This window comes from Trachurus japonicus, chromosome 8, assembly GCF_045865225.1.
Source record: "Trachurus japonicus isolate A0001 chromosome 8, Traja_1.0".
NCBI lineage: Eukaryota > Metazoa > Chordata > Actinopteri > Carangiformes > Carangidae > Trachurus > Trachurus japonicus.
The window spans coordinates 1,081,483-1,225,661 of NC_140914.1; the positions used below are offsets into that span (position 1 = coordinate 1,081,483).

At 42.0% G+C, this 144,179-nt stretch overlaps 4 protein-coding genes and 1 long non-coding RNA gene across 6 annotated transcripts in view; 4 read left to right on the plus strand and 1 right to left on the minus strand.

Moving 5' to 3' along the window:
* The first annotated feature begins 19,601 nt into the window (after positions 1–19,601).
* On the plus strand, positions 19,602–29,078 carry LOC146982254 (synaptogyrin-1-like). 2 transcript variants are annotated; one of them, XM_085783316.1, is made up of 4 exons: positions 19,602–19,832; positions 23,028–23,265; positions 23,715–23,860; positions 28,944–29,078. In XM_085783316.1, the coding sequence occupies exons 1-4, from the start codon at positions 19,731–19,733 to the stop codon at positions 29,064–29,066; spliced, it is 609 nt and encodes a 202-aa protein (XP_085639442.1). In that variant the 5' UTR covers positions 19,602–19,730; the 3' UTR covers positions 29,067–29,078. The 2 variants fall into 2 exon arrangements, with proteins under 2 accessions (XP_085639442.1, XP_085639444.1); XM_085783318.1 differs by lacking the exon at positions 28,944–29,078 and adding an exon at positions 25,053–25,208.
* An 8,481-nt stretch (positions 29,079–37,559) lies between these two features.
* Positions 37,560–42,149, minus strand: ifnphi3 (interferon phi 3). Its single transcript, XM_085785351.1, has 5 exons — positions 42,018–42,149; positions 40,574–40,663; positions 39,710–39,865; positions 38,106–38,180; positions 37,560–37,667 (listed from the first exon to the last, which is right to left on the minus strand). Exons 1-5 carry the CDS (start codon positions 42,147–42,149, stop codon positions 37,560–37,562), a joined length of 561 nt encoding a protein of 186 aa, XP_085641477.1.
* An 18,864-nt stretch (positions 42,150–61,013) lies between these two features.
* Positions 61,014–92,217, plus strand: LOC146982256 (globoside alpha-1,3-N-acetylgalactosaminyltransferase 1-like). Its single transcript, XM_085785353.1, has 10 exons — positions 61,014–61,143; positions 72,426–72,458; positions 72,927–72,971; positions 74,725–74,781; positions 74,888–74,920; positions 75,961–76,095; positions 79,099–79,231; positions 82,197–82,389; positions 83,842–84,061; positions 91,998–92,217. Exons 1-10 carry the CDS (start codon positions 61,085–61,087, stop codon positions 92,137–92,139), a joined length of 1,050 nt encoding a protein of 349 aa, XP_085641479.1. The 5' UTR covers positions 61,014–61,084; the 3' UTR covers positions 92,140–92,217.
* Positions 92,218–106,000: 13,783 nt separating this feature from the next.
* Positions 106,001–144,179, plus strand: part of LOC146982257 (integrin alpha-3-like) — a 64,168-nt gene continuing 25,989 nt past the window's right edge. The window contains exons 1-15 of the mRNA XM_085783321.1: positions 106,001–106,185; positions 120,863–120,990; positions 123,224–123,309; positions 127,743–127,879; positions 128,852–128,958; positions 129,770–129,862; positions 129,967–130,026; positions 131,501–131,654; positions 132,645–132,838; positions 133,112–133,200; positions 135,454–135,587; positions 136,403–136,480; positions 136,564–136,631; positions 139,434–139,570; positions 141,528–141,710. Coding sequence (XP_085639447.1) covers positions 106,028–106,185; positions 120,863–120,990; positions 123,224–123,309; positions 127,743–127,879; positions 128,852–128,958; positions 129,770–129,862; positions 129,967–130,026; positions 131,501–131,654; positions 132,645–132,838; positions 133,112–133,200; positions 135,454–135,587; positions 136,403–136,480; positions 136,564–136,631; positions 139,434–139,570; positions 141,528–141,710 — 1,806 coding nt within the window. The 5' untranslated portion in view covers positions 106,001–106,027. The remainder of the gene's footprint in view (positions 106,186–120,862; positions 120,991–123,223; positions 123,310–127,742; positions 127,880–128,851; positions 128,959–129,769; positions 129,863–129,966; positions 130,027–131,500; positions 131,655–132,644; positions 132,839–133,111; positions 133,201–135,453; positions 135,588–136,402; positions 136,481–136,563; positions 136,632–139,433; positions 139,571–141,527; positions 141,711–144,179) is intronic.
* On the plus strand, positions 117,901–119,175 carry LOC146982258 (uncharacterized). The gene is made up of 3 exons (XR_015036339.1): positions 117,901–117,984; positions 118,122–118,329; positions 118,439–119,175. It is a non-coding gene; the product is annotated as an uncharacterized LOC146982258 (long non-coding RNA).

Below are 144,179 nucleotides of genomic sequence, written 5' to 3' on the forward strand. Positions count from 1 at the left end.
AATGACTATGGAGAGCTGCACATAGAAAAAAACAAAGAAAAACACGCACTCTCCAACAAAACTCTCAGGAACAAACTAAAGAGGTGCACGGCCGAAAGATAAACTTAAAGAAACAGAAGAAAGAAAAAAGATTTGAATGGGTCTATTTACCTGTGGATTTGCCTGTGATATTTGATATGTCTGGGTTGTTGAATATTTGTTATTTTTCTATATATTGTTACATTTTTCTATATATTTCTATTTTTCTAATGTCTGTAATTTGTTATTTGTCTCGAATGTTAATACTGATCAATCAAGTGATTAACCACACCTGTGATATTTAAATGCATCACTTCCTGCTGTATGTTGCACACTGAGGAAGACGTTGTCCAAACCGGTTTGTGCATGTTAAGCGCCGATGCAGTTTGTAATAAAGGACAATGAGAAGGAGACAAGTGCTGCTGGCCTTTCTTCTGTTTCTTTAAGCTGCACATAGAGCCATTAGAAACAAATGCAACTGATTTTTAAAATGTATTTAATTTTGATGTTGTTAACTTACAGACTTTGTTAGTTTTAGATTCAATATGTGCAAAAAGGTCAATGTTCTCAATAAACAACCAGTCCGGCCCGGGACTTGTAGCTACCAATTTGTAAACTTTGGCCCACAGCGAATTTGAGTTTGAAGCCCCTGGTCTAGAGATTACGTAAAACTTTGTCTTGGACTTTGGAGTGAGTGATTGTGACAGAGGCATCAGGCTGGAGAACAATTACACATCACAGTCTAGTTCAGTCTAAACTCTCTGTGGCAGTGGATGTTTCAATGACGGCACAGATTTGGTATTTCAATGGCGTCCACCCAGTAAAACAATCCCCACTACACCACCGTGTGTGTGTGTGTGTGTGTGTGTGTGTGTGTGTGTGTGTGTGTGTGTGTGTGTGTGTGTGTGTGTGTGTGTGTGTGTGTCTGTGTGTGTGTGTGTGTGTGTGTGTGTGTGTGTGTGTGTGTGTGTGTGTGTGTGTGTGTAGGTGTGTGTGTGTGTGTTTGTGTGTGTGTGTGTGTGTGTGTGTTACCTGTAGAGCTGCAGGATGTAGCAGTACACGACTCTGGGGGTTTAAACACAAACACAGTGATTGATCAATAATCAATAATCCTCTGTGACATCGCAATAGATTATTATTATTACTAAAACAACCTGCTGCATAACACACGTATCTACACACACACACACACACACACACACACACACAGAGCTAAACCTCTCCTCACGTCTACACAACTTTAAACACATTTTCTGCTTCACACACTTTGTCATTGAAAATGTCACTTTATAAATTCACTGAACTGTATTTCTGTTTCTGTTTTTATTATTTCATTTCATGAGTATCAATCACCATGGAAACTCTACTCAATTTGACTTTTACATAATTATCAATATTTGTATTATCTATTGGATCATTTATTTGAACTTTCAGACCTGTGACATGGAACCACCTGTTCATGCTGTTCCTATTTTTTTACTCAGATATGGAACAAAAGAATTTAAAGCTTTGAACAAGAATAATTCTGTAAGTGTGTTGAAGTATGTAAAGCTTGAAATATCAATAAACACATTTGTTCAAAAATAAATAAATGAATAAATTCACTGAACGCGTTTCTCTGCATGAGACACGACACTCTGACATGTTGGTGCCGTTCAGAATGACACTGTGAGCTGATTGGTTCAGAATGACACTGTGAGCTGATTGGTTCAGAATGACACTGTGAGCTGATTGGTTCATATATAAAACAACTAGTAGAGCAGTCGACTAGACTGACAAATAATAATAATAATAATAATAATAAATTTTATTTATAAGCGCTTTTCCAAAAGCTCAAAGACACTTTACATAGCTACAATAAATGCAGTTAAGAACACAAGACATTCAATTAAGAGCAGCAAAGACAGTATAAAACAAAGAAAACAATATAAAACACACACAGAAATTATGTATTAAAAGCTGATTTAAAAAGGTGTGTTTTTAGCATGGTCTTGAATGTTGGGAGGTGAGTGCAGGTGCGGATGGGTTTGGGGAGTGAGTTCCAGAGGGAGGGGGCAGTGATGGAGAAGGCTCTGTCCCCCCAAATAGAATCGATCTTTTCTTTACAAACAAACCTGATAGAATATTCAACACATATCATTTCATTTCCTGCCTCTTGTCTCTGACCGACAGCATCTTTCTATAGTTGTAGGTTTACCAGACCATCTAGAGCAGGGGGGTCAAACTCATTTTACTTCAGGGGCCACAAACAAACAGCACAACTGGATCTCAAGTGGGCCGGACCAGTAGAATAATAACCTAGATAAGCTAGAAATAAAAATAATAACTTTTCCCTTTGTATTATACAATGTTTACAGTTACTGAACTATTCTTTTACAAAACATATTATGAACAATCTGAAATTTCTTGATAAAAATACACCTGCAATTTCAACAATATTATGCCTCTTCTGCCTTCTATGTCATTTTCACACTTGGAAAATTCACACCTTACCCTTTAACCAGACTGTCCTTGTTGAACAAACCAGTATGAACCTCTCTGAACCTAATGTTTAACGTTCTGTAAGTTCAGACATACTGTGTACCTGTACCTGTTGAACTGTCTGGACAAACATGTGTACGTGACCATCAGTGTGTAAAAGTCTGACGCTATCGTTGCTCTGGGTCCAGTGTCTCCAGACCCCCGTGGTTGACAGACACTGCAGCCTATTGGGCCCAATCTCCTTGATGATCATTGATGACTATTGCTGGTTGTTCATATTAATCTGATCTGATATTCTGTAATACATTCATTCATTCATTCATTTTCTATACCGCTTATCCTGCACTAGGGTGACGGGCAGAGGTGGGTAGTAACGCGCTACATTTACTCCGTTACATTTACTTGAGTAACTTTTTGGGTAAATTGTACTTCTAAGAGTAGTTTCAATGCAGCATACTTGTTACTTTTACTTGAGTACATTTCTTCAGAAGAAGCGGTACTTTTACTCCGTTACATTGAGCTTCATTCCGGTCGCTACTCGCTACTTTTTCTTATTGATCCAATGTGCGATCTGTCTGTGTATGTTTTAATGGAGATACGTCCAAGGCTCTGTCACGTGACGGCGTTTCACCAATCAGATGTAGCCACTCGCGACGTCTGCCTCCGTGTAACCAATCAGACAGAGCCAGGCAGTCACATGACCGCACACAAACTCTCCGCGGTAAACAGGACGGCCACTCCGCCTCAAATTTGAGAAACTGCGGCTAGTAAATGAGGATGACGTCAGCCCTGGTATGTCGTCGTGGTTAATAGTGGATAATGTCCGTGAAGGTTCTCAGTCATCTTCTTCCTCCCCAGGAAGTTTAAACCCCATACACACCTGGAGACATGTGACTCCTAGTCACATGACCACCCCTCCAGTTTCGGGGGTGTGGTCATGTGACCCCCCCCCCCCCCCCCCCCCCACACACACACACACAGTCACAGATAGACACACAGACACCACACCCACACAAAGAGCTTATGGACAGTTCATAGATAGGCCTATATAAATTATTGTGGCTGAATTTGTCTTCATTTATGTTACTTTGTAAAAAAAAAAAAAATGTCATTTAGGCTTTTGTCTTATGTTGTTCTTTGGCAATATCTGGATTTTTTCATTGCTATTATATTTCTGTGTATTTGATGAGGCCTAACGTTACATTTACACGCTGATCATTAAACGAACAAATCAGAGGTTACTCAGCAGTTACTCAGTAGCTACTTGAGTAGCTTTTTCACCAAGTACTTTCTACTCTTACTCAAGTAAATGTTTGAATGGCTACTTTTTACTTTTACTTGAGTAACATTATTCTAAAGTAACTATACTCTTACTTGAGTACAATTTTTGGCTACTCTACCCACCTCTGGTGACGGGTGAGCTGGAGCCTGTCTCAGCTGACTTTGGGCGAGAGGCGGGGTAGCTACACCCTGGACAGGTCGCCAGTCTATCACAGGGCCGACACACATATAGACAGACAACCATTCACACTCCCATTCACACCTATGGGCAATTTAGAGTCACCAGTTAACCTGCATGTCTTTGGCCTGTGGGAGAGAGAACCCACGCATGCACGGGGAGAACATGCAAACTCCACACAGAAGAATTGTGTAATAAATTCTATAAATCTCAGTCAGACTTATTGCTGTCTTTACTTCCTCACCATGGAAACCTTTGCTTCTGTTACTATTACAGTACCCCGTTGTAATACCAGCAGAGGGCAGTAGAGGACTCCATCACATACAGAGGAGTTGTGTTATGGAGTGAACAAAGTCAACTAGCCGACAGCTCTTCTTCCTCCTCCTCCTCCTCCTCCTCCTCTTCCTCCTCCTCCTCCTCTTCCTTGGTAATATTTAAAAACAAACTACTTACCCAGGGGGCAAAGCAAAAAAACGGACACGGAGCGTTGTAAAAGGTTTGACACCAGAAATTATATCTAGGAACTTCAAGGATTAAAACCTGGGTGGACAACCCGGTCAACTAGCTGCTGGAAAGCTACAGGGGGCTAAAACCCCTTTCTGGGGTCATTTTGCTGGCGAAATGATGTAAATGCAAATATTTAGGTACTACAATGGCATAAATAGTCATACAACTATAAAATTTGGCAGAGAGTATCTTGACACATAGGGGGAGGCATGAAAAAAAGATTCTGGGGTTTGTTGCAACTCAATTTTAAGATATCACCCCCAACATCCCAAAAAAGACCAAAAAAAGTACTGTTCGCCTGACAAATTCTCATGAAAATTATTATTTTTCAGCACTTTATGCAGAATATCTATGCTTAACATGTATATAGAAAATTTCCTTAATTCATAAGCTTCCATTTGAGTCCAAGATAGCCTTTCTATCTCAAAAGCCCCACTTGCTGTGGCCAACGGTCTTCTCTATCTATCTGTTCACTTTGGGGAGACCAGAAATAGAATGGTTTCTGATCATGCCAGTTAACATGTAGTTTTTCACAATAGGTGTTGCATTGTTTGGAGACAGCCTGTAGCTTTCCAGTAGCTAGTAGAAAGGCTATCTGGGACTCAAATGGAAGATTATGAATTAAGGAAATTTTCTATATATATGTTAAGCATAGATATTCTCCATAAAGTGCTGAAAAATAATAATTTTCATGAGAATTTGTCAGGCGAACAGTACTTTTTTTGGTCTTTTTTGGGATGTTGGGGGTGATATCTTAAAATTGAGTTGCAACAAACCCCAGAATCTTTTTTTCATGCCTCCCCCTATGTGTCAAGATACTCTCTGCCAAATTTCATAGTTGTATGACTATTTATGCCATTGTAGTACCTAAATATTTGCATTTACATCATTTCTCCATCAAAATGACCCCAGAAAGGGGTTTTGGCCCCCTGTAGCTTTCCAGCAGCTAGTTGACCGGGTTGTCCACCCAGGTTTTAATCCTTGAAGTTCCTAGATATCATTTCTGGTGTCAAACCTTTTACAACGCTCCGTGTCCGTTTTTCAAAAAACTGGGATTTTGCCCCCTGGGTAACTGTTAAAATGAACACAACATCACAACATGGTTTGACTCTTTAACTCTGTTTCCCAGCGCTCCATGTGTTTTTGTAGTTTTTCTTTTCTTTTCCCTTTTTAGTGTTAACTTGAACTTAATTCATCTGCACCAGTTCTCTTCTTTTGTCTTTGTCGCTTTCTTTTCTCACCTCTTTTTGTTTATTTATGTAGTGTTGTTATCATTACTACTACTTTTATTTCTACCACCAACATCTTCCCTGTATTTTTTTCCTATCTTTTTTATTTATTTAGTTATTTCTCTTCCTTGCACAAGGTATGATCAGATGTGATTATTATTTCTTGACTGTGCTTCAGTTCTGTGTTAGATCAAGGTGAGGTGGTGTTAGAAGCCTTTCAGCTTTCAGACCTCAGCTGCACATTTCTTTTATCGTATCTTTCTCACTAGTAAGAGAGATAAGAAGTCAATGTTTTGTTTTATTTTTCATGTGCAGATAAAAGCCCAGTAGAATCCTAGGGAGGGAACAGAAACAGCTGGGATGTATTTACCACGACAGAGTCCAACAGAAGGCACATCCCAGTCTCCCCCTGGCCAATGAATTTCAAAAACTCCCCTCAGGAAGGCGCTATAGAGCTGCCAAAACTACCAAAAATATTTTTAAGAAATCATTCATACCGCATGCAATCACAATATTATATTCATAAATGCATTTCAGGACTTTGGAGCTCTGTACATCACCTCTTTACTCTTTTATTCTTTTACTCTCTTGCTATGCTATTTACTGTGTGTTATTGTATTGTATTTTATGTGGTCTTATGCTACTGTAAGTGGTGAAGCCAAAGACACATTTCCACATTGTGGACAATAAAGATATTGAATAGAATAGAATTGAATTGAATAGAATTGAATTGAATAGAATAGTCTAAGTCTAAAAGTCTAAAAGTCTAAAAGTCAGTGTAGTAGTACTAGTAGGGGAGACCGGGGTTGGTTGGCACACCCCTGTTTTCTGGCCTCCTGTTGGTCACAGACTCACACATGTGACATCAAAATGATCATCTTTTTGAGCTGCACTTATCTAGTTTGTTAAAACATCTGAAACTCACTCACTTTTTTGCTGAGGGCAAAATATCAGTTTTTTAGTACCAAAAGTAAAAAATTGCCCCCCGCACTTAAAGTGTTATAAAATTGCTTTGGATAAAGATATTGGGAATGTGTCGCTTCCAGTTTGTAGAGATAGGAGTCAGCTTCAATTTGATATGAAACTTGAAAGTCTGGGCAACATCATATATTCACAAAAGTGGGTTTGTTTTGGTCGGGGTTGATTGGCACACACAAACCAACCCCCACATGCTGTATACACATATTAAATGTGATTAAACATCATTTCATACATTTCAGTGCACTGAGTGCAAGAAATGGACACATGACCTATGCAGTGAAATGGGCTACAAAGCCTACATATGCCAATACTGTAACACCAATGATTCTATATAGGCCTTAATGTAAATAATCTGCATCCACCCCACACAGCAAATCTAAAACACAGTGAGATGGAAATAAATGATAATACAAAGAGGTGATATGCTATATTTAAGAATAAATTCTATATTCATTGAATATTTTCTCTTTAAAAAAAAAAAAAGCTCAAATCATTAACTGTTTAATGTTCTGGTACATGTCTGTACGCACACTCACAACATACAGAGTAGAAGAAGGGCAAAGGGGAGACATAGCAGGTTCATACTTTGGTTATAACTTTTGCCACCTGAGGCGTACGTTGGGGACTCAAGCTTCTGCCATTTTCCTCTTAAAATCTCCTTTCTGCCCCCACTTTTATCTGATATGCGTACAGATGTCTGTAGATGTCAGGCCTAGTTTTGCTGTCTGAGTAGATTTTGGCCTATGGAACCACAGACACACAGGTAGCACATGCTCATTGGCGCTCTTGCTTTGAAAATGACAACATCAAAATATGAAAAAAAGAAAGTTTTTTGGTCTGTTTACTTGTTTCTGTTGACTGCTGATTTTATTTTTTGTCATATGACATAGAACAGAACTGTTTTTAAAATTTAGGTACAGATGTTACTGGTTCAAATTTGCGGGGTTTGTCCTGCACTGCAGGATCGCGTGATCGCGTGACTTTTCACCACAACTGTTTTCCTCTAGGTGGCAGCACCGTACTAAATACTGCTCAGACGTTTTGGGGACAATGCTGACAGCCTGATAGCCGCGATTAGGAGTGGCGCTGTTCATGATACAGAATACAAGAGGATGAAAGGAGAACTAGCTGCAGACAGTAAATAATATAGTAGCCTAGTTTTTCAATGACAAAATGTAACGACGGCAGCTACAGGAGTAGACTATAGCCCACGTCTCACTCTCTTTTTTCGGTCATCTGTCTCGTCATCTCCAAAATGTGTTTTTAAAATGAGCCAACTACAGTACTGTGCAGTAGTGCCGCAGATTTCTCACTCCGCACCTTGTTTGAGAGTGCAGCTGGATGATTTCTTGTGAATGAACGGGTCTGTGTCACTTTGGGGCTGGGCAATAAAACATAGGACAAATAACTTTCCCTCGATAGAAGACGCGGCCGATACAAAGTGACACCGTCAGCCATGCAGCCGGCCTGGACTTTTTATTTTTAATTATGAAGGATCATCTGCGCAAGGCAAAGATGATAGCATCAACAAAACACGGCGTAACACACGCGGCTGTATGGGACAGGCTTTTATTTAATTCAGAACAAACCGCTTAGCAAAAATGGAAAATATAGTCTATAATAATTAATTGATCTGTTGTTTGGCCACTGTTTGAAAATAACCCGAATTATGAGCAAATAATCTGATCCAGAGCAGCAGTCATAATCAGACTTCTTCTAAATAAACCTTAACATTCAATAACTGGGTCAGGTCGGACCATGGGGTTATTTTTTCTCTTCTTCTTCACAGGAGAAAATGAGGTGCCGCTCACGGACGCGTTGATGTTTTGTGATTTATCTGCTGCCTTGACTCTGCCCTTTATACATGTGCGTTCAGATTAACAATAAGACAAGCCATGGTTGAGTTTATTGAGTTTTAGCTGCTCAATCTCATTGTTTCAAAGAAAAGGGATTGATTTTTATAACGAAATGAAACGAAAACAATATTATATTGATACATTGTTGTAAAAAAAATCCAAAAGAAACGAAAATGAACTAAAGAAAATAACTTTCACACACACACATTAAAACAGTGCGATTGGTTGAAAGCTGATAATTAGCCATGTGCTTATAAGCTGATTGGCCGAAACCAAGAACAAAGCCGCGTGAATGGCCAATCGCCATGTGTTAACGGCCGACATGTAAATCAGCTGTTTCGATGGGCGTTATATGAATAGAGATGTTAATGTGGTACTTTGCACATAGGCTGTATACTTTCTGTAACTGGAAGAAAAACAGCCAGCTGGAAGAATGTGTTGCCTAAATCTTTTACTGTGTGGGAGATCTCCACCAACGTAGCCGGGGAGAAAGCAACCGTTCTGCTGCGGGGGGAGGGAGGGGGGCTGTCGGGGTGGAGGTGCTGAAATGGAGAGCTGTCCCCCACAAGGTGCTAAAGTGAGGGAGAGGAGTGGAGACGCCGGTTGATTTGAGCGATTTAAGCAAAGCAAAGCCTGGGCTTTTATTTGGTTTTATTATATGCTTGTGGTTTTTCTCTATTTTTGCCTGTTTTCACTCTGCACCTGCCCTAATGTGTGTCTCCCTTGTCTCTAGTAAATGAATATTTCCCACAATAAAATGAGTCTTTAGAACAAAGAACTGATTTTTTTCTCTAGCTTTATAGAGCTTTATAGGCTATAATAACCTTGCTTACTGCTTTTTGAATCACTTGACAAAATAAGATGCCTCGAGCAAACTTGGATATGAAAACATTTTATTGAAGAAAAAACACACACACATTGTAGCATCAAGTACTGTAGGCTACTGTAGGCTACAGTAGGGTGAGGATAGGACCCTCAGATGATCTTCTCGGAGTTCGCAAGAACTCGTTGATCTTATCTATGCAGTATTTCAAGTCCTTTCTGTCCATGCCTGGAAACTCCGTTCTCAGTGACTGCACTACAAAGTTCTTCACATTTTGTGGCAGTTCATGTTTCCCCCGGGATCCGTCCCAGTTTGTCGTTTTGGCCCAGGCTCGGTAATTGTCCTCTGAAATGACTCTCCGGAACAGTAGGCACCCAAAACGTCCCACCTGGCCGTGGCTCTGGTGACGGACTCGAGCATGGTGTGGTATATTTTGATGTCGATGCTGATGAAAAGATGCCCACTCTGACACGTCTTCTTTGTAGATGGTAAAAAAGGAGTTTATTACAAAAAAGATGTAGTGTCAAAAAGCCGAATCTTCGAGAAGCCTCTATAGCCAATTACGAGACCTCTCTCTCTTAGCCAAAAGTCCTGACCTTATATACTGTAGTATGTTCTAAAACTCCACCTCTCTAAACATAAGGAATGAGTATTTAATCAATAAGAGTCAGCTGCCACACTGAGTGGTACAATAGCTGACGTCACCAGTTACTTTGGACCTCCTTTTCAGACAAGGGTATTTTATGTACCTTGAACTGTCTGTTTATCTATAACTATCATGCACTCAAGACTCAATCATTCTGACAGTAGATGTCCAGCCTGTGTTATAACGTCCAGTCTCACAATTACTTAACAACTTAGGAGGTAGAAAATACACCACATATTCCCCCCTTCGAGGCCAAAAAGTCTCGACATAACAAAAAGCAACACCAAATTACTTAAAATATAAAGATAACAAAAAGACTATTGATGGAGTGTAGGAGCGAAAACCTGTCCAGGCAGTTATCTTAAACCAAGACAGGAAATTCTCCCACGGCCCCAACTGCTCATGGCGACCACTTTACAGCACTCCAAATACATTAACACGATAATACACAAAACTTTTACATACAATACTTCAAGCAGATACAGATGGATACCTCAGAAAAATAAAACCAAAACAGTATCCAATTTCAGGCTGGTCAACCCATTGGACCCTCCATTGGATCTTTCCCTGCCTAACTTTAATCTCCCTCGACGTCAAAAAGAAAAGAAAACATCTGAGGTTCCAACATATCCACAAATCATCAAAAACATATCATGGACAGTGACAAATTTGACAACTTGAATACATGAATACATGAAATCACACTGTCCCACTGTCAGGACACTGCAGCTCCTTCGCAGCGTCAACTCCTACTGTAAACATCTTATCAGTGTCCATGTTCAGGGTCCTTCAGTCCTTTCTCATTATCCTTAATCAGGTATCTGAATCCCTTCAGCACCTCAGGATCCCTGTAGAACCGCTCTTACGTCTTCTTCCAATATCATTCTAAGAGAACAGATGGAAAACACACACCAGTATCTTTTGTGCCAAACAAATACAAATTAAAAACATCAAAAACACATAGACACATTACATTTAAATAAGTTTTGCAATTTTATCCTTGCAATTTTGTCCTTGCAATTTTGTCCACAAACTCTCATCCATTGTCTAACAATATTCATTCTGGAAGTCCTCACCTGCATATGACTTATCTAGACAAAAACTTGCAAAAAGTTTAACAAAAATTTGGCTAACTTGGCAAATGACTGAGTATTCAAATTCAAATCTATATCCATACACCTTCATAACCTCCCCCCTTGCAACATGGGCTAACCCATTTGCCAATCTACGTATAGTCTACTGTATCTATCTACTGTAGCTTGATCAGAAAATACTAAATGTAACTTATACATTCCTAAGGAGATGTTAATTCTTACTCTACTATAGAATTACGATAACTAAAAACCTCTTGATTTTCCTCTGAAATTCCCTCTGAAATTTCCTCCTCTTCTGTTACATGCATAAGCCAAATGACCAACCAATCCACAGTCATAACATACCTCAGGGACTTTTTGAAAATTTGGATTAAAATTTCCTCTTGCTCTGCATAAATTTCCTCGACCTCTTCCTCTCCATGCCTGCTGCTGACCAAAGGTCGGCTGTGAATTATATGTAACAGGAACCATTGCTAAAGGCTGTGGTGCCTGACACTGAAACTGATTTGGTTGTAGCTGTGACTGTTGCATAGGCTGATTTATCTTAGGCTGATTCTGCATAACTACCGCCTGCTTCTCCTCCTTCTTATAAGGTTGGGGCTTCTGAATTGGAATCACGTGTGAAAAGGGTGCCTCTATTTCTGTCATTAGCTTTTCTGTCTTACTCATTCTCACTTCTTCTTCAACTTTTTCTTGCTGCTCCTTATTAGCCATTGCTCATTTATGACTCTCTTTTTCAAACAGCTGGAGCAGCTGAAGCTCCGTCTGTCTCTTCCGTTTACGCTTCTCTCCCTTTTTCCCTTTCTTCTCACCTGCCTTATATATGGATATAAGCACCTGCATTGTTTTGATTACATCTGGGTTAAAAGTCCCTACCACTGGCCATGGTTGGTCAATATTAGACCAACGCTTATGCCATTTCTTTGATATTTCAGCTATACCTTGAATTAAGGGGTTATTCTTTTGTACTACCTCAACAGGAGTAATTACTTTTAGATTGTCCATTTTTGACATTTTAATATTCTTCTCTAATTTAATTTGACTTTAATAACCTTATTCTGTTTTGTTGTGATTTTTATTATATCTAATTAATTACTACTAATTGTATTTTAATTGTCACAGTTAATGAAAGACAGATGGATAAATTTGCCAACTTCAAAAATCAAAAGAGAGTTCTATAGATAAAAATTCAGAAAGCCAAGTCCACACACCAAATTCGTCAACTACAGAATCAATGTCCTAACTCAACACTAACCAATAGACCAAACACTAATATCCCATTAATTAAATGATCAGTCCGTTGCCAAGTCTTCTTTCTAAATAACTACAACATAAAATTTTGGGTTTTATGTATGCAAGCAAGTAAATGCACTATGCAAATCCAAACTACCAATCAAAGTAGATGTGCAACCAAATGTATACACATTCATTTAAATGCAGGTATTCTACTACAAGGAGTTTGTGGATAAAATCACACTGGCCTTAATCACTGGATCCAGATGCATGCGCTGTCGTCTGCAAGCCTCAATCCATGTGATGTTAACCAGCTGTCCTCTGTCCACCTCTAGACACACTTCTTGAGTTCTGGTCTCCTCCTTGAACTCTCACACCATGTAGGGAAGACAAACAAATAGTTAAGTGTTTTATAAAATCACTAAATTGCACAAAACACATTCCTACTGCAAGTCTTTCTTTCAAAAATTCTGTATTATAACTTTAGAACGCTATAATTTTATAAAAACATTCTCACTTAAAGTGTTTTCCCAAAATTAATCAGGCTTTATCAAAAATTCTCCACCACATAAAAAAGTCCTTCTTCCGGTGCTCATAAATTTCTTTACAGATTTATTTTCCAAAAGTCCTCTGAAAAGAGGCTCATAACATATTTACCAAAAGTCCCCTTAGAAGATTCATTTAACCAAACGTCCTTTGAAGGTTTATAAGCACATCCTCCTCAGGCTCATTTAGATAAAATATCTTATCTTATAAATTCCTATTCATGTATATATTATCATTATTTACATTTTTTCATACACACACACAAGGATCCCAACACAAAACATTCAAACTTTGTGATCACACTTTCTTTTTAACAGCGCAAAGATAGTTTCACTATCTCCTCGAGGTCATTCCTTACTTTAACTTTATTCTCTTCTACTTTACAAGTAGTCATTACCGGTATCTCTTAAATTCTCTTTCTTTCTTTCTTTCTTTCTTTCTTATTTAGGCCTAAAAAAAAACTTTGACTAGGTCAATCAAATGTCTACTTTACAAAGGACTTTTAGAGACTTTCACTCTTCACCTACTCACATTATAGTTAGACTATATATGGTTAAACCATTTAGACATTCCTCATGTAGTTATACTACGTCCCCTTATCAGTATTTCTTTGTTACCCTTAATACCCCAAATTCCCATTTATTTCACTTTCCTCTATTTTATCATTTCTTTAATATCCCTTTGACTCTTTAGATACCCCAAGAAATGTATTGTATCATTTCTTTAATACCCCTTTGACGCTTTAGATACCCCACAAAATGTCCCTTTATTCAAATTTACCCTTTTTAGCAGACATCCCAATCAACCCTCTTTAACCAAATATATTTACCCTCTTTTCAATTGTACCCTCTTTAATCCCTTTATTTTATTTCTATTTAACTTCTCTTCTAATGCATATTCCTATTTTCCTTTAAAACCAATTTTCACATAGCGACCAAAAACACATGACTTACTATTTAGGTGTACAGGCTCCTCTACATAACTCTTTATGTTTAGTAGTTAAAGGAAACTATATCTAACTCCTGCATATCATTTCTCTTAAAAATGCACATGACTTACTGAGTAGATCACAGATGCCGTCACCAATTTATGCTGCGTTTTAGTTCAACTCATGTGTTACTAATTCAAATTAATTTTACTCTTATTTCTTCTCTTCCTATTTCTTCGTTATCTTATTTACTTTTGTCTTTTATCTGTAGGCCTATTTTACTTCAAATTTCCTATTTCTTTACTCTTCATCTACTCACACATTCCTCTTTTATTCCTTACTGTATGTAATTTCACTACATCCCCCCTTTTTGAATAGGACCATTCAAAACACGTCTGTTTTCAACAGGAAGGAGTACTAACTTAAAAAATACCTCAAATAAATTTAGAAATTTAGGAGAAGGCCAAATCACCAGCAAAACAGATCAAACCCACAAAGGTCCTTTAACGGTGCAACCCAACAGCCAAAAGACAGCAGCTCCAAAAAGCAAACCAGCGCAAGGATTAGTAAAAAACTCACCCTTAACTTGTGTGTAATCGAAGCAAGAAGCTGAAGCTGGAAAAAGGTCACAACACGTCCGAAGTTCGTGACGCCAATTTGTGGTATATTTTGATGTCGATGCTGATGAAAAGATGCCCACTCTGACACGTCTTCTTTGTAGATGGTAAAAAAGGAGTTTATTACAAAAAAGATGTAGTGTCAAAAAGCCGAATCTTCGAGAAGCCTCTATAGCCAATTACGAGACCTCTCTCTCTTAGCCAAAAGTCCTGACCTTATATACTGTAGTATGTTCTAAAACTCCACCTCTCTAAACATAAGGAATGAGTATTTAATCAATAAGAGTCAGCTGCCACACTGAGTGGTACAATAGCTGACGTCACCAGTTACTTTGGACCTCCTTTTCAGACAAGGGTATTTTATGTACCTTGAACTGTCTGTTTATCTATAACTATCATGCACTCAAGACTCAATCATTCTGACAGTAGATGTCCAGCCTGTGTTATAACGTCCAGTCTCACAATTACTTAACAACTTAGGAGGTAGAAAATACACCACAATGGTCTTCAGGTCCGACATGCCTCAAGCCTCACGCGGCTTTGTTCTTGGTTTCGGCCAATCAGCTTATAAGCACATGGCTAATTATCAGCTTTCAACCAATCGCACTGTTTTAATGTGTGTGTGTGAAAGTTATTTTCTTTAGTTCATTTTCGTTTCTTTTGGATTTTTTTTACAACAATGTATCAATATAATATTGTTTTCGTTTCATTTCGTTATAAAAATCAATCCCTTTTCTTTGAAACAATGAGATTGAGCAGCTAAAACTCAATAAACTCAACCATGGCTTGTCTTATTGTTAATCTGAACGCACATGTATAAAGGGCAGAGTCAAGGCAGCAGATAAATCACAAAACATCAACGCGTCCGTGAGCGGCACCTCATTTTCTCCTGTGAAGAAGAAGAGAAAAAATAACCCCATGGTCCGACCTGACCCAGTTATTTAAGGTTTATTTAGAAGAAGTCTGATTATGACTGCTGCTCTGGATCAGATTATTTGCTCATAATTCGGGTTATTTTCAAACAGTGGCCAAACAACAGATCAATTAATTATTATAGACTATATTTTCCATTTTTGCTAAGCGGTTTGTTCTGAATTAAATAAAAGCCTGTCCCATACAGCCGCGTGTGTTACGCCGTGTTTTGTTGATGCTATCATCTTTGCCTTGCGCAGATGATCCTTCATAATTTGTGATACATAATCATCAAGTCATAAAGCAAGACAGGCTTTATCATATTACAATAGTTTCTGTGATTTAGGCAGGGTATACAGTAGTTAGTTCTAGTTTAATAGCCTAGAGTTTAAGCTGTGGATTACTGCACAGATCACTGAGTCATCCGCCTGTCGTCCTCCGTTCTCACAGATGCCACCTGGCGGTTGTTTTGGCACATTGAGGCTTTTCATTAAAACCTCTTGTCTCGCCAAAGAAAAAAAATGCATGAGTCTTGTGGCGTCTCGCGTGGACCACGCGTGAAGTCCGCAAATTTGAACCAGTAACATCTGTAATTGTTCTTTGACACTCAAAAACAAGAACACTTTGTGTTTCAATTTATTTTTTTGTATTTCAAAACAAAAATAGAATAAACCAATAATTTTTGAAAAAATCAAAAGAAAATCCACTGACCAAAAGATACACTGACCCTCTTTGACCTAAATTGTCTGTTTTTCAATTTTCGATTGAAGATCGTGATAAAATCGAGATCGTTATTTTTTTTTTCTTTGGTCTGTCCATTCATTTTTACATTGTGCCAACCAACCCCATGAAGTGTGCCAACCAATGTCACCAGACAGGATATTAGTAGGCCCGCATACAGTTCAGTAGGTGGCAGCATGGGACTAGCCCTACAATGAGAAAGAAAAAATGATGTAATGTGATAATGTTAATCGACAGTAAAAAATGATTTTACCTCTTTCAAAGGAGGGGGACCAAGGTTGCAGAATATCCCGTTATGATTGTGCATGACAATCAAAACATGCTGTAACGACAGGCAAAAACAAAAACGAATAATGAAACATTAAAATCCTCATGAATTAAAGTCGTTTTGATCATAGCTGGTGACGTGAGGCTATAACTTCTGAGAAAAAAAAAAGTTAAAGATCTGAGGGTTTTTTTTTAACAATAGCAGAGGGTTACTGATACCATGAACACATTAAAGCAGAAGTAAGTGATCCGGTGGTTTTGGCTAATGCTGCGTTCCAGGCAGGCTTTTGAAACCGTAAATTACAGCTTCAAGTCACAACTTACGACTTTGTAGCGTTCCAGGCAACCCACTCGTGTTTCTCCGACCTGTTTTACCTGTGAAAGTCACTATAACGGCCACTCGTAACTTCTGACCGGTGAACTCGTACCAGATCGAACTGGTACCACTTCACAGGTCGGAAAAATACGAGTTTCCTTGAACGCACCATAACAGTCCTCGTCCCTACGTCACCACATTCACGGCGTTCCTTGGCTGCACACACAGAGAGGACTGCCCCTTTATGCCGTTCTCTCTCCTCATTGGATAAAGGTTGTAGGATACAAGGAAAGTTTTCTCCTGGGCTCAGAGCAGAGCAGAGTGACTGACAGACCCGTGTTTCAGACCAAACACTCTATAGAAGTGATTGCTGTCGGAAGATACAACTATTTAAGACTTAGATTAACACAAATATATCACTTACTTCTGCTTTAAGTATACAAAAGAGTGTGACTTTAACATTAAATAAAAGGTAATGTGCATAACTATAAGCTAAATATAGCTACTTACCGTGATGATCCGTAGTTGTCTGATGGCTTCTCACAAAACTATAACTGCGGGGCGGAGTTTAGCTCAGTTGGTAGAGCACCCGCCCCATGTGTTGAGGCTATAGTCCTCGCTGCAGGCGGCCCCGGTTCGAGTCCCGCGTCGGACGGCCCTATCCTGCATGTCATTCCCCCCATCTCTGCCTCCCATTTCCTGTCACACTCTCAACTGTCCTATCAAATAAAGGCATGAAAAGCCAAAAAATATACTTAAAAAAAAAAAAAAAAAACTATAACTGCTCGTAAATTCAAATTGCGCGGGTTCGCGCATGCGCGGTACACCAAGTTTCAACCGTAGCTAGGCAATCAGTGCCCATCGGGCAGCGCGTGACACACACGCACACGCGCACGCACACACACACACACACACAGATTACGTAGCCATACCAGAGACGCCAGGCTTAATTTCGTCAATAAATATATTTTTATTATTTTTATTTTTTTATAAATTACATTCAAATTTGGACATAGATGTCAAGAGAGAGTCACACCACACAGCTGAAGATTTCCAAAAAAGATGTGATAAAAAATGATTGTGCAACCGTCTTTTTTACGTCAGATATTGAACGTCACATCAACGTACAGAAGAGGTCCTTATACGACGTCCAGATATGACCTATTTTAGACGTCAGTTAGATGTACAGATGTGGTCCTGGACCGGATCTTTTGTGTTTTTCGTTTTTCTTGTTTGTTTTATTTACTTACGGAGTTGGGCTTAAACATTTATGATTTGATAGAGACACTTTAGGAGTAGATGAGACTGTGATCCAGCAGCACTGGTTATTAAAACTGTTTCTGTGCTGTGTGTGTGTGTGTGTGTGTCGTAGTTGTGTTAGTGTGCTAATGGCACAGGCTGCACTTGTCAAGTGTGTCCCGATTGCTTTTAAATCTCCCCCCACACGCTTGGCCACTTGATCCATGCTGCACACTATATGTAAATATACGTTCCGCCGGCAAAACGTCACCAAAGTGTGGTAACCAAGCGCACTGAGCCAAGTGTGGAGACATGGGACAGGCCCACACACACACACACACACACACACACACACACACTGTGTCCCATGATGTGGACTTGATCACATGACGACTGTGTGAAGACAGAAGTGTGTTTGTTCCTGGTGGAGCTGAGGCCGATCACTTCCTCCTCTTCAGTTATTGATTAGATGACCCTAACCCCCCCCCCCAACCAACACACACACACACACACACACACACACACACACACACACACACACACACACACACACACACACACACACACACATTTTGGTGTTTCTGTGTATTACATCACTTCCTGTCTGAGAGCAGCAGCACTGTGTGTGTTTTTATTACTTGTGTTGACTCAAGATTCAGACAAAGAGTCAGAGTTGAGGGTTGTTTTCCCCGAGTTCTGCCTCTCAGGCAGCGCCTCCTCTCGGGCGGTGGCTCCGCCCACTGCCGTGTGGTTGGACAACAGCATTCCAACATGAAGAGGGTTAAAACCGATGGAGGCACGGGATTGGCTGAGCGGGTTGGAGGAAGGTCTCAGCCTGTGAGACGAAGCTCAGGGAGTTAAACCCCCAGAGCCTCAGGAGGATGAGGAGGATTAGAGCAGATTACAGAGCAGTTTATAACTGCACAGAAGAAGACACACACTCAACCACACACACTCAACCACACGGGCTGAACCTACTGGACCAACTGGACCAACTGGACCAACTGGACCACCAGGACCAACTGAACCAACTGGACTAACTAGATCAACTGGACCAACTGAACCAACTGGATCAACTGAACCAACTGAACCAACTGGACCAACTGGACCAACTGGACCAACTGGACCAACTGGACCACCTGGACCAACTGGACCAACTGGATCAACTGGACCAACTGGATCAACTGAACCAACTGGACCAACTGGACCACCAGGACCAACTGAACCAACTGGACTAACTAGATCAACTGGACCAACTGAACCAACTGGATCAACTGAACCAACTGAACCAACTGGACCAACTGGACCAACTGGACCAACTGGACCAACTGGACCAACTGGACCACCTGGACCAACTGGACCAACTGGATCAACTGGACCAACTGGATCAACTGAACCAACTGGATCAACTGGACCAACTGGACCAACTGAACCAACTGGACCAACTGGACCAACTGAACCAACTGGACCAACTGGACCAACTGGATCAACTGGACCAACTGAATCAACTGAACCAACTGGACTAACTGGACCAACTGAACTAACTGGGCCAACTGAACCAACTGGACCAACTGGACCAACTGAACCAACTGGACCAACTGGACCACATGAGCTGGGACCAACTTGTCTGACTTTAATCTCAGTGGACTGAGAAGGGGGAGGGGGTTAAAGTGGACCTAACTGGGCTGAACTGGTCCTGACTGGTGAGAACTGGACCTAACTGGGCTGAACTGGTCCTGACTGGTGAGAACTGGTCCTGACTGGGCTGAACTGGTCCTGACTGATGAGAACTGGTCCTGACTGGTGAGAACTGGTCTGGGGGACAGGAAGTGGGTCGATGGATGGTTTCCAGGCATACGGGGCGGGGAAGGCGGGCGGAGCTTTTGACCCACTGACCTTCATCAGACAACCTCAGACTGTGGTGAGGATCCTCTGCTGGGTGAGTGTGATGATGTAATGATGATGTCACAGGTGTGTGCAGGTGTAGACTCACATTATTTCTGTGTTTGCTGGATGAGGACTACATTACCCATGAGCCTAAGCTGTTGTGTTGAACACTCTAGAGGCAAAACTCAACGGCTTCATTCTGCTTTGTGATTGGCTGTTTGTAGGAGTAATGCACCTTGGGAGTCGTAGTTGACCCCTGAGTCAAGTTAACACCAAGGGGGGGGGAGTTGTGGGTTCTACAAGTAAAAACCACTTCCGCGTTCAAAAAACTGCAGTTCTCCGGCGGCCACTGGGGGCTGGGACCAGAAGAGACCAGTTCTCCATTGACCCCCGTGTTAAAATAGACTTTACAGCTTAAAATACTTTTTTTTTGGTCTCTACTGATAGTTTTGTACCACAGCCGTTTAGGCCTAAATTTCGTACGTAAATGGGGGCGTGGTTACGTTGAGTGACAGGTCCACGGACAGTTACCGACAGCTAGCTGGTTAGCTTACCGCCTCTCCTCCAAATATGGTAAGTAGACTCCCACTAAAATCCAAGATGGCGCAGTTCAAATGTCCGTAGTAGGATCACAAAACAGACCCCTCCCCAAAACAGTGGGTGACGTCACTGTGCTACGTCCGTGCTTTATACCGTCTATGGTGAACACCGGTCCCCGATGTGTGTCTTTTTGTTACGAAGACAGTTGGTATCCATTTGCAACCGTCATATGGACATGCACTGCTACGCCGAGACCCCCTGTAACTCAGAGAAGCCACGGAGGACTCTGAAACTTCTCCCAGCCCTTAGTCCACATGAGGGGGAGGAGATCATGAGGGACATTTCAACTTTGGGTGAACTATTCTTTGAACATTTATGAAGAAGTTGCAACACCAAAGTCAATATCCCATCATGCTTTGGGACAGGTATGAAAACATCCACTGTGGTTTTAAAGAGGCGTCACGGGAGCTTCAGATAGGCTCACATGTTGTTTCTATAGCAACAGAGACTGAAGGAACATCAGCTGATCATCGGGTCAGTCGCACACAGGAACAACACATTCACACACTCTGGTCTGTTGCATAGCTAACAGGCTAGCAGGGCTAACAGCTTCACACTCACTGCAGCCAATCAGCATGCACGAGCCCCCGACTCTCCCTCATGTGGACTAAGGGCTGGGAGAAGTTTCAGAGAGGAGGAATTGAAATTTCAATTTTGAGTGATCTATCCCTTTAAGTTCACAGTAAACAGCAGGTGTGTGTGTGTGCGTGTGTGCGTGTGTGCATGTGTGTGTGTGTGTGTGTGTGTGAGTCATGAGACTGGTGTTAACATTCCTGAGGTTCAACACAAGACTCCTCAAACAAAACCTCACTGTTAAACGTTGCTGCTGCTCTGATTGGACAGTTTGGAGAGGAGAAGACTGCCCTGATTGGACGATTTAATGAATATGATTTACCCAGTGACATCACTCACAGTCAGTGACCTCATACAGACGCCCCCCCCCCCTCCCTCCCTCTCTGTCGTTGTCTTGGTTCTCGGCTCAGCTGTTTCAGAGCTAAAAGCCATGCTGTGATTGGCTGACAGAAGCCCACACAGTCTGACCTATAACAGCCTTCATCTCCACCTCAGCACTTGGATCCACTGCAGGAACAAGTGTAGGTTCAGTTTAGGAAAACAACATTTGTACAGAAGTTTTATGGCATTTTCATGGTTCTCAACATGGAACACGCGGCCGCTGGTCAGAAGAGAAAGAACAACATACGTCACATTTAAGAAACAGCTAAAAACATGGTTCAGTCAAAACCACCTCTGTCAACATTATGGGTAATTTCATTTTATGTAATTTTTCCCCCTCTTTCATTTTATCTTATTTACAACAGTAGGCACTTTACTCCATGCACTTTATTCATAAAAATTAATAAAGTGTAAAAATTGCCAATAAGCATTTTTTTCTCCTTATTACTGTAAGAGATAGTGCAATCATTGAATCCACCAAGCACCAGAACCAGAGTGAAAACCAACTGCAGGGGATGCACATTTATAGGGGGGGGCGCTACCCACAGGTTAGAGTTAGGGTTAACCCTGTTGCTTATTCCATGAATGCATGATCCTTACAAGCTGTAAAAGAGAATAACCAGACTTAACCACTTAACCAAATAACCAACAACACACAATACATCACTAACTGGCACTATTAAAAGGGCAGTTTTTATTCATCATTAATTTATTCCCATATTAAATCAAGAGTACCCGTATGCAGGGACAAGGGCGCCACCATTAGCCCAGCTGATCCATACCGGAAGTCACAACCGGAAGTTGCTCTTCTTCGTGTGTATCATAGATAAAAAAATAATAACTCAGTAACTCAATGGTCCATAATAAAATATTGTTTTCCAGCGGATATCTTAGTTACAACATGATTGAGCTAACTAAATATTTTTTTGCATGGCGTTTATTAAGTTATTGAGTTATTAAAAAACGCTGCTAACGGCTAACGGCTAGCGCCGCTCCTGCTTGTCCCTGCACACAGGCCCCTCTCTATTAAATGGCTGCGACGGCCACTAGAGGGCTCTTTTGTGGTGGCCCAATATCCAGATTTGTTTGAAACATATTCACCAAGACATCTACCAGATTTATCACAAAATGAACGACTGTTGTGATATATTGAGCTAATCCGCCCCACTACTTTAATATCTCACCGCTCTGGTTCCTTCTGACTGATGCAGGTGTATTGTATTATTGTTTTGTCTTTGTCTAATTGTAATTTTATTTATGGACCATGGGACTACAGATGGAAACTAGAGAATGCATTTCCTGAAGGAAATACGGGTGAATGCTGATAGCTGGAAGCTGAATGAGCTGAATAAATTGTTGAAACAATGCTGAATTAAGAGAAGAAACTGAAGAAGCAATCTTGAAGAGATGAAAAAATGTGAAGAATATGAAATGGTTGGAAATTACTTGAATTGTTGAAAATCAGTATGAAGAAATTGAAAGTCTGAAGTCTACTCAAATATATTTAAAACTGACAGCTTGAAAACATTTTTGAACCATTACTAATGCACTTTGCTCTTGTGCAAAATCTGGCATATTTACAACAAATTATAATTTTTTGTATGTTCATGAATATGCAGAGTCCCATTACAAATAAACTAATGAATGAATGAATGATTGTTAGCATTGAGCTAATGTTCTCCTTTGTTGTCAGATCTTCTCCATTGTGATCCTGGGCTGCGTCGCTAACGAGGGGTACATTAACCGGCCCGAGGAGGTGGAGGAGTACTGCATCTTCAACCGCAACCAGAACGCTTGCAACTATGCTGTTGCCATGGGAACGCTGTGTTTTCTCTGCAGCGCTGCTTTCCTAGCGCTGGACGTTTATTTCCCACAAATCAGCGGCGTGAAGGACAGGAAGAAGGCCGTCATGGCCGACATCGGAGTCTCAGGTGAGACCTTTACATAACCACAGTGTGTACTCTGTGTACTCTGAGTGTAGTACCTACCTGTGTACTCTGTGTACTCTGCAGCCTTCTAGATAGATAGATAGATAGATAGATATACTTTATTGATCCCAATCTGGGAAATGACAGTGCAGCAGCAGCATTACACAGACACAGTGACGATAACAACATATAGTATAAGAATATAAAGAATAAGAATATAAACTATACATAATAAAATAGCAATAGCAAATAAAATAAAATGTGATGTACATTATATACAAAAACAAATTGGCAGCGTTGATTTTAGTGCAAGAAGAAAATGTGCCATGTGTGTAACTGTGTGTAGAAAAATAAGGTGCGTAGAGACTGTAAGATATGAGCAGAGTTCTGGTCTCTGGTCTGGTTCGTGTAGTAACGACCCGTGTACTGTGTGTACTGTGTGTACTCTGCAGCCTTCTGGTCTCTGGTCTGGTTCGTGGGCTTCTGCTTCCTGGCCAACCAGTGGCAGGTCTCTAAAGAGGAGGACAACCCTCTGGACGAAGGAGCCGACGCTGCTCGAGCTGCCGTCGTCTTCTCCTTCTTCTCTGTCTTCACCTGGGTGAGTATCACAACCACCACCTGACCTCACCCTGATAAACCCTGACCACGACTCGACAGCAGCTCTAAAAACAACAACCGCAACCATCACCTGACCTCACCCTGATAAACCCTGACCACGACTCGACAGCAGCTCTAAAAACAACAACCACAACCATCACCTGAGCATGACTCAACAGTCTGTTCTCTAACAGTCTCTAACTGGGTTTCCATCCAAGTCGTATCGTATTTAAAAGCGGATTTTGTGAAAATGCGCAAAAAGCAAATGTGAATTTATGACCGTTTCCATTCGTTAGTGTTTTGCGATTATTGGGAGAGGAGGAGTGGTGCGCCGTGAGATTACGTCATAAGAGAGAATGTATCCATGACAACAGTTGACACTCAGCTGACACGCAGCATCATGGACAATTTACGTACTTTCCGGACTATAGACGCACCTGTATAAGCTGCACCAGCTACATGTTAAAAACAAATACTGTACATATAGGCCGCACTTCAGGTTTTCATGTTGTAACATGAGATATTTACACAGAAAGACAGTAGAACTGTGACAGTCTGTTGTGGTTAAGCTCCTCTCCTCCATGTGCATCTGTTGACAACGAAGCCGGTGAAACATCACTAACTGGAGCGGTGGAAAACGTTACATAACATATACGATGTTAAGGCGTGTGTTTGTGTCGTCTTAACCGTCATAAACAGAACATTACGGGTTACGGAGAGCGTTTGTGTTGGGGTGCAGAGAGGAGAGCTGGGACACCGGGGCGTCGCTGGGTGAAGTCCAGCAGCTTCACCACAAACTCTGGCTCAATTCACATCATCTGTTTCCATAACAAAAACTCACATTTTCATTTAATCGATACGCTGACAAATCCACCGCCCCCAAAGTGTAAAAACTTTTATGCACATTTACTGCCTTTTTTCGAATTTCTGGCGTTTCCATCCAAGTATTTATTCGTAATTTTTGAAAATGTGATTAAAAAAAGGTGGATGGAAACGCAACTAATGTTCTCTAACAGTCAGTTCTCGACTCATAATAATTTGAAACTTGTTGGAGATTAAAATGTTCATCCAAAGGTCTTAAACATGGTTATTTCTCTTTCTTTGTTTGTTTGTGTGTTTGTGTTGTTGTGAAAAATGTGTGTTGTGTACATTTGTGTGTTGTTGTTGTTGTTGTTGTTGTTGTTGTTGTGTAGGGAGGTCTCACTCTGCTGTCGTTGGAGCGTCTGAAGAGAGTCTCGTTCGAAGAAGAATACAACAAACTATTCAGCCCTCCACTTGCCTGAAACACACACACACACACACGCACACACACACACACACACACACACACACACACACACACACACACACACTCCTAACTTCTCTTCTCTCCAGCTGCTGTGTCTCAGTGTGAATCCTTCCATGTAGTTTACTATCGACTCTCTGTTCTTACGTCATAGTGGGTGAGTTTCTACAGCCACTCACTACGTTTACATGACACTTGAAAAAACTGAATTATTGCCTTAATCCGACTATAACTGGACAACTGAAGTGCATGTAAACACTTTAGTACGACTGAAATCGGAGTTGGAGAACTCCCATTAAGACACCCAGATAATGTGATTGGAATTAGATTTTCTCCGTCATGTATTAATACACCTTAGTCGGAGTAGAACTGGACAACGCATGTGCGCTGCTCCACAACAGTAGAGACGGCACCAAGTGGAGCAGAGAAGCCGCCCGAACCCGGCAAAGTAAAGAAAAAAACCCAACAACAGCGCTGATTCAATGCATTTCACACAGCGCCACCAGCAAGAGGGTTTTATTTTTAAAAAAGAGAAAGAGAGAGAGAGAGAGAGAGAGAGAGAGAAAGGAAGCCTGTATCCTATTCTCAGTGCGCATCCAGCCCAGACTGACGCGTCTGGTCAGGAACTGCAGTTAAGAATTTATTATTAAGCTACTAAGTTGTTTATATTCAGTTTTTTAGGAGGTGACAGAAAAGTCAACAGGACAGGAGGCGTATTAGGGGACAGCTCTCCATTCCGACACACCCCCACTTCGACACACCGCTGTTCCGACACCCTCCCCCCTGCAGCTGTCCAATGTCCAAGGTGCTGAACCGCGTGGCGTTGTTTACACTCTGTGTTGTGGCTTGTCTGTGAAACGTGCGCTGCTCAGGGACTGGGCAGATCTGTCCCACTTGCTTTCTCCCCGACTCCGTTGTTGGAGATCTCCCACACAGTAATAGAAATACACTTTTTTTCTCCCCCCCTGCTCCATTCGAGCGCGGCTGAACCCGGCTTGAGCTCACAGGGGCGCGAGGCTGCTGCAGCCGCCGCTCGGGCTGACAGCTGACTGAGGGAGATGCTTTGGTTGGATTTAGGCAATGAAGAAAGGAGTTGGTTAAGTTTAGTAAAAAGACCAGGTAGAGGCTAGACAGGCTGGAAGCATAATGAACATTATAAGTCATTAATATGTATTTGCTTGTTTTGCAGTTAATTATGCACATGATCCGTTTGACCCCTAAAAGGAAAAAAGGATCAATGCGCACTGCGCACTGGGGGTTTCCCCCAATAGCCTTTTCGGAATAGCGGGGTCTTTAGAAAAAATAGAAAACCCCGCTATTACGATGAATGGAAGTCTATTGTCGGAAAGGCGGGGCTTCGGAAAGGCGGGGTGTAACCGACGTATTAACCTGCTGAAACAACGGGTGACGCTGCATGAGGGGGCGATGGACCCGTCAGTTATTCCATTTTCTCAGTTGCATGTAAACTGAGACAAGGACAGAAGTCCGACTTGATGCCAAAATCTAATTTTGAGCCGAGCTGGATGAAGCTCTGCATGTAAACGTACTGACTGTCTCAGATCTAATCCTGTCGTTGTGAACGGTTGACAACATCTTCTTTTTTGTGGACGCTCCTGTCGCCCGTCAACACATCTACCGGCTCGTTCTGTTTGTCATTTCAGCCGTTAGGAATGCCTTAGATTATTTTATTTTTTGTCTCGTGTGCGCCACCTGTGACGCGAGGTGGAGGTAATGCAGCCGCCACATCAGCATCAGTCGGCTTCTCTTACTCGGCAGAAAGCATTGGCATTGGCCTACTGGTCTGTTGATTTACATGCTGTTATATTCCGCTACGTAGCCAAGACGGCGTGTGAAGTGTCCATCGTTGCACACTCGACTTTTAGGCCGTTATGAGAGAAACCATCCTGGTTCTCACACCATGTTTTAACACACCGAGACACACTTACACACTCAAAACAGTTAGTGTAATGCTGCGTTCATAACAACTCCAAGGGTCGGGATTCCCAACTCAGAAATTTCCGACTTCTGACATCATTGCGTTCACGCTGCAGGAACTCGGGAGAAAAAAAAACCTGGCTACCTGAAGGAAGTTTGTCGTATTGTGGCTCATCGCTGAATAGTAAAAATCACTGCAGCAGTAAATGATGTTTATTCTGGAGGAGAGGAGACGCTGCAGATGAGTCACATATAATGTTACAGCCTTGATAACAGTTAAACCTTATTTCCGTCACATACAAGGAAACACAATTTCACACCATACAACAATCACAGCTTCATATAAACGTACTTCATATCGGCTACTGCAATAATACACAAAAATATGCATTAAAACCTCAACAAACAACTTAAAATGTCTAAATTCTAACCGTTTAAGACGAGGGCATGACGCCGTGTTTTGATGTTGTTTTCGTGACGTCAAGTCAGAAAGTCGGAGCTCTGATATGATACCTGAGTTTCCCACCTGTAATTTCCGAGTTCGACGCCGTTCAATTCATTTTTTACAACTCAGAGCTCAACTCTTTTTTCCGACTTCCGCGTTGTCTTGAACGCAGCTTAAGTATGGAAGGATTCAAGTTGAGACACAGCAAAGGATTGTTCAGTCTGGACTCTGGTTGGTTTATCTAAGGGTCTGTCAAGTGCCTTCCTGTTGCCATGGTGATAAAGTGACACTAGTTTCATCCTCAGATGTTGCAGCTGAAAACCTCACGTTGTTCCTGTGATGTCGTGATGTTTGATGATGTCGTAGTGTAAAGATTAAAGACATGAACAGTTGACTGTGTGTGTGTGTGTGTGTGTGTGTGTGTGTGTGTGTGTGTGTGTGTGAGTGTATGCTGCCCTCTGCTGACTCTGTGAGGTCACTGCAGTCTTCATTATGTTTTAAGTTTTTAAGACACATTATAATGAAAAACTAATGTATTAAAGGGGACATATTATGCAAAACTCACTTTTTCATAGCTTTAGTATAATGTGTATTTGCCTCCTCACCCCTTAAACTACGTCAACATTTTGTAAACTGCCATAGTCAGAAAATGTGTCTCTTAACAAGCCGTTTTAATTTCACCCGGCTTATTACATCACAAGCCGGGTGATTTAAATATTCAAGCCCTCGCTCCCGTGGTTACCATGGTTACCTCAGCTACCAGAGCTAAGCTTCTAAACCGACCGTTTAGAGCAGGGCTGTGAAACTGGTGTGTAGAGAACTCAGCTGTTTTTCTGACCAAAGCCTGTTACTAACATTACTCTTAGACATCAAGAAGCAGAGATGAGCAGAATATGTCCCCTTTAAAATCAGATTCACAGATGAATTACTCATTGACATGTATTTATGTGTTTCTGTGACAGCCAACAAGATGCTGAAGTTAGAATCGACCAATCATCCAAATAAAAAAAGTCTATTTGGTCTACATGTTGTTGTTTTAGCCTAGTACTTGTTGTTGTTCTACTTGTTGTTGTTCTACTTGTTGTTGCCAGGGTCGACAGTCGTGTCCCGTGTCACTGAGGAACTTTGGTGAATCTCTGCTATTAACGATAGAAACACTTTTATTCCTGTTTCTACTAGTTCTACTTTCCTGCTGAGTTGGTTGGCTGAAGTCACTTCCTGGTTGGGGGACGCAGAGCTGAACTGTGATTGGCCCAGATAAAACTAGTGTCTGAGGACCCTTCAGGTAGAAACTGTGGCGGCAGCGCCAGGTGGTGAAGACGGACGTGGACAAGTTGAAGCGGCGGCAGACAAGAAGCTGTGACGTCGTCATCGTCCCGTGTGTTAATAAATAAAGTTTTGTGTTTTGAATCTGTGCAGGCGGTGCAGGCGCTGCTCGGTCTGCACCGGTTCAAACAGGGCGCCGACTCCGTGACCTTCAGTCAGGACTACGTAGACCCCGACCAGCTGAACCCCCCCGAGGCCACGCCCACTGACGAGTAGAGGCCACGCCCACTGACGAGTAGAGGCCACGCCCACTGACGAGTAGAGGCCACGCCCACTGATGAGTAGAGGCCACGCCCACCCACACGACGGCGAGCAGGCGGCCTAGCTGGGCCAGCAATGCACTCTGGGTAGTTGTGTGATGTGAAAACAAAATTGGACAAAAAATGTTTATGTTTTATGGTCCGATGACGTCACTCCACCAGTGGGCGTGTTCTCTCTGTCAGCAGCCAATCAGAGTCCAAAACACAGGAGAGGAATTACATGAGCACAGACGGAGTAATGGTAGCATGTTAGCATGTTAGCACAACACGGGTTTGGTAGCCGTAGGTAGAGCGCTGGAATAGGAGCGTAAGGACACTCCCGTGATAAGGGTTTAAGGGTTTAAGGGTTTAAGGGTCTAAGGGTTTAAGGGTCTAAGGGTTTAAGGGTTTAAGGGTTTTGCGCCCCTAGTGACAGGATATGGGTATTGCAAAAGCGCCCAGAAAACCCATTCACTCCAACCTATGTGTGTTGCCCACTTGCTGGTAAATTGATGAAAACGGCCGTGTTTTTGTTTTTAGGTGTCTTGGTCATATCAGATTATACTTATAATTTGTTTATTACAAAATGTAGATTGAAACATTCATGTAGAAAACTGTTGTTTTTGTTTTTGTTTTTTTACTCGCCTATGTGTTAAAGCAGAAGTAAGCGATCCGGTGGTTTTGTCTAACTTCCTGTCAGCAGATGGAGTTAGCAGCCCCCGCCCTCGTCATGGATCTATTGGTCCTCGTCCCTACGTCACCACATTCAGGCGCATCCCTTGGCTGCACACACAGAGAGGACTGCCCCTTTATGCCGTTCTCTCTCCTCATTGGATAAAGGTTGTAGGATACAAGGAAAGTTTTCTCCTGGGCTCAGAGCAGAGCAGAGTGACTGACAGACCCGTGTTTCAGACCAAACACTCTATAGAAGTGATTGCTGTCGGAAGATACAACTATTTAAGACTTAGATTAACACAAACATTCACCTGACTTCTGCTTTAATGTTTATCTGTAAAGGATCCTCAATGATGCTATTAACGTGGGTGATCTATAAATGTCCTTAAATTATTGAAAACACCAATGCAGAGATGTCAGTTCTTGGGCGCTTTTGCAAAACCCATATTCCTCCACCAGGAGGCGCTGCCATTGGACCGATGCTGTCCTTACTCTCTTTTACAGAGCTCTAGCTGTAGTCAGGCAGGTCATGTGGTTATTGTAGGGGAAACGACAGCATCACTTCCACCAATAAGGGACGGCTTTAGAGTCATGTGATCGGTATCATGTGACCCCACCCCCTCCCTGACCGTGCAAGTGAATCTGCATCACTGTGTGAAGGAGTGTGTAGGCTGCAGCAGAAAAACAACATCATTGTAGGTCTGAATCTCTTGGAGCAAAGTCTGTGATTGGTTTAGTTTGGCTCAGGTAACTGTTGTTTAAGATGAAAGAGCAGGTTGTCAGGTAAAATATGAGTCATTTCAAACTCTGACTGACAGGGATGACCTTTATCTTTCTTGTTTTATTAAAGGGATGGTTCAGCATTTAGTCAAATTGGCCCATTGCCATAACCCCTATAGTCATAGCACAGGGGTGGGCAAAATGCTCTTTTAATCACAGTTTGCTAAACCTTAGTGTTTGGGAAATAATAATTAGGTGCCGTGATGGGGCTTTGTAACCGTCAGCAGTTATGATTCGGCTGATGGAGGGTTGTGAACCGGCCCGGTCGTGGTGGTCAGAAACTCCACTGTGGAGAAAACCTGCAGCAGAGCGGCTCCTCTCTCTCCTCCGTCGGAGCTCCGGTGTCCGACAGAGAAAGAGACTGAGCAGCCGTCTGTCTTCTACCTGGAGGAGGTTACGTTGTTTCTGTCTGTCTGCGATGTGCAGGCTCCTGTTCTAACAGCTGATTAGTGCGCATCAACGTAATAAAAGCAATCGGGTCATAATAACAGTTCGGCTCGCACTTCGGCCCATGTATGTCATAGCAGTAGGTTTGTTACCTTTAATTGTCGGTGCAAGCTGTTTTTAGAACGGTGGAGCAGAGCCGTGAGCTGCTCAGAGCTACGCTACGGAAGCTCATTATGGGATTTCTTGGTTTCCCTCATCAAACTCATCAAATACACAATCCAACAACTCCACAACGCTCTGGTGGACAAGTTGTGAGCTGCACATTCACCACGCTATGAGATAATAACACAACGTTACCACACAGAGTTGTTTTAGAGGGAAATGCAGAGACTGCTTGCCGAAAAAACTGCCCCCGATGTGCGGGTTTGTATGAATTTCCCTCTACAACAACTCTGTGTGGTAACGTTGTGTTATTATCTCATAGCGTGGTGAATGTGCAGCTCACAACTTGTCCACCAGAGCGTTGTGGAGTTGTTGGATTGTGTATTTGATGAGTTTGATGAGGGAAACCAAGACATCCCATAATGAGCCTCTGTAGCGTAGCTCTGAGCAGCTCACGGCTCTGCTCCACCGTTCTAAAAATAGCTTGCACCAACAATTAAAGGTAACGAACCTACTGCTATGACTATAGGGATTATGGTGATGGGACAATTTGACTAAATGTTGAAATTAACCCTTTAAGAGTCAAACATCTTTCCTGGAGTTCTACACGGATGAAGAGCTGAAGGTTTCTGTTCATACTTGTTGATCATTCATTGATCTTCTCCAGTCTCCTACAGTGTTAGGATCCACAGCGCTGTCACTGCTCTTCATTAAACCGTCAGTGATGAGTTCTGAACCACAGGAAGATGCTTCAGTGTTGGAACATGAACAATAAACTCACATAGATGCATATCTTTGTGGTTTGGTCTCAGCTTTTAGTTTTTAATCTCACCAGGTTGTGTTACATCCTATCAGAGTGGGTTGTAACACACAACTCCTTGCATTTGACATGAAATAATGAATTGTGTGGTTTAGTTTGAGAAGTTGAAGGCGCTGCTGCCTGTAGAGGCCACAGGAGGAGACTCTGTGTTATATATGAGTCCTACCAGACAAGAAGAGTTAAACCAACCTGATCTGCTGTCAGCTCTCTGGCTATAACGTTGAAGCCTGAAAAGAATTAGAGAGCTCCGTCGTCATGGTAACCGACTCTGACTGGTGGCAGTGTTTAACATCCCATTATCCTGTCAACATGTCTCCACTTGTGTTGTGTATGATTCAGCTCGGTGTCGTTAATAAAATGATTGAAAGTCAAACTGTATTGATCTCTGAGTCACCGCACCACACACATACACACACACACGCACGCACACACACACACACACACACACACGCACGCACGCACACACACACACACACACATCGCAGATCTTCTTGTTCTCTCTTATCCTTTCGGTTTGAACGAACGGTTTGATCCAACTCATAATCAATACAGACAAAGAAACCAAAGTTAGAGCTGTATCTGGGTTATATAAAACATTGATATCAAATAAACACTCAACTAAATACATAAAAGAAAACTGGGAATCAGAATTTAAGATAAAAGTGGCTCAACATGTGGAAAATACACCACACGTCCAATTCCATGTTGTCTACCATCTCACAGGACCACAATGGAAACAAGCCTTTTGGCTTTATTGTGTTTTAATCCTTTTGAACACTTGTTTAACGTTGTTCAATAAAGTTTTCAATTCAATTCAATTCAATTCAGTTCTCGGATCTGGAGAGTCAAGAGTAAAGAGTTGAAAAACAATTATAAAAGGTAAAGGTGAAATCCTGCGATCTGATTGGTTGTTAACCGTGGTATAATGAGCAGTTACCACGGCTACTATTCTAAAGCCTTATCACAGCGTAGGCTATCACTCCGCCTCAGGCACGTATGACTGGTATGAATGGAAGTTGTTGTCATGTATCCATGACAACGGACTGTTGCAGTCCGTAGCAACAGACAGTCGATGTTTTTAGGATGTTAAAAATGTAGTAAAGTAGTGTAATTGACATGTTGAAGGTGAACTTTGACCTCCAGAGGGTTAACAATGGTAGAGGGGACTGAGCAGTGACAGAGCTACTAGGAGCTAACGTCTGGACAGCTGGGAACAGAAAACTACATGTCCTCTTTCATATTGTCATTATTGGTAACTGGTTTATAAAAGCTATATATCACTTTAGGTGGTCTATGCTCATTCTACCACTCTAACTGGCTAAAGGCTAATGCTAAGCTAACAGTGGTCTGCTCATTCTACCACTCTAAGGGGGAACAACGCCTCTTAGAGTGGTAGAATGAGCAGAGACCACCTGGAGGGATATGTTGTTTAATTATAGGCCTACCTTGTTGACAGACAGACTGTGGAGTAATGGATGTGGATCACTCGCACATTTTCTGGAGATGTGATGAAATCAGACGGTTTTGGAAAATGTTACACGATGCATTGATGAAAATACTTGGATATAAGATTCCAATGTCTGGTACAGTACTACAGTATATCTGTGTAACCTATGTGAAGAAAATATAAGAAGGAAGGACAGATACTACAAATATTACTAACAGCAGCTAAGAAAGCTGTCAGGAAGACACGGGGAAGGGAAGACGTCCGACACACAATGGAGGAAACAATGACACACGGCTTACGGCTACAGGAAGAGAAAATAGATCAATAAATACAAATAAATACATTAGAAGCTCAGTTCAAAGAGACAATATTTATGACTGAACAACGACAAAACAAAAAACTTGATTGAGGAAAAGAAAAGATTGCTCTGAAAGTGTTTATATTTGTTTTTGTATTTATTTGTATTAATTGAGTTGTTGCACCTTTGTAAAGGAAAAATTCTCAATAAAAATGAAAGTGAAAAAAAAAAAAACTTGGCCTTGGTCCAATCAGACCTGCACTCATCAGAGAAGAATGTTGGGCTGATTAATGAGTGTGTGTTATTATGGGATGTGACTCATGGTGTCGTTAAACCTGTTTCTACTCGACTCACACACACACACAGGTATTAATAGACTAATAGACAGACACACACACACACCCACACACACCTGAACGCACCATCCCAACCTGAAGTCATGGAGACAGATTCTGCTGAATCAGTGAATGAGTGTTTGTGTGTTTTCAGCTATTATTATGTATTATTATTATTATTATTAGTCATTCAGTGTCGTTCAGAGTGAATCTGTAGATGATTCAGGTAGGAACTGGATGAGTCAGTGTGTGTGTGTGTGACTGTGTGTGACTGTGTGTGTAGCCTGACGAAGCCCGTTGGGCGAAACACGCTGCTTCACTTTTAATTTCAATAATAAATTATAGCGATGGGTCGGGTTCGGGCTGTAGTATTTTGGCAAATTCTGAGCAACAAACAGGAGAAGAGGAAGACAGGACAGTTGAACCTTATAATGTTCACTTTGCACCAGTTGAGGATTGAACCCACAACCTCTAGAACCAAAGACCGTTGACTATCGCAGTGGTTCTCAACTAGTTTCACTCTGGGCTCCACATTGTCCCATGGTCATTAAGTTGCGACCCACTTTTATAGAATTCAAACCAAGATAATAATAATAAAAAAAGCCTTTAAAAACTCATTCAGCTCTTTATTGAGCAAAGTGCATTTCAGAGCACATGAATGAAACTGAGGAGTTACCATGACAACTGCATGTACGGAAGTGAATAAAAAAATATCAAACTGCACAAAATGGAGACCAACAAAACGATATATTTGACTTCTGATGCATCTCTGCATTCAGAGCATGTTCACTAAAGTGAATAAATATCAAACTGCACAAAATAAAGACCCAGAAAACAAAACCAGATTCACTGCATCAGGCCACATTAATAAGAAACTGAGATCTTTGCATTCAGAGCAAATGGAGCAAATAATCAGAAAGTGAGGAGGAGCATTACAACTGCATGTGTTCACGTGTCTCCTGCCTTTCAAAATAAGTTATTTTTCAAAATAAAAGACATGTCCAACATCACATGCGCATTAAATATTATTTACTTTGACCAGCTGTCTGCGACCCATCCAGAACGGGTCTAGACCCTCTTTTGGGTCCCGACCCACCAGTTGAGAACCACTGGTCTATCGCACTGAGATAATTAGCAAGTGGCAGTTCAACAGTGGCTTCACTAACTGAGTAAGACATTCACTGTCGTGCAGGCAGATTGACACCACAGTAAAAAGAGGTAAAATTCTGATATGTATTTGTCAAACATCATCTACTCTGACTCTAAGATTTTGTACATTTGTTTCAAAAAGACCATCTGGTATTTTGATGTGTTATCATCATCATCAACTCCCTTGTTGGGTCTTGAGCCCACATCCTCTGACACCAAGAACCAGCTGCTAACTCACTGAGCTAATTGTCTGGAAGTGAGACCTGGGGCCTCATTTATCAAAGAGGGTGTAAAACTGCTACTAAATATTTGCGTACGGCGAAAAGACGAAAATGGCGTACACCCTAAATATTTACACCTTTTTCAGATCAATCAAACTGTGCGTACGCACAACTCTCCGCAATAAATCACACAGGACTCAAGAATGGTGCACACGTGAACACACCTCTTACTCCGCCCCCGGAACGCCTATATACAACTATATATGGTCAGCACGTGCATATTTAATTAGCCATGTGCTCTCTGTGGTGCAGCAACTTTTGTGACAACAAAGTGACAACGGAGACAACGGGCGGAGGGCGGGGAAAGAAGCGGAACTTCTCCGCTTCTCCGAAAGCAGATACACGGGCAATAAATCAGTCAGAAAATGATCTTGCATTTTAATAAGCTACAATAAAAACAAAAACCTCCCAAATCTCAACAAAAGGGAGCAGAAAGAAGAAGAATCTTATGTAATCTGCCCCTTTATCCCAGAAAATCTTTTTTTTTTTTTTTCTTTTTACCTAGATGTTAAAACAATGTAGGAAGCAGGACGATAGTTACCATTACTTTGCACGCCTTTCCACTACACAGTTACAGCTCTACTGGACTCGGTTTAGGTCATTTTCCATTAGGCTACAGCTGAGTCCTTCACAGTTCCTCCTCAGGGCCGCGTTGTCTCACTCTTTATTCTCTCGTCAGCTCCAAACACACGTGCACCTCGTTAACTCAGGTGACAGGTTAATAACAGTCTAGGCTGTAGATCAGTGTGCGCTGCTGCCGGTGTGTTTTTAAACTTGGATGGTTTGATCCTTGTCGGACGTCACACAGCCTAATCAAAAAAGCAAAATCCACAATCCGCTCTGTTTATCAATTAACATAAAGCCTAGTGTTATTATAGAGCGGGTTGGATTGCCAGCATCAACGGTCCACCACTACCACAATTACTTCAAAAAATCCTACTGTGTTCTTCTAAATGTACTCCGCTCCTCTCTCCCTCTCACACTGCAGTTCTCTGACTCAGCAACGGTGTCGCCAATTCCTCCTGTTCCTCAAAACAGGCGTACGCCAGGATCAAAATGGGTGTAAATGTCCGCACTTTTCCCCGTCAGGTTTTGGCTTGATAGATCCCAAATTTGGCGGAGAAAAGTGCGTACGCACAAAACGAGGGGAAAATGGCGTAAAAAAAGGTGTATCCACAATGATAAATGAGGCCCCTGCTGTGTGTCTTCTCTAATAGACTCACAAGTTGTGTTTCTAAACAAAAATCTGATAAAAACATAAATTGCATCTGGACAGCATGGGAATGCTGGTGATGTGTTTTTAACGATAAGTGTTTTGCTTCTCAAGAGAAAATCTAATTCCACTCTTACATTGACTGCAGTTGTTCCCATGAGAGCAGAATTCAAAATGTTCTAGAAGATTCAGTTTTTCAGATAAAATTCTGGTATTTGCCAAACTTCATCAACCATGACTCCAGAATATTTTTTCAGTTTTTTTTCAGGAAAATTTAAAATGTATTTAGCGGGAAGCAGGATGTATTTTGTAGGCTCAATTTTTGATTAATCAAAGATCCGAGAAACAAGTTTTGTGGAGGACGGTCTGGAGATGCTCTGTAGCAAGTTTGGTGACAATTGAGCAAAAATTGTGGGAGGAGATACATTTTAAAAGTTTTACAGTTATTGAAAAAAACAGAGTGATGGACTTCATAATTTGTAATGAGTTGAAGTGGACAAAAGTTTCAGCAGTATTGAGGCGACATTTTGGTGAAAGTTTCAAAACTGTAGCATCTACCGTTGGTTTGGTAGGAAGTTTCATAGTTTTAAAACAGGGCAGTCTCCCCTTCCTCAGCTGTGTGTGTGTAGTGTTGAAATGAAGTTCACATTGTCATTTTTAGTGAAGTTTTTTTAATGATTCAAGTAAAAAATAAATAAATAAATATAAAAATACAAAAATTAGTTTCTTTGTATAAATAACTCAATAAATAGATCAATAAATACATTATAAATAAATAGATAAATAAGTACTGATAGTCAATTAGCCTTTATAAATAAGTCCCTCGTGGGCGGAGCCTCAGTCCCTCGTGGGTGGAGTCTCTGTTCCTCAGGGGCGGAGCCTCAGTCCCTGTGGGCGGAGCCTCAGTCCCTGTGGGCGGAGCCTCAGTGTTTGGCTCTGCGGGTGAAGCAGCTCTTGTGTTGGTGCAGCGCGGTCTCTAGGACCCGAAGGACGTCTCTCCTCAGAGCCATCCAACCACAGGCAGCGCTGTCCTGTGACACAGAGAGCTCTGATTGGTCACGACTGGCAAACTCATCACAGTATTGATTCTTTACATTTATAAAGTTGTTTTTAGTGTCTATTCTGCGTCAGTCGGCTTCTTTTACTCGGCTGAAAACATTGATTTTGGCCTACTGGTCTGTTGATTTACATGCTGTTATATTCCGCTACGTAGCCAAGACGACGTGTGAAGTGTCCATCGTTGCACACTCGACTCTGAGAGAAACCATCCAGGTGTTTTAACACACCGAGACACACTTACACACTCAGAACAGTCTGTGTAAGTATGGAAGAATTCAAATTGAGACACAGCAAAGGATTTGCTCAGTCTGGACTCTGATTGGTTTATCTAAGTGTCTGTCAAACACAGATTTGATTCTTTACATTTATAAATGTGTTTTTAGTGTCTGTTGTGTTGTTGTGTTGTTTACCTGCTGCTCCACAACAGACGTCACGTTGCTGAAGTAGGACGACAGCTCATCTGACACACCTGGAGCCTCTGACAGCTGCAAACAGAGGGGGGGGGTTAGTAACCATGGCAACACAGGGAGGGGTTCTGGTTCTGTTTTTTTAGATTAGATTAGATTAGATTAGATAAACTTTATTGTCCCCAAAAGGGGAAATTTGTCTTGGGCAAAAGTGCACTGTGTAGCAACAAGACAATAAGACATAAGCAGCAATAAGCGATAAGCAGTGACAGACATACAAGCAGTACAACGATAGACATACAAGCAATAGACATAAGTACAACGACAGACATACAAACAATAGACATAAGTACAACGACAGACATACAAACAATAGACATGCGTACAACGACAGACATACAGGCAATAGACATGCGTACAACGACAGACATGCAGGCCTAGACGTACAGACAAAGCAGCATTGCACAGCATCAAAACCACAGCAGTCGGCATTATCAGTTCTAAAAGAGAGGTGTAAAGTAAGCTCTTAAAGGGATAACGAGGAGTTTTGTTAAAGTGAAGTGTTTTCTCACTACATTTATGAGCCTCCTCTTCGCGCACCGTGAAATTCTTTGACCGGGTCAAGACAGACTCATGTTTTCATTCATCAAGAATTAAAGTCAGAGGTTGAAAGACGATCACATACCGTCGTAGTTCCCACCATAAACGGAGATTCATACGGCGGCGTTATTCTCATGACTCGCCACGAAACCGAAAGTAAAGAAACGCTGGTCGGCTCGCCCAGCATTTCCACCACCACTAATAATAACAAAATAACCATAGAGACAAAACCATAGATTTATCTAAAATGGACCATTAACAAGTGGTAACGGAGATTCATCCACATTAAAGCAGAAGTCAGGTGAATGTTTGTGTTAATCTAAGTCTTAAATAGTTGTATCTTCCGACAGCAATCACTTCTATAGAGTGTTTGGTCTGAAACACGGGTCTGTCAGTCCCCCTGCTCTGCTCTGAGCCCAGGAGAAAACTTTCCTTGTATCCTACAGTTTTTATCCAATGAGGGGAGAGAACGGCATGCAGGGCTGTGTGTGCAGCCAAGGGACGCGCCTGAATGTGGTGACATAGGGACGAGGACTGTTATGGTGCGTTCAGGGCAACTCGTAACTGGTGTTTTTCCGACCGTGAAGTCATACCAGTTCGATCTGGTACGAGTTCACGGGTCAGAAGTTACGAGTGGCCGTTATAGTGACTTTCACAGGTAAAACAGGTCGGAGAAACACGAGTGGGTTGCCTGGAACGCTACAAAGTCGTAAGTCGTGACTTGAAGCTGTAATTTACGGTTTCAAAAGCCTGCCTGGAACGCAGCATTAGCCAAAACCACCGGATCGCTTACTTCTGCTTTAATATGAGACTTTTTTATAACCAAATAGAAACTCCTCGTTGTCCCTTTAAGCGTCTGCCCGACGGTAACAACTCGTACTCTGAGAACAGAATGTGGTTCTGGTTCTGGTTCTGGTTCTGGTTTTGGTTTTGGTTCTGGTTCTGGTTCTGGTTCTGGTTCTGGTTTTGGTTTTGGTTCTGGTTCTGGTTCTGGTTCTGGTACTCACACAGCTCCCGTTCTCCAGCAGCCGGTTCTGCAGGTTGCGGAAGTCGCTGAGTTTATTCTGGTTCCAGCCGAGTCCGTCCTGGCCCTCGGGGACGTCCAGGAACAGATCCTGGCTCTCATTCAGAGTCTCGTAGACGACCCACAATGCACGGCGGCACTGCAACATAAAGATTGTTTATTGTTTATTGTATTCTTTGGATCCCCGTTAGTCTAGCTACATAAAGTTGGAGACTATTCTTCCAAACACTTATTCCAACAATACAGTGTTTATACAAAGAATTACATCAAATCATTCATCCTCAATATATTAACCTGATTATAGAAATGCATATTAAGTAGCACAATGTAAATGAGTTAACATGATCTAGAGGAATAATATAGATTTTTACATGATGAAAATACTTACATGATTATAGAAGAGTATACAGTAAACAGTTTTTTATTTTATGGACTGTACTAATTATCTGGAATACATATTTTACTATGACTGTTTTTTATAACCTATTATTATTATTATTATTATTATTATTATTATTTTGATTAGTATTATATAAATAGAAGGGGGTAGGACTAGAAAAGTTTTTAACTTCTTCTTACCCCTTTTGAACATGACAGGCACCTTCTTTAGAGATGATGATTATTAATATACATTTATTCATTGTTTTTATTTTTGTTATTTCGTTTGTTTTGTTTTTATTATGACATGTTCAATAAAGAATCTAAATCTGAATCTAGAAGAGTAAACATGAGATAACCTAAAGCATAAATGTTCAACGTAGGTGTATTAACAACATGCTTGAATTCAACTTAACAAGATCGAGCTCTGTGATTGGCTCAGAGCGTGAGGTGAGATCAAGACACCTACCTGAGGGTGATGGGCGGTCGATGCAGGGAAGACGTCAGGAAAGGAGATGTTGGCGTTGTACTGCATGCAGTGGACGGGAAACGGCTCCCCCTACAGGACAGAACGGGACAGTGGTCAGCTACAACTACGCTGCGTTTGAGACAACTGGGAACTTGAAAAAGTGCAGTCGAACGCCACCTCAACTCGGAAAATCGGTAACACTTTACAATAAGGGTCGCTTAATTAACGTTAGTTAGTACATTATTAAGCATTAATTAACTGTTTACAGATATATTAACAATCATTATTATGTATTACTTTTATTTATGAACTGTATATACTTTTATATGAGTGTGTATGTGTATATGTGTACATATATATGTATGCATATATATAGGTGATAGTTTGTATATGTGTATATGTATATAGGTATATTTTATATTTTATTTTATTCTTTTATATTATTGCTACATCTGTCTACATTAGCTAAGTACTTTCTTTCAGAATGTTTGGAGCAGCTGACAGATGAATTTCCTTCGGGATTAATAAAGTATCTATCTATCGATCTATCTATCTATCTATCTATCTATCTATCTATCTATCTATCTATCTATCTATCTATCTATCTATCTATCTATCTATCTATCTATCTGTCTGTCTGTCTGTCTGTCTGTCTGTCTGTCTGTCTGTCTGTCTGTCTGTCTGTCTGTCTATCTTACTCAGGATTAGGAAACACATTAATTAATGTAGTCTATTAGTAAGCAGTTAATGTTTACTACTCAAAGTTAGTTAATAAATTAAAAGTTGAATGATGTCATTATGTATGCATTACTCAGCATATTAATGCTTAATAATGTACTAACTAACGTTAATTAAGGGACCCAAACCCCGCCTTCATGGAGAATCAGTTTTCTGACGTCACTCAGAACCACACAGCCAACGGTTCAACATCAATTAAAATGCATTTAAATGATAAAATACATTGGAACGTTCTTTTTAAAAGTTGTTTTCATATCTCTCTCTCCAACGCTTCCAAGTCAGAATTCGGAGTTTTCAACTGGGAAAGATCTGAGTTCCCACTCGTCTCGAACGCAGCATTACAGCCAGTGGTGGACAGTAACGGAGTAAATTTACTTGAGGGTCTTTTTCAGGTCTTTGTCTAAAATCCTATTGGACACAAGCTGTGTTTGTCTGTGAAGGAAACCCTAACCCCTAAAAGCAGCACATCAGTGCAGCTGCTTTCAAAGAGTTCATTCTCACTAACAAGAGTTAAAAGCTCCTTGTATTCATTTACAAACTATTAGAGTCATTCATTGATGTGAAGAATAAGACATTTACTCTGACTCTGACTTTGACTTACAGTACATTTAAAAGCATGTACTTTTGGATACTTAAGTACTTTTTTACTCTTACTTGAGGCTATGCTAGGCTAGGCTATGCTAAGCTAGGCTAGTTGAGGTCTTACCAGGTCTCTGAGCAGCTGGTGAGTGGACAGGACGAGGTCCTCTAGCAGCCGGCAGGTCGGCTTGGCAACCACCATCAGCTGGAGGCTGCAGAGCTGCAGGACGACGAGGAGGAGGACCGAGGTGGATGTCATGGTTCTGGTGGTTCTGGTTCTGGTGGTTCTGATGGTCCTGGTTCTGGTTCTGGTGGTTCTGATGGTTCTGGTTCTGATGGTCCTGGTGGTTCTGATGGTTCTGATGGTCCTGATGGTTCTGATGGTCCAGAAACAGATCTCAGGTTTAGAGTCAATTGAAGTTTTAAAGTAAGGTTTCCAAACTAAGGTCTGACCGTCACCTGTAGTGGTTCTGGTTCTGGTCCTGGTTCAGTCTGAGGAGGTCTTGGTCTCGGATGCTTCAGGTGCTGAATGAGCCGGCAGCTCCAGGTGAGTTCAGGTAACCTGGAGGAGAGAGAGCAGCAGTCAGCCAATCAGAGAGTCAGAGGGAGTCAGCCAATCAGAGAGTCAGAGGGAGTCGGCCAATCAGAGAGTCAGAGGGAGTCGACCAATCAGAGAGTCGGAGGGAGTCGACCTGCATGAGTCATCAGACTACAGAGAATTAGATCCAGACCACAGCCGAGACCTGGATCGGGACCAGGACCGGCTGAGTCATGCAGCTTCACTCAGCTGCAGAAGATGAATGAATGTGTCTCTTTGTCGATTTCTGCAGCTGCTGAACCGGGTCCTGAGGGTCTAGACCCAGAACTGGGTCCTGAGGGTCTAGACCCAGCACCGGGTCCTGAGGGTCAACGTCTAGACCCAGCACCGGGTCCTGAGGGTCAACGTCTAGACCCAGCACCGGGTCCTGAGGGTCAACATCTAGACCCAGAACCCGGTCCTGAGGGTCAACGTCTAGACCCAGAACCCGGTCCTGAGGGTCAACGTCTAGACCCAGCACCGGGTCCTGAGGGTCAACATCTAGACCCAGAACCGGGTCCTGAGGGTCTAGACCCAGCACCGGGTCCTGAGGGTCAACGTCTAGACCCAGCACCGGGTCCTGAGGGTCAACGTCTAGACCCAGCACCGGGTCCTGAGGGTCAACGTCTAGACCCAGCACCGGGTCCTGAGGGTCAACGTCTAGACCCAGCACCGGGTCCTGAGGGTCTAGACCCAGCACCGGGTCCTGAGGGTCAACGTCTAGACCCAGAACCGGGTCCTGAGGGTCAACGTCTAGACCCAGCACCGGGTCCTGAGGGTCAACGTCTAGACCCAGCACCGGGTCCTGAGGGTCAACGTCTAGACCCAGCACCGGGTCCTGAGGGTCTAGACCCAGAACCGGGTCCTGAGGGTCAACGTCTAGACCCAGAACCGGGTCCTGAGGGTCAACGTCTAGACCCAGCACCGGGTCCTGAGGGTCAACGTCTAGACCCAGAACCGGGTCCTGAGGGTCAATGTCTAGACCCAGCACCGGGTCCTGAGGGTCAACGTCTAGACCCAGAACCGGGTCCTGAGGGTCAACGTCTAGACCCAGCACCGGGTCCTGAGGGTCAACGTCTAGACCCAGAACCGGGTCCTGAGAGTCAACGTCTAGACCCAGAACCGGGTCCTGAGGGTCATCGTCTAGACCCAGCACCGGGTCCTGAGGGTCAACGTCTAGACCCAGCACCGGGTCCTGAGGGTCAACGTCTAGACCCAGCACCGGGTCCTGAGAGTCCAGGTCTGGGTCTGGTCCTGCAGGTGGATTCTGACCTGAGCGTTGTCGTGGCGTCGTTGTCGTGGCGTCGGAGCTTCTGGCTTGGAGCCAACGAGGCGCTGGTATTTATGAACGAGGACCGCGCGTCGTGTGACTCATCACGGTTCGATTCCCATCATCAAGTTTCCACGGTGACGAGCGTCAGAGACGAGACGACAGTTTCATTTCATATGTTCAGATTATCGGGGAAGGAGTTTCCACTCAGCCGGTGGGTCGGGGGTTATTATTATTATTATTATTATTGTTATTATTGTTATTATTATGGTCTGGGTGGGGTTAGTTTCCACTGAGGCTCTGGAAACTTCAGCTCCAGTCAACGCCGACGCCATGACGACGCCGCTGCTGCTGCTGCTGCTGCTGCTGCTGCTGCGACGGAGCGAAAGCGAGAGCTGAGTCAGAGACCGGACCGGGTTCAGGTCTCTGAGTCTCTGAGCTGAAATGAAACTTATCTATTAGGTCTAGTATCTATCAGTTTCCACGACGATGCCACTCTGACCTGCTGCTGACATCACTACCACCACATTGAGCGATGACGATGAGGAAGATCTGAGACGTTTCCACTGGAAGATGCTCGAGTGTGTCGTCATCGTCCTCTTCGTCATCGTCATCGTCATCGGCGAGGGATTTGGTTCATGTTCATGTTCATGTGTGTGTTTGTTTGCATTAATATCTGTCATGTCAGTTCATGTTTCTGTAAATAAACATCAACAGTTTGTAAACATGCAGTTTTATATGTTTGTTTGTTGTTATAATAAACTGATATTAAACATGCTGAACGTCTTGTTGTGTAACATCTTAACCCGTATGAAACATCCTGATACACACACATGTTTAATATCTGAACATAAAGATGTCAACTTGTTATTGTTCATATGGGACGGGAGTGTGAAACTAGCATTAGCTATAATCTCTGTCTGCAGAACATCAGTCACAGTGACTTGTTTGGAACGAGTGGAAGTGTCACTATGTTAACCTGCATTGTCCCGATCAAATAAACTGAATTAAATTAAATATATAAAGGTGCAATTGGGTCACTTCAACAAGGACTAAACCCAAAAGAAACAACTGGAGCACTTGATATAATGCAGAGGTTTAATAAAGGTGCACACACAGCACCGATTTACCGGCTGAAGCACAAGAGCACCCCTCCTTTTGTAAATTACAGTAAATATATGATGACATTACATTTTATATTTCTGCAGGTTGGTGGAACTTGAACCTGCGATCAGTTTGACTCTTTCAACTAAAACCTTTGGCTTCTATTTGTTTTATATCAGAAGGTAAAGAAGAAGTCAACAACACAAACTCACAGTCTGCAGAAGGTCCTGGAAGTGCTGGAGGTTTTCTGAAGGTCCTGGAAGTGCAAAAGGTCCTGGAAGTGCTGAAGGTCCTGTAAGTCCTGGTCTTGGTTGATCTGGTTGCTGGTCTAGGTTGATCTGGTTGCTGGTCTTGGTTCTGATGAGCCTTTAAATAACCCAGATTCTGACAGGAAGTGTAAATGATGCTGTGAAAGCAGAAAAATTCTACGAAATCTTGTGAATTCCCCCCTCACCCCCCTACCCTGGGTGAACCTGAAACTGAACCAGACATGAGATGATAATAATAATAATACATTTTATTTATAAGCGCTTTTCCAGAAGCTCAAAGACACTTTTCATACAATAAATTCAGTTAAGAACACAAGACATAAAATTTGAATGAATGAATGAATGAATGAACTGATCAATAACAGACTCACTTTAAACACTTTCATGTTGTTGAGTTTATTGCTTTTATTGGTTTTATTCTGTGTCTTAATGAAGCTGGTTGTATCTGTCTGTTGGAAACACTTTGCTGGTTTTTAAATGTGCTCTATAAATAAAAATGGATTGGATCAATAATCAATAAATGATCATATTATGGACATGTGGGGTGAAGCCGATGTTGCTGTGACAACACATTAATGTAATATGTGACTCAGTGGAAACTACAAACACACTGAACGTCCACAAACTTCTGACCACAAACAGTTTCTTTCTTGTGCGAGTGAATCAGTCGAACGCAGGAAACGGTTCAACCTCAAACCTCAACTCACTCGTTTACAGCGAAGAGAGAGAGAGAGGCGCAGCGGAGAAAAGAAAGAGAAGGAAGGAGAGAGAAGAGAAGAGAGCGAGGCGGACGACAGGAAGTTCACATTCACTTCACATTTAGAGAGAAAAGGAACGAGAAAAGGGAGTGAAGCCTGAAAACAAGAAGGAAACTGACGGAGGAGAGAAGAATTTCCACTGCGCTGATGACGATGATGATGATGAAGAAGAAAAGAAGGAGAAAATGATGATGAAGATGATCATGATGATGCTGCAGAAAAAGAAAATAGAAGAGAAGATGATGATGACGATGATGAAAGAGAAAAAGAAAAAGGAGGAGATGATGATGATGATGATTTTCTGCATGTTCTTCTTCTTCCTAGGAAATCTAACTTCTACTCAGACCAACTGAACCTGTCACCAAAACGTCGCCTCACTACTTTAGAAACTTTACAACATTTAAACTCATTACAAATGATAAAGTCCATCACTTTTCTTTTTTCTATAAAAACTGTAAAACTTATTACCCTTCCTCTGGTGTCCGGGTCTCCACGGACTGTTTTCAGGTTTTAAATGCATAGTACAAGTACCACATAAATGTGTTTACAGCATCAAGGCTTCTGGACTTTGTCAGGAACCTCAATTTAAACAAAATAAAACAAACAAACAAACATTTCCACAAAATTCTAAAATGCTCTGGTTAAAATTACAACATTTGTGGTGTTCGGGTCAATTTTGACCTGGTTATAACGATTAGAACAATAATGAGAGTTCAAACTGAAATCATAAGAGCAAAACCAACTTTTTCATGGATAAGAAGTCTAACAATGTAACCAAGAGATGAGAAACACATGGGATGATAAATAATAGTTTTAGTGTGTTTCACAGCTGATTTAAGACTCTGGTCAGAACCGACTCTATCACCATAGATGGAGCAGAAAGCTACACAAGGAAGGTTCAGTTGAAGACAAGGGGTAGACTGACAAAAAAGGCCCAGGGACCCACACCAAAAAACATTAAAACCAACATTTTCATGGATAAGGAAGCCTGACAATGTAACCAAGAGAAGAAAAACAAATTGGATGAAAAAAAAAAAGTTTTTTGTGTATTTTACAGCTGATTTAAAACAGCATAGATGGCAGCAGAAAGCCAACACAAGACGAAGGTTAAATCTCCTCTCACAATTTCTGCTCAATTGACACCCAACCTGCTGTAGAGCATCTTCAGACTGTCCAACACAAACCGTCCACACAGATGTTTGATTCATCGAAAACTGAACACAAACACTTCTACAGTCTACTCTTTACTCAACTAGACTTTTTTTTTTAGAGTTTATTTACAGAAACTTCACTTCTCAACATTTCTTTACCTTCACTCATAATGTAGCTACATTCTGACCGCACTAGACACAGTAATAATCTTACTCTCTCTATATACACACCTACAGGTGGATCAGTGGTGTCCGGGAAGTCTCTCGTCCACTATCCAAGGCCCCCTTCTGCTTCCATGGGCCGCTGGCTGGGGGTTCGGGGCGCCCCTGCTGCCCTGATGGATACCACACTGGCCCCAGGCCCCTGATGGGCTGTCAACAGTGTCCACAGTCACACAGGCACACCCACCCTGCACCTTCTTTCATCCACTAGATCTACTGTATCGTAATCTACTGTAACATCTATCTTCCCCCACTCCTCACTTCCTTTTTTTCTCTCACAGTCCTTCCAAAAAATGCATTAAGCTCTGGATATGGTTTCCACCCTTGTGGTGGTAATCCACTCAGACAATGCAGACAAAAAAAAAAAATAATAATAATAATCTTACTCTATATTAACCCTTTACCATCAGGTTAATATGACTTATAGAGGTCCTATGTTGTGGACTGGACTACCTCCTTCACTAAGATCCAAATCTTCCTGTTCACTCTTTAAAAAGCTGCTAAAAATACATCTCAACTTCTCTTGAATTTCCCGCTCTCTCCATGTCCCACATCCTTACTCTGTCTTTTTAGGATTTCAATCTATTTTTGTACCTTACTCTATTGTCTCTATTTGATACTGGTCACTTTGTTCTCTGTCTCCTCATTTTTGCAAAATTTTGCTCATTTTGCTCATATAACGTTGATTATGCATGCACTTTATCTCCTTTTTTTCTCTATTAAAATTTAAAACCCTAACCCTATATATATATATATATATAGTGCAGCACCTGCCCAATACAAAGGGCTGCAGTGATAGTTGACTTTGTGTAACTTTCTCCCATCTCCCCACTGCATCTCTGGAGCTCAGCCACAGTGATCTTTGGGTTCTTCTTTACCTCTCTCACCACGATTGCTCAGTTTGGCTGGACGGCCAGGTCTAGGAAGAGTTCTGGTCGTCCCAAACTTCTTCCATTTAAGGATTCTGGAGGCCACTGTGCTCTTAGGAACCTTGAGTGCTGCAGAAATTCTTTTGTAACCTCCAATGAAGGAGTAGAACCATCTCAAGGAGGATCAGAAGAAATGGACAGCATGCCAGTTAAATATGAGTGTCACAGCAAAGGGTTACTTATGACCCTGTGATATTTCAGTTTTTCTTTTTTAATACATTTGCAAAAATTTCTACATTTCTGTTTTTTTCTGTCAAGATGGGGTGCTGAGTGTACATTAATGAGAAATAAAATGAACTTTTTTGATTTTAGCAAATGACTGCAATGAAACAAAGAGTGAAAAATTTAAAGGGGTCTGAATACTTTCCGTACCCACTGTATATATATATAACCCTATATAAAAGGTATAAAACCCTAACCCTATATATATATATATATATATATATAAAAGGTATAAAACCCTAACCCTATATATATATATAACCCTATATAAAAGGTATAAAACCCTAACCCTAAATATAAAACTCTATATAAAAGGTTGGAGGCAGTAAAACCTCAGAACCTACAAAATAAAAGCTCAACACTCATCACATTCATGTTGACAGGTTTAACTTTATTTTGAAGGATCACTGGCTCTGACGTCACAGTTTTCACTTTCAGGTCTCACATTCACTTTCTGGTTGTTATGGAAACATGATGATGATGATGACATCACTGATAAGTTATTGATACAAAATCATTGAATCATATTATGGTCTGTTAAATGATTATTGACTAGATTATAATGGACTTCCTGTTTCCATGGTGGTTGTTTTTTAAACTTTATTAACAATTATATACATAACAATACTGTTGAGCCAGGGGAAGAAAAAAATATAAAAGTATAAATATACAAAGAGTATAGAAGTATCATGTATAAAAAATGAATCGATGTAAAGAAAATCATATTAATTAAATAAAAAAATGTCCAAAATAAAGTTTGTTTTTAAAGCCTTTGGCGTTTCTAGTCCACTGATGTCGGTGCTGTATCGATAGAGTTCCTGCTGTCAGTCCAGTTCTTTTTGTGGAGATGAAATTCACCTAAAAATAAAACAAGTTGTACAAAAAAAATTAAATTGTTTTCCATTTGGTTGTTTTCAAAGTAAAGAAAAATGTCCTTTCCCTGCAGATGTACTGAATGTCCAGTTTTCTTCTCAATAACATTTTGTACATTCAACCAAAACGTTTGACAATATAAACAGTGAAGAAATAAATGTGCAATAGATTCATCAGAAATCACAAGAGTAGCTACTCAATATCAAGTTTCAATCTTTCTAATGTTTTTTCTTTTGCTGGATATATTTTGTGTGTAAAGATACTTCCTTGATCTTATTGTTTAGACAAAAATTATTACTGATCAACCACTTTTTTTTTCTATTCCACATCGCTATAAAGAGATTTTCCCCCCCAAAAAAATTAACAGAAAGAATAGTTACATTTACCAAAAGATTTCTAATATTGTTTATAGGAGCTGTCACATAAAGATCAGTTATATATCTATATATCTTATAGGAGCTGTCATATAAAGATCAGTTATATATCTATATATCTTATAGATCAGTTATATATCTATATATCTTATAGATCAGTTATATATCTTATAGGAGATGTCACATAACGATCAGTTATATATCTATATATCTTATAGATCAGTTATCTATATATCTTATAGATCAGTTATATATCTATATATCTTATAGGAGATGTCACATAAAGATCAGTTATATATCTATATATCTTATAGATCAGTTATATATCTATATATCTTATAGATCAGTTATATATCTATATATCTTATAGATCAGTTATATATCTATATATCTTATAGGAGATGTCACATAAAGATCAGTTATATATCTATATATCTTATAGATCAGTTATATATCTATATATCTTATAGATCAGTTATATATCTATATATCTTATAGATCAGTTATATATCTATATATCTTATAGATCAGTTATATATCTATATATCTTATAGGAGCTGTCACATAAAGATCAGTTATATATCTATATATCTTATAGATCAGTTATCTATATATCTTATAGATCAGTTATATATCTATATATCTTATAGGAGATGTCACATAAAGATCAGTTATATATCTATATATCTTATAGATCAGTTATATATCTATATATCTTATAGATCAGTTATATATCTATATATCTTATAGATCAGTTATATATCTATATATCTTATAGATCAGTTATATATCTATATATCTTATAGGAGCTGTCACATAAAGATCAGTTATATATCTATATATCTTATAGATCAGTTATCTATATATCTTATAGATCAGTTATATATCTATATATCTTATAGGAGATGTCACATAAAGATCAGTTATATATCTATATATCTTATAGATCAGTTATATATCTATATATCTTATAGATCAGTTATATATCTATATATCTTATAGATCAGTTATATATCTATATATCTTATAGATCAGTTATATATCTATATATCTTAAAGGAGATGTCATATAAAGATCAGTTATATATCTATATATCTTATAGATCAGTTATATATCTATATATCTTATAGATCAGTTATATATCTATATATCTTATAGATCAGTTATATATCTATATATCTTATAGATCAGTTATATATCTATATATCTTAAAGGAGATGTCATATAAAGATCAGTTATATATCTATATATCTTATAGATCAGTTATATATCTATATATCTTATAGATCAGTTATATATCTATATATCTTATAGATCAGTTATATATCTATATATCTTATAGATCAGTTATATATCTATATATCTTATAGGAGATGTCATATAAAGATCAGTTTAGAGCCAAAAAGAAGCGGCTATACATTAAAGATGACGTCATAACTGCTGCACCACATTTAGAATAATAAAGACATTCTTCATGAAGTAACAACTGACGTCATGATGGAGATCAGGTGACCTCAGGTGACCTCAGGTGACCTCAGGTGACCCCTCACGATAAAGGTCCCTCCCCTACAAATATTTTATCACAAATAAAATCAAAGAAGTATCTTAAACTCATCCATCGTATCTATCCCTCCAATGTATGTATGCAAAGATATAAAGAAGACATTAATGAACTCTGCTCATTCTGTAAACAGGCTGCAGAAGATTTTCCATGCAGTCCTCTTGGAAAAATCTAACTACTTTTATTCGTCAACATTTCGACAAAAACGTTGCTTTGGACTATCAACATGTATCGTTTGGTTTCTTCCCAGTTAAACCAATATTATATAATTAATTTATATTATTTTTAGCCAAAGCTCATATTCACAACCGCAAATTTACAAATCAAATACTTTGCACTCACCGTTTCAAAAACAAAATCAAACAATACATCGACCTAATGAGTCAGTCTGGAAATAAGAAAGCCATAAAGACCATAATACTATTCTCTCTGTTTCCATGGTTCTGAACAGACCTGTGTTTGTCTAATAACATAAAATGTACTTCTCCTTCTTCATGATACTATGTAACTCAACCTGTTGACTTTATTCACTTTTTATTTTTAACCCCCTCATCCCTCATTTCACAATGTAGCTACGTCCCAACTAACAACTCTTCAATAAAATAATTAAAAAAAGGTGACCCCTCACGAGGACAGGAAGCCCCTCGCCTGGAGGGGGCGGGGCCAGACTGGCATTACACCGGAGAAGAAGAGAGGTAAATACAAGCAGAGGGGGCGCGTGGGCGGCCAGCGGCCAGCGGCGCGCGGACACGGTGAGTCTGATACGTCATCACTCTGTTGTTTCTCCTTTCCTCTCTGTTTCCGGTCGTCTCGCGAGGTGAATGATGGTGGACTCCTCTTGTCGCGGCTCGCGCCAAACGCGGAGGTATCGCTACCCGCTACCATTCATCCATCCATCCCAGTCAGGACGGTAACAGGTCTGTAGAGCTGAGCGGCGCAGCGCAGCGGCTCAGAGCAGCTGAGAGGAACCAGCAGCAGCAGCTTGGAGCTGCAGGTTTAACACTAACACACCTTTAACTACAGACTGCAGCCCTGCTCCCTCTCAGCTGTTTTACTGCTCCTCCTTCACTGTTTCTCAACCTTGGGGTCGGGACCCCATGTGGGGTCGCCTGGAATTCAAATGGGGTCGCCATAATCTAGTCTAGTCTAGTAATTGAAAAAAAGAATTACTGATAAAAATATATTTTTTAACTGATTATTATTCTTTTTTAAATAATGATTAAAAACACCACACACAATCTTAAACAACTGTATTCTATACTTTCACTTTCTCGAATATAAATTGAGTTCAAATAAATAAAAAATATCTGAGCTGGCGGTTGGATCGTGGGGTCACCAGATATTTGTGATGTCAAAATGGGGTCACGAGCCAAAAAAGGTTGGGAACCACTAACAGACCTTTTACTACAGACTACAGACTACAGCCCTGCTCCCTCTCAGGTGTTTTACTACAGACTACAGACTACAGACTACAGACTACAGACTACAGACTACAGACTACAGCCCTGCTCCCTCTCAGGTGTTTTACTACAGACTACAGACTGCAGCCCTGTTCCTTCTCAGGTGTTTTACTGCTCCTCCTCTAACACACCTTTAACTACAGACTACAGACTGCAGCCCTGCTCCCTCTCAGGTGTTTTACTGCTCCTCCTCTAACACACCTTTAACTACAGACTGCAGCCCTGCTCCCTCTCAGGTGTTTAACTACAGACTACAGACTACAGACTACAGACTACAGCTCTGTTCCCAGAAGACAAAAAAAGTTGCACTCAAACACCCCGACTAGTTTACTGTTTATTTCTCCCTCATGTGGCTTTGAACTGTGAAATGTAGCTATGACCTGAACCGTGGTCTGTAGTGCAACTATGATTTAAGTTTTTGCTTGAATTATTATTACTGTTCATATCAAGATGCTTCAGTGCCAAGAGTTGATGACACCAACTTGATGTTAGTTAGTTTTTTCATATTGTTCTTATGTAAACTCTATTTTGCCAAAACAATATAGTATTTTGTTATCATTAACTGTAACTGGAGCAGCCTAGGTGATGTTGTAGAAATAATCAGTTATTAATCATTATAGTAACAGCCAGTAGTGTTGATATGTGGAGTTGTAGAGGAGAGGCCAGAGCAGCAGCATGTGGACGTTCTGTCTCAGTCGCTCCAGCAGCTCATCAGGGAGTTGGATTTCTGCTCAGGAGTTTTGAAAATTAGAGGGAACATTGGACTACAGACTACAGACTACAGACTACAGACTACAGACTACAGACTACAGACTACCCTCTAACCCTCTGTACATGAACACAGACTACAGACTACAGACTACAGACTACAGACTACAGACTACAGACTACAGACTACAGACTACCCTCTAACCCTCTGTACATGAACACAGACTACAGACTACAGACTACAGACTACAGACTACAGACTACAGACTACCCTCTAACCCTCTGTACATGAACACAGACTACAGACTACAGACTACAGACTACAGACTACAGACTACAGACTACAGACTACAGACTACAGACTACCCTCTAACCCTCTGTACATGAACACAGACTACAGACTACAGACTACAGACTACAGACTACAGACTACCCTCTAACCCTCTGTACATGAACACAGACTACAGACTACAGACTACAGACTACCCTCTAACCCTCTGTACATGAACACAGACTACAGACTACAGACTACCAGCAGCCTGTACATGAACACAGACCGGTAACCCTCTATACATTTCCTACAGACGGAGGTTGGATGCAGCTGAGCAGCTGGAGCTGGAGCAGCAGACTGAAGCTGGTGTTGGAGCTGAAGCTGCAGAGAGACAGAGACAGAGAGAACAGCTGAAGTTAGTTTGAAGTTGGATATCTGACAGACATTCACTCCTTTTCTCAATACATAGAACATTCATATAACATATAAGATGTGTTTAAGTGCAGTAACAACAGGTGTGTGTCATAGAGCAGCTCAGCTCCACCATCCTGTCAACAGGTCACATGGATTTTTAATATATTTTATACAGTAAATCTGAGCTCAGTAACTCCCAGGTCACGTGGCCTGTTGGCATCATTGTAGAGCTAAGTCTCCTCAGTGGTTCTCAACTGGTGGGTCGGGACCCAGCAGTGGGTCTAGACCCGTTCTGGATGGGTCACGGACAGCTGGTCAACAAAGTAAATAATATTTAATGCACATCTGGTGTTGGACATGTCTTTTATTTTGAAAAATAACTTATTTTGAAAGGCACGAGACACGTGAACTCATGCAGTTGTAATGCTCCTCCTCACTTTCTGATTATTTGCTCCATTTGCTCTGAATGCAAAGATCTCAGTTTCTTATTAATGTGGCCTGATGCAGTGAATCTGGTTTTGTTTTGTTGGTCTCCATTTTGTGCAGTTTGATATTTTTTTATTCACTTCCGTACATGCAGTTGTCATGGTAACTCCTCAGTTTCATTCATGTGCTCTGAAATGCACTTTGCTCAATAAAGAGCTAAATGAGTTTTTAAAGGCTTAAAAAAAAAAAAAATTCTTGGTTTGAATTCTATAAAAGTGGGTCGAGACTTAATGACCATGTGAAGATGCGGAGCCCAGAGTGACACTAGTGGAGAAGCCCTGGTCTATCCCTGTTTCCCACATTCTGTGACATAAACTATAAACAGTTTTCTTGTCTGTAACAACATCTCTGTCCTGGGTGATGATCCCTCCTCTGTTGCTCACCCTGAGCTTTCTCCTGGTTTTCCCTGTTAAAAGGGTTTTCCATGGAGTTTTTCCTCAGTGGATGTGAGGGTCCAGGTTCCATTACTGGCCTGATTATCTGACCTGTTTTTTATCTTGTTGTCTGCTTCGTCATGTCGTGTATATGACTGTGTTCTCCTGTTACTGTATTGTTTTTATGTTCTGGGACTCCGGATGGAAATTAGCATCGATGCTACAATCCGGCACATTTACATGTTTCTTATATGTACATTGATGTGCACTGTCCCAGTCAAATAAACTAATAAAGTAAAGTAAAGTAAAAGTCTAAGGACAGAGGATGTTGTTATGATGGGATGTAAAGCCCTTTGAGACAAACTGCTGGTAACAACGGGCTATACAGATAAAACTGCCTTGCCTCTATGACACACTCCTCTTTTTATTGCATTTAAACACATGTAATATTTTCTATGAATGTTTAATGTGTTGAGAAGGAGCGAAGTCTGTCAGATATCCAACTTCAAACTAACTTCAGTGCTGTGGTGGTTGGAGCAGACTAGAGGTTAGAGATCTATGAGCTCTTGTTATTGTGTGTTTGTGGTAAAGTGAGTCAAGTGAAGGGAGGTGGTGGGGGGGCTGTGAGGTGTTGTAGTCTGCAGCCTGAGTGAGTGAGTGTCAGACTGAGATGGATGCTGTGCTGCTGTGACCTAGATATGGAGCAGCCTAGGTGATGTTGTAGAAATAATCAGTTATTAATCATTATAGTAACAGCCAGTAGTGTTGATATGTGGAGTTGTAGAGGAGAGGCCAGAGCAGCAGCATGTGGACGTTCTGTCTCAGCCGCTCCAGCAGCTCATCAGGGAGTTGGATTTCTGCTCAGGAGTTTTGAAAATGAGATTTGTATTTATTAATTAATTTTTATTTATTTATTTATAGCTTTTACTGTCTTAATAGCCTTAGTCCGTTGGTATACCTCTAATTTTTGTGTTTGTATGTCTCTATGTCACTGCGTGTATTTGCGGGGGGGGGGGGGGTTGTTTCTTCTTGTTTTCTGTTTTGTTCTCTTTCTTTGTTGTTTTTAGCCTCTGTGAAGTGCTTTGGGCTTTGTGTTGCTGCTCTTAGCAGAATTTAAAGATGCTCTTTTATGAAAGGTTGGAGTTGCAGCGTGAGTGAGTGTCAGACTGCTGCTGTGACGGGTCGGATCAATAATCAGATCAATAATCAGATCAATAATCAGATCAATAATCAGATCAATAATCAGATCAGTGATCAGCTGTTGACACGGCTGCGCGGTGCTGTGACGTCACACACCTGAGGGGGTGAGGGGGGGTGATCAGCTGTTAGGACAGAAACAGGAAGTCACAGTGACGAGAAGAGGAAGAAGCAGCTGCTGCATCAGCACACACACACACACACAGACACAGACACACACACACACACACACACAGACACACACACACACACACACACACACACACACACACACACACACACACACACACAGACACACAGACACACACACACACACACACACACACACACACACACACACACACACACACACACACACACACACACACACACACACACACACACACAGACTTCCAGCAGGAAACAGAAGCTCTGAGTTGTCATGTGACGGTGTCAGCTTCTCTTGATGTATTAATTCAGACGACCAATCAGAGGAGAGATAGGCCTGTAACCATGTTAACAGACACTCGGCTTGTAGCGATCAGCTCATAGTAGTTTATTTATTTTAGATCACACACACACACATGGCATTTCATCTAAAACAAGACGGATAAAACAGCAGAGTAGACAACTGTCACACACAGATCAACAGCAACAGAGTAACACTCCTCATCAGTAGGAATCAGCTTTAACTAACTAACTAACTAACTAACTAACTAACTAACTAACTAACTAACTAACTAACTAACTAACTAACTAACTAACTAACTAACTAACACTGACTAGGCCTACTGGTTATTAAGGCAGTGGTTCTCAACTGGTGGGTCAGGACCCAGCAGTGGGTCTAGACCCGTTCTGGACGGGTCGCCGACAGCTGGTCAACAAAGTAAATAATATTTAATGCACATCTGATGTTGGACATGTCTTTTATTTTGAAAAATAACTTATTTTGAAAGGCACGAGACACGTGAACACATGCAGTTGTAATGCTCCTCCTCACTTTCTGATTATTTGCTCCATTTGCTCTGAATGCAAAGATCTCAGTTTCTTATTAATGTGGCCTGATGCAGTGAATCTGGTTTTGTTTTGTGGGTCTTTATTTTGTGCAGTTTGATATTTATTCACTTTAGTGAACATGCTCTGAATGCAGAGATGCATTAGAAGTCAAATATATCGTTTTGTTGGTCTCCATTTTGTGCAGTTTGATATTTTTTTTATTCACTTCCGTACATGCAGTTGTCATGGTAACTCCTCAGTTTCATTCATGTGCTCTGAAATGCACTTTGCTCAATAAAGAGCTAAATGAGTTTTTAAAGGCTTAAAAAAATAATAATCTTGGTTTGAATTCTATAAAAGTGGGTCGAGACGACGATAACTTAAACCTTTTTTGTTTTGTTGAGAAAAAGCAGGAATGGCTGGATTCACTTTGACGTTTGACCCCTGTGACCTTTGACACTTACCAATTGGCTTTATGCACAGCTCCCCTACTTCCTGATCGTACACCAGCTCCTTTATTTCCTGTCTTGGGTTACACCTGGATTAATCAGTTTGTCCAATGTAAAACAGGAAGTAGAGCGCTGGCTAAAGTTCAGGAAGTAGTGGAGCTGTGCATAACAATGACTGCAGTGGATGGGTACGCCCCCTGGTGGACTTATTTACAATTTAGCCTCTTAGATCTGTTGACAAAAAGACTTGTACAATTGAACTCAAATCAAAGAATGGGGGGGAGGGGGAGGGAAAAGTTGTTTTCTGGAATAAAATAAATAAATGGACTTGAGTTAACTTGAATCATTTGGACTTTGTTCAAAAAGATCTTTCTAACTGTTCTGATTCCTCACTGTTATTCACATTTTGTTGAATTACAGTAAATCAACATGGTTTAATTTCCACTCCTTGTGATCACACTCAGCAGGCCTACACACTTTAAGGTGTTGTCATTGCGTTGTCGACACTCCCAGTGGCGCTGTTGTGTCATATCCTATCTTGATAAAGGAATGATTATAATTTAATAAGTCTACAAGTTTTTACTACGTTTTCTTTGAATAAGCATCAGTGAGCCACGTAATATAAAGATGCCAGGGTGAAATTAATGAGTTTATATATATATATTAGGGCCGGGACTTTAACGCATTAATTACGATTAATTAATTACACAAAAATTAACGCGTTAAAAAAATTAACGCTTTTTAATCGCAACTATTTTTAAAAAAAAAAATTCAATTTTTTTTTTTTTTTCTCACGTGTGTCTACGTGTGTCGCGCCCGCACGCGAGAGAGGCGGCAGTTTGAGAGGCTGCCTGGCAGAGATGAGAGCTGGTGAAACACTAGCATGGTTATTTAAAACACCATCTCTGATCTCTGCCTGCACATAGATACACAGACACGGCGCACGCTAAATGTGCTATATAGCGCTAACTGCTCAGCTGCAGCGCTATATCTATGACCTGTCACTGTCACAGGTGCAGCTCATCTCATTATGACAGGACTTCACCCTCAGAGCTCTGTCTTCAGACTGTCCTGACCTGTCCCTGAACATCACACAGGGACAACATGGAGCTGCTGTGTGATTGGTTACTGAGTTTTATTAATGTTTACATCAGGCTGAGTTCAACTAATCAGTTTATGCTACTGTGATTTAAGTAGCCTAGTTAAATACTACAGTAATCATCATAGTGTATTGGAAGGAAAGACCATTTAATCTGTATGTATCAAATATCCATTAATGAATTAATGGATAATTAGCATCCCTAGTCTGTTGGTCTTGGTTAAGTACCACCTTGAATGCTTAAGCTTATGTATTCAGTCATTCAATGGTATACTAAAATCCATGTTCTCACTGTTCTCAGGTCAAATATTTATATGCGATTAATTGCGATTAATTAATTACAAAGCCTCTAATTAATTCGATTAATTTTTTTAATCGAGTCCCGGCCCTAATATATATATATATATATATATATATATATATATATATATATATATATAAAAAGCTGCCATAAAGATTTGGAGAATCTAACCCACTTCGTCAGAATACGAAGATGAGGGATTTCCATTCAAGTCTATGGATGTCCCATTTCGTCGCCAAACGACATCAAGGGTACTCCGTTGACGTCAGGTTCTTGACGCCAGGGGGCGTTGACCAAGCGTCAAGCGTCTGACGAAACGGGGGGAGACTGTGTTGCAACAGGCTGGGAGGAGTTTCAGAGTCCTCCGTGGCTTCTCTGAGTTAAAGGGGGGCTCCGTGCAGCACTGCATGTCCATATGACGGTTGAGAACGGAGCTCACTTTTCTTCGTCCAAAAAGACACACCAAAAAACATCCAGATACCTCCATGCTGCTCGTCTGTAATGTCCCTCTGGTATTGAAGCCCCGACATGAGAAATTGTTCAGAAAAAATGAAATAAGTCTGTATTATAAGTTTGTTTGTAGCGGAAGCTCCCAGTGTCTCAGTTCACTGCTCTTCCTGTGTCAATGCAAATCTCGCGTGATTTGCACCGACATATCTCTGGTTAGGGTGAGACTAGGTCATGGGCACATTTCATTACACAATGTAGACTGGTCAGATGCAGACTGGAGATCTGGCAATTTGCCTACTGCAGACTAAGCTTTTGTTTGCATACTACATTTTGGCCAAATCAGTAGGTACTAGGCTTGGGCGGTATTACGGTAATACCGTATACTGCAGGTATTTAAAAATAGCAACGGTATCAGTTTCAATACCGTCATGGTCAGGTTTTACCGTTATGCCCGTTTATCACCAATAAACACAGTAGATGAGGGTGACTGAGCTGCTGCGGTGTCCGCGGCATGGAGCGGTGAGGGACTGTGACTGCAGCGGGGACTATCATGTCTCTGCTCCCTGACACTGAGACTGACGGCCGGTGAGGGACAGACCGCCGGTGAGCCTGTGGGACGGGTCCCGCTAATCGTTGAAAACAGCAGTGATACGTCTCCAAACCAGAAACGTCTGGAACAACATCGCTCTTGACAAGAAAAGAAAAAAAAATAGGGACCGGACCTGCCGTGCCGTGTAAAAAAAAAAAAAAAAACTGACAGCGAGTGCGTGTCATGACTTCCTGTATCTGGCCCTTCAAAATAAAAGCCCTATAGCCTTTCATATACAGTTCGGTCATATTGATTTTGACTTTATTTTGACAAGACAGGGCTCCAAATGTTGTTTGTTTTTTCCTGCGACCAATCGACCAATGAGATGTTGGTCTGCTAATGTTTAGCCCTAGTATTCAGTTTCTGAATGGTGAAGACACAAGCCAATGTTTGGTAATGACACTTACGTCATCATTTTTAATTAGTCACGGTAATACCGTATACCGTGGTAAAATGTGGAGGAAGTTTGACGGTATCAAAATGTGGATACCGCCCAAGCCTAGTAGGTACTAGTAGTAGACATCGTCATGGTAACGCAATGCTGAGGGAGTGGCTCATTTGCATTTAGAGGGAGGGGCCACTGAAACAGACCGGATGAACAGAGCTGTGATGTTTGATCTTTGGGGTATTTTGAGACGTGTCTTTAAGACACCCAGGAACTATTTTAGTTTGTGCAAAAGGAGCAGAACACCCCTTTAAGTGTTCAGTTGTTGTTGTTTTCAACAATAAAGGACAAACCAGGAAAGATAAAACAGGACAGAAGAGGAACAGAGCGGTTGACCAGGTCGGCATGGCAACCAGACATTAGAGTACATGGGTTTATCATGAGCAGCAGATCCAGTCCTGTTCAGCTGCTGCTCTGGGATCAGCTCGGCTTTTACTTCCTATTTAGTTTGTGCTAAAGTTTCTTTTTCTTCTTTTCTTTCTCCTCCTCCTCCCCTCTCTCCCTCCATTTCCTTCCTTTCTCCCTCTCTCCCTCCCTCTCTCCCTCCCTCCCTCCTCTCTCTCTATGGACAGAGCAGCAGCTTCCTGATCCTCCTCAGACTGACCAGGACCAGGACCTGAACCTGAACCTGAACCACAACCTGAACCATCTAGATCTGAATCTGCGATGCCGCTCTGGAACGGAAAAGTAGTGACAGTGATTCTGCTGCTGACGCTGCTGCTGGGGTGAGTAATACTACTACTACTACTACTACTACTACTGACTTTTAGACTTTTAGACTTTTAGACTTTTAGACTTTTAGACAATTCTATTCAATTCAATTCTATTCAATTCAATATCTTTATTGTCCACAATGTGGAAATGTGTCTTTGGCTTCACCACTTACAGTAGCATAAGACCACATAAAATACAATACAATAACACACAGTAAATAGCATAGCAAGAGAGTAAAAGAATAAAAGAGTAAAGAGGTGATGTACAGAGCTCCAAAGTCCTGAAATGCATTTATGAATATAATATTGTGATTGCATGCGGTATGAATGATTTCTTAAAAATATTTTTGGTAGTTTTGGCAGCTCTATAGCGCCTTCCTGAGGGGAGTTTTTGAAATTCATTGGCCAGGGGGAGACTGGGATGTGCCTTCTGTTGGACTCTGTCGTGGTAAATACATCCCAGCTGTTTCTGTTCCCTCCCTAGGATTCTACTGGGCTTTTATCTGCACATGAAAAATAAAACAAAACATTGACTTCTTATCTCTCTTACTAGTGAGAAAGATACGATAAAAGAAATGTGCAGCTGAGGTCTGAAAGCTGAAAGGCTTCTAACACCACCTCACCTTGGTCTAACACAGAACTGAAGCACAGTCAAGAAATAATAATCACATCTGATCAACCTTGTGCAAGGAAGAGAAATAACTAAATAAATAAAAAAGATAGGAAAAAAATACAGGGAAGATGTTGGTGGTAGAAATAAAAGTAGTAGTAATGATAACAACACTACATAAATAAACAAAAAGAGGTGAGAAAAGAAAGCGACAAAGACAAAAGAAGAGAACTGGTGCAGATGAATTAAGTTCAAGTTAACACTAAAAAGGGAAAAGAAAAGAAAAACTACAAAAACACATGGAGCGCTGGGAAACAGAGTTAAAGAGTCAAACCATGTTGTGATGTTGTGTTAATTTTAACAGTAGTTTGTTTTTAAATGTTGCCATGGAGGAGGAGCTGTGGGCTAGTTGACTTTGTTCATTCTGTATGTGATGGAGTACTCTACTGCCCTCTGCTGGTATTACAACGGGGTACTGTAATACTAATAGTACAGAACTACTAATACTACTGTAGTACTAAGACAAGGCAGTTTATCCCATTTTTACAAACAGGTTCCCCCAGTTCCAGTCCGCCCCCTGAAGCCTCCTTAAAGCCCTGACCCCTCACTGACTGACCTGAGACCAGCTCTAAGGCTGTCTTTACTCTACAGGCCTTGATGCCCAATTCTGATTTGTTGCCTATATCTGATTTTTTTGACGGTCTGTTTACATGTTGTATCAGAAGTGACCCAGATCTGATATCTGCATTTACACCTGCTGTGCTGCATGAAACAACATGAAACGACCCGCTGGAAATAAACTAGTGATTTCAGGAAATTGTCACGTAATAATATAATAATATTTTTAAACAAAGGTGAGTTTGGTGTTCAGAGTGTGAACGTTACTAAATAACGTTAGTGAAGTGGCTGCGTGGAGCGGAGCTGCTGTGAGATGAGACAGTGACGGTGACGTTGTGCCACCGTTCGATCCTCCGTCGCTCACGTAGTGAGGACGGGACACGTCGGGACAGCCTCACACATTTGTATACAATGTTTGTTTTTCCTCTCTTGATTTCTTATCGGCTCGGTTCAGTTTTTGCCGGTAGGAAAACCTGAAATCTGGTGTTTATCTCGCGCTCCCTCGCTTGCCCTCGTATCGATCCGCATAGAAATGAATGTTACTGTCTGTAGGCCTATGAAAACAAGAACTAGTGAGGGGAAAAAAACAGACGCGTGGACACCACGGAGATGAAACACTGTAACTCCTGTGACAGTGACCACAGCTCTGACCTACAACACAAGAAAGGGGTAACTCATTTTTTGTCAAAAATTAGATTTTGTCATTTTTGGGACATTAAAGGTTCTGCTACATCATGTGGATAAATATCTTGACTCAACTTTATCTTATTTGGGATATATTTATATTTGTGGGTGGTTTTCACAGTAACTCCCAAAAACTGTGGTGAAATAACGTGAAAACACAGTAACTAGTTACCTTCTTCTCTCTGTGTATAGATGTTCAACAGGCTGCTGCCATTATGAACCAATAGTAGTTTCCCCTTTCTTACGTTGTATGGCCAGATTATATTTTGCCTTAATGCACAGACAGACAGAGGTAACTCTGAATAAGGGTCAAATGTTAAGTTTGAGTAAAATATTTTTACACAGCTAGACTACTACTCGCAAAATCAAGGATTTGACCAATTTTCAGAATCCTAAGTTCAATACAGTTGACTGGACAACAAAAATACTTTAAACTAATTTTTCTCAGAACTGCTCTGAGGAGTTTTAACCCTTTCTTCCGTTGTAGGGCAGAGCTGACCACAGCTGGCCACGGTAGTCCAGGTCAATAGTCCAGGTCAGTCCCACGTGTCAATCACAGGCTACAGAGGTTCAGCGCAGCGTGTGGGCATGTGAATTAATATTATCATTGATGACGTATGACACGCATTGCCAGGGAAGATCCGATCTGTCTGTTTAGACTGCAGACGCATTGGCAGAGATCCCATTTGATTTATTTCCACATATAACTGGGGCCTGAATCTGATCTTATAATATCCGATTCCATGCGTATTTGTCCTGTTTACACATTCATGTTACAGATCCGATCTGAGCCACTTGAGAGTAAAAAAATCTGAATTGGGCCACTTGAACCGTGCAGTGTAAAGACAGCCAGAGTGACAGAGTGTGAGAGTGTGTGAGGGTCCAGATGCTGTAAACATGACTGGAACAGCACTTACCCACTCTCACCACACGTTACCTTGACAACAACATGTTGTTGACTCCGGTCTTGGGCCGATAATTTACCGTACTTTCAACACGCACAAGGTGTGTGAGGTGGACGGACTCAAAACAAACTGTTCCTGGATCAGATCTGATCAAATCATCATCAATAATCACAAACTGCACGTTAACACTGACAGGAAACTGCTTCTTTTTTTCTTTCTTTCTTTTTTTTGGTTGTTGCTCCTGTCCATTAACAATAAAGAGGCAGCGGAGCTCTCTCTGACTACGTGTGTTCAAGGCCCAATCCCATTTCTCTTTTTTACCCCCTCGCCCCTTGAAACGGAGCTACAAGGGGTAGGGGTAGAAAGTCAACCCCTCCGAATTGGGACACCCCTTCAACAGTCACATACGTCATCACGTAGTCTCACTGGCTTTTACGTCAGCTGATGCGGCGAGCTTTTGCCAGAAATCAAGTAGCCGTGTACCATATAACTTAATAAAATAAGATAAAACTTAATGCAGACTGATCGGTTCATTGTAAAACATTTATTTACTGATGTAAATGTGGTGATTTCTGTACACAGAGCCCAGAGGCAGCGCTGCCTGCTCCTCTGTCTGGTACATGAAGCTTCACTTTTCATCCAAATAACTAATGCTACTGCCACAATTGTCAGATTTCATCAATGAGACCAACATTTAAATGCTAAAAAGAATTTAACATGCTGGTGGTAAACCTCTAAAAACCTGCGGGTAAGTGAATTAACGACCGCCTTCTCTCCCGGCGGGACCGGGACGAGGACGTAGTTTGTCCGGTGGAGCAGCTCTGCAGACCGGCTGCTGCCTCAAACTTCTAACCCGCCGTCATCTGGGTAAACTAACTGCACATTTGGGGCCTAAACAGTTACTTTCTCACAAGAAAAAATATTAAAACTTAATAAAGTGACGTAATAACAGCGCTACAGTGAGAAATAAAACAGCTTTTCGTTTTACAGCCACCGCTGCCGGCTGCCGCAAGATGCATTCTGGGAAACTTTTCATACCCCTCCGTTTGGAGTGTGCCTCTGAAAAGTCTCCGTTTGGAGGGGTATGTAGCCCTACCACTTCCCCCTACCCCTCTGTCCTAACGGGGACTGGGACACCCCTACCCCTACACGTGAACGCGCCTAACGGAGGGGTAGGGGGAAGTGGTAGGGCCAAGGGGGAAATGGGACTTGGCCTAAGTCAGTGAGTCCCTGAGGGGTCGGAGTGGAACTGGGCCGAAGTCTCATAGTTCTTGACCTCTGACCCCTGACCCCTGACCTCTGAGAGGGTTCCTCTGACTCTAGACGGCTTTGAGCTGCCAGTGGCCTGTCGTTAAAGGGACAGTCTGGAGGTTTTGACTCCGTCTCAGTCGCCAGCGACAGTGAGTCCACATCCTGGTCCACATCCTGGTCCAGATCTCCATTCAGCTGCACAGAAAGCAAAGCAAACACAACTATCAGGCAGCAGCACAAACACACACAAAGACACAAAGACACACACACTCCTTGACCTTCGTTTCATTTCATTTATTGTGTAGACTGTAGACTATTTGACGACAATGCACATTAATGAACGATCGGTTGTACACACACATGACGTCATGTTTAACTCCACTTACCTGTTACTACTCCTGCTGCTTCGTATGGAAACTCTGTTCTGCTGCACAACTGAGCTGAGCAGACTGTCTATTAATTAACAGGCCACCGAGCCAGTCTTTGACTAACAGGAAGATTTGTGGGATTTATTATAAGTTTAGTTTAGTTTAGTTTATTAGTTTAATAAGGGACAATGTGCAATTACATTAATCATTTAAGGAAAAAAATGTAAAGATGTTTGCACCAGATTTAGCTCCCAGCTCATTTCCATCTGTAGTCTCTACACATAACATAAAAGTAGTAAAATACACAGAATACAAGCTACTATACAAAGATGAGGCATAAACAGACACAGTTAGACAATGGACAACACTTAAGGCGGGTTTACACTGCACGACTATTCGTCTGTTCACATCTCAAACTGCACGAGCGTCCCTCTTCAGTCCTACGTCTCAGATCAGTCTCAGACCTTCACTAATTGCACGTCGTTCTACGATTGCTCTCCACCACGATTACCCTGCGATGCCGCTGAGATTTGTGCTGCTCTATAATTGCTCGATTGTAAACCTCAAATTGACATTGGTTCCTGATGTTGGTTCCTATAGCAGAGTCCATGTGGAAGATCAGACCGACAAACACACACACAGACAGCGCGCATCACCTCCAAGCCCGGTGCTGCAGAGAGAGAGAGAGAGAGAGAGAGAGAGAGAGAGAGAGAGAGAGAGCGACGCTCTCCAGCCAGCTGACGTGTAGTTCACCTGTGGCTCACCTGCAGCTGTCAGAGGAGCCTCGCTAGTTCTCTCTCTGGCCTGCACTTTAAAAGTTCAGCTGATCAGGTCAGCTGAACTGATCAGAGCACAGTGGAAGTGGCTGGTGTGTAGGCTCGCTATTTTATACTGTAACGGCAAGAAAAAATAATCGTCCTCAATTGCTGATTGATAGTGTGTGTACATTTGTCGGGCTGATCTTCCATCACGGACTGCGCTGCATTACTGATCATCACCCGGTCACCCTGTCTGTCACAGCTGTGGTCTAACTTCAGCTGGTCACTCCCCTGTCCCTCCTCTCTCTGTCTGCCCGTTCTAACTCCATCTGACGAGGTTCAGCATCACATTCAGGTTCATAAAGGCTCTGTGCTCTGTGCTAAAACAATCTGTCATGGTAAAAACTTGTCGTATGTGCAGAATCGTGACGTAGGACCCCATACATTGTCCGTCACAACCAGAAATTTTCTGACATGTCAGAAAATAATCGGGAGGTCGGCGACTCGTCTTTAGGACGTCGGGACGTGACGCAGAGCCTCACTAACCATACGTCCCGATTATGCTCACGACCCCGCGACCCCTCTAAGATTATGCAAATTAGGCTGCGACTCGTCTGGGACGAGAAAATCGTGGCAAAATCGTACAGTGTAAACCCGCCTTTAGACAACAACATGTATGAGGTAGGTAAACTGCAAAGTGCTCATAGCAGCGATGTTGACCGTCATACACTATGTGTGGTGGACAAAGTGCAAAGTGCTCATAGCAGCATGATTATTCACAGGTTTGATAGTAATAAAAAAAGTGGTAATAAGTAAAACATGAAAGTGTCAACAGTGGCAGATGTAATACCAACGATGGTAGTTCTCAGTTACAAAAAAATAAAAAGTTACCAACTATGGTGATGTGACAGATGGATCTGTGGATATCAGATGAAAACAGAGACAAAAAGTGCTAACGAAGAAGAGAAACAGCCCAATAAGCTCTTTTTATTTATTTTTTTACAAGTTTTATTTATTTTAATGTTTATTTAACAGGGACGATACATACAACGTTGCCACAAAGAATGAAAAATGTGATGCATACAAGACGTGTAGCTGCAGCTACTGGTCAGATACAAGACGTGTAGCTGCAGCTACTGGTCAGATACAAGACGTGTAGCTGCAGCTACTGGTCAGATACAAGACGTGTAGCTGCAGCTACTGGTCAGATACAAGACGTGTAGCTGCAGCTACTGGTCAGATACAAGACGTGTAGCTGTAGCTACTGGTCAGATACAAGACGTGTAGCTGCAGCTACTGGTCAGATACAGGACGTGTAGCTGCAGCTACTGGTCAGATACAGGACGTGTAGCTGCAGCTGCTGGTCAGATACAGGACGTGTAGCTGCAGCTACTGGTCAGATACAGGACGTGTAGCTGCAGCTACTGGTCAGATACAAGACGTGTAGCTGCAGCTGCTGGTCAGATACAAGACGTGTAGCTGCAGCTGCTGGTCAGATACAGGACGTGTAGCTGCAGCTACTGGTCAGATACAGGACGTGTAGCTGCAGCTACTGGTCAGATACAGGACGTGTAGCTGCAGCTACTGGTCAGATACAGGACGTGTAGCTGCAGCTACTGGTCAGATACAAGACGTGTAGCTGCAGCTGCTGGTCAGATACAGGACGTGTAGCTGCAGCTGCTGGTCAGATACAGGACGTGTAGCTGCAGCTGCTGGTCAGATACAGGACGTGTAGCTGCAGCTGCTGGTCAGATACAAGACGTGTAGCTGTAGCTACTGGTCAGATACAGGACGTGTAGCTGCAGCTACTGGTCAGATACAAGACGTGTAGCTGCAGCTGCTGGTCAGATACAGGACGTGTAGCTGCAGCTACTGGTCAGATACAAGACGTGTAGCTGCAGCTACTGGTCAGATACAAGACGTGTAGCTGCAGCTACTGGTCAGATACAAGACGTGTAGCTGCAGCTACTGGTCAGATACAGGACGTGTAGCTGCAGCTGGTCAGATACAAGACGTGTAGCTGCAGCTACTGGTCAGATACAGGACGTGTAGCTGCAGCTGCTGGTCAGATACAGGACGTGTAGCTGCAGCTACTGGTCAGATACAGGACGTGTAGCTGCAGCTGCTGGTCAGATACAGGACGTGTAGCTGCAGCTACTGGTCAGATACAGGACGTGTAGCTGCAGCTGCTGGTCAGATACAAGACGTGTAGCTGCAGCTACTGGTCAGATACAAGACGTGTAGCTGCAGCTACTGGTCAGATACAAGACGTGTAGCTGCAGCTACTGGTCAGATACAGGACGTGTAGCTGCAGCTGGTCAGTCTCTGTCCCTGGTCAGATACAGAAGGAGAACAGATGTGAATACCGTTACAATAAGTGCAGTAATACAAAGACAGTGAATGTTAGACCTGTTGAGAACATTCCTGACTGTGAAGCAGCACCTGTGGTGCTGTGCAGAGTATCAGGCTACAGCCCATAATAGTTCCAAGTTATGGTCATAACATGGAGCCTATCAGGCCTGTTACTGGAAACTGAGGCTTGTGTTCTACAGCATCACGTTGCTGCTGGTTTCTGTCTGTGTTGTTGTTTTTAAATTGAATTGAAATGTGTTTATTTCGGTCATACAACACCAACATCAAAATCAGCCATTCTGTGTGAACAGTTTAGCCAGCACATATTATACACAATTGCAACCACACACACACACACACACACACACAAAAAGAAAATATCCTCCAGTGACCGTAAAGGGAACAGGCTGAAGCCCGAGTCTTACTGTATATCTGCCTCCTTTACACTCTATGAAGTTAAATGACCTAGAATCTCAACAGTCCAGAATAATAAGATGAAAGTCATCATTACTGTATTTTATCATTTTTCATTATTTTACATTTCAAGGCTTCTTAAAACTCAACAAAGAACTACATGTCTTCAACTCATCACTGAGCTTATTCCACATTTTAACTCCTGAGACTGAAACACATTTCTATTTTATATTAGTTCTCACTAACTTTACACATTTCAAAAATCAATAACCCTCTTAAATGATAGTTTCCTTTTCTTAATTTAAATAACTGAAGGATACAAACTGGAAGGCTGTTGTAATGATTTCCATTGTCTTTAGGAACACAATATCTGAACATGTTAATGCATCAGATCTTAGAAATAGTGGGTTGGAAGGTTCACAATGTTTATTACTCTAATGACTCTTTTTTGAAGTTTGATTATAGGGTCTATGTTTGTTTTATAAACATTTCCCCAAACTTCAACGCAGTGTGTCAAATATGGAAATATAAGAGAATCATATAAAATATGCAGACATTTCTTATTCAACATGTCCCTTGTTTTATAAAGAACAGCAGTGGATTGATGTGAGTGTTTCCTCCCAGTCAGTCGCTGAGGTTCTGTAGCTGATTCCTCTCTATTACATTAATACGGGGGGGGGGGGGGGCTTTAGATCTGGGGTGTCAAACCTGCGGCCCGTCAGGGGGTCCAATCTGGCCCTCAGAATAAATCTGCCAAGTGTGAAAATGACATAGAAGGCAGAAGAGGCATAATATTGTTGAAATTGCAGGTGTATTTTTATCAAGGAATTTCAGATTGTTCATAATATGTTTTGTAAAAGAATAGTTCAGTAACTGTAAACTAGGGCTGCACAATTAATCCAATTTTAATCCCGATCAGGATTTTGGCTGCCACGATTAAATTAAGATGATCGTCACGATATGAACATATTAAAAAAGGGGCTGTGCTGCATCAAATCAAGCGCCTGTAGAGCCTGTACTTTCTTACTTTTATTTGAGTAAAGGAGTTGAATCAGCAGCTACTTCTACCACATTTATGTTTTATTTTTTTGTTTTTTACACAAGTATCTGTGGGCTGCTGTACAGAATGACACCTCTGCACTCTGCAATGGCATTTATTTTTCACTATAGCCCTTTGTCTTGGGTACATTTTATTTTATTATTTATTTTTATTTTACGTTTTATTTTGAACTGAAAGCTTTGTTCACATATTGTTTGTTTCAAACAGAAAGTGCAATAAAAACATGTTTTATCTAACATAATGTATAATCGTGATTAATAATCGTGATTTCAATATTGACAAAAATAATCGTGATTATCATTTTGGCCATAATCGTGCAGCCCTACTGTAAACATAAGGGAAAAGTTATTATTTTTATTTCTAGCTTATCTAGGTTATTATTCTACTGGTCCGGCCCACTTGAGATCCAGTTGTGCTGTTTGTTTGTGGCCCCTGAAGTAAAATGAGTTTGACCCCCCTGCTCTAGATGGTCTGGTAAACCTACAACTAGTTATTATTACATTAATACTGGGGGGGGGGGGGGGGCGCTCTAGTTGGTCTGGTAAACCTACAACTAGTTATTATTACATTAATACTGGGGGGGGGGGGGGGCGCTCTAGATGGTCTGGTAAACCTACAACTATAGAAAGATGCTGTCGGTCAGAGACAAGAGGCAGGAAATGAAATGATATGTGTTGAATATTCTATCAGGTTTGTTTGTAAAGAAAAGATCGATTCTATTTGTCAGTCTAGTCGACTGCTCTACTAGTTGTTTTATATATGAACCAATCAGCTCACAGTGTCATTCTGAACCAATCAGCTCACAGTGTCATTCTGAACGGCACCAACATGTCAGAGTGTCGTGTCTCATGCAGAGAAACGCGTTCAGTGAATTTATTCATTTATTTATTTTTGAACAAATGTGTTTATTGATATTTCAAGCTTTACATACTTCAACACACTTACAGAATTATTCTTGTTCAAAGCTTTAAATTCTTTTGTTCCATATCTGAGTAAAAAAATAGGAACAGCATGAACAGGTGGTTCCATGTTCTTCTGACAGTGTCACAGGTCTGAAAGTTAACCCTCTATGGTACCATGTTGCCACCACTTTCTGGCCTGTCACATCTCCACATTCATCCCATTTAATGCTGTAAAACTTTAAAAAAGAGAGGAGACCTTAGAGAACCAATAACAATGCTTTAATTTATCACATGACTTTCAAGAAGCCACTGAAACCCTTTTTTACAGACTTTTTCAAAGGAAACAGGTTTGCCATTTTGCTCCACTAAAACAGTCTGAAAACATACAGTAACTTCCTGGCCCTTTTTCATCTGGAAAAAAATATATTTACACTAATAGATTAGTAAAGTTTAATTTTTAATAGTTCCATGCAATTTATTGACTTATTAAATAATGGAAACTTGTTAAAATGCACCTGTTGCCCCAAAGCAACAACGTACCATTATAGAAAGTTGCAGTGTTGCCTTGAGGCGACAGTGGACCATTATGGAATCAAAATTACATTATGAGACTATGGTAGTGTGTGTTTAGGTGTAAATATAATGTTCAGAAACATATAATTCATCATAATTTAGTTTTTTATCCTTAATAAATGTGATTTTGGATGCAGTAAAGTAAACATCAGGCTGTTATGATGATGATGAGGAGGATGAGGATGAGGCCAGTGAAGGTGAAAGTCTACAGAGACTGGTCGGTGTTTCTAATACAGTAGATGATGAACCGTAATGGTACAATGTTGCTACAGGAAACAAATCCCAAAACTTCCAAAAATAAATAATTTTTTTAAATGTCTTTAGATGATGTTTATTTAGTCTATTTTGAGACATAAAAACACTCCAAACATTTTTCCCCCACTGGCATCATGATGCAGCGTACCATAGAGGGTTAAATAAATGATCCAATAGATAATACAAATATTGATAATTATGTAAAAGTCAGATTGAGTAGAGTTTCCATGGTGATTGATACTCATGAAATGAAATAATAAAAACAGAAACAGAAATACAGTTCAGTGAATTTATAAAGTGACATTTTCAATGACAAAGTGTGTGAAGCAGAAAATGTGTTTAAAGTTGTTGAGGTTTAGCTCTGTGTGTGTGTGTGTGTGTGTGTGTGTGTGTGTGTGTGTGTGTGTGTGTGTGTGTGTGTGTGTGTGTGTGTAGATACGTGTGTTATGCAGCAGGTTGTTTTAGTAATAATAATAATCTATTGTGATGTCACAGAGGATTATTGATTATTGATCAATCACTGTGTTTGTGTTTAAACCCCCAGAGTCGTGTACTGCTACATCCTGCAGCTCTACAGGTAACACACACACACACACACACACACACACACACACACACACACACACACACACACACACACACACACACACACACACACACACACACGGTGGTGTAGTGGGGATTGTTTTACTGGGTGGACGCCATTGAAATACCAAATCTGTGCCGTCATTGAAACATCCACTGCCACAGAGAGTTTAGACTGAACTAGACTGTGATGTGTAATTGTTCTCCAGCCTGATGCCTCTGTCACAATCACTCACTCCAAAGTCCAAGACAAAGTTTTCATCTCTAGACCGGGGGGGCCAAACTTTATTTACACTTTATTTACACTGTTACAAAGTGGTAGCTACAAGTCCCGGGCCGGACTGGTTGTTTATTGAGAACATTGACCTTTTTGCACATATTGAATCTAAAACTAACAAAGCCTGTAACTTATCGTGTGTGTGTGTGTGTCTGTGTGTGTGTGTGTGTGTGTGTGTTGCAGAGTCATCGGGACCTTGGAGCAGACGGACGACTCACAGTCTGACGGGTCCGTGTCACTCAGGCTCCGCCCCCTTCTCTCACCTGTGTTTAAAGGGTTAAAGCAAAAACAAATCTTTTGACTGAATAGTTTTTGCAAGCTGTTCAAGTTCAAGTTGAACTTTCTTATAGTTCTTAAAGTCATGTGGTCAGTGCACGGCCCAGGTCAGATAGATAAAAAGAGTTAAAATAAATACAAACATACATACAAACGTTTAAAAAAACAAAACAAACAGCTCCAAATAAAAACTGTGTTTTTCCTGAAAAAATTATATTATAGCGAACAATGGAACTGTATTATTTTCCAGGTAAAACCTCTTTTAGGCCGTGAAAATAGGCCGTTTCTTTGGGTCTGTTCACAACAATGTATGTTGTAAACAGTGTGCGAAATACCCATCAATATTCGGGGGGGTCCCTAACTCGCGATTGTTGCGCAATACCGTTATTTTTTTTTTCTTTTTATAAAGTAGGACTATAACATTACAATAAGCCAAGAAAATTAGCCTATAGCCTAAAAAGGAGAGGCAAAGTTGTGCACTACAATGCAGAAAGTAATTGACAATAAATAGACGATAATTCAATAAATAAAAGACAATAATTGGCACAACACTGGCGCACTTGAACAATGAATAAATGCCAGGTATAGGAGACTGGCGCGTGATCAGGGCAATGCAGAAACGAATAGACAATAAATAAAATACAATAATTAAAATGAATGAAAGACACCAAACTCGTGCACTCGAATAACAACCAACTGTATAAATCTGGAGATCGGAGACTGACGTGCAATTATGTGCACGAGATCCTCAGCCTGCACTATGACCGATCATGTAGCCTTATCTAACCATCCATCTAGCAAATACGTTTAAACACAGCATTGAACACATCCACAAATCACATTCGTATAACGGGCCATCATGAAAATTGAAAAAGCACAGACAAATAGCTCACAACAGGCGCCTGGCCAAACAACACCACTGGGGGTTCAGGCCATAGTATGCTGAAGCAGGCTAGCCTCTTACCTCAAGTTATTTTCCTGCCTTAATGTCAAGCCAAGGGTTGCGGTATTTCCATTACCCCACCTGCTTAGGTGTAAAAAAAAAAAAGAAAGAAAAAGAAAAGCGGCCAATCACCAGTGCTAGCAGCAGGGGCTGCGGCTACGTCTTCAGAGCACTCGGCCTCAACTTCACTTTCTTCGGCAGAGGGTGGAGAGGAACGGGATCCTCTGTTCTGATAGCGAGTGGGCTCGACTCCTGCGCTGGGCTGGCGCACATGGCTAATTTGCATAATGCGCAGGTGACACGGTTCAGCTTAATGTTAAACGAATAAATGTTTTGAATTATGAATACTGGACATGGTGATCTTAAACACATTTAATTGACCACAATAAAATTATTATATTATATTATATTATTTATTTTTTGACAAGATTGAGACCCCCCTCAGATTTTGCTTTTGAGTCTTTCAGGGGGTCTCAAGGGGTTAATCAGGGGGGTCCGACCCCCCCAAACCCCCCCGTATTTCGCACTATGGTTGTAAATCTCTGGGCAGGGCTATTATGGGCTGGCGTTGCTAACAGGAGGAGTGCAGAGAGTCTTCTACTGCAATTAAAGTACTTAGGGGCTATTTGGAGATCATACAACCACACTTTAAAAAAAATGATACTATCCCTTTAACCCCTGTGTGTGTGTCTGTGTGTGTGTGTGTGTGTGTGTGTGTGTGTGTGTTTCTCTGTGTGTGTGTGTGTGTGTGTGTGTGTGCAGGCCTGCTGCTGAGCCGGTCTTCAGGACTCGTCACTTCCCCCTCGTCGTCCTCGACCAGTGAGTTCCTTCGTCTCTGTTCCTGGTTTTGCCTCCTCGTGCTGTGACGGTTTTTCAGAATAAAAGCGCCGACTCCACTTCCTGTTTGTGTTGTGTTGTGTTGCAGTGTGCGGTATCAGCAGCCGAGCATCGTGAAGGGGTGAGCGTCGCCACACACACCTGCTGTTGTTGTTGTTGTTGTTGTTGTTCCTCTAAGGATAGAGGATGTCTGTACTGCAAAAACTCAAAATCTTTCCAAGAATATTTGTCTTATTTCTTGTCAAAATGTCTCATTTCTAGTCAAAACTAATCTCTTTCCACTTAAAATAAGACTCATCACCTAAAAATGAACTTGTTTTTAGATCATTTTCACTTGTTTCAAACTAATTTTCACTTGAAATAAGTAGAAAAATCTGCCAGTGAAAGTAAGTTTTTTGTGTTTGTAATAAGAAAGAAAAACTTGCTCCACTATCAGATTTTTCTACTTATTTCAAGTGAAAATCTGCTTGAAAGAAGTAAAAAGTGTCTAAAAACAAGCTGCTTTTAATGTGATTTTACATATAATGACATTAGTTTTGACTAGAAATGGGACATTTTAACGAGAAAGACAAATATTCTGGGAAAGATTTTAAGTTTTTGCAGTGAGTCTGGAGGAGAACTCACCGCTGCACTGCAAAAACTCAAAATCTTTCCCAGAATATTTGTCTTTCTCGTTAAAATGTCTCATTTCTAGTCCAAACTAATCTCTTTCCACTTAAAATAAGAAAATAGAAATGAACTTGTTTTTAGATCATTTTCACTTGTTTCAAACAAATTTTCACTTGAAATAAGTAGAAAAATCTGATAGTGAAAGCAGGGTTTTTGTGTTTGTAATAAGAAAGAAAAACTTGCTCCACTATCAGATTTTTCTACTTATTTCAAGTGAAAATCTGCTTGAAAGAAGTAAAAAGTGTCTAAAAACAAGCTGCTTTTAATGTGATGAGTCTGATTCTAAGTAGAATGAGATTTGTTTTGACTAGAAATAAGACAAATATTCTTGGAGAGATTTGTGAGTTTTTGCAGTGTGTTATGATGGGATGTAAAGCCCTTTGAGACAAACTGTTGGTAAAAACGTTGCTATACAGATAAAACTGCCTTGTCTTGCCTGTTGTTGTTGTTGTTGTTGTTGTTGTGTGTTTGTGAGCGTGTCTCTGGTTGTAGTCGTACCGACGTGGTTACCATGACGCCCTGGCTGGCGCCCGTGGTGTGGGAGGGAACCTTCGACCCGGGTCTGGTGGACGGCATCTACCGGCCCAGGAACGTCAGCGTCGCCGCCACCGTGTTCGCCGTGGGAAAGTACGACGCTCCCTGAAGGCAGCACGTGTCTCTGTGTGTGTCTGTGTGTGTGTGTCTGTGTGTGTCTGTGTGTGTGTGTGTGTGTGTGTGTGTGTGTGTGTGTGTGTGTGTGTGTGTGTGTGTGTGTGTGTGTGTGTGTGTGTGTGTGTGTGTGTCTCTCTCTCTGTAGTTGTGTTTCCATCCACCTTTTTTTATTCGCATTTTCAAAAATTACGAATAAATACTTGAATGGAAACGCCAGAAATTCTAAAAAAGGCAGCAAATGAACATAAAAGTTTTTACGCTTTGGGGGGGGGGGTTTGTCAGCGTATCGATTAAATGAAAATGTGACTTTTTGTGATGGAAACAGATGATGTGAATGGAGGCAGAGTTTGTGGCAGTAGCGGCGCCAGGGTTTTGATTGTGGGTGGGCCTTCAGAAAACTGGATGGGCCAGTTTAAATAAGATTTAAAAAAAAATCAGCATCATCATCATCTCAGTTTCAGCGCTTTTCTGCGGCGCTGAAGACAGCACAAATATTAAACTGTGGTGTGGTAACAGCGCTAAATCCAGAATTAAAACAGCTTTTTATGGCTGTCAGTTGTTGTGACACTGGCTGTGTGTGTTTTGTGTCGGACTGACGAGCATAATTTTTTTTATTAATTCTCCGCAAAAAAAAAGGGAAAAAAAAGAAGCCCTTAGTTGTGTTCAGAAACTTGACAGGTGTGACAGACAAGCTGGTGATCAGCTGTGGTCATTGAATAGTCTACACTACAGTAGCCTAGGTCATTTCAATTTGCCCATCTGTGTTTTTTCCTTTTTGCATCTGTGTTTTTTCCTTTTTATTTGTTTTATAACATTTGTGGTATATTTTGATGTTGATGCTGATGAAAAGATGACCACTCTGACACGTCTTCTTTGTAGATGGTAAAAAAGGAGTTTATTACAAAAAAGATGTAGTGTCAAAAAGCCGAATCTTCGAGAAGCCTCTATAGCCAATTACGAGACCTCTCTCTCTTAGCCAAAAGTCCTGACCTTATATACTGTAGTATGTTCTAAAACTCCACCTCTCTAAACATAAGGAATGAGTATTTAATCAATAAGAGTCAGCTGCCACACTGAGTGGTACAGTAGCTGACGTCACCAGTTACTTTGGACCTCCTTTTCAGACAAGGGTATTTTATGTACCTTGAACTGTCTGTTTATCTATAACTATCATGCACTCAAGACTCAATCATTCTGACAGTAGGTGTCCAGCCTGTGTTATAACGTCCAGTCTCACAATTAACCCTCAGGGTACATTACTTAACATATTAGGAGGTAGAAAATACACCACACATTTATATGCGCATCCAGCGCGAGAGAAACAGCGGGTGCACCAGATGATGACCAACCGACAAAAACTGAAATGAGACGGTTAACGAGAGGAAAAACACAGAATATAGCTACAATATAGGCTATGTCCAAAAGACTTTGTCAGGATCTGATGGTGGCTCAGGTTTAGTGATGAGGAACTGTCTCTGTCAGCAGCTGCTCCAAACAGACACGTTACTAACTTTATTTTGAAGGGACAGATTGTGTTGATTTTGTTAACAGTGACTTTGCACCCAAACATTAAGCACATCGGGTGCTGTCCGGTACAATCGACTCTCCACAGTGCAGCTTGAAACTCCTCTTTGTCTAAGCAGAATGACAGAAAGAGGCCGGGCCCAGTAGTAGCGCCGCGGCTGGTTTGTGGTGAAGCTGCTGGACTTCACCCAGCGACGCCCCGGTGTCCCAGCTCTCCTCTCTGCACCGCAACACAAACGCTCTGTAACCTGTAATGTTTTGTTTATGACGGTTAAGACTAACACACGTCTTAACATCGTATATGTTATGTAACGTTTTCCACCGCTACATTTATTGATGTTTCAGCAGCTTCGTTGTCAACAGATGCACATGGAGGAGAGGAGGTCACCAGAACAGACTGTCACAGTTCTACTGTCTTTCTGTGGAAATATCTCATGTTACAACATGAAAACCTGACGCTTAGATTCCAGTGCAGCTTAGATATGTAGGCTACAGTATTTTCTTTTAACATGTAGCTGGTGCAGCTTATACAGGTGCGTCTATTCACAAGTTTCCGACGTCATCTATGGTCAAAACCGGAAGCCAGTTTTGCCGGTTTGGTGGAATTATACGTTTCCGTTTCCATGGTTTTCAGTCGTTGTCATAGTTGCGGTAAACGCATGGATCTATTAACGCTGGTTTTTAACACGGATGATGTCAGTCTGTGTGATATCCACTGTTAGAAGCTGCTGTGATGATCCATGCGTTTTACACATTTACATTGGGGAAAAAAAAAAAAAATCCATGCATTTACCGCGACTACTGAAACCATGGAAACGTAAACATAACATTCCACCGGAAGAGCAAAACCGGCAAAACAGGCTACGTTTTTGACGTTCGGAAAAAGGTGGATAGCTACAGAAAGTACGTAAATTGTCCATGATGTTGAGTGTCAGCTGAGTGTCAACTGTTGTCATGGATACATTCACGCTCTCTTATGACGTAATCTCACAGCACACCACTCCTCCTCTCCCAATAATCACAAAACAATAATGAATGGAAACGGTCATAAATTCACATTTTGCTTTTTGCGCATTTTCACAAAATCCACTTTTAAATACGATAGGACTTGGATGGAAACCCAGTTAGAGTGTGTGTGTGTGTGTGTGTGTGTGTGTGTGTGTGTCTCTGTGTCTCTCTCTGTGTGTGTGTGTGTGTGTCTCTGTGTCTCTGTGTGTGTGTGTGTGTGTGTGTGTCTCTGTGTCTCTGTGTCTCTCTCTGTGTGTGTGTGTGTGTGTGTGTGTGTCTCTGTGTGTGTGTGTGTGTGTGTGTGTGTGTGTGTGTGTGTCTCTGTGTCTCTCTCTGTGTGTGTGTGTGTGTGTGTGTGTGTCTCTGTGTGTGTGTGTGTGTGTGTGTGTGTGTGTCTCTCTCTGTGTGTGTGTCTCTGTGTGTGTAACCCTCTCCCCGTGTCCACAGGTACATCCAGTTCCTCTCAGACTTCCTCTCCACCGCCGAGCAGCACTTCTTCGTCGGCTTCAACGTCCACGTCTTCGTCTTCACCGACCGGCCGGACGACGTGCCCCAAGTCAAGATGGCCGCCGGCAGACAGGTAACAGGAAGCAATGGGCCCAATTCCACTCCGACCCCTCACGGACTCACTGACTTAGAGGCGCGTTCACAGGAAGTCCGTGAGTGTGTGAGTTCTGTTCCACTGTCAGATCATCAAGTCAGTGAGTCAGTGAATGAGCCCTTACTGCCCCCCCCCCCCCCCTTACCGTAAGTCAGCACCGATGCTGACTTTGGGCAAGAAAATTACCCACAGTTCATAGCGTTGTGAAGTCAAACACATGGGATGCCGTTGGAACGCGAGTGTTAAAAAAAAAAAAGTAAATTAACACACGTAGTCAGAGAGCTCCGCTGTCTCTTTATTGTTAATGGACAGGAGCCAAAATAAATAAATAAATAAAAAGAAAAGAGTAAGTTTACTGTCAGTATTAACGTGCAGTTTGTGATTATTGATGATGATTTGATCAGATCTGATCCAGGAACAGTTTGTTTTGAGTCCGTCCACCTCACACACCTTGTGCGCGTTGAAAGTACGGTAAATTTATCGGTCCAAGACCGGAGTCAACAACATGTTGTTGTCAAGGTAACGTGTTGTGAGAGTGGGTAAGTGCTGTTCCATTCATGTTTACAGCATCTGGACCCTCATGGACTCTCACACTCTGTCACTTGGAGCTGACGTCACTTTAGTCAGTGAGGGTTCAGGGCTTGAGTCTTTAGGGGGCGGATTGGAATTGGGGGATAGTTTTTTTTCGTAGGATAGGTCTAGGAAAGTCTTTGGTTAGTCCCGCCTTCCCCGCCTCTGATTGGCTAGATGAGCTCTCCTCTGATTGGTTATTCGATTTGGCCGTCCAACGTCATCTCCCAACAGTGCTGCAGTAAACTAAAATATCACTAACTGAAATCTTTAGTGTGTTCTGACGCCGTGGCGAAGCGGTTTGCGTTTTCGCCTGCGGTCCCATGGAGCTAGAAGGATAAATTTGTCCCTTTCACCTGGTAATCGTCGAAAAACCGCAAATACTGTTGTATTTTCTGCAAGATTAATATGGATTATAGGTTAAAAGTGAAATTGTTGAGAAGTTTTGTCCTTTTCGATTTCCATTGTAAAGCGCTTTGAGTGGTCCGAGTGACTAGAAAAGCAAAGCATATAAGTGCAAGTCCATTTACCATTTACCAATATTAGAAATTCTCTGGCTCAGATCAGCAGGAGCATAGATCTATATAAGAAGACTAGATGACTCACCCACCGCTGCTGCCCAATGACACGGCGTAGCCAGTACGGCGGCCATCTTGGTAAGGTCAACTCTCTCCCTCAGAGCATTAAGCCTCTGCTGCATGTTCTGCTATAATGACCACAACTTGCTCAGTTTTTGTCCGATTTCAAAACGGTTTGATTTTTATGAACGTTTATGCAGTTATGATGCAGCATATTTAGAATCACGGATCATTTTAATCATGTACTTTTTTTTGTAAAAGTAACATTATAGTGACATTATGCAAATAGTTAAAGTAATAGCTACATACTGATTTATTTTTCACAGAGTTATGAATGGTTTTTTTAGTGCAGATGACTGGATCACCATCTACTGCACTGGAACTGCAGCCAGAGTCAGTTGCCCGTTCCAATATGGCCGACTGAGCTACGCCTGCGTGTAGTCAGATCCACCCCCTTGAGCAGGAGGCGATATTTTTTTTCGTAGGATAGGTCCGGGAAAGTCCCGCCTTTCCCGCCTCTGATTGGCTAGATGGGCTCCATTTTCGACTCTGATTGGCTAGAAGGGCTCTCGGCTGATTGGTTGTTTGTTTTGGTTGTGAAACGGCGGCTGTCGGGGCAAAGTGTGATAAGTGCCTAGTTCTACCTGGACTCTCTCTACTTATCTGGCCTGTCTAGCCTCTACCTGGTCTTTTTACTAAACTTAACCAACTCCTTTCTTCATGGCCTAAACCCAACCAATGGGACAATTACACTTCTCTCAAACTCTAAATGTAAACTTGGAATATAAATTTAAAAACTAAATTTTTCGTAATGTGAAACCAGCGGGGATCGAACTCGGATTCACCACACCGCAGACGAAAACACCAACCGCTACACCATGGCGTCTGATTACACCAAAAACTTCAGTTGGTGTGTATTTTAGTTTACTACAGTACTGTTGTGAGATGACGTCAATCGGAGGAGAACTCATCCAGCCAATCAGAGGCGGGGAAGGCGGGACTTTCCCGGACTCATCCTACGAAAAAGAATATTGCGAGCAGGAGCACACACCTGGTAGTGGGGCGGATTAGCTGAACAATCGTTCACTTTGTGATAAAAGCATGAAATTTGGTGGATGTGTTGGTGAATATGTTTCAGACAAATCTGGATATTGGGCCACCTCAAAAGCGCCCCCTAGTGGCCGTGGCAGCCATTTGTTATGCGAATAAATGAATGATGAATAAAAACTGCCCTTTTAATAATACCAACTATGTATTATAGTGTCATAATTATTGGAAAAAGTGTGTTCATTTGTCTTTGTATGATGTCTGGTTTAGGAGTTATGAAAATTGGCCTTTTCGCCATTCGTGCAGACATAAATTCAAAATGGCCACCGAAAAAACCCCCATGGGACATTAGTTGACCCGGGCAACAAGCAAAAATCTTAAGTAGACACCTTAAGGATCCTTAAAAACCATGTTTCAAGATGTATCCACCAACACCTCCACCAAATGTTGTGCTTCTGTCACAAAATAAACAATTGTTGTGATTTATTGAGCTAATCCGCCCCACAGGGGATGCACATTGTTGGGGGGGCGCTACCCACACGTTTAGCCCCGTTGCTCATTCCATGAATGCACGATCCTTACAAGCTGTACCTCGTTGTAAAGGTGACTAATCAGGCTTTCCAACAATATACAATACATCACCAGTTGGTATTATTAAAAGGGCAGTTTTTATCCCCCCCCCCCCCCAGCTGACGGTGCGCTCCGTGCCCCCCCCCCTGTTTAACCTCCTCTCCCCCCCCCCCCCCCAGCTGACGGTGCGCTCCGTGCCCCCGTCCGGCCGCTGGCAGGAGATCTCGGCTCGGCGGATGCAGCTGATCCAGATGTTGGTGCAGGAGCTCGGCCGCTCCACTGACTTCATCTTCTGCCTGGACGTCGACTCCAAGTTCCACGGCCGCTGGGGGGCCGAGTCGCTGGGCAGCCTGGTCGCCGTGATACATCCAGGTGAGAGGCTGCTGGCCGCGCCCTCGTCTCCATGGTTACCGGTAGCAGCTGTCTGTCCGCTGTGTAGTTGGGCTGCAGGGACTATGGTCTGCACCCTCGTCTCCATGGTTACCGATAGGAGCTGTCCGCTGTGTAGTTGGGCTGCAGGGACTATGCTCTGAGGCGGAGGGATACGATCAGTTCCGACTTGTGGCTGTATGAAAGTAGATTTGTGTCTTTACTATTCAATCAAAAAAGAATTTCAAACACTTCAATTTTCTTTTGGGGGGGGGTTCAATTTTACTTTTGCATTTGAACTGTTTTTTCTTTGATTGAAAATATTTTCAACTTTTTTGGGATTGAATAATTAAGACACAAATGTCCTACCCCATAATATGGCCCAAACACAAAAAAAGATTACTTCAATCAAAGAAAACATTTTCCATCTAAAAAAAAGAAGTGTTTAAATGCAATTTTTTTGAGCCTCAAATATTTTTTTGCATTCAAAAACTTTTTTTTTTGATTGAAGTGATTTTTTTAAAAATTGAAAATAGATATTTTTTTGTTTGAAGCAACTTCTTTTTTGATTGAAATATAAAGACACAAATGTCCTACCCCATAATATGGCCCAAACACAAAACAACAACATTACTTCAATCAACAAAGTTGCTTCAAACAAAAAAAACCTTCACCTCTATCAAAGAAAACATTTTCAATCAAGGAAAAACTCTGTTCAAATGCTTTTTTTTTTTTGAGTCTCAACTATATTTTTTGCATTCAAATTTTTTTTTTCTATGATTGAAATGATTTTTTTGTTTGAAAATATTTTTTGTTTGTTTGAAGCAACCTCTTTTTTGATTGAATAATAAAGACACAAATCTACCTTCATATCTTTCTATCTTTTCAATCTAAAAAAAAAGTGTTCAAATGCAGTTTTTTTTTAGTCTGAACTATATTTTTTGCATTCAAACACTTTTTTCTTTGATTAGAAAGGTTTTTTTTTGATTGAAGTGAAGGTTTTTTTTTATTGAAAATATATTTTTTGATTGAAGCATCCTTTTTTTTTATTTGATTTTTTCAATCAAGGAAAAACACTGTTCAAATGCATTTATTTTTGAGTCTCAACTATATTTTTGCATTCAAACACTTTTTTCTTTGATTGAAAAGGTTTTTTCTGATTGAAGTGAAGGATTTTTTTAATTTAACATATATTTTTTGATTGAAGCGTCTTTTTCTTTGGATTGAATAATAAAGACACAAATCTACCTTCATATCTTTCTATCTTTTCAATCTAAATAAAACACTGTTCAAATGCATTTTCTTTTTTAGTCTGAACTATATTTTTTGCATTCAAACACTTTTTTGCTTTGATTGAAATGTTTTTTTTTTGATTGAAGTGAAGGTTTTTTTTAATTGAAAACATATTTTTTGATTGAAGCATCCTTGTTTTGTTTTGATGTAATAATACTGTAGGTTACTATAGAGACGAGCGCGGCCGGTTCCCCTACGAGCGGCAGCCGGCGTCCCGAGCCTACATGGGCCCCGAGGACGGAGACTTCTACTACTGCGGCGGCGCCTTCGGGGGCGCGCTGCAGGAAGTCCACCTGCTCGCCAAGACCTGCCGCGCAAACTTTGAGGCCGACGCCGCGGACGGCGTGGAGGCGGCGTGGCAGGAGGAGAGCCACCTCAACAGGTAATATTATAATAATAATAATAATAATAATAATAATAATAATAATAATTGTAGCATACCCTCCGACAGATTGTGGACCCGACTGATGATTTTCACAAACTGTCTTTATTTTCACAAACAGCTCCATAAACCACTTTGTAGAAAACCAACGTGAGAACTGAAGAAAACACAAAAAGCACAATTACATTTACGTTTCCACTCTTCACACCGTAACTTTACCGCAGGTGAGCGAGAATTAGCTTAGCTTTAGCATAGCAACGTAACGTAAATATGACCGTAAAACACACACACACTAACCTTATACCTCCTGGGGGGTAGGTAGCTAATACCGTCTTTGGTGTTTTATTCTAGAGTTACCGTTGCTTTATCTCCTTATTTTCCTTAGTTCACCTTAAAACCTTTGACTTTTACCGTCAGCTCATTCATACTGTTCCTTGTTTATACCGGAAGACACAATACAGCCAGGAAGTGACATGGTAGGTTAGCGGTCTCTTCAAAATAAAAGCTCATTACAAATATAACCTTCAAAACGGACAATATGCATATAAAAACCAGATGAATGACATTTTACTATAATGCACTCAAATCATGAAATATATTTATGTAACGAAATCATGTCACAATGCATTTAAAGTAACTTAACTATTAGTTTTTAAAGATTTTAACTTATTTAACCATTTTAGCAATACAAGGCTGCCCTCTTGTGGACAAGATGAGTAACAGCAATAACCAAAAAGTGGTCTGCTACAATAATAATAAACTTTATTTCTATAGCACCTTTCAAAACCAAGGTTACAAGGTGCTTCACAAAATACAAATACAATATCATTGAAAAAATCAAGCAATTAGAAAGTAAGAAAACATCATACAGAGAAACAGTGAACAGGCAGAAGATGAAATAGTGGAAATGGATAAGACAATAGAAAAAAAACAAAAAATACATTAAAATGACTGCACAAATGCCAGTCGGTACATGTGGGTTTTTAAAATGATGCACAGACTCAGCTGATCTGATGCCGAGGGGAAGGAGCTTGTTCCACAGCAATGGGGGGGGGGGGGGGGGGGGGGGGGGGGGGGGCTGTTGTTGCTGTGACGACCAGTCAGACCGATGGGTTACGAAGCGATGAAGCCCCGTGGGTAAGAGGCCGAACGTCTTCCTAGACAAAGGCTGCCACTGACGGCTGCCTTGAATGTTTATATTGTACAGTTACACTGGTCTTCCTCTTGCTTTTATTGGCCACATTAAAGGGATAGTTCACTCAAAATTGAAATGTCCCTCATTATCTCCTACTCCCCCTCATGTGGACTAAGGGCTGGGAGAAGTTTCAGAGTCCTCCGTGGCTTCTCTGAGTTACAGGGGGTCTCGGCGTAGCAGTGCATGTCCATATGACGGTTGCTAATGGATACCAACTGTCTTCGTAACAAAAAGACACACCAAAAAACATCCAGATACCTCCATGCTGCTCGTATGTAATGTCTGTCTTGTATTGAAGCCCCGACATGAGAAATTGTTCAGAAAAAAATTAAATAAGTCTATATTTTAAAGGATAATTTCCGTTTTTTACAACCTGGACCTTATTTCTAGCATAAAATACGATCATTTTACTCACCCAGACAACTTTGGTGTCATTTGGAGTTGTTTTGACGAAATTAGCCTCAGTGGAGCGGCGCGTATATCCGTATGTGGTATATTAATGCGAGAGCACGGGGCAGCGCAATGCAGCCTCTAAATAACACATTATCCGCTGCAAAACTCGTTCATTTCGCCAATATTTTGTTATTGTTATAAGGTTCAGGTTGTAAAAAACGGAAATTATCCTTTAAGCTTGTTGGGTAGCGGAAGCTTCTCGAAGCTCCTCTTCCTGGTTCGTCCAAATCTCGCGAGATTTGTGCCGGCGTCAGTGCGAAGGAAGAGGAGCTTCCGCTGCAAACAAGCTTGAAATAGACTTATTTGGGGGTGGGTCACGTGATCCGGATCAAGATGGACGCTTGAAACTTTTCTCCGCTCCAGGCTTCAGTTAAATCCGTCACTTTCTCCAAGTAAACTCACTATAATCAGCCAAACCGTACTGAAGAAATGCCTAGAAAGCAGCGTGGCAAGGACTATCCTATTTTTTCACCGTCGACTTCCGCCATTCAAAAGAAAATCGCCGAAGTACAAGCGGCTGCACGTGTCTCGAGCGAGGCTAACGAAGGTGATGCTAACACTTCGGAGCTAACGCTAACTGACCAAACAGCTATGGAGCAGATTTTAGCTGAAATAAAGTCTGTGGCCTCCCGGGTGAACGACATGGATCAATCAGTCGGCGCTCGCCTGGATACCATTGACGGTGCACTAAACGACATAAAAGTATCCGTCACATCGGTGGAGAGCTCGTTGTCGGCTCTTTCTAACCGAGTGACGGACCTGGAAAAGCGCATGGAAGAGGCTGAAGAGAGGGTCTCCGCCGCAGAGGACAGCACCGGTGCTCAGGGCACCTGCATCGCCACCCTGGAAAAAACAGTGGTGCAGCTTCAACTTAAAATTGACGATCTAGAAACCGTGGCCGACGCAAAAACCTGAAAAATTGTCAACCTTCCAGAGAAAACGGAGGGCAACACCCCCCTTGCAGGACTTCCTCCAGACATCTTTGCCGACTCTAGTCGGCTTGCCTGCTGACTACCCCCCGCTGGAGATCGAACGTGCCCACCGAGCCCTGGCTCCCGCCCCGGCTCCAGACAAGCCCCCCGAGAAGCGTCTTGGTCCGGTTTCTGCGATACTCCCAGAGAGAAGCTGTGCTCAGAGCAGCGATGAAGAAACGCGACATCCACCACGGTGGCTCCCAGCTACGGTTCTACCCAGACCTGTCCGCGGAGGTCCTGCGGAGGCGGCGAGAGTTTGACACCGTAGGGAAAGCGCTGGCCCGTCATAACAAATACCGTGGTTTTGCCTACCCAGCGCGCCTCCGGTGTCTCCACGAAGGGCAAATTCGCCTTTTTGACACCCCTGAGTCTGCGGCTGCATTTCTGGATACCTTAAAGTGAGACATTTTCTTCATTCCCAATGTTATCACATGATGGAGAAAGACGGACGTTACAGGTAGTTACACTGAGCCCTCACTGAACATTGTGCATCTCTCTGTGACCACTACATGGACTGAGAGGACAATCTACACAACGGTGCTGATTTAATTTGTAGTTTTCCCCTTGAAATAAGGTGATTTTAGTTTTATTCTTTTTTTTTACTCTTTATAACAGAATACTTAAAGACTGTTGATTTTGCATTATATTTAGTTTGATCACACTATACAGTGCTTTTTCTTTTACATGACTTTTTCTTTTTTTTTCTCTCTTTTTTTTAATTTTTTTTATTACAAGTACTGCACCTACGTTTTGAAGTTAGTCTTAATAGCTAAGCCGTTGTGTGTAAGCCCATGTACGCCTTGTACAAATGTTGTGGTCCAAGCAATAATTTGGAAACCCATCATTCTGGGGTGTTTCTCAGTGGTGTTCATCACTTAGCCTGGAGTTAGACACTGTTTCAGGTGTCTCAGTTGTTACTGTGATCTAACTGTTAAGTCAGGATTTGGATTATGCTTAGAATACCCAGTGACTTCTTTTGGGGGTTTTTTTCCCTGTCGTTTGGGGACAGGGTAGGGGAGGGTAAGTGCTGCTATTCAGATCTTTTGCGTTTTATTTTCCTATTGTTAAATGTCTGGAGCCTAGGTTCATTCTTTCATATAACTGTTTGCACCTTGACTAATCCCTCTTCACTCAGTACCTGTCACTCAATTACTTTCGTGCTCTGTAGCTCTCATGTCTGGTTCACTTAAACTCACCACTTGGAATGTCCAGGGATTGGGCCATGTAATTAAAAGGAAGAAAATTTTAACATATCTGAAAAAACAAAAATCTGATATAGCATTACTCCAGGAAACAAAGCTATCTAATACAGAACATCTGAAACTTAAGAGGGACTGGGTAGGTCAGATTTACTTTTCTTCTCATTCACAGAACAAAAAGGGTACAGCTATTCTTATAAATAAGAACCTTCCCTTCATATTGGAACATGAAGAAAAAGATTCAGAAGGCAGATTTATTTTGATCAAAGGTTCAATTCTTGAACAGCACATAAACTATTCTCAATGTTTACGCCCCAAACAATGATTCACCTGAGTTTATGTCACAAATGATTTTGATGTTTAACCATCATTGCAATGGCCTGGGCTTCTTAGCCGGCGATTTTAATTGTATAATGAATGCCTCTCTGGATAAATCCTCCTCTGCAAACATATCTAACCGAGGTCGTCTGCCGTCCTTAAAAATTTATCCACGGACACCGGATTGATAGATATATGGCGACACCTAAATCCTAAAGTGAGGGACTACACGTTTTATTCACATCCTCACAATTCATATTCGAGACTAGATTATTTTTTCATTCCCAAACAGTTTTTACATTCTGTTCAAACCTGTTGTATAGAGTCCATTGTTTTATCAGATCATGCTCCGGTACATCTGTACATTAACCCGGTGTTTAACATCCCTTAGAACCCCCAATTGGAGATTCAATACATCATTTTTGAATGGCGATTCTTTTTGCACCTTTGTACGGAATAACTTATCGCAATTTTGGCTCGAAAATAAAAGCTCTCCGGTGTCCTCTGCCACAATCTGGGATGCAGCTAAGGCCACTTTACGTGGACACCTTATCTCTTATTGTTCTCATCAGAAAAAAACCCTAGAAGAAAACAGAAAAAATCTTGAAAAGGGAAGTGACTAGATTGGAGCAAATACATAAGCAGTCACCAACAGCAGCAAACTTAAAGGCTCTAGTGGCTGTTAAGACTGAACTTAACGTGGATCATACTCGTCACGTCCATAAACTTTTACTTTACACAAAACAGAAATATTATGAATTTGGTAACAAATCCAGTCGCCTGCTTGCCCACCAATTGAAAAACCAAAATAACGATCGCTCAATTAACATGATAAGAACACCGAACGGAGATATCACATGTGATCCAGTGACTGTCAATAGCACATTCCGGGACTTTTATAAATCCTTGTATAGCGCAGAGCAGGTCGACGCCACGGCTATCGCTTCATATTTAAATAACATTTCTTTGCCTACTATTGCAGAGGAGGATCGCTCCAGCTTAGATGCTGCATTCACGCCGGAGGAGGTCTGGGCTGCAATCCAATCTATGCCTAATGGGAAGTGTCCAGGCCCAGACGGGTTTCCATTGGAATTTTTTAAGAAATTCTGGGCAGAGATCCATCCAATCTTTATTCCGGCCATCAATGGTAATTTAAAAGAGGGCATCCCCTCTTCTTGGAGATATGCCTCTATTAGTCTACTTTTAAAAAGGATAAAAACCCGTTGAATTGTTCATCATTTAGACCTATTAGTCTCCTCAACGTGGACTACAAAATTATTGCAAAAGTACTGGCTCGGAGATTGGAAACCATCCTTCCGAAAATAATAAACCCAGACCAGGCAGGGTTTGTTAAATCAAGATATGGTACAGACAATGTACGTCGCGCTCTTAATATTGTTCAGTATCTTAACACTCATAAAAATCCAGCTCTGATAGTCTCCCTCGATGCCGAAAAGGCCTTTGACCGAGTGGAATGGTCTTTTTTGTTTCCTGTATTAGAAAAATTCGGTCTGGGCCCTAAATTCATTAATATAATTAAATCCTTCTACTCAGACCCAATAGCCACAGTTAACACTAACGGCCTGCTATCCGATGGCTTCCCAGTGCGCAGGGGCTGCAGACAAGGGTGCCCCCTGTCACCTTTATTATTTATATTGTTTATTGAACCTTTAGCTGAGGCCATCAGAGCTAATCCTGATATATCTGGAGTTAGGGTAGGTGAAGAAAACCACATCATTTCCCTATTTGCCGATGATGTTCTTTTATATCTGAATAAACCTGAGAAATCAATTCCGGCAGTTTTACATACCATAGCCACATTCAGTGCCTTATCAGGTTATAAGATTCACCTTGGGAAATCAGTCGCTACGCCCTTTAATATTCCCCAGGATATGTCAATTCAATCTCCTTTTCAAGTGTCCAGGAGGGGTTTCAAATATTTAGGCATCTTTGTCACTCCTGACTTAAACAACCTGTTTGAAACTAATTACTCACCTCTAATTCAAAAGATTAAAAATGATCTGACAAAATGGACCTCCCTCCCAACCTCTCTCCTTGGGAGAATCAACACTATAAAAATGAATGTTCTCCCTCGATTGAACTATTTATTTCAAAATCTCCCGTGCTATTTGACCCCTGCCTTTTTTTAAGTCACTGAATTCCCATATCTCTCGCTATATTTGGAATAATAAACATCCAAGAGTTAAGTTTTCTTTACTTACCAAGCCAAAAGACCTGGGAGGCCTGTCCCTGCCCAATTTACAATTATATTATTGGTCTGCACAACTTAAAACAATGTCAAATTGGTTTATGAACAGGAAAGATTCTCTATGGTTTGGGTCTTGAATCCTTATTCTGTTATCCCGAAGGCTTAACTCCCTTCCTTTTATCAATAATATAGATCAATTAAATCTTCACAAGAATAACATAATTATTTATAACACACTGTTGGCTTGGCGAGATGCAAAGAAATACCTTAATATCGATCCTGCCATCTCTCTTTGTTCTCCCCTAGCTCTGAATCCAGATTTACCAGCACAGATTAGGAGTATTGGTTTGTTGGATTGGATGTCTAAGGGTCTGTCAAACTTTACAGACCTGTTGGACTCTGACTCGGTTAAATCATTTGAGCAAATCAGGACTGGTTTTAATATTCCTCACAAAGATTTTTATAAGTATCTCCAAATTCGCCACTTTGTAGAATCCCTCTTGAAGACAGGCGGGATACGTATGAGATTGTCAGAACTGGAAAACACTATAGTTCTGGCAAAGACTCCTAAAGGACTGATTTCCAAGATTTATACTTCTTTACTTTATTCTGATTCTTCTGGTTATGACTCTCTGAAGTTGTTGTGGGAGCGTGATTTGGAGGTGACGTTTACTCCTGTAAACTGGGACAAGATCTGCAGCGGGATTTTTCCTAAATGTACTTCAATCTCTATACATGAACAGAACTTTAAATTTTTTCACAGAACTTACTATACTCCTGTTCGCCTCCAGAAAATGTTTCCTGACACTTCCAACCTTTGTTTTAAATGTAAGACACAAAAAGGTACATTTATCCATGTGTTTTGGTCATGTGACCACATCCAGACTTTCTGGAAGGGGGTTCACTCTGTAATCCAGGAGGTCACTGGTAAACAGTTTTTGTTGACTTCTTCTTTCTTTTTACTCAACCATGATGCTCCAGACAATTCTTTGGACACAGACACGAAATCTCTATTGACAATTCTTTTGTTCCTGGCTAAAAAATGTATCTTGCTGCGGTGGTCAACTCCCCAGGTCCCCACAGTCGACATGTGGATATCACAGATTTCTGCTCTTATTCCTCTCGAGAAGTTGACTCATGACCTCAATCACAAATCGGACAAATTTCGGAGGATCTGGGAACCATTACACTCCTTTTTACAGAAGCTTTAACTCAGCATCTGTCCATGCAAGATGAGGACTGCCAGTTTTTTTTTTTTTTTCTTTAACTTATTCTGTGTATGTGCTCTTCATTTACCTGTCTCTCTTTATTTATTTATTTTTATTTTTATTTACTTATTCACTTTATGTACACGTACAACGCAGCGCTCACTGTTGGTTTGGGGTGGGTTTTCTTTTTCTTTTCTTTTCTTTTTTAGATGTTCTGTTGTGTCCTGTTTGTACTTATAAAACTGAAAAAACCAATAAAAAAGAGTATTAAAAAAAAAAAAAAAAAGAAATAGACTTATTTAATTTTTTTCTGAACAATTTCTCATTCCGCCCCTGCCTTCGACTCGGTCTGACTGTGCTTCCTGTCCCCGTGTCTCCAGGTTCATGTGGACCAACAAGCCCAGTAAGGTTCTGTCCCCCGAGTACCTGTGGCAGGACTTCAAGGCCCGAGACCCCGAGGTCCAGATCGTCCGCTTCTCTGGAGTCGTCAAGAACTACGCCGAGGTCCGGCCCAACGTCTGACTGGACCGGACCGGACCGGACTGGACCGGACTGAACCGGACCAAACCGGACTAAACTGGACCGGACCGAACCGACACCTGTGAAACACTAATCCACCGTCTGCCTCGTCACCTGACCTCCACTCCTCAGACGCACTGTCCAGGCTAACATGTAGCTAATGTGAAGCTAACATGTAGCTAATGTGAAGCTAACATGTAGCTAATGTGGAGCTAACATGTAGCTAATGTGAAGCTAACATGTAGCTAATGTGAAGCTAACATGTAGCTAACATGTAGCTAACGTAAAGCTAATGTGAAGCTAACTAGCTAAAGAACAACACTAACAGGCCGTCAAGAACATAAATATGTGTGATGCTAAGCTAACGAGGTTCTGTTGATACAGGTTTGTACCTGTACCACACACACACACACACACACACACACACACACACACACACACCTGTCCTCACATGTTTGTTTCTGTTACTAATAAAAACTGGAACATTTTTCCATAAACATGTTGATATGTCAGTTCACTTCATTTGATTTAACTTTATTAGTCCCTGAGGAGACAAACACACACACACACACACACACACACACACACACACACACACACACACACACACCTGACAGGGCAGATTCCTGGTGAAACAGCTCCACCTGCTGGAGACTCAGGCTCACTGCACCTAAACACATTCAGCACTAGTGATCATCATTGTGATCACAGTAAAACACCAAATAAAGGTCTGGCTGTTCATTTGCTTCAATCGCTCAGATCAACAGCTGTTTATTAGGGACCTGGTCTTTACTAGAAGTGTTTCTCCATTCAACCTAATACAATACAACACACTGCAGCACTGTGTTGTACTGTATTTTATAAAACGTAAAGGTGAAATCCTGCGATCTGATTGGTTGTTAGCCGTGGTATAATGAGCAGTTACCACGGCTACTATTCTAAAGCCTTATCACAGCGTAGGCTATCACTCCGCCTCAGGCACGTATGACTGGTATGAATGGAAGTTGTTGTCACGTATCCATGACAACCAGGGCCGGTCCTAGGATGTTGGTGGCCCCCTAAACAAGGTTTTTGTTTGTGGCCCTGCACTCTAAGACAAACACCAAATCACTGGTTAAAACTGAATACAGACGTGTTTATCCCTCTGAGGTTTGAGGCCATTTTCTCCACTTTTACATATTTTCTTAAATGTATCTTTTTAAGATACTTGCAGATGTAACAATACTCCAGTGTTTTATGTCTAAATATTAGAACCTCCGCTGTAAGCACACTGAGGCCAGTTTGTCCTAGAACACTGGAGAAAGAAATAATTTAGGACAAATGCTGGAAATTTGAGGTCTGCTTTTTGAAAAATGTCCAATCCCTTGTGAAAACACTCCTTCAGTCATGAGAATGAACTGTTTTGGTGCTTGAAATAGGATATGAATACAGTAATAGATACGTGTAGAAAACAAGTCTAAAATGACATTTTGTCAGATTGTTTTTTGAGCACAAATGTTGTCATTCTGCCGTTCTATTTTCACCAAATGTCTCAAATGTGAGATAAAAGAAGCTGAATATTGACTTCACATTACATATAAAGCTCATAGCTGCACGTGCAGACCTCAGGATGTTTAAATGACTTGATGAACCCCGGTACCTTTCTGATCATGTGGCCCCCCACCTAACGGCTGTGGCCCTCAACAACCACATAGAGGGTTTATACCAGGGGCCGGCCCTGGGTACAACGGACCGTTGCAGTCCGTAGCAACAGATAGTCGATGTTTTTAGGATGTTAAAAAATGTAGTAAAGTAGTGTAATTGACATGTTGAAGGTGAACTTTGACCTCCAGAGGGTTAACAATGGTAGAGGGACTGAACAGTGACAGAGCTACTTGGAGCTAACGTCTGGACAGCTGGGAACAGATTTTTATTCTGCTGGAAGAAAACTACATGTCCTCTTTCATATTGTCATTATTGGTAACCGTTTTATAAAAGCTATATATCCCTCCAGTCCTCCAGGTGGTCTCTGCTCATTCTACCACTCTAAGGGGGAACAACGCCCCTTAGAGTGGTAGAATGAGCATAGACCACCTGGAGTGATATACTGCTTAAGTATTGTATTGTATTGTATTAGCACATAAAAGATATATAAAACGGCATATTAAAAAGTGGAACAACAACAACAAAAGGACAGTATACAGTAGATAAAGCAAATGTGCCGGAGAAACCAAAAACACCCCTATAAGGGCTCGTCAAGTCAAGTGGTCCTCCTAAAGACAAACATTCAACATACATTTAAAGCAGAAGTAAGTGATATATTTGTGTTAATCTAAGTCTTAAATAGTTGTATCTTCCGACAGCAATCACTTCTATAGAGTGTTTGGTCTGAAACACGGGTCTGTCAGTCACTCTGCTCTGCTCTGAGCCCAGGAGAAAACTTTCCTTGTATCCTACAACCTTTATCCAATGAGGAGAGAGAACGGCATAAAGGGGCAGTCCTCTCTGTGTGTGCAGCCAAGGGATGCGCCTGAATGTGGTGACGTAGGGACGAGGACTGTTATGGTGCGTTCAAGGCAGCCCATAACTGGTGTTTTTCCGACCTGTGAAGTGGTACCAGTTTGATCTGGTACGAGTTCACGGGTCAGAAGTTACGAGTGGCCGTTATAGTGACTTTCACAGGTAAAACAGGTCGGAAAAACACGAGTGGGTTGCCTGGAACGCTACAAAGTCGTAAGTCGTGACTTGAAGCTGTAATTTACGGTTTCAAAAGCCTGCCTGGAACGCAGCATTAGCGAAAACGACCGGACCACTTACTTCTGCTTTAATTTACAGAATGAAAAAAACTACATAAAACAATTAAAAAGAGAGAAAATCAATATTGTGTGAAAATTCAAGATAAACATTCAACATGTTGGCTCGCTCCTCCATCCCTTTTTTCTTTTTTCTTTTTTTTGAGGGAATGAAGTAACTAATAATAATGCAACGTAAGGTAACTAAACAAGAACAGTAAATAGTTGAGGCTACTTTTAAAAGGAGTGATAAGTCATTTAAAAGGAGGAGCGAGCCGAGCCGGAGGAATATGGGTTTTACTAAAGAACTGACATCTCTGCATTGTTGGTGAATGAGCAGTGTGGTGTTTTCAATCATTTAAGGACATTTATAGATCACCCACGTTAATAGCATCATTGAGGATCCTTTACAGATAAACATTAACACATAGGAGAGTAAAAACAACAACAGTTTTCTACATGAATGTTTCAATCTACATTTTGTAATAAACTAATTCTAAGTATAATCTGATATGACCAAGACACCTAAAAACAAAAACACGGCCGTTTTCATCAATTTACCAGCCAGTGGGCAACACACATACATTGGAGTGAATGGGTTTTCTGGGCGCTGTTGCAACACCCACATCCTGCCACTAGGGGGCATGAGGCTTTAACCACGGGAGTCAATGGTGGTGTCGTTACTCTCCTATTCCAGTGCTCTAACTCCATCGTCCTTTTTTTTTTTGTTGAGGGAATGAAGTAACTATTAATAATGCAACATGAGGTAACTAAATCAGAACAGTAGATAGTTGAGGCTACTTTTAAAAGGAGTAATAAGTCATTTAACCCTAGAACACTAACGTCGGGTGATTTTCACCCATGAAATTATTGTTTCATAATTTTCATCATGTTGCTGTTGTCTGAGTTTCATGGGTCCCTGTAGCTTCATACTGCTCACTGACGTCATTGAAGGTCGGCATGTTTCCCTGCTCCCATCCCTAGTTTTTTCAGCAGGCACATGTTCGGGTGGATTTCACCCGACGTTAGTGTTTATGTATCTAAATCTGATGCTGAAAATGTTTCTTTTTTCTTTTAACTCCACCAAATAAGGCTCAAATGTCCCACAGATGGGTCTGAAGGACAAAGTCCCAGCTCCATTAGTTTTTTTTTTAAGGAAGTTTTTGTTAAAAAAAACAAAAAACATCACAAATTTTGGACATTTTTTTATAGGGTCACCATGATACCTTTTTTTTCATTTTGTGAAACATTGTATAGTGGAAAATTAAGGAAGTGTACTTCAATTTGCCATGTATTGTTGTATTTTAATATACTTTGGTGAGAAATATGTTTTTATGGGTATATTTTATCGGGTAAAAAATACCCGGCGTTAGTGATGATGTTACTTTTTGTAACGTTAGTGTTCTGGGTTAAAAGGAGGAGCGAGCCGAGCCGACACGGTGCACGGTGGACAGAGCGGCTGGAGCAACCAGAGGCGTCTCATTGGTCCTGGGCCGTCTCTAATGTCTAGAGACAGTTTGTTTAGGTTATATGTTTGTGTTTAGGGAGGCTATATGTGCTACCAGGAAAACAACGTTTGACCCGGCGTTTATTTGAGACGGACGTTTAATACAAAAACTATTTTCGCTAGACCCGGCGGTTAATTGGGACTCAGCCTTTATTTGAAGTTTTACTGTGTTATAGCCTAATTATTGGGCGGGAAGTGAATTAACAGCCCCACACACACACACACACACACACAGAGACACACACACACACACAGAGACACACACACACACACAGAGACACACACACACACACACACACACAGATTGAGCCCAGATGATGTTCTGTTATCAGACCACAAACAACAATCAGTCTCTTCCTGTTCTTCTATCAACACGACTTCCTGTTGAGAAGGAAGAGACACACAGTCCAGAGTCTGAGGCTCAAATCACTCCTTCACTCCTTCATCACTCACTCCTTCATCCTTCATCCCTCCTCTCCTCCTTCATCCTTCACTCCTTCACTCCTTCATCCCTTCATCCCTCCTCCTCTACATAGTGAACTCGGTGGTAAAATGTGAAAACTCCACTGTTCAGTTAATAAAGTTTTTACGTCTCATAATTGAAACGTTGCAGATCGATGCCGTGATCTGTGACCACAGTGTTATTATGGGATGTACGACTTGCTGAGTGACCAATCATCAGTCGTACACTAGCTACTTGTCACGCTGCATTGTGGGAAACTATGGGAATATTACTACTCAGTAGCTAAACATCCAGACAGAACTGAACATGGAGCAGGGATTCAGACCTGCGATCAGCTCCGGCCCCCGGCCCCCGGCCCCCGGCCCCCACCAGCTGAGTCGGGGGTCGTGGGGTCGTCTACAGAGGCTCCGTGACCGTGGAGAGCAACTGGATTTGTTATCTTCATAAATAAAAGACATTTTGTGAGAGCCCTAAATCCAAAATGGCTGCCGTCCGCCAAGCTCAGTGGACACGCCCACTGATGATGTCACAGCCTAGAATAAGACACGCCCACTGGTGATGTCACAGCCTAGAATGAGACACGCCCACTGATGATGTCACAGCCTAGAATGAGACACGCCCACTGGTGATGTCACAGCCTAGAATAAGACACGCCCACTGATGATGTCACAGCCTAGAATAAGACACGCCCACTGATGATGTCACAGCCTAGAATGAGACACGCCCACTGATGATGTCACAGCCTAGAATAAGACACGCCCACTGATGATGTCACAGCCTAGAATAAGACACGCCCACTGATGATGTCACAGCCTAGAATGAGACACGCCCACTGATGATGTCACAGCCTAGAACAAGACACGCCCACTGGTGATGTCACAGCCTAGAATAAGACACGCCCACTGATGATGTCACAGCCTAGAATACGATAGGATAGGTACGAGTTGCCTTGAACGCACCATAAGACACGCCCACTGGTGATGTCACCGTTCACAGGGAAGAACTAGATCACTGTAACAGAGAGTAGTGACAGCATCGGTCCAATGGCAGCGCCTCCTGGTGGAGGAATAAAGAACTGACATCTCTGCATTGTTGGTGAATGAGCAGTGTGGTGTTTTCAATAATTTAAGGACATTTATAGATCACCCACGTTAATAGCATCATTGAGGATCCTTTACAGTGTGTTCACACCGGGCGCGAGTACAATATTCGCCTCGCTCTACTCGCTCCAGTTTGCCCGCTGGAATATTTGTTTTTACTTGCGGCATTCGCGCGAATATTTCGCTCGAGTTCAATATTTTGAACTCGACCGAACGGGCGATTTTCACGCGTTGCGCCATTCGCATCTGTAGGCTACATTGACTTTGTATGTAATTTTATTGCACAAAATATTCGCCTCGCGCCCGGTGTGAACACGTCGTTACAGATGAATATTAACACATAGGCTAGTAAAAAAAAAACAACAAAACACAGTTGTCTACATTAATGTTTCAATCTACATTTTGTAATAAATAAATTCTAAGTATAATCTGATATGACCAAGACACCTAAAAACAAAAACACGGCCGTTTTCATCAATTTACAAACAAGTGGGCAACACACATACATTGGAGTGAATGGGTTTTCTGGGCGCTGTTGCAATACCCATATCCTGCCACTAGGGGGCAAAACCCTTAAACCCTTAAACCCTTAAACCCTTAAACCCTTAAACTCTTAAACCCTTAAACCCTTAAACCCTTAAACTCTTAAACCCTTAAACCCTTAGACCCTTAAACCCTTAAACTCTTAAACCCTTAGACCCTTAGACCCTTAAACCCTTAAACCCTTAGACCCTTAGACCCTTAAACCCTTAAACCCTTAAACCCTTAAACTCTTAAACCCTTAAACCCTTAGACCCTTAAACCCTTAAACTCTTAAACCCTTAGACCCTTAGACCCTTAAACCCTTAAACCCTTAAACCCTTAAACCCTTAAACCTTTAGACCCTTAAACCCTTACCACGGGAGTCAATGGAGGTGTCGTTACTCTCTTGAAACCATGACGATGGAAGGAAACAACAGGTGTGGCGGTGCGTTCAGGTGCAGCTCTGTGACTTTGATCAGTGGCTCTTTGTCGGGTTCATGTTGTTGTCGTCGGACTGGTGTTTGTGGACGTGACCACACAAGATAACATCTGTGTGTGTGTGTGTGTGTGTGTGTGTGTGTGTGTGTGTGTGTGTGTGTGTGTGAGAGAGAGAGAAACAAGCTGAGACTCCTCATCATGAGGCTGATGCAGCTGCAGATACGAGCTGTGTGTCTATTTAAACCAACAGATTTCACCATGAAACTTCCCAAGTTTATCACTGACATTAAGACAGTTAGTTTTTTGTATTACAAGTTTTGTAAAATGTTATGTTTAAATATGTAAATGAGGCAATATCTAATTAAATATGTGCTAATTTGCATATCCAGACCATAAATCTGACCAATGTATAAAGCTGCTTTGTTTTATTTAGTTGACATATTAGAGTCTTTAGTTTTTCCAGAGGAGGATTGTGGATATCTCTTTGTATCACTCTGTAAATGAGAAAATACTGTCACCAGTGAATGAAATAAAGGCTGTTTCATATTCTATTCTCCTCCTCCGTGTTGTATTTATTTCTCTACCTTCATTTCATCATGTAGTGGTCAGTGGGGGGCAGTAACAGAGTACATTTACTCGAGTACTGTACTTAAGTAGGCTACATATCCAGAGGATTTGTACTTTACTTGAGTATTAGATTTCTTTGGTACTTATTACTCTTACTTGAATACATTTCCAAGACAAATATTAGTACTTTTACTGGAGTTAATTAGTTGGAAGGCTGAAAAGTACTGGTTACTTTGAGGTCTTTTTCTAAACTCCTATTGGACACAAGCTGTGTTTGTCTGTGAAGGAAACCCTAACCCCTAAAAGCAGCACATCAGTGCAGCTGAGCAGCAAAGAGTTCATTCTCACTAACAAGAGTTAAAAGCTCCTTACATTCATTTACAAACTATTAGAGTCATTCATTGATGTGGAGAATAAGACATTTACTCTGACTCTGACTTTGACTTAAAGTACCTTTAAAAGCAAGTACTTTTTTACTCTTACTGCAGTAACATGTCGACTGAGCTACTTTTACTTGTAGGGTGAAGTCAGGTAAAATGGGCCAGATCAGGTTGGAGCATCATAGCTCTTTAAAATCTAACAGCCAATCACAATAACTGATCTTGCATTGTTGCTACAACACTTCTTGACATGTAACAATAGTTTTGATTGGTCTGATGTTGTGAAGGTGGGCGGGACAGAGCTTTACATGCAACACATCTGGGCGACTGAGCAGAAAGTTAGCATGGCATAGTGGATTTCATTCATAATTAATAAGGGTGATGAGGCAAATATAAGTGATCTTACCAACAAAGAAAAATGCTTATGAACAATGTATTGACAGGCTCTTTCAAATAAAAGAATTAAAATTTAAAAATAAACATTGATTTTTGTGAAAAATGCCTTTTTAGGTACCGGCCCATTTCAGCTGAGTGGACTCACCACATACGAAACAGAGGAGTACATTCTGACCAGTAGTATTTGTACTCTTACTCAAGTACTGGGGTGGAGTACTCTGTCCCTCTCTGGTTGTGACTGAGGTTGTTGAGCTCACTAACGCATCACCATCAATCTGTCTCATTTGCATAACTCCGCCTCCTGAACGGAGACAAGGCAGGACAGTTTTATTATTAATATAGCTCGTTGTTACCACCAGTTTGACTCAAAGGGCTTCACATCCCATAATAACAACATCCTCTGTCCTTAGACCCTCACATCCACTGAGGAAAAACTCCATGGAAAACCCTTTAACAGGGAAAACCAGGAGAAAGCTCAGGGGAGGATCAGGTGTGTGTGTGTGTGTGTGTGTGTGTGTGTGTGTGTGTGTGTAAATTCAACTGATTAACTGTTTTCTAAAAATCAGAAGGAAGTCGATCACAAAGACAGGAAGGTGTGTGTGTTCAGATTCATTATGTTGGTAAAACACTCACACACACACACACACACACACACACACACACACACACACACACACACACACACACACACACACACACATTAATAAGAGGAGGGAGTGTGTGGGAAGAGAGAGAGAGAAAAACAGAGACAATCAAGGTGCCCTCGCACGCCCAAATCCATTTATGGCCTGTGTTTCTGTGTGTGTGTGTGTGTGTGTGTGTGTGTGTGTGTGTGTGTGTGTGTGTGTGTGTGTGTCTGTGTGTGTCTGTGTGTGTGTGTCTGTGTGTGTCTGTGTGTGTGTGTCTGTGTGTGTCTGTGTGTGTGTGTCTGTGTGGGCGGGGTTAAAATGTGAACACACACAGACACAGACATGATTTCATTTCAGGCCGAGTGAGCAGCACTGAAGAATGAGAATGAGAGAGAAGAGGAGGAGGAGGAGGAGGAAGAGGGAGTTATTAGTGGCTAGGGAGGGGGGGGGGGGGGCAGGGGGGGTTATTAGAGGAGGAGGAGGAGCTGAGCTGAGCTGAGCGAGGATCAGTCTTCAGACGGAGCAGAGCAACAGCTTCTTTACTAACTAACTAAGAGGAGCTGCTGGTCTGCAATCAGCTGCTGAGACCTGCTCACCTGTGGAGACCTGGACCTGGACCTGAGATCTAGACCTGGACCTGAGATCTAGACCTGGACCTGAGATCTAGACCTGGACCTGGACCTGGACCTGGACCTGAGATCTAGACCTGGACCTGGACCTGAGATCTAGACCTGGACCTGAGATCTAGACCTGGACCTGGACCTGAGATCTAGACCTGGACCTGAGATCTAGACCTGGACCTGGACCTGGACCTGAGATCTAGACCTGAGACCTGGACCTGGACCTGAGATCTAGACCTGGACCTGAGATCTAGACCTGGACCTGGACCTGGACCTGAGATCTAGACCTGGACCTGGACCTGGACCTGAGATCTAGACCTGGACCTGAGACCTGGACCTGGACCTGAGATCTAGACCTGGACCTGGACCTGGACCTGGACCTGGACCTGGACCTGGACCTGGACCTGGACCTGAGATCTAGACCTGGACCTGGACCTGAGATCTAGACCTGGACCTGGACCTGGACCTGGACCTGGACCTGGACCTGGACCTGGACCTGAGATCTAGACCTGGACCTGGACCTGAGATCTAGACCTGGACCTGGACCTGGACCTGGACCTGGACCTGAGATCTAGACCTGAGACCTGGACCTGGACCTGGACCTGGACCTGGACCTGGACCTGAGATCTAGACCTGGACCTGAGACCTGGACCTGGACCTGGACCTGGACCTGGACCTGGACCTGGACCTGGACCTGGACCTGTTACTGTCACATTTTAAAGTTGAACCATCGTCTCTGAAGAGTCTCTGAACAGTGAGTTTGAACTGGTTTGTTTATATATATACACACTTAAAAATGCTGGGTTGAAAATGACCCAGTTTGGGTTATCAGGGTAACCCAACGCTGGTCCAATAAGGAGTGTGTGTGTGTGTGTTTGCTGGACTTTGTTGGTTGTTGTCTTCTCTCTCTGCCGTGCTGCTGTGTAGCTGCTGTGTAGCTGCTGTGTAGCTGCTGTGTAGCCGCGGCTGCTATGTGTCTTTGTAGCCGGCTCTTTCATATGAGCGCTAGCTGATGTGTTTTGCATAATATACAGTAGTATACGAGCCAGAAATGTGGAAGTTTGATGTCAAGTTGTTTCTTTGAGTAGTGTTTGGGCTGTGTTTAGGTCATATAAACATGGTTTTTACACGTTGTAGCCCAGTTTCTGCTGTTTAATCTGATGTAAAATATGGCAATATTCTTTCATAATTAGCGCTGTGGTGGCTCTGTGATTGTTCTGCATGTCTGCCAGTCCCCCATATGGAGGACTCTGGGGTATAGGACAGTTACGTTTTGTATTACAAGTTTTGTCAAATTTTATGTTTAAATACGTAAATGAGGCAACATCTAATTAAATATGCGCGCTAATTTGCATACATTTCCAGAACAGAAATCTGAACAATGGTTAAAGTTACTTTCAAAATTCTAGTTTTATTTAACCCTGTCAGGATGTGGAAGCAGGCAGGACCCAAACGCAGGAGCGAGCATTTGCAAACTGAGTTTACTACAAATAACAGGCAGGAACAGGACACATGACAGAACACCGTGACACGAACAATAATCCAACATGGAACTGAAAGAAACACGAGACTAAATACAACAGAACTAATCAAACCAACAAGCAACAGGTGAGGAGACAGGAGGGCAAAGAAACCTGATTGGTGGAGACACACAAGGAGCAGAGCTGATGATGTGAAACGCAGGACAGGTGTGCAAGGAGACTGAGGGGGGAAAACACAGGAAGACAAGACAAGGACTTCAAAATAAAACAGGAAACTAGGACAAGACACAGACCATGACACAACACAGAACTTCAAAATAAAACAGGAACTAAACTAAACAGGGGAACACAGAAACTAGGAGTCCAATAACAAAACAGAACAGAAAACCGAGCCACTAAATGGCGGAAGACCAAGGGCCATGACAAACCCAACGCTGGGTTGTTATAGACCAGCAGGGTTGGGTTGAGACTGTTTACCCTAAAATGGGATAATGCCACGGGGAAGTCGCACCGAGCACTATTGTTATACTGTGGGTTTTTTCCTACTTATTTTCGTCTTTTTTCATCTTCCGGACATATTTCAATTCGCTACTTGTAGGACAAATTATACATCAAAACGTGCGTCTTGATCGGGATCGGTGTGCTATTACTCTTCTCAACATAAAATGATTTTTGCAAAAAAAAATTGCATTGAAGTCAATGGGACGGGTGGAAAAAAAAAAGAGCGAAAAAGACCAATCATTGGAGTTTAACAAACGTCTACTGCTCAGGCATACTTTCACCTAGAGACTCCATTTAAACTTTAAACAGTAGACACAAGTCTTGTGTATTGTCGTATTACTCCACGTTTTGATAGGTCATATAGTTTTTGATCAATCCCTGATCAATGACCATGATCATTTTTGGAGAAATTATGAGATTATAATGGGTGTGTATTGCACAGAATGTTCGTGTCAGAGTGGTTGACATCATCGGTTAGAGTGGGAGAAAGCCCAGAAAAATTCGACATTTTTTCTCTTTCCACACTCGGCCCGGCCACAATTTACACTCTACACACATGATCTTTTCCTAATTTGTAGACAAACTTGTTCTGTTTCTCATCATGTGCTCAAAATATCAGAGAGACTTACAGAATTTAAACTCTGAGCCTCTAAGTGCGGCCACGTCTGTCTCTGCTCCTCATTGAGTCCAATACAAATATTTTCTGAGAGGAGCAGAACGGCCTGATGTTTTAAAACTGCCAGCGTCGCCAAAATATTTACTGTAGAAACACCAAATCGTACCACATTTTTCAGGAAGTCCTTAGAGCAACGTTGATCTGTGTTTTGTTCTGATAGGAGTTACCGTTTTCTCACCCTAAGCCTAAATGTGAGACCGGTGCAGAGGCAGAAAATGGCTCTTTTTCTCCACGTTTCTGTCTGCCTCAGCCTGGGGGGCCCTATCGTCATGGCAACCACCTCAAGTTGCCGTGGTAACCTCTGTGATTCTCAGGCCAGAGCTCGTTAAGGTTCATAAACAATCCACCTGGCGCTCGTTAACATGTTTATAAACACAGGTGACCTAATGTGGTTCCAGCTGCATATCAGAGTCTGTCTGATCAGCTCTGTCTTGACCTTAAGATCGTGGGTTTGATTCCCCCCCCCCCCCCGGTCCTATCAAAATGTCCCAAAGGATATTTTCTAGTTCCTTTTGTGGTAACACTTTACAATAAGGTACACAAAATTAGAGTAGTTACTGAGGAACTAATGAGGAACTATTAATGATCAGTTCTTCATTAACTCATGATCAGATTTCATAGAAAGTGAATCACAACTTGATGATTAGTGAACTAGTTACTTCATCAGTACAGAATCATTACTCAATAACATGTCCAGTAGTTAACCTTTATGACCTAAAGTGACACATAATGAGTGGTTTTTCATTTCTTCATCTTCATCTTTACATTAGTAGTTCCTTAAAAAAACCACAGACAGCAGGATTCTTGAGAAGATTTTATTCATTAATTTCAGACCACATACACATCAATATGACCATCCATGTTGCCTTCAAAATAAATATGATGTTTGTCACATGTTTGGTAGGCTAAATGAATGTATCATGGGGCTGTGTAGTACTGTATACTGATCACACCGTGGTTCACAGTAAAGTGTGATAATGATGATGAGAAAAGAAAATGCATTACCCAAATTTGTAGCCTATAGCAGGATTCGAACCCAGACTGACAACAAGTTTAGTTTACTGAAGGAGCTGCCCTATCACGTGAGCTATTACTACTAACTGATGTTTGTGTCTAGCTCACCCAGCAAGTTTTAAAAAATATTTTTGGCTCACATCAGCACGACGGTCGCAGTCACCTCGGTCCGACCGTTGTGACGCCTATATTAGACAGTCCGTCACCGTCACTACTCCCGTTTTATAGCGAAAATGTTGTAGATATTGTTGCTGTAACAACAACAAAACAAAAAAAACACTGACAAAAAGGCACTTTGGGCATCAGTGGGCAAAGGGACAGGTGCTCCAGCTCCCCCCACTCCTCCATTGTCTCCAAAACATTTGCCTGGCTGCAGCCATCTCCGATTCTTTGTGAATAGGTCTTACTGAGTCAGGAGTCCTCACCAGGACTTTGAAGCTCTCCCAGACTTAGGAGCTACTTTTAGGCCTAAAATACTTTGTGAATTACTCTTATTTTAAAAAACTAGGAGTCCTAAATTTCAGACTGACACGCCCACTTTTTTTAGGAGTTGCTCCTAAATTCGGCCCTTAGGAGCTACTTTTAACCCTAAGACTCTTTGTGAATACGGCCCCAGATCATTATTAGTTCCTCATTAACTACTCCTCTGAAATTTGATCAGGGGTTCCTGAAGAACTGACCATTAACTAATAGTTAGTTAATCAGTAGTTCCTCAGTAACTACTCTAATTTTGTGTACCTCAATTCCTCATTAACTACTCTAATTTTGTGTACCTTATTGTAAAGTGTTACCCATTTTGTTGTTCTTTTCTCAGGTGTCTGTCTCCATGGCGACTGGTGTGTGTGTGTTGCTCGGCGTCTGCGTGGGAGTGGGCGTGGCCTTCAACCTCGACACTTCGTTCCCATTGGTGAAGACGGGAGGAGACGGGACTCTGTTCGGTCTGTCGGTCGCTCTGCACCTGGACCTGAGGACCAACACGTACAGGTGAGTCTGTCTGATACCCAACTCCTGCTCCCCCAGGAATGTTGTAAAGACTAGACACCATTCTCCGTCTTCTGGTGCATTTTAACACAAGGCTACTTTTATCTAGCTATAGCAAAAGAAGAAATATGGCTCCAGTTTGCAATTTCCTTCAGAAGTTGTGGTCATGAAAGTTCTGTAACGTCTGAACAAAAAGAATTAGATCAAGACAGGCGGCTAAACCAAAACCAGGAGGCTGATGAGAGTCTGAGTCACTATAGCAACCATGAGATGTAGAGAGACACCAGGTGGTGAATACTGGTTGGACTTCAGTGGTGGAGATGATGGTCAGTGGTTCAACAGGTTTCATGGACCTGGTCCATGGACGTCGGAACTATTTTCTGAGAGGGGGTGCGGGATTTTTGTTGGGAGAGTCGGACGTTGTCTGAAAATTACCCCCCCCCCCGCTCCCTTGTTCACTCACACACACACACACAGTGTGCCATCTCTCTTTTACGCACACACGCACGCAGCCATTGAGCATCACTGAAACAACTGAAGCTACTAGACCACACAGCCAGATGCAGCATACATTCAGACAGGACAAACCCACTCAGCTTTAAGATATAGCCTAAACAATATAAACAATGCCACGGCGGGCAAAATGCATTAAATGAGGCTTAGAAGAGTGCTATGCGGCGAGTGTGGCCATTAAAGAACAGCGTCTTTCCACTGGGTTGGACATTTCCGGGTCCAGTCTCTCTCAAAGGCCAGCTGAAGCACCTGGACTTTTCTTTTATGAAGCATTGCACATTTGTGGTCCGAAAACACCCAAAACGGATCTTTTCTGAAACGATGATGTCATACCCCCACCGCTCTACCTGTACCGAGACACACCGCTGTGTAGCCTAGCAACAGTCTATGGACGTAACTTAACAACAGCGTCTAACTAACTCGGTCCCTCGGACACTGCAGCTGAATCTCGCCCGTTAAATCATTATCGACCGTCACATTTTCACTGACACGACTCCCAGTCAACATTTAATCCACTCATGTGTCTGGAGTTTGAATACTGCGGGGAAGCTTTCTGTCTTCTTCTCTGTTGTTGGTGTTTCTGTGTGGCAGCGCTACAGCGCCACACACGCTCCACACAGGCCTGGAGGAGGTACTACAGCGTTTTCTACTGAAATGGAGGGAGTGGAGCGCTACAGCAGCCTGACTCCATACGCCAGATGCCAGGCTGCTGTATGGAGCCAGGCAGGCTGCACATCACATCAGAAGCAGAGATCTGCCTTATATGAGATAAGTGTAAGTCAGACAAATTCAGTTTTTTCAGATTTTATTTTATTTTTTATTTTTTTAAAGCTAATTCTGTGGATATAGGGAGGCTGGTGGGGTGCGGGAGGGGCGGATGGGAGGGGGTGCGGTCCAGAGACGAGGACCAGACTGAGTGAATTCCTCTGGTGTAACAGAGTCTGAAGTATTTTTCATTTAAAGAACACATGCAGCATATTATTACACTACAACACACACACACACAGTCAGGTGAATGCCCTGCAGTGTTAATAATGAGAGCAGCACCAGGGATGTTAGAGCCCCTCAGTCCACAACCAGAACCAGTTCTGCTGGATCAGAGGATAAACCAGAGACCAGTTTGGTTTGTTTTTTGTTGTGTTGTGTTGTGTTGTGTTGTTTTGTTTTTTTTCTTTTACTGTATTGTCCTCTATGTGTCCTACTGCTGTCAGCCCAGGAGGAACAGCTGATGAGGTCACTCTGAGGTCACCTAGCTGTCTGTCTCCACTGTCACCATGGCAACCACCTCTTTACCTCCTCTAATTGAATTGGCTGCTAATGGACCACACACACACACACACACACACACACACACAGAGGGGAGTTCAGGGGTCAGGAGTTCGACCTGCTGCTCTGTGATTGGTGCGGAGCGGTACGGCGCAGCGTTTTCTTTTTCTTTTCCTTTCCACCAGCCCTAGTACCTGGTACCAGGAACTATTTTAGTTCCTCCTCCTGGTTCCAAGCAGCTGAAGCGAAACTATAACGTGACGTCAGCCGACTGCCTTCCACACTGCAAAAACTCAAAATCTTACCAAGAATATTTGTCTTATTTCTAGTCAAAACAAGTCTCATTCTACTTAAAATAAGACTCATCACATTAAAAGCAGCTTGTTTTTAGACACTTTTTACTTCTTTCAAGCAGATTTTCACTTGAAATAAGTAGAAAAATCTGATAGTGGAGCAAGTTTTTCTTTCTTATTACAAGCACAAAAACTTGCTTTCACTGGCAGATTTTTCTACTTATTTGAAGTGAAAATTAGTTTGAAACAAGTGAAAATGATCTAAAAACAAGTTCATTTTTAGGTGATGAGTCTTATTTTAAATGAAAAGAGATTAGTTTTGACTAGAAATGAGACATTTTGACAAGAAATAAGACAAATATTCTTGGAAAGATTTTGAGTTTTTGCAGTGTACTGATTGGACAGAGCGTCGTCACTGGAAGAGTACGAGCGCGACGTCCCACATGAGAATCAATCCCGGAAATTTCAAACACAGCGGCAACAAAAGCAGCTGATCTGTATCAGACTGTTGTTGCTCCTTCACCTGAGTTAAATGTTGCTGTGTGTTAAACCACCGTGGTCTGTTAAAGGGACATTACGTAACTTCTCCTGTTGTCTCTTCATGAAAATGGATTATTTGGTTCTTCAGTCTGTTCTTCATGAATCAACAAAGTGAAGTGTTCCTTTCAGCTCTGAATGAGCCGTTCATATCATTCATATCTCCATGGATATGAATGTTAAACACTGATGCTGCATTCACCTGCAGTCGGGCAGACGGCCGTCGCTAACAAACCAGATGTCATTTTAGTCACAGAAGTCCAGAGAAAGACGGTAAAAACAATACCACATCGCCATGACAACATATCGGCACGTGTATCGTTTTTGCCTCGTGCTGACGGACCACTTGTTTACATAGAGGCTTTTTTATGTCCGCCTGCCGTCTGCCCAATTTCACCTGAATGCAGCATGAAAAATACGACTGAGTTGCTTGAGATATACAACCACAACGCTACACTGCAAAAACTCAAAATCTTACCAGATTTAGTTTAGTTTAGTTTAGTTTAGTTTAGTTTATTATTACGGGACAATGTACAATACCATTAATCAAGAACAGAGAAGAGATGGTTGTACCAGATTTAGCCACTAGGGCTAATTTCCATCTGTAGTCCCAACATAAAACTCACAATACAATCACAATAAAATACAGTTTACAGAACCAAGAATATTTGTCTCATTTCTAGTCAAAACAAATCTCATTCTACTTAAAATCAGACTCATCACATTAAAAGTAGCTTGTTTTTAGACACTTTTTACTTCTTTCAAGCAGATTTTCACTTGAAATAAGTAGAAAAATCTGATAGTGGAGCAAGTTTTTCTTTCTTATTACAAACACAAAAAAGATACTTTCACTGGCAGATTTTTCTACTTATTTCAAGTGAAAATTAGTTTGAAACAAGTGAAATGATCTAAAAACAAGTTAATTTTTAGGTGATGAGTCTTATTTTACATGGAAAGAGATTAGTTTTGACTAGAAATGAGACATTTTGACAAGAAAGAGGACAAATATTCTTGGAAAGATTTTGAGTTTTTGCAGTGTAGATGGAGGAATTCCTACACAATGGACCTTTAATGAGGTGCAGACGAGTGAGTCTCTCCAAACTCAGCTGTAGTGGAAATGCACCTTTACCGAGCCGTGACTGTGCCGTGGAAAAGCGCCATAATAAGCTCCGGGTGTGTGATGTCATCTTGAACAAACTGAGCTGGGTTCACACATGACACCACCAGACAGTGATCTAATCGCCATGGCAACACACCTGAGCAGCTGTGTGTGTGTGTGTGTGTTCAGCTGGAAGACGTCGGGTCTGGACAGGAAATGAATGAATCTGTGTGTGTGTGTGTGTGTGTGTGTGTGTGTGTGTGTGTGTGTGTGTGTGTGTGTGTGTGTGTGTGTGTGTGTGTTAAGCTGAGACTCTGCAGGTGAACAGGGCAAAAAATTTAAACCAACAGATTTCACCATGAAACTTCCCAAGTTTATCACTGACATTCAGACAGTTAGTTTTTTGTATTACAAGTTTTGTCAAAATGTTATGTTTAAATATGTAAATGAGGCAGTATCTAATTAAATATGCGCTAATTTGCATATTTCCAGACCATAAATCTGACCAATGGATAAAGCTGCTTTAGTTTTATTTTGTTGACATATTAGAGTCTTTAGTTTCTACAGAGGAGGATTGTGGATATGTGTGTGTGTGTGTGTGTGTGTGTGTGTGTGTGTGTGTGTCTCTGTGTGTGTGTGTGTGTGTGTGTGTGTGTGTGTGTGTGTGTGTGTGTGTGTGTGTGTGTGTGTGTGTGTGTGTGTGTCCTTGGGGCTCAGACGTCCCCGTGTCCTTGCAGCAGCTGCAGACTCGGGTCAGACAGACGTCTCCGACACGACTCCGACCAATCACATCGCATCAGGGAGACAAGGCAGTTTTATTAATATAGCCCGTTGTTACCACCAGTCTGTCTCAAACTAAGGGCTTTACATCCCATAATAACAACATCCTCTGTCCTTAGACCCTCACATCCACTGAGGAAAAACTCCATGGAAAACCCTTTTAACAGGGAAAACCAGGAGAAAGCTCAGGGTGAGGAAGAAAACTGTTTATAACAGAGAATGTGAGAAACATGGAAATGTTAAAGGAATAGTTCACCCAAAATTGAAATTTTCACTCACTCCTTATCTCCTCCCCCTCATGTGGACTAAGGGCTGGGAGAAGTTTCAGAGTCCTCCGTGGCTTCTCTGAGTTACAGGGGGTCTCGGCGTAGCAGTGCATGTCCATATGACGGTTGCTAATGGATACCAACTGTCTTCGTAACAAAAAGACACACCAAAAAACATCCAAATACCTCCATGCTGCTCGTATGTAATGTCCCTCTTGTATCGAAGCCCTGAAATGAGAAATTGTTCAGAAAACAATTAAATAAACTTTCAGTTCAGGAAGAGCAGTGAACTGAGACACTGGGAGCTTCCGCTACAAAACAAGCTTAAAACATAGACTTATTTAATTTTTTTCGGGACAATTTCTCATGTCAGGGCTTCAATACCAGAGGGACATTACAGACGAGCAGCATGGAGGTATCTGGATGTTTTTTGGTGTGTCTTTTTGTTACGAAGACAGTTGGTATCCATTTGCAACCGTTATATGGACATGCACTGCTACGCCGAGACCCCCTGTAACTCAGAGAAGCCACGGAGGACTCTGAAACTTCTCCCAGCCCTTAGTCCACATGAGGGGGAGGAGATAATGAGGGAAATTTCAATTTTGGGTTAACTATCCCTTTAACAACAGCTGAAGGAGGCAGTCAGATGTAACTGCTGTGGTTTGCTCCTTAAAGTCCCACTCCCGCGACCCTTTTTGGTCATTTTAAAACCTGCTCATCAGCAATGCACCTCTGGAGGGTGGGCGGAGACTGCGTTGCCCCGCCCAGCCACCGCACCCCCCCACCCCCCGCTCGCTGACAGCTGGACAGATTCAGTGCATTTAGCGTAAAACTCCACACTGGGATTTGATTCCAGACTGGAACATAGTCCTTGCTCACGGTGCAAGCTGCTCTACCAGGTGAGCTATAGCTGCCAAGCCTTTCAGCTCTGAGCCAGATGCAGAGCGGGGCGGGAGCTTGTAGCACTAGTATCCACCACTTTATTTTCCCATGATCCATTGCGTCACACCACAACGGAAGTCGGTTTTCAACCCCGTAGTAGCCCTGACTAATCTGATGTTTGTCAAGTCTACAAAACGAATTACTGAACAAACACCACCACTTCTATGTGCACTCCTCTGCAACTAGTCATGGGCTGTGTCCGAAATCCCCCCCTACTCACTATATAGTGACCAGGCCATTTTGTAGTGGTGTCTGAATGTTTAGTGATTATTAATGTTCACTATATAGTGACTGAATCTATCCCACAATTCACCGCCACATGTAGTGAACATCCCATGGTCACTAACCGGAGCAAGATATCCCATCATGCATTGCGGTCACGGATCGACGCCGTTAACACAGCGACCCAGAGCGACCGGTGTAGCTACCAAATAAATGCAGTAGTGACCGGTGTAGCTACCAAATAAATGAAGTAGTGACCGGTGTAGCTACCAAATAAATGCAGTAGTGACCGGTGTAGCTACCAAATAAATGCAGTAGTGACCGGTGTAGCTACCAAATAAATGAAGTAGTGACCGGTGTAGCTACCAAATAAATGCAGTAGTGACCGGTGTAGCTACCAAATAAATGCAGTAGTGACCGGTGTAGCTACCAAATAAATGAAGTAGCGACCGGTGTAGCTACCAAATAAATGAAGTAGCGACCGGTGTAGCTACCAAATAAATGCAGTAGTGACCGGTGTAGCTACCAAATAAATGCAGTAGTGACCGGTGTAGCTACCAAATAAATGCAGTAGCGACCGGTGTAGCTACCAAATAAATGCAGTAGCGACCGGTGTAGCTACCAAATAAATGCAGTAGTGACCGGTGTAGCTACCAAATAAATGAAGTAGCGACCGGTGTAGCTACCAAATAAATGCAGTAGTGACCGGTGTAGCTGCCAAATAAATGCAGTAGTGCAGCAGCCTCAATAAATGTGTCCAGCTGTCAGAGTTGTCCGGTCGCAGCTTCCACAGACTCCCACAACAAACGTCGGAGCAAATTTCCTAACAAGCGTTATAAACTGACCACAGACTCTGGATAGTGATGCTAATTTCTGTTAGCCCGTCTATGGTGTTTTACATTAACGTTAGCATTAAGCTAGCGGACATTATGCTTAGTTGTGACACTGGCTGTGTGTGTTTTGAATGTTGTTTCAAACTATGTGGGTTTGATTGAACATCTTTGATGCTTAAATATATATATATTCGCTTAATATATTGCTTTACTCCTCTACACCGGCCGTTGCCATGGTTGTATCCATGGTACCTGCACCAGCTGTTACAATCGCTGTCGGAACGTTTTAATTACGCGACGTAATACGTCATTAACTGTGCGGCGGAGTAGTGTCCGAAAGTGTTTTTTTATTTGACCAGTGAGTCCACTATATAGTCCACTATATTGAATTCACTATATAGGGAGTAGGAAGGAGGGAATGAGTGAGTGATTTCGGACACAACCATGGTTATCGTAGTTGTTAGCTTTGCTGCTGCTGACAGCTAACAGCAGTTAGCTGTCAGCAGCAGCAAACTGCTGTTAGCTAACAGCAGGACGTCAGTTGTCAAAACCCTCCCGTTGTGGGACACCACATGAAACTACTCCAGTTAGCTCAGTCATGTTGTAACAAAGAAATCCACTGGAAAAAATATTTTTTTCATGGGCCGTTTATTGAGTTATTTAAGACACTGCTAACGGCTAACAGCTAACGGTTAGCCCAGCTAACGTTAATCTAAAATGTAATGAATGGAGTGTCATGGCGACACCCAGCGTCGTTCTCCGGAAAGTGGTGGATAGTAGTAGTATAGTAGTAGTAGCAGTAGTAGTAGTATAGTATAGTGCCCTCCCCTGGAGCTGTGACACGTCAGCTCCAGTCTCCCTGAAACTGCCAGTTTGCGTCTGCCGTTGGTTCACAGCAATTTGAAGGCAGAAAAACTCAGAAATGCAATTTTGCACTTCCTTTTCTGCTGATATGTGCTCTAACACAAGAAAAATGCCACAGGAACATGTGAAAAGCACGAAAAACACGATTTTCATGGGAGGGGGTCTTTAAAGGTACAGTACGGTGAAATGGGGCAGACGTCAGACAGACAACAGCCGCTGCATGTAACAGGATAAACAAGCCTCTATGGGTTTTTGGGTAACACTTTATAATGAGTACACACTATTAAGCATTAGTTAAGCATTAATAAATGCTGAATTCTTCATTTATAACGTATGGATACTCATTAGTATGTAGTTTATAAACACAGTTAAAAATGTTTTACTAATCATTAATAAGCACAGTAGTTATGGATTCGTAAACACTTAATTCATCATTCATAAAGCATGTTTCTGATGTAAATACTCATTAGTATGTAGTTTATAAACACAGTTAAAAATGTTTTACTAATCATTAATAAGGACAGTAGTTATGGATTCATAAACACTGAATTTATCATTCATAAAGCATGTTTCTGATGTAAATACTCATTAGTATCTGGTTTATAGTCACAGTTATAAATGTTTTACTCTTCATGAATAAGCTTATATATAAATGATGGATTCAGCATTTGTAAATGAAGTATTACATCACTTACCTACCAGTTATTTAGTATTTGTCAGTGGTTTGTAAGATTACAAATTACAATTACAAATAAATGATGAACAATCTACTTAGATGTACACGTCTGCATGCTCTTACACGTCCACTATTCAGACATGTACTAATGGTTAGTAAATATGTTAGTAGATATTTTATAAAAACTCACAAATTCCATTTCCAGTGAATGCCTTATAAACAATTCCTAATGCAGGAATTCATGAATTCAAGCGGTTACAAAGCATTTACTACTCGTTAATTAAGCATTTTGTGTGAGCTCATCTAAAGTGGGGACTATTTATGCCTTATAAAGCATTTACAAATGAGATTTAAAGGATGGCAATGCCTCAAGACTCTCAAAAGTTACCAAGACCAAGGAGAGACAACACAAAGGGAACATATTGCATTGATATTTATTACAACTTCCCCGATGTAAGACGAACAAGGATCAACATGACTGAATAAAGTACAGCAAATACAATGTCTCTGTGAAAAAAATGAAATTAAAATAAAACCTTTCTGTATCAAAAAATAAAATAAAATCTTTCTGTATCAAAAAATAAAATAAAATCTTTCTGTATCAAAAAAAATAAAATCAGATTATTTTTTTCTGTATCAAAAAATTAATAAATATTTCAGTCTCACAATTCAACAATGAACTTTTTTGTCTTCCATCTTTCAAACATTAAGCAGTATAACTGTTAATCTAGCATCATAGCTGACTTTATTTTTAGAGGAAGGAGCTTGCCGGAAGTCTTCAAGGCTCTAACTGCGTTGACTATTCCTGGATCCTCCTCGATTGCAGTGGCACACTGTGTGGCAAACCCACTGAGTTTTACTCGACTGCTGTAGCTTTTCAGGAGTTCCTTGTATTTGCTGGGGGCAGCGATGGACAGTTCTGCGATTGGAGCAGAGACAACAACCGTGTTCCGGTCGACCCCAACCTGCTTGAAAGCAGCAGACATTGTTCTTCCTCGACTAAACAGCCGGAGAATTTTTTTGTAGCGGGACACGACCTGATCCGGATTTTGGACTGCAATATAGACAACAAAGAATTAGTGTTATCAACAGTAACAGTAAAGGTATTTACACACATACACTTTAATATACACTTTAACACACACACACACACACACACACACACACACACACACACACACACACACACACACACACACACACACACACACACACACACACGGCTTATGAGATTTGAGATCAGAACAATTGACGGTCACATCATGTGAGAAGAATCAGCTAGGAGAGGAACAACTGTACTAGAGATAAACAGGACCAAACCATAAACCTAGTGAGTAAAGAAGGGGGAAAGTACATGTAGTATATTTTACCTCTTTTACGTGTCTGTGGTTTCATTTTCTTTGACTTCTTAGACTTTCTCTCTTTCCCCTTCTTCTTCTTCCTCTTCTTCTTTTTCTTGTCTTCCTCTGATGAGGATGCAGTAGAGTCAGAGTCAGACATAGCATCAGAGGACTCCTCCAGTGAGCTGTCACAAGCGGAAGATGAGGATAAGCAGATTGCCTGGGTGGAACCTGTATCCTCTTTTTTAAGAGCTGTAGATTCAAACATAAACATAAGGTTATGGCACAAAGAGACACATAAGCATAATCAAGAGTTCAGAGATACAGTAAACTAACATAATAATACCCACAGTTGTGTGTACAGAGACTTACCTGATGCCAGCTGTTCTTTTAGGTAGTCTCTCTCTTTGATGAGCTCATCAATCTTCTCCCTTTGCAACTCTACCTTCATCTTGCAAATCTCCAACTCATGGGATTTTTTTTGGTCCACCAGCTGTGCAGTAGGGGCCAGGGTCACATCTAAAATAAAGAAACTGTTCGTTATAAATGTTCATTATTAACGTTTAAGTATTCATTTTTATTCAGTATAGTATCTCCTATATTCCGGGCCTCCGTTACATATGGGAAGTCTCCCACATGCATTACACTGCTGACTTGTAGGCTACCATCAGAACAGACATCAGAACAGACATAAGCTCTGATTATCAGGCTTCTATGATTATATTATCCTTACAGCAGGCACAAGATGAGAATATTACTCTCAGGTGTTGCCCGCCGTCTAACGTTATATGAAAGGAGGCTGCTCTGAGTCAGTGGTCCTGAAATGTGTTTGTGTGGGTCGGGAGACAGTGGACGTGCACAAAAAAAAGAGCACCGCTAAAGTGTTATAGAATATAGACAGTCAACTGTCCTGATATGTGTGTTTATCATATTTATACATCTCGCGGTAGTAACGTCAGGGAGCTAGAGCTAACGCCATCAATTGCTAACAAGGCTAACCTGAAGGCTAACAAGCTAACGTTAGCTATTCCAGGTGTGCCAGCAAACAAAATGTATGCTACTCACTACTAGTGCCGCTGACGGCCGCCGACTCCGATGTATTCATCTCCACGCCGGCTTTCTTTTGGGCCCGCGTCCGTCGGCCTCGTAGATCCAGGGCAGAGCGCTCCGTCTCCATCTCTCCAAGCTGCTGCACATGCACCTGGCTGCACCATCGATCAGCAACGTCTGCTCCTCGCACGTGGTTGCCGCCACCCACCGTCATCACGTTGACGACGTCACGTGCGTCACGTACTGAGAGCGGCAACAAGCTCAACGTCCACAAAACAATGAGCGGACTCAGCCGATTGAAGAAGCTTATTAACGACGAAACCTCGAAAAGAAATGCATTAAAGCTGATAAAGTGGCTTCAGAAGAGGAAACTGCTAAAAAGAAAAGTCAAATGCAGAACATGCCATCAGGACATGAAACTGAAAAAGAGGACGAACAGCGGAGATCTCTATGCTTGGTGAGATATGATTCCTAAATAATACTAATTTGCAGTTACGTGTTGATTAGTCTTTTATGTTGATGCTGGCAGGTTTGGAGTCAGATTATTTTGAGATGTAGCCTAGGCCTACGGTATTCAGGCTACTCAATGCAAATTAAATGGAAAGTTGTAAGTAATGTATAGCCTATGGGTTAACAAATGCAGCCTAATCTAAATCCTTTAGGATCAAACATTGATATTTACATATTTTACAATAAATCAAATTGAATTTACAGAAACACTACTGCACAAACGGCAAATAGCCTACATTGTGTGTGTCCTATGGGATATTAATTGTCTAAATTTTTGCTGCAGCAAGGCTATTTAATCAAGGGCCAAACTGACAACTTTGTTGTTGTGAAGCAAGAGCCTAAAAAATGTCATTTTGTTTTACTGTAGGCTACCATTATGACCCAAACCTGTGTGTGTGTGTGTGTGTGTGTGTGTGTGTGTGTGTGTGTGTGTGTGTGTGTGTGTCAGTGAGTCAGTGAGTGAGTACCAGTAAATCCTTTTCCTGTACTTTTTAAAGGACCTGTCGCCAAGCAGCACATATGGGAAAGGAAAAACAAATATCTGTGAGGCACAAGTCAATCTTCAGTCATTCAAAGGTCTCCTTCAGTAACTGGATGCAGTTCATGTACAGGTGGGCAAATAATAGCAATAATAACATAAACTCATGGTGTTCTCTCTGTAATTGCATAGAACACTCAAATACAAAATAATGCATACCATGTTTTGTCAATACCTTTTTTAACAACTTTTTTTCATTTTTCTTTTAAGATTTTGTCAGGGTCTTCGATTAAGACAGATTGACATGATGGACGATACTATTGCAGCCAGTTCAACAACGCTCACTAAAATGGCAAAAAAATTAAGGGAGGTCTGTGTCACAGCAGTTGAAAGGATGAGAAGGCGTACAGGCCAGCAGATTGGTGGAAGAAGGGAGTTTGTTGTGATCGATGAGAGCCTTTTCCGGCACAAAAGAAAGGTATGTTATAACAATAGTGACTTTCATTAAGTGTCAAATAAAGTCAAACAAGTTGTTGGTAATATAATGTATCTGTTTTTGTCTGTTTGTTGTTTTGTTTCTGTATCAGTATGGGAGAGGAAGAATGGCTGGGGGTTGGAAAAGAAAAAAGTGGGTCTTTGGAATGTTGGCTGTGAGCCATCATCACGGACGAAGAAAGCCTATTCTACGTCTTGTGGAGAGAAGATCTCGAAGACATCTAGTCCCCTTGATTGCTCATCATGTGAGGCTTGGATCTACAGTTATCAGTGATGAGTGGCGTGCGTATCGCATACTCTCTGCACTAGGGTACAACCATCACACTGTCAACCACAGCAGGTGGTATGTAGATCCCGAAACTAGAGCCCATACTCAGCATCTTGAAAGGGGCTGGAGATCCTACAAGGAGCAGATCTGGAGGCTTAGGGGCAATCGCACTGACAGTTTGCTTTCCGACCACCTTTCAGTGATTGAGTGGAATGAATGGCTCGCAAAGAAACACCGTGAGGGTGCATTTGGCAGACTGATTCATGACATTTACAAAAAATACAAGTAGTGATATGCAGCCACTGTAACCATTGTTAGTAATAATTTATCTTTCTGTGGGAGGTGGCTAAGACTAATTCCAAGGAACCAGTGGACTTTGTTTTTGTAATGCTGTAAAATCCGCTGTGTTATTTTATCATATGTTGACTATATTTATTTAATCTGTCTCAAATAATTTTCAAATAGACTTTTCTTGAAGATAGGATTTAGAATTTCAGTACGTTAGATTGTGACACTGAAATACAGTATTTTCTGACTTTATTTTTGTCTACAGATAGATTTTTTTTCAAAGAGACATTGTATTTGCTGTACTTAAACCTCCAGTGTTGGCATTTTTGATTTTATTTTTTGATACATAAAGATTTTATTTTATTTTTTGATACAGAAAGGTTTAATTTTAATTTTATTTTTTTCACAGAGACATTGTATTTGCTGTACTTTATTCAGTCATGTTGATCCTTGTTCGTCTTACATCGGGGAAGTTGTAATAAATATCAATGCAATATGTTCCCTTTGTGTTGTCTCTCCTTGGTCTTGGTAACTTTTGAGAGTCTTGAGGCATTGCCATCCTTTAAATCTCATTTGTAAATGCTTTATAAGGCATAAATAGTCCCCACTTTAGATGAGCTCACACAAAATGCTTAATTAACGAGTAGTAAATGCTTTGTAACCGCTTGAATTCATGAATTCCTGCATTAGGAATTGTTTATAAGGCATTCACTGGAAATGGAATTTGTGAGTTTTTATAAAATATCTACTAACATATTTACTAACCATTAGTACATGTCTGAATAGTGGACGTGTAAGAGCATGCAGACGTGTACATCTAAGTAGATTGTTCATCATTTATATATACTCTCTAAGTAATCTTACAAACCACTGACAAATACTAAATAACTGGTAGGTAAGTGATGTAATACTTCATTTACAAATGCTGAATCCATCATTTATATATAAGCTTATTCATGAAGAGTAAAACATTTATAACTGTGACTATAAACCAGATACTAATGAGTATTTACATCAGAAACATGCTTTATGAATGATAAATTCAGTGTTTATGAATCCATAACTACTGTGCTTATTAATGATTAGTAAAACATTTTTAACTGTGTTTATAAACTACATACTAATGAGTATCCATACGTTATAAATGAAGAATTCAGCATTTATTAATGCTTAACTAATGCTTAATAGTGTGTACTCATTATAAAGTGTTACCGGTTTTTGTTTTGAAAGCAGTGATTATTTTATAGTTTTGCAGCTTTATCTGTCTCATTTGTTTTTATACAATTTTAAACTTTAAAGTGAAAACAAACCCGTTTTTTCTTTCTTTCTTTTTTATGTATCGGCTATAAAATCTTGTTTAATTATAATGGATTAAGGGGCGGTGCGTGGCGCAGTGGGTAGAGCGGCCGCCCCATGTAGAGGCTGCAGTCCTCGCCGCAGGCGTCCCCGGTTCGAATCCCGCGTCGGCAGACCTTTCCTGCGTGTCATTCCCCCTCTCTCTGCCTCCCCATTTCCTGTCTATCTCTACTGTCATCACTATCAAATAAAGGCAAAAAGCCGAAAAATATAAAAAAAAAAAAAAATTATAATGGATTAAGTCAATCCAAAGTTAAGGCTTATTTACATTCATCAAAACAGTTTTCTGTCATTTAAACAACTCAGACTTGAAGTTTAAAGGTACAGTACGCAGGAATTCCCCCCATCTAGCGGTGCGGTTGCATATCTGAACGTATTCTTGATGTTGCATTCAGGTGAAATGGGGCAGACGTCAGACAGACAACAGACGCTGCATGTAACAGGATAAACAAGCGTCTACCTGTCTGTCTCTACCTGTCTGTCTCTACCTGTCTGTCTCACCTGTCTGTCTCACCTGTCTGTCTCACCTGTCTGTCTCTACCTGTCTGTCTCACCTGTCTGTCTCACCTGTCTGTCTCTACCTGTCTGTCTCACCTGTCTCCAGGCTGTTGGTGGGAGCTCCCAGGGAGTGGGCGGAGCCTGATGTTCCGGCCAATCGGACGGGTGGAGTGTACAGCTGTCCGATCAGCACGGGCCAATCAGACTGCAGCAGGATGAAGCTGATTGATCCAAGTGAGGCTCCTGTGACTGGCTGTGACTGGCTGTGACTGGCTGTGATTGGCTGTGACTGGCTGTGACTGGCTGTGATTGGCTGTGACTGGCTGTGATAGAGAGCCGAAGCAGAAGCAGGAAGTAACGGTTACCATGGGACCTCAATTCGAAAAAAGTCTCCATACAAGTGAACGGGAGTCAAAGTTTTATTTCATGATCCGGTTGAATTGTGCCATGAAAACTCTGTCCTCCACCTGTTTAAAACATCACGGTTCATGAAGAGAAATCAGCAGTTTGTTGTAAAACTATTGTAGAATAAAACTCCTTAGAATCTGTAACCAGAAAGACTACAGGTGGTGTAGGTGACGTCACCATGGCGACCACATGGCGCCCTTCCTTTCCCGTGTCAGTTGGTGACGACACCAGATCTGTAGTCCTAGAGTGTCTTCACACTAAGGGCCTGTCCCAATTCTCCCCCTAACCCTAAATATTTGCCCTAACCCTATATTTTGCGCGTTCACATGTAGGGGTAGGGTGTCCCATTACTCTAGGGAGGAAGGGGAAGTGCGATTTTGCCCTTAAAATGTAGTGAGGTTCGATGCTTAAAACGAAGTGGAAAATGAAATTACCCGTTGTCACGCTCGATCACCGTTTAGACAAATCTGAAATGCTTGAAGAAACATTACTATTTCTCTCTGTGTGTGTTTTGTGTCGCTATGTGTGGTATTTATTGGGGGAATCACGGTGTCGCGTCAGTGGCTGCAGCTGACAGGGACAGCTAACGGTAGCTAAGCTAACGGTAGCAGCTAAGCTAACAGCGGTAGCTAAGCTAACAGCAGCAGCTAAGCTAACAGCGGTAGCTAAGCTAACGGCGGTAGCTAAGCTAACAGCAGCAGCTAAGCTAACAGCGGTAGCTAAGCTAACAGCGGTAGCTAAGCTAACAGCAGCAGCTAAGCTAACAGCGGTAGCTAAGCTGACGGCGGTAGCTAAGCTAACGGCGGTAGCTAAGCTAACGGTAGCAGCTAAGCTAACAGCGGTAGCTAAGCTAACAGCAGCAGCTAAGCTAACAGCGGTAGCTAAGCTAACGGCGGTAGCTAAGCTAACAGCAGCAGCTAAGCTAACGGCGGTAGCTAAGCTAACAGCAGGACGTCAGCTGTTAAAACCCTCCCGTTGTGGGACACCACATGAAACTACTCCAGTTAGCTCAGTCATGTTGGAACTCAGATATCCGCTGGAGAAAATATTTGTTCATGGAGCGTTTATTGAGTCACTGAGTTATTAAAGTTAAACAGGTAGCTAACCGTTAGCCCGGCTAATCTATGATAACCATGACTAATTACAAAAATTGTTTAGACTGAGATAAACAAACACAGCAACGCAACAGGCAACACAACAGCGGAATCGCCGGCATTTTTCCTGAATGAAAATAGTAGCACACTCCACCAGTATAATTGTAAACATGTGACGTATGTTATCACGTTCGCTACGTTCACTACACTAGTGGTGTCCCATTTCCATAGGGAAAGATTTTCTGCCACTTTCCCTCAAAGAGGGGAATTTACGGTTTAGGGCACTCAAAACCAAGTGGAAGATTTAAGGGGGAGAATTGGGACAGGGCCTAAATACATTCTTCTGTTGCCGTTTTACGACAAACTACTGATTTCTCGGCATGAAACGTGGTGTTTTTATTTATTTTATTTTTTAAAAGTGTTTTATTTCACACCAGTCCACAGTAACTCACACATCAACACACCAAAACAGCAACAACACAGAAAACAACAACACCTGGCCTGAAAGGGGGATGGACGGAGCAGCTTTTAGATTTCCATCCCCATTTACACACTAAGACACCGTCAAGACATACATAACTTAACCAGCCCCATCTTCCCTACACCTTAAACAGGTAGAGGATATCTTTTTTTCTCATGGCGCAATTCAAACGGATCACGAAATAAAACTTGGAGTCCCGTTCACTTCTTCCGAATTGAGGTCCCATGGCGCCGTTACTTCCTGCTTCCGCTTCGGCTCTCGATTGGCTGTGATTGGCTGTGATTGGCCGCTGGCTGCTGTGTGTGTGTGTGTATGTGTGGGCCAATCGGAGCTCTTATCTGATGCTGTCGGCTCCATTAGAGCGTCCTGGCCTCGGCTCGGATGCTGCGTCCGTCTCTCAGATAAGACCTGAGTCCTGAGTGGGCTGTAAATCAGCGGTAACCACGGCAACCGGCTGACTGTGATGACTGTGCTCCTGTTGCAGACGTGGACGAGGGCGAGGACCTGGTGGAGGACATGTGGCTGGGCGTCTCCGTGGCCAGCCAGGGCCCGCCGGGGGGGCGCGTGCTGGTGAGTCTCTCTCTGCTCTGATTGGCTGACGAAGCTGTGACTGTTCTCTGCTGAGAACCTGTCCTTTAAACTGCACATCGACAAACTCGTTTCTAAACTGAAACTGAAATTAGGGTTCTTTTTTAGGAATAAATCATGTTTTTCGTTGCAAGTCAGAAAACACTTGATCAACTCAACTTTTTTCCCCTTGTTGGACGACGGAGACCTGCTGCTTTTTATGAACGCAACTGATCAGTTTTTAAAGAAACTGGATACTGTATATCACTGTGCTGTGTGTTTTATTACTGGTTGCAGCTATCGTGTACATCACTGTTCCTTATATGCCGTCGCACATTGTCCATCTCTGTATGTCCGTAGACTCTCTCACTGGCTGACTTTCATTTATAAATCTGTTCTTGGACTTTTGCCTACATATTTGTGTGTACACATGTGTAGAAACCACAGCCGATGTGGCCAGCTGCGTTCTCTGGACGTTATACAGATGCAGAGTCAGAACGTTTAGACATTATACAGATGCAGGTCCCGAGAGTGAGAACGGAACTGGGCAAAAAGGCTTTTAAATTTTCAGCCCCGTCGACCTGGAATGATGTGCAGAAGGACTTAAAACTGACACATCTTGTAACTCTGGGGGAATTCAAGTCAATTATAAAAGACAGAGAATTGAGCTCAATCAGACTGTGTGATTGCGTTGTTTAATCATGTTTTCCTGAAATGTGTGATTGTATTTTATTTGAGTCTTGTGTGATGTGCAACTGAGCTGTTGTGTGCTGCTGTCTTGGCCAGGTCACTCTTGGAAAAGAGGTTTTAAATATCAATGAGTTTTTACCTGGTTAAATAGGCTAAAGGATATTGATTGATTGATTGATTGATTGATTGATGCTGTTTACAGCCGGTCACTTAGCAACCAGACATCTGTTATGGCACCAATCAGTGTTATTGATCAGGGACTCCCAGTCGCTGTATAGTCACGGGGAGTCACTGATCAATTCAAAGTTCAAAGGTCAAAGTTCTCTTCATTGTCCCTGCTGGGAAATTGATTTGCAGCCAGGAGGTCCCAAACACACAAAAACATCCAATACACATAAATACACACAAAACACACACAGAACAATCAGCATCTGTTAAGAACAACAGCACATTAACAGACTGTGGTCAAGACAGCTGTCAGTTCTCTCAGTAACAGACTGTCCATCATGTTTACTAGAGTAAATGATGATGATTTATCGATCAGTGACTAGTGAAGATGACTGACAGCTCCAGGGAACCAGTGAGTGATAAGAACGTATGAAACAAGTTCAATTACTGAACCTAGAATGTAAACAAACAGCTCCACATCTGATCCTGGTCCTGGTCCTGAGTTTAGATTCTCAGCCTGAACGTTGGGGCCGAGCTGGGCCGAGCCGAGCTGGCACGCCCAGTTGGCACGCCCAGCCTTTCATCAACCATTTGTGTGTTGATTTTTGGAGTTCAAGAATATAAAGAAGAAAAAAAGTCTGATATTAAAGCAGGAGTAAGCGATCCGGTCGTTTTGGCTAATGCTGCGTTCCAGGCAGGCTTTTGAAACCGTAAATTACAGCTTCAAGTCACGACTTACGACTTTGTAGCGTTCCAGGCAACCCACTCGTGTTTCTCCGACCTGTTTTACCTGTGAAAGTCACTATAACGGCCACTCGTAACTTCTGACCCGTGAACTCGTACCAGATCCAACTGGTACAACTTCACAGGTCGGAAAAACACGAGTTACGGGTTGCCTTGAACGCACCATAACGTCTTGTCAGCAGATGGAGTTAGCAGCCCCCGCCCTCGTCATGGATCTATTGGCCCTCGTCCTACGTCACCACATTCAGGCGCATCCCTTGGCTGCACACACAGAGAGGACTGCCCCTTTATGCCGTTCTCTCTCCTCATTGGATAAAGGTTGTAGGATACAAGGAAAGTTTTCTCCTGGGCTCAGAGCAGAGCAGAGTGACTGACAGACCCGTGTTTCAGACCAAACACTCTATAGAAGTGATTGTTGTCGGAAGATACAACTATTTAAGACTTAGATTAACACAAACATTCACCTGACTTCTGCTTTAGGTTTGAGCTCCTCTGATGGACAGTGGGAGGTGGGAGGAAGACATTAGACCTGGATGTCCCTGAACTTTTTAAAATGTCATGAAGAGAAAACATAACTGATGGTGTTTGGCCCCAGTGGCTCTTGGCTCACTCTATGAAGCCAACAGTCAGTCACAACCCTGGGTTTTAAGATGGACGGTGGTTTTAAACCGGATGGGTAGATTGGTGCAACAGTCGCTTCACTTTGAGACACTTTGATCCTCCATCACAACGCAGCTGGATTCCTGTAATGGCCTTTAATCTGCAGTCAGACAGCTCTCCCTCACCAAACGCTGCTGCTCGCCTCCCAACTACAGCAGTATCCTGGCTGACGCTGCACTTAGAGCTCATTTTAATATTCTTTAATTTGTTTTTAAATCTTTAAATGGTCCCCCCCCCCCCCCCCCATTACCTCTCTGAGCTGCTCCTGGACGTACCGGTCTCAGAGGGACAGACATCAGAGAAGCCTCCTCTCTGTCTCACTGTGTTTAAACTTAAACTTTTTTAAAGGGCCATTGTGTAACTTCTCCTGTTGTCTCTTCATGAAAATGGATTAGGGCCGGATTTACTAAGATCCCAGATAGCGGGCGCTATATTGTTTGCGCCCGCTATAATATTGCGAGTTTGGTTAGTGCACGCAAAACAGGTGATCTACTAAGAGTAACCCGCTAAATGAAAACACGTGCAAACCGCAATATGTAAATGAGGGTTTTGCGCGTGTAATCATTTCCGCCATGGAGAGAGTGGACAGAGAGCTGGATGGACGAAGGGACAGAATGACATTTGATCCGATGCATAATGACAGCATGTGTGTTCATCTCTCTCGCGCTCTGTTTAGATAAATAAACACAAATCGCTACAGGGCCCAACTCGTCATATAGTGACGAACAGGCAGCAGCTGCAGCGACAATCACACACCTGTAATATGTGTGTGTGTGTGTGTGTGTGTGCCGCCCATGATCGAGTGGATTAATAGAGAGCTCAGGTGGGACACACGGATCTAAACGCTCTGACCACTGACCAGAGGGATCAAAGACGGGTGAAGGCAGCGGTGACGTGTCTCAGTCCGGGACCGGGACTGAGAGTCGGAGCTGAGCAGCCAGGTGAGAGGAGAGGAGAGGAGAGGAGAGGAGGGGAGAGGAGAGGAGAGGAGAGGAGAGGAGAGGAGAGGAGGGGAGGAGAGGAGAGGAGAGGAGAGGAGAGGAGCGCACTGCAGGACAGACGTGCCCCGTGCGTAACGGCACGTAAATGACTTTTAACACGGCTGAAAAACTGTTAGAGAATTACCTAGACGTGAGGAAATGCAGAGATGTAAGATCACGGGGCTCTGACAGGTATCAAATCAATAAATGCATACGTTTTGGCAAAGTTGTATCAGTTAGTACATGGTTTTCAGACGTGGTAAATAAAGAGTCAAAAACAGCCACCGCAATCTCTTCCTGGTTTGGTAAATCACATTGCACGCGCTAAATAAATCTATTTGCATCTACTCCTCCCAGTATTCTGCACGTTCTGGCTGAAACGCCGATATTTACATATTCATCAAGGCAAACACGCTAAATGGATCGCACCTGCTATTCTGCTCGTGTGAGAGACGCAATCCTCGGTGCGTCCGGTTAGTAGATCAGGTTCCACATGTGTTTGCGCATGAAATCACGTTTGCACACGTTTTAATACACGCAAACCTTTAGTAAATCTGGCCCTCAGTCTGTTCTTCATGAATCAACAAAGTGAAGTGTTCCTTTCAGCTCTGAATGAGCCGTTCATATCGTTCATATCTCCATGGAGCGGGTAAGCTCGGTGCTGCTGCCATGTGGTGTCACTGATGCTGCATTCACCTGCAGTCGGGCAGACGGCCGTCGCTAACAAACCAGATGTCATTTTAGTCACAGAAGTCCAGAGAAAGCCGGTAAAAACAATACCACATCGCCATGACAACATATTGTCACGTGTATTGTTTTTGCCTCGTGCTGATGGACTACTTGTTTACATAGAGGCTTGTTTATGTCCGCCTGCCGTCTGCCCAATTTCACATGAATGCAGCATGAAAAATACGACTGAGTTGCTTGAGATCTACAACCACAACGCTAGATGGGAGGAATTCCTACACAATGTCCCTTTAAAACACATTTTTATCCCTTGGTCTTCAGCCCACAGGAGGCTCTGCTCTTGTTTTAGTGCTTTGTTGTTTTAAAATTGTAATTGTTTTATTGTTTTTACATAGTTTTATATTTTATGTTGTTTACTGTGCAGCACTTCGTCCCAGCTGTGTCTGTTTCTAAAGTGCTTTATAAATAAAGTTAAGTTGAATTGAGTCTCTGTCTCTGTCTCTCCAGGTGTGTGGTCATCGCTTCGTTAAACTCTACGGGCCGTTACAGCTCAGGCAGATGATTGGCCGGTGTTATCTCCGTGGCAACGACCTGCAGTACGATGAGGACGACTCTAACTGGCAGAACCCAGATCAGGCGTGCAGGTGGGTCACAGGTCACAGGTCAGAGGTCAGAGGTCACAGGTCAGAGGTCAGGGGTCAGAGGCACTTAGTTTAGTTTAGTTTAGTTTAAGTTTATTTTGGACATGTTAAAAGAAATAAAACATAATACAGAAATGGACAGACATAACAAAGAAAAACTTTGCAAAAACAACATATGAACAAAAAAAAAATATATATATATATATATCTATATAATTAAAAATAAAAGAAAATAATTGAAAATAAAGGTAATTTGATTATTTTTTTTGTTTTGTTTGTTTCATATCCGAAAAGGAGTGGGAAGAAGTAAAACTTATTTACTCCCACCCCTTATTCATAAATTATCTATCAAGTTATCAAGTCATTATAATAACTTGAGTAAGAGTACAAATACTACTGGTCAAAATTTACTCCGTTAAGTAAAAGTAGCTCAGTCGACATGTTACTGCAGTAAGAGTAAAAAAGTACTTGCTTTTAAATGTACTGTAAGTCAAAGTCAGAGTCAGAGTAAATGTCTTATTGTCCACATCAATGAATGACTCTAATAGTTTGTAAATGAATGTAAGGAGCTTTTAACTCTTGTTAGTGAGAATGAACTCTTTGCTGCTCAGCTGCACTGATGTGCTGCTTTTAGGGGTTAGGGTTTCCTTCACAGACAAACACAGCTTGTGTCCAATAGGATTTTAGAAAAAGACCTGAAAGTAACCAGTACTTTTCAGCCTTCCTACTAATTAACTCCAGTAAAAGTACTAATATTTGTCTTGGAAATGTATTCAAGTAAGAGTAATAAGTACCAAAGAAATCTAATACTCAAGTAAAGTACAAATCCTCTGGTCTGGATATGTACTTAAGTACAGTGCTCAAGTAAATTTACTCCGTTACTGTCCACCACTGGTCAGAGGGCACATGACACTCCACTGACCGTGTGTGTGTGTGTGTGTGTATGTGTGTGTGTGTGTGTGTGTGTGTGTGCAGCCACCTGGGTGATGTCAGAGGTGAGGTCATGTGCACCATGGGGATCTCCGCCTCCATCGGTCAAACCGAGGTCATCGTGGGCTCGCCGGGAAGCTACGAGTGGCAAGGTACCGCCTCGCTCCGCTTTGTAACTGCTCTACAGTATTTACCTATGATACTGTAGATGTCTGCAGGGTATCCGCGGGGTCTTGAAAAGTATTAAAAGGTGATAAATCAATTTTGGGAAAATCAAGACCCTTAAAAAGTATTAAAAAGTCTTTTCACGACTTTATAAAGTCTAAAATTTGTCCGAATAGTGAAATGGTACTCGGATACCATTGTCGTCCAAGCCGAGCGAGTGGAGCAATGGATTTATTTTTTATTTTTTGATAAACTTTGCCTTTGATTTATTATCCCAGCCTATTTTGAATTCTGTTGTATCATAGTGGTCTAGAGTCTTTATCACAAACTAAAACTGTTAAGTTTAAAGTGTCACTGATGTAAATGTTTACAGCTTGAAGTGGTGGTGAGGTGTTGAAAAATATTGACATGGTCTTGAAAAAGTCTTAAAAAGGTATTTAAATTAACTTCACTTCAATGTTGCTGCCCTCTCCCTGTTCAGCGCGGTAATGTCAGTAAAGTCTCTTCTTGGCCGTCTTCCGTGTCTCCATGTGGTAAAAGGGGCAGGGCGACGCCTCTAAAGCAGGAATATATCGGGGCGTGACATTTAAATTACGATCGTTTTCAGCCGCCGGATTTATCACCACCACGCCGGTTCTACGCCGAAATCAGCAGCGTAGTACACACTTTTAGTAAATCACACGTGACACTTGGTGCTCGCTGATATTTACACCAGAATCTACACCAGATCCTGCGCAAGTTTGATAAATGAGGGCCACTGTGTGTGTGTGTGTGTGTGTGTGTGTGTGTGTGCTGTAGGAAACGTCCACGTGTCCTGGTTGGACCCTGACGACCCCCTCCACACTCAGAGCTTTTCCTTCAGCAACACGGAGCGCCGCAACATTTACATCGGTGAACTGGCCCTTTAAATCTCCATGGAAACCACAGAGATCCGCTCATCAGCCACAGCCAATGGAAATTAATCTGTGTGTGTCTGTGTGTGTGTGTGTTTCCAGGTTACTCCGTCACTCAGGCTCGTCGTCTCCTCTCTGAAGTCCATGAAACCATAGTAACAGGTGACGGACAGCTGATGGTTGTATTGATTATACTGTTAGTCCAGTCGTTTTATGAAAAAAGGTTGAACAAACTGCAACAGAATCAAACTCAACTGGTTTTGTTTCCTCAACATGTCCTGAGTGAGGGGAAAGAATCCCAGAAGAATCCCATTAGGGGAAAGTTTAGAAAAAGACCCAAATATAGCCCATAATACGCCTATTCATTATGTTTCTCACGTCAATAGGGTCAAATTTTTAACCTTTAGATATCTCCATGAAAATTACTGAGTTGATTACTGACATTAAGACAAACAAAAAATGTATTACAAGTTTTTTGAAATTCTTTGTTAACATGAGCAAATGTTTATAAATTTGCATAAATTCCACCGTTTTGACGGCACATGTATATATAAAGGGGCTGTGGTGGTACCAGCATGAAAACTGGAATGAGTTGACTCCAGAGGTTCATAAAGGGACCTGTGTTTACTTTCACTTTCGTCAGCTTACCAACTGTAGCTTTAATGAGCTAGGTTGCTAGGCTACCATATAAAACGAGTGCTTCCTGCAGCGACGGATTCTTGAAAAATTGCAGTCATCTTGAAATTTAAAGGGGTTTCTTGTCGGTTGACCGATGGAGTCGACTCATTCCAGTTTTTATGCTGGTACCACAGCACCTTTATATATACGTACATGTGCCGTCAAAACGGTGGAATTTATGCAAATTTATAAACATTTGCTCATGTTAACAAAGAATTTCAAAAAACTTGTAATACATTTTTTGTTTGTCTTAATGTCAGTAATAAACTCAGTAATTTTCATGGAGATATCTAAAGGTTAAAAATTTGACCCTATTCACGTGAGAACAATAATGAATAGGCGTATTATGGGCTATATTTGGGTCTTTTTCTAAACTTTCCCCTAATGGGATTCTTCTGGGCTTTTTCTCCCTCATTCAGGACATGTTGAGGAAACAAAACCAGTTGAGTTTGATTCTGTTGCAGTTTGTTCAACGTTGACCCCTTTTTTGGCTTAAAGGGACAACCAGGAGTTTTGTTAAAGTGAAGTGTTTCCACGCTACATTTATGAGCCTCCGCACCGTGAAATTCTTTGACCGGTGCAAGACAGACTCATGTTTTCATTCATCAAGAATTAAAGTCAGAGGTTGGAAGACGATCACATACCGTCGTAGTTCCCACCATAAACGGAGATTCATACGGCGGCGTTATTCTCATGACTCGCCACGAAACCGAAAGTAAAGAAACGCTGGTCGGCTCGCCCAGCATTTCCACCACCACTAATAATAACAAAATAACCATAGAGACAGAACCATAGATTTATCTAAAATGGACCATTAACAAGTGGTAACGGAGATTCATCCACATTAATATCAGACTTTTTTATTGTCGCGGAATTTTTCGTTCTGCCGCTGGAGAAACTCCTCATTGTCCCTTTAAAATGACTGGACTGTTATTGCTGCTTGCTGATTGGTCGACAGGTGCTCCGAAGGACAGCAAGGCGGACGCGCGCGGCTCGGTGCTGCTGGCGCTCAAACACAACAACCGGCTGACGGTTCAACAGACGCTGCGCGGGGAGCAGACGGGATCCTACTATGGCAACGCCGTGGCAACCACTGACCTCAACAACGACGGGTAGGTCACATGGTCAGAGTATAGTTACTTTAGAGTAATGTTACTCAAGTAAAGGTAAAGAGTTTCCATCCAAATATTTACTTGAGTAGGAGTCAGAAACTACTCGAGTACTGAGTAACTTCTGAGTTACCTCTGATTGACTCGTTTAATGATCAGAGCATGAATGTGATCAAATACACAAAATATAAAACATCAATGAACAAACTTAGATGTTACAACATTTAACAACTAAGACAATAAATTAAATATTTACCAAGTTACATAAAGTAAAACTACTTCAGCCAAAGTAACTTACCTGCTACAGACGTCTATGAGCCGTCGATCTATGACATCACTGGTGGCTCCGTCTGATTGGTCGAACAGAGTCATGTGACAGAGTCTCTGTAGGAGGAGAGGAATGTAGCTCAGTGTAATGGAGTAAAAGTAAAAGTACTGCTTCTCCTTCACTAATATACTCAAGTACAAGTAAAACGTATGTAACTCTGACAAGTACAGCTTATCCATAAAGTTACTTCAGTAACTGTAACAGAGTAACTGTAGCGTGTCACCGCTGCACATGGTCACCATGATGTCGCCATGATGTCATCACTTCATAATAATCATGATAGCAACAACAACAACAATTGAACTAAAGTCTCTGTTTAAATCTCTCTATTTGATCAACAAGAAAAAAAGCAATACATTACTGGACAATAACGAAAAGTATTTCCCCGAAACCTCTGACTAACCCTTTATTAATGTCTTTTTTTTTTTTTCTTTTTTGAAAATGATTATTATTTTATTTTATGTATCTTATCGTATTTTTCATCCTTGTTGTTCCCATCTCTGACTTATTTTTATTTATTTATTCTTCTTACTACTAGTATTATTATTTTATTATTTTCAAGCTATATTTTATAAATGACTGTATTATTGTACTGTCCCTTTGTACAACAACAACCATAACAACCAATCGATAATCAATAATCCATCCTGACCCCTGTGGTGCAGCTGGAGCGACCTGCTGGTCGGCGCTCCGTTCTACTTCCAGCGGCAGCAGGAAGTGGGCGGGGCGGTGTACGTGTACCTGAACGCGGGGGGCCGGTTCGAGTCCCGGCCCAGTCTGGTCCTGAAGGGGCCGCTCCAGTCCGGCTTCGGCATGGCGCTGGCGGCCGCCGGAGACCTGGACCAGGACGGCTTCCAGGGTGAGGACACAACCAATAACCAATAACCAATAATCAATAATAGGGAAGTCTGATATTGGAAATGTGTCGATGTCGTCCAGCAGCTTCATGTCTGATCTCTGATAAAAACCGATTCCCCAAAAAACTGAATATTACCACGTGACTGTCTGACTGGATGCCTTCTACACACCGATGACCACGTGGACAGACGTTACTTTATTATTATTATTGATATCAGCCCTAATCAATAATCAATAATCAATAATCAGTCAGTGGTGGTGTGTTGTTGCTCAGACTTTGCAGTCGGAGCTCCGTTCCATGAAACAGGAAGTGTGATGATCTGGACCGGGAGCAGGGAGGGGGTCTCTCAGGAACCCAGCCAGGTACACACACACACACACACACACACACACACACCTCATCCCGGTTACATGCCGTCATTCCGACATCCCACCACTCCAACATCCCACCATTTAGACATCCCACCATTTAGACATCCCACCATTTAGACATCCCACCACTCTGACATCCCACCATTTAGACATCCCACCATTTAGACATCCCACCACTCTGACATCCCACCATTTAGACATCCCACCATTTAGACATCCCACCACTCTGACATCCCACCATTTAGACATCCCACTATTCCAACATCCCACCATTCAGACATCCCACCATTTAGACATCCCACCACTCCAACATCCCACCATTTAGACATCCCACCATTTAGACATCCCACCATTTAGACATCCCACCATTTAGACATCCCACCACTCTGACATCCCACCATTTAGACATCCCACCACTCTGACATCCCACCATTTAGACATCCCACCACTCTGACATCCCACCATTTAGACATCCCACTATTCCAACATCCCACCACTCAGACATCCCACCATTTAGACATCCCACCATTTAGACATCCCACTATTCCAACATCCCACCATTCAGACATCCCACCATTTAGACATCCCACCACTCTGACACCCCACTATTCCAACATCCCACCATTTAGACATCCCACTATTCCAACATCCCACCATTCAGACATCCCACCATTTAGACATCCCACCATTTAGACATCCCACCATTTAGACATCCCACTATTCCAACATCCCACCATTTAGACATCCCACTATTCCAACATCCCACCATTCAGACATCCCACCATTTAGACATCCCACCATTTAGACATCCCACCATTTAGACATCCCACCACTCTGACATCCCACCATTTAGACATCCCACCACTCCGACATCCCACCATTTAGACATCCCACCACTCCGACATCCCACCATTTAGACATCCCACTATTCCAACATCCCACCATTCAGACATCCCACCATTTAGACATCCCACCATTCAGACATCCCACCATTTAGACATCCCACCATTTAGACATCCCACCACTCTGACATCCCACCATTTAGACATCCCACCACTCTGACATCCCACCATTTAGACATCCCACCACTCTGACATCCCACCATTTAGACATCCCACCATTTAGACATCCCACCATTTAGACATCCCACTATTCCAACATCCCACCATTCAGACATCCCACCATTTAGACATCCCACCATTTAGACATCCCACCATTTAGACATCCCACCACTCTGACACCCCACTATTCCAACATCCCACCATTTAGACATCCCACTATTCCAACATCCCACCATTCAGACATCCCACCATTTAGACATCCCACCATTTAGACATCCCACCATTTAGACATCCCACTATTCCAACATCCCACCATTTAGACATCCCACTATTCCAACATCCCACCATTCAGACATCCCACCATTTAGACATCCCACCATTTAGACATCCCACCACTCCGACATCCCACCATTTAGACATCCCACTATTCCAACATCCCACCATTCAGACATCCCACCATTTAGACATCCCACCATTTAGACATCCCACCATTTAGACATCCCACCATTTAGACATCCCACCATTTAGACATCCCACCATTTAGACATCCCACCACTCCGACATCCCACCATTTAGACATCCCACTATTCCAACATCCCACCACTCCGACATCCCACCATTCAGACATCCCACTATTCCGACATCCCACCATTTAGACATCCCACCATTTAGACATCCCACCATTTAGACATCCCATCATTTAGACATACCACTATTCCGACACGTGAACGTCCCACCGTTCCGACAAGGCTTTCCATATAAGGAAATGTGCGTCAACAGGCTCCTCCCTTCATGCTGATAGAGGAATTCCCACATGGTTGTGTGTAATTCCACAACAGAGCGCAGACAGGAACTAGTCTGCCTGTCTAGCCTCTACCTGCTCTGTTTACTAAACTTACCCAACTCCTTTCTTCATTGCCTAAACCCAACCAGTGCAAAATCTTTTGAGGGAAAAACAATACACTATTAAAGGAATTGACGGAAAGGCAGGATGTTTAAAAAGAGAAATAAGGGTTAGCGTCATTCTGACCATAGGAGGCAAGAAGTGTCGGAATGATGGGACGTTTGATAGAAAATTAGGTGTTTCCATTTAGACAATTAGAGGCCTATGTCGGACTGGTGGGAAGTCGGAATGTCGGTTTCCCCCCTCTAACCCCCCCCCCCCCTCTTCCTCTGTGTGCAGGTGATCCGCGGCCGCTCCGTCTCTCCCGGCTTCTCCACCTTCGGCTTCTCTCTGTCTGGAGGTCTGGACGTGGACGGGAACCGCTACCCAGACCTGCTGGTGGGTTCTCTGGACCACCGAGTCGCTCTGCTCAGGTACACACACACACACACACACACACACACACACACACACACACACACACACACACACACCACACACACACACACACACTTCTTTATTTTAAAACTGTTGAAAACAAAATAAATAAACTGAGATCTGATGTTTAACATATTGGAAAGAGAAACTTCCTGTTTAACATCAGAACTTGCAGCTTGACCCCAAGCTTGACTGGTCAGTGAACACTGACCACGTCTACAAGAAGGTGCAGAGCAGACTGTATTTCCTGAGAAGGCTGGCATCCTTCAATGTCTGCAGAAGAATGCTGCAGACATTCTATCAGTCGGTGGTCTTCAGCGTCCTCGTCTCGCCTTAACCACTGCGCCACGCACCTCCCCTACTATTTTATGTCTTGCTGTTGAATGATTGGTGGTTTATTGTGCAGCTGAGAAACTGAATTTCCTTCAGGATAAATAAAGTATCTATATCTATCTATCTATCTATCTATCTATCTATCTATCTATCTATCTATCTATCTATCTATCTATCTATCTATCTATCTATCTATCTATCTATCTATCTATCTATCTATAACACATCTTTAACATCGTTAACCGTTACATTACTGTAACAGACATTCTGACCAGGACGCCCAGATGTTTTTATACCACTGTAGTTAGATGTTATGTATTGATTGATTGGTTGGTTGGTTGGTTGATTGATTGATTGATTGATTGATTGATTGATTGATTGATTGATTGATTGATTGATTGATTGATTGATTGATTGATTGATTGATTGATTGATTGATTGATTGATTGATTGATTGATTGACTGCTCCCTCCCTCAGGACTCGTCCAGTCGTCCACCTGAACCAGACCCTCAGAGTGTCTCCAGACCTGGTCGACCCCCTCGACTGCAGCTCCTGGTGAGTCGAGAGACCACGCTGATCTGAGACCAGCGGCTCCAACAGGCTGACGGCTGACCAGCGTGTGTGTGTGTGTGTGTCAGTATCCAGGTGCAGGTGTGTTTCTCCTACGTCTTCAGCACCGGAGAGAGGAGCGACAGAGACAACGTCAGTGAGTAAACAACAGGATGAGTCTATAAACTATAAACTATTGTGATGATACTGTCAAATTGTGAAATTGCCTTGGTTGAAATAAATGAAAAGAAAGAAAGAAAGAAAGAAAGAAAGAAAGAAAGAAAGAAAGAAAGAAAGAAAGAAAGAAAGAAACTATAAAGGTAGCTATTTAAACTGGCACTTTAAAAACCGGCACTTTATAGACCTCATGCTGACATGCACTTTCTGTAGCTATCCACCTTTTTCCGAACGTCAGAAACGTAGCCTGTTTTGCCAGTTTTTGCTCTTCCGGTGCAATGTTATGTTTACGTTTCCATGGTTTCAGTAGTCGCGGTAAATGCATGGATTTTTTTTTTCCCCCAATGAAAATGTGTAAAACACATGGATCATCACAGCAGCTTTTAACAGTGGATATCACACAGACTGACATCCGTGTTAAAAGCCAGCGTTAATAGATCCATGCGTTTACCGTAACTATGACAACGACTGAAAACCATGGAAACGTAAACGTACAATTCCACCAAATCGGCCATAGATGACGCTCGGAAACTTGTGGATACGTATGAATGTGTATGTGATGTGAACCAGTGTATAACTCTCTGTGTATTCTCTGTCTGTCTGACTGTGGATGTAAATTAGCTGCGACTCCGACACATTTACATCTGTAGCTACACCCGTACCGACAGGCCCGGCCGCTGGCATAAACCCTCTATGTGGTTGTTTAGGGCCACAGCCGTTAGGTGGGGGGCCACATGATCAGAAAGGTACCGGGGTTCATCAAGTCATTTAAACATCCTGAGGTCTGCACGTGCAGCTATGAGCTTTATATGTAATGTGAAGTCAATACTCAGCTTCTTTTATCTCACATTTGAGACATTTGGTGAAAATAGAACGGCAGAATGACAACATTTGTGCTCAAAAAACAATCTTACAAAATGTCATTTTAGACTTGTTTTCTACACGTATCTATTACTGTATTCATATCCTATTTCAAGCACCAAAACAGTTCATTCTCATGACTGAAGGAGTGTTTTCACAAGGGATTGGACATTTTTCAAAAAGCAGACCTCAGATTTCCAGCATTTGACCTAAATTATTTCTTTCTACAGTGTTCTAGGACAAACTGGCCTCAGTGTGCTTACAGCGGAGGTTCTAATATTTAGACATAAAACACTTGAGTATTGTTACGTCTGCAAGTATCTTAAAAAGATACATTTAAGAAAATATGTAAAAGTGGAGAAAATGGCCTCAAACCTCAGAGGGATAAACACGTCTGTATTCAGTTTTAACCAGTGATTTGGTGTTTGTGCTTAGAGTGCAGGGCCACAAACAAAAACCTTGTTTAGGGGGCCACCAACATCCTAGGGCCGGCCCTGCGTACCGATGTTCATTAATGTGTACTGTCCCTTTTAAATAAATAAATAAATAAATAATAATAGGTTGGTGATGATGTGACCAGCTGGTGGTCAGGGGGGCGGAGCCTGAACCAACCAGCCCTCCAGAATGACCTGTAGTTGCCACGGTAACTGTCTCCTGTTTGCAGCGAGGTGACGAGCCGTTAACTGTCTTCAGCTTCCTGTGTGTGTGTGTGTGTGTGTGTGTGTGTGTGTGTGTGTGTGTGTGTGTGTGTGTGATTTATAGGGCAACGCTGTCAATTAGACCTGCTGTTAATCAACACAGTGACACACAACACAGACACACACAGACGACATCACACCGTGTCCTTGTGTGTCCTCGTGTCCTCTGTGTTTCTCTGATGATAAATCACATTACAGAACTGATATTATTATCTGACACACACACACACACACGGACACACACACGGACACAGATCTGTGTGTCCTCCTTCTGCCCTGTTAATGTGTCCAATCAGAGACAAGGTCACACTGTTGCTATGAGACCAGATGACACCAAGAATATTTGTCTTATTTCTAGTCAAAACTAATCTCATTCTACTTAAAATAAGACTCATCACATTAAAAGCAGCTTGTTTTTAGACACTTTTTACTTCTTTCAAGCATATTTTCACTTGAAATAAGTAGAAAAATCTGATAGTGGAGCAAGTTTTGCTTTCTTTCTACTTATTTCAAGTGAAAATTAGTCTGAAACAAGTGAAAATGATCTAAAAACAAGTTAATTTTTAGGTGATGAGTCTTGTTTTAAGTGGAAAGAGATTAGTTTTGACTAGAAATGAGACATTTTAACAAGAAATAAGACAAATATTCTTGGAAAAGATTTTGAGTTTTTGCAGTGTAGTCTGTGTTTTGGACCATTCAAAAGTGAACTCTATCCGCCGCCATTATACACTGCAAAAACTAAAATATCTTACCAAGAATATTTGTCTTATTTCTAGTCAAAACAAATCTCATTCTACTTAAAATCAGACTCATCACATTAAAAAGTAGCTTGTTTTTAGACACTTTTTACTTCTTTCAAGCAGATTTTCACTTGAAATAAGTAGAAAAATCTGATAGTGGAGCAAGTTTTTCTTTCTTATTACAAACACAAAAAACTTCCTTTCACTGGCAGATTTTTCTACTTATTTCAAGTGAAAATTAGTTTGAAACAAGTGAAAATGATCTAAAAACAAGTTCATTTTTAGGTGATGAGTCTTGTTTTAAGTGGAAAGAGATTAGTTTTGACTAGAAATGAGACATTTTGACAAGAAATAAGACAAATATTCTTGGAAAGATGTAGAGTTTTTGCAGTGTGTCGTCCCTTCTCATCTGATCTCTATGTGTGTGTGTGTGTGTGTGTGTGTGTGTGTGTGTGTGTGTGTGTGTGTGTTTTCCCGCCACAGCCGTCCACTTCACCGTCACCGCTGACAACACCAGCGTCAAGCCCCGCCTCCGTTTCCACGCCAACGGGCAGAGCGTCTTCTCCGGCTTCCTGTCGATGCCGGGCCGGCGGTGTGCGTCCCTCAGGGCGGGGCTGCTGGTGAGTGGCTGGGGTCGCTACGGCAACGACGTCAGAGCTGTGATGTCATTGTCAGTGTCCGATCGGTACCCGGACCACGATCCGTTCCTGACGCTTCACTTCCCCCCTTGTTTACGGCTACACCGCGGATATGCATGAAAACAGAGACGTTTATTTATTGATGTAAATGTGGTGATTTCTGCGCCGAGTCAACTTCTCCCAGAACCTCGGAGCAAACTTCCAAACAGACGTCAGTTGGATAAACTGACCACAGATCAGGACTCTAAACTGTGACTTTCTCACATTAAAAAAATATTTAAAATTAAAGCAGAAGTAAGCTCCGGTCGTTTTGGCTAACTTTGTTAGTTAGCAGCCCCCGCCCTCGTCATTGGTCCTCGTCCCTACGTCACCACATTCAGGCGCATCCCTTGGCTGCACACACAGAGAGGACTGCCCCTTTATGCCGTTCTCTCTCCTCATTGGATAAAGGTTGTAGGATACAAGGAAAGTTTTCTCCTGGGCTCAGAGCAGAGCAGAGTGACTGACAGACTCGTGTTTCAGACCAAACACTCTATAGAAGTGATTGCTGTCGGAAGATACAACTATTTAAGACTAAGGGGGCTTTCACACCTACCTCCTTTGGTCCGGACTTTCGGACTTTCCAGATAGTTCGGATCAAATTGACAGGTGTGAAAGCTCCCCCGGACCACGGTCCGGACTAAAGACCGAGTCTTTGGTCCAGCCTCAGGAGGTGGTCTCGGTCCGGACTATCCTGGACCAAGGTCCGCTGCTTCGTAGTGTGAAAGCATTTTTTTGGAAGGTTCGAACTATCAGACCAAATACAGGAAATAACGTCAGATGCGCTCGTGCCGAAAAAAGTAAATAAACAGAAAAAAAGGAAAGAGGAGCCGCGGCAACACTTGGGGAGAGGAGGAGATCATATTATATCCAGATTTGGTCAGAGGGATGGGTGTGTCAGTGTAGGCTAGACTTGTAAACGTTTACACGGAATTAAACAGTAGAGTGTTTAATATAAATCCCCAAACGATACATGCAAGCCTATTTTTTTATATAATGACCCGAATATATATTTTTTCCGCCGAAAAAAGTCTGAAAAAGACGGATCAGCGGGTGACACCAAACAACGTCTGCCCCAGCAAGTCAGAGCTTTTATTTCTCTCACACTCACACACAAGTGACCTGGAGAGATGCAGCCGCATCTGACAGGAGGATCACGTGTGTGTGTGTTCCCCTCCACTACACAAAACAGCTGATCGCTGATCGCTGCTGCTCTGATCAATGAGAGCATTTCGCCGCGGCACAACCCTCTTTTTTTCTCTCCTTTCATCAGCTCTAAACTCACTCTTCTGCACCGCGATTACAAACCACAGCTTTCCAGCAGTAGGCTATATTTTTTCTTTTTTTCTTTTTTTACACATATTTTTATTTTATTTTTTTCAGAGCACTTTCTATGCTTTAACGTCAGACGCACGCTCATCCGTCATGACGTCGGTAGATCCTTTAGTCCGCTGTCATAATAGCAGTGTGAAAGCGAACTTTGCTGGACTATATGGAAACAATGTAACAAAAAAAAAAAATTAAGTCCGGACCTTGGTCCGGACTATTAGGTGTGAAAGCGCCCTTAGATTAACACAAATATATCACTTACCTCTGCTTTAATAAAGTGACGTTTTAACAGCTACAGCGACTCTTAGCTGCTCTACTGCTAGGCTAGCAGTTAGCATTGCTGCTGGGCTAGCAGTTAGCATTGCTGCTGGGCTAGCAGTTAGCATTGCTGCTGGGCTAGCAGTTAGCATTTCTGCTAGGCTAGCAGTTAGCATTGCTGCTAGGCTAGCAGTTAGCATTGCTGCTGGGCTAGCAGTTAGCATTGCGCAGAAGCGTCTGGAACGGATCTTGTTCCGGGTACAGATCAGTCATCATGTGGCCCTGATGCATTGTGGGTCCGTGTGTCCTCCAGACTCCGGTCCGGGACCAGGTCCAGCCTCTGGTCTTCTCCCTCAGCGTCGCTCTGCACAACAACGAAAACAAGCTGCACAACAAGACGCACAACAACAACAAGAAGCCGAGGAGACGAGACCACGTCCAGGACCTGCAGCGACTCCCCGTGCTGAGCAGCACGCCAGAACCCGCCAGAGCCCAGGTCAGAACCAGAACCAGAACCACAACTACAACCACAACCACAACCACAACCAGAGCCCAGGTCCACAACCACAACCACAACTACAACCACAACCACAACCACAACCAGAGCCCAGGTCCACAACCACAACCACAACTACAACCACAACCACAACCACAACCACAACCAGAGCCCAGGTCCACAACCACAACCACAACCACAACCACAACCACAACCACAACTACAACCAGAGCCCAGGTCAGAACCACAACCACAACCACAACTACAACCACAACCACAACCACAACCACAACCAGAGCCCAGGTCAGAACCACAACCACAACCACAACCACAACCACAACCACAACCAGAGCCCAGGTCAGAACCACAACCACAACTACAACCACAACCACAACCACAACCACAACCAGAGCCCAGGTCCACAACCACAACCACAACCACAACCACAACCACAACCACAACTACAACCAGAGCCCAGGTCAGAACCACAACCACAACCACAACTACAACCACAACCACAACCACAACCACAACCAGAGCCCAGGTCAGAACCACAACCACAACCACAACTACAACCACAACCACAACCACAACCACAACCAGAGCCCAGGTCAGAACCACAACCACAACCACAACCACAACCACAACCACAACCAGAGCCCAGGTCAGAACCACAACCAGAACCAGGTCTGGGTCAGAACACCTGCAGGGAAAGTGGCGAACACGGACGCCACCTTTGCCCTACAAAGGCAAAAGACCTTAACTCACCAGAGTGTAAAACTGAGAAAAATGACTTTAAAGTTATTTTGGTGTCCTGCCAAATGAGTTGTAGGTAGAACACTGAAAATTTGGCATTTTACTATTAATAAATGAAGTTATTTATCCACCAAAAAAAAATTAAGCTTAAACTTGACCTTTGACCCTTATTCGGAAGTTACTGTATTCTGCCTTTGCATTATCCGAAGAACAATAGTGGATCATGCAAAGGCAAAAGACCTTAACTTCTATTTTAATAATAGAATATCATCGGAACCATGATCGGAACGTTCCATTAGTGCTGCAAAACAAAGGCAGAGTACCTTAACTGATGTTACGGGTTTCTGCCTTGGTTTTCCCTTGACTTTTAGAAGTTACGGCAAAGAGAACACCTTATTTTTTCCAAAAAACAACAAAATTGACCCATAATATTTGTCCACATGATAAAACTGATGCTTATATTGTTCCAAAAATGACAATAACTCATTTTCGCCAAAAATTTAAGTTACGGTCTTTTGCCTTTGCACATCCGATCCAGTCTGGCTTTTCTTAGATTAGATTAGATCATATTTATTCTATTATAGTCTATGTGGGTTCTCTGGGGTGAAACCGGTCCAGAGTGTTGAACGTTTCCTTCTATGTAACACGTAGAAGAGCGACTCTATGAACCGGTCCAGAGTGTTGAACGTTTCCTTCTATTTAACATGTAGAAGAGCGACTCTATAAACCGGTCCAGAGTGTTGAACGTTTCCTTCTATTTAACACGTAGAAGAGCGACTCTATAAACCGGTCCAGAGTGTTGAACGTTTCCTTCTATTTAACACGTAGAAGAGCGACTCTATAAACCGGTCCAGAGTGTTGAACGTTTCCTTCTATTTAACACGTAGAAGAGCGACTCTATAAACCGGTCCAGAGTGTTGAACGTTTCCTTCTATTTAACACGTAGAAGAGCGACTCTATGAACCGGTCCAGAGTGTTGAACGTTTCCTTCTATTTAACACGTAGAAGAGCGACTCTATAAACCGGTCCAGAGTGTTGAACGTTTCCTTCTATTTAACACGTAGAAGAGCGACTCTATGAACCGGTCCAGAGTGTTGAACGTTTCCTTCTATTTAACACGTAGAAGAGCGACTCTATAAACCGGTCCAGAGTGTTGAACGTTTCCTCCTATTTAACACGTAGAAGAGCGACTCTATAAACCGGTCCAGAGTGTTGAACGTTTCCTTCTATGTAACACGTAGAAGAGCGACTCTATAAACCGGTCCAGAGTGTTGAACGTTTCCTTCTATTTAACACGTAGAAGAGCGACTCTATAAACCGGTCCAGAGTGTTGAACGTTTCCTTCTATTTAACACGTAGAAGAGCGACTCTATGAACCGATCCAGAGTGTTGAACGTTTCCTTCTATTTAACACGTAGAAGAGCGACTCTATGAACCGGTCCAGAGTGTTGAACGTTTCCTTCTATTTAACACGTAGAAGAGCGACTCTATGAACCGGTCCAGAGTGTTGAACGTTTCCTTCTATTTAACACGTAGAAGAGCGACTCTATGAACCGGTCCAGAGTGTTGAACGTTTCCTTCTATTTAACACGTAGAAGAGCGACTCTATGAACCGGTCCAGAGTGTTGAACGTTTCCTTCTATTTAACACGTAGAAGAGCGACTCTATGAACCGGTCCAGAGTGTTGAACGTTTCCTTCTATTTAACACGTAG

Bases quoted from the DNA above. Each gene is read 5' to 3' on its own strand.
- LOC146982254 (XM_085783316.1), top strand. From the start codon at position 19,731: ATGGATGGTTTCCAGGCATACGGGGCGGGGAAGGCGGGCGGAGCTTTT. The intron at 19,833-23,027 runs GTGAGTGTGATG...CTTTGTTGTCAG, and splicing joins TGGTGAGGATCCTCTGCTGG to ATCTTCTCCATTGTGATCCT. The intron at 23,266-23,714 runs GTGAGACCTTTA...TGTACTCTGCAG, and splicing joins GGCCGACATCGGAGTCTCAG to CCTTCTGGTCTCTGGTCTGG.
- ifnphi3 (XM_085785351.1), bottom strand. From the start codon at position 42,149: ATGACATCCACCTCGGTCCTCCTCCTCGTCGTCCTGCAGCTCTGCAGC. The intron at 38,181-39,709 runs GTGAGTACCAGA...CTCTGTTTGCAG, and splicing joins TGCTGGAGAACGGGAGCTGT to CTGTCAGAGGCTCCAGGTGT. The intron at 37,668-38,105 runs GTAAACAACACA...TCTGTGTCACAG, and splicing joins CGTCTGTTGTGGAGCAGCAG to GACAGCGCTGCCTGTGGTTG.
- LOC146982256 (XM_085785353.1), top strand. From the start codon at position 61,085: ATGCCGCTCTGGAACGGAAAAGTAGTGACAGTGATTCTGCTGCTGACG. The intron at 72,459-72,926 runs GTAACACACACA...TGTGTGTTGCAG, and splicing joins TACATCCTGCAGCTCTACAG to AGTCATCGGGACCTTGGAGC. The intron at 79,232-82,196 runs GTAACAGGAAGC...CCCCCCCCCCAG, and splicing joins AGATGGCCGCCGGCAGACAG to CTGACGGTGCGCTCCGTGCC.